We start from the raw sequence: 143,821 nt of genomic DNA on the forward strand, positions 1-143,821 counted from the left end.
GTTAAGACATGTAACTATCCTAGATCTGATAGAGTAAGCAAGAAACCCTTTGAACTTGTGCACACAGATGTGTGTGGCCCTATGCCAGTCAAATCGCTTGGAGGTGCGAGATTTATGCAAATTTTGGTGGATGATTTTTCAAGAGCTAGTTGGGTTTTCTTTCTGAAAGAAAAATCACAAGCAGCTTCCATCCTGATGGATTGGATTGAAGAAGTCGAATGTAAATTTGACACCAGGGTACGTAAAATACAATCAGATCGTGGTGGGGAATATGTGAACCACACGCTGGAGACGTGGTTAAAAAGGAAAGGTATAGTTCATAGACTTACCAATCCCTATTCACCACAGGAGAATGCAGTTGCCGAAAGAAAATTTCGAACATTACAGGAAGCCATTGCTGCTTTGCTGTTTGATTCTGGACTTCCACAGCGTTTTTGGGCTGAGGCTGCACTGTATGCGAATTATACTTTTAACAGAGTGTACAATAGCACAGTAGGCAACACTCCTTACTTCATGCTATTTGGAAAAAAACCAAAAATTGATCATCTAAGAGTTTTTGGATGTCGTGCTTATGTGCTGGTACCTAGGGCACAACGTAGGAAAGGTGATCCTAGGTCTAAAGAAATGTTTTTCTGTGGTTATCAAGCAAACACAAAAGGTTGGAGATTTGTGAATGTAGAAGGCAATCAAACGAAAATCACAATCAGCAGAAGTGCAGAATTTTGTGAACAGGATGGTTGGAATAAAATTCATGGAAATCCTGACATACTATTTGATGTGGTGAACAGTAACAATGAAACTCAGGCCCCAGGGCAGGTATTAGTTCCAGAACAGGCTGAGGAATTTAAGTCTGAGGACGAGGGTGAGAAATCGTCTAGTTCACCCAAGTCTGTAAAGTCAGAATCTTCTAGCTCTAAAAGTTCACCTGTACAGCAAGAGAGACGTGTAAAGTCAGAATCAGAAAGTTCTTCAACTACTAGTGACAAACAGGTGACTACTAGTGATAAACAGGTGACGACTAGTAATTCTGAGTCAGAGGGGGAAACTGAAGGAACATCGCAGGAACTGTTAAGGCGTTCCAAGCGTACCAACAAAGGTAAACCTCCTGAAAGGTACCAAGCTATTAGTGTTTGGGCTGGTTTGGCAAATTGCGAACCTGAAAGTTTTGAGGAGGTTGAGCAATTACCCCAGGAGGAGGCCAGTAGGTGGCGTGAGGCCATGCAAAAGGAGTTGAATTCTATGAAAGAACTGGGTGTGTTTTCCATCACCAAACTGCCAGAAGGTACCAAGGCAGTAAGTTGTAGGTGGGTGTACAGGTTAAAGACAACAGCGATGGGGAAACCAGAGTACAAAGCAAGACTTGTAGCTCGAGGTTTTACGCAAAGGAAGGGGTTACATTATTCCGAAGTCTATGCACCCACTTCGAGGAGTGAAACCCTACGGGCACTATTAGCAGTTGCTGCTCAGAAAGGGTTTAAAGTGAATCAATTTGATGTCTCTACAGCTTATCTTCATTCAGACTTGGCTGAAGAGCTCTATATGGAGCTACCGCCAGGATTGAAAGTTAGTAAATCAAATCAGGTATGGAAACTACATAAATCTATTTATGGACTCAAGCAATCTGCTCATAATTGGAATGAGTGTTTGAATGACGTTTTGGTAGGCATTGGTTTTAGCAGGAGCAAGGCTGACAATTGCTTATATTTCAGAGGTTCAGGAGATGCTCAAGAATCTTTGCTTGTTTATGTAGATGACCTGATTTATACTTCAAAGACACAAGAACAAGTAAAAAAACTAGCCAAAGAGTTAAATAAACACTTCAAAGTTAAGAATCTTGGTGATGTGAAGGTCTATCTTGGTGTTCAGATAGATAGGACCAAAAACGGCAGTTTTCTACTGAATCAAAAAGGCAAGATATTGCAAATGTTGAAAAAGTTTGGCATGACGGAGTGTGCAGGTGTTAGAACACCAATGGAAATGGGTTTTGTAAAAGACAATGAGTTCAAGGATAGTGCTGAATTCAAGCATGCTGAAATCTTTCAGTCAGCACTGGGAAGCTTACTTCATCTTTCACAATGGAGTAGACCAGACATTGCTTACGCTGTTAACTTACTCAGCAGAGAAGCTCCAAAACCTAGTGTAAATGCATGGAAAGGAATTCAAAGAGTGTTAAGATATTTACAATACACCAAAGATTTTTGCCTTGAATTATCTTCGGAAGGACAAGCACAGATTACGTGTTGGGCAGATAGTGATTGGGCAAATTTAAAGGATAGAAAATCAGTGTCTGGCTGTGTAATAAAATTTGGTAACTCTCTGATTGGGTGGAGATCCAAGAAACAGAACCTGATTGCTTTGTCGTCAACAGAAGCTGAGTTCTGTGCCTTATCTGAGTTATGTAGAGATCTAGAATTTTACAAATGCTTGGCACAAGAGATGTATGAAAAGGCCATCACTCCAATCACTGTATGGGGTGATAATCAACCGTGTCTTAAGTTAGCACAAAATGGGCAGTTTAAAGGTCGTACAAAACATTTGGATATCCGCTTTCAAAATGTTTGTCAAACGGTAAAAGCAGGAATTGTTAAATTAAATTACTGTCCCAGTCATGAAAATCAAGCTGATGGTTTTACAAAACCGCTTGGGTTTCAGCGGCATGAAAACTTTTGTGAAGAAATGGGTCTGAAGTAATTTTTGTTTTTGTATTGCCAGCGAGAGGGGGTGTTAGGGTGTGAAACCTAAGACGCTGGCAAATTAGCAATGTCATGTGAATTTAAGTAGTCAAGCTCGTTAAGTTGTTAAGTTGCTCAGTATATAAAGAGTGTTTGTTTTTCTCTGCCTGCTGTTGTGGGGCGTGCTGGATGTGAAGCAAAATGTGTGAAAGCTCCGGAGGTGTTTCTGTTATCTTTCTGCAATAAACCTGTCTTTGGAAAGACAGGCTTCCCTGTGTCGTCATTTTTTTTGCTGCTGAGACTTTGGAGCTTGTACTGCAACAAGAATCTCTGCACTGGACTTAATTAATACTCTGCAAAGAAAGCTGTTGCTGGTGGCGCAGCGGAAGCGCTTACTGGACCAGTACACAGACTCTCTTAACCTGTAGGGGTTCTAGACAGAAATATTACTGCAACGTGCTCAAACTCCACTGAGTGCTCTGCAGGCAGGCTGCTTTTTGTGAAGTGCTGCCATTTTATTTAAAGTGCCCCCTCCATAGTGTGTACAACATGGGGCTGGAGAGATATAGGTCCCATGCTCTAATATCCAAGTTGTGGGCTCCCCATACTGGTGTGCTGCAGTTGGGCACCAAGTTACACCATATTTTATGCTCAGTTGCAGCAACGTGAGTGGACTGAACATTGATGGCTATCTTTGTCCCCCACTAGTAGAGAAGGAGATCAATTGCTCCAGTTATGGTGGTGGTGTAAAGCCAAATGGTCAACCAGCCACCTGTCTCCTTGATCCTTGCCCATCCTGGCTTATAAAAGCTAGCTGGGAAGGGCTGGGCAATGGGCTTCTCTCTGTGAGGGAACCTTCCCAGACCTGCTGAAAGAGGCGGTCATTAAACCACTTCTTAAAAAAACATCTTTAGACCTGGCCAATATGGCCAACTATCGCCCAGTCTCAAATCTTCCATTCTTGGGCAAGGTGATTGAGCGAGTGGTTGCTGAACAACTCCAGGCATGCCTGGAAGAAACGGAGCATTTGGATCCCTTCCAGTCGGGATTCAGGCCTCATCACGGGACTGAAACTGCCTTGGCCACACTGGTCGATGATCTCCGGCAGGCTAGGGACAAAGGTGAGAGCTGTTTCCTAGTTCTGCTGGATCTCCCAGCGGCTTTTGATACCATCGACCATAACATCCTTCTGGACCGTCTTGAGGGGCTGGGAGCTGGGGGCACTGTTATACAGATGTTCCGCTCCTTCCTCCTGGGCCATGTTCAGAAAGCGGTGTTGGGGGGTGAGTGTTCAGACCCCTGGGCTCTCACTTGTGGGGTGCCTCAGGGTTCTGTCCTCTCCCCCATGCTTTTCAACACCTACATGCAGCCGCAGGGAGAGATCATCTCTTTCAAATCAGAACCAGTGAAGGTGGTGAAGGTCCTGTGTGAGTGTCTGGAGGCAGCTGGAGGATGGATGGCAGCTAACAGACAGGTTGAATCCTGACAAGACAGAAGTACCGTGTTTTGGGGAAAGGAGGTGGGCAGGTGTGGAGAACTCCCTGGTCCTGAATGGGGTAACTGTGGCCCTGAAGGTACACAGGTACACAGCCTGGGAGTCATTTCGGTCTCACAGCTGTCCATGGAGGCACAGGTCAATTCTGTGTCCAAGGCAGCTGCTTACCAGCTCCATCTGGTACGCAGACTGAGACCCTATCTGCCCAAAGACTGTGTCGCTGAGACCACATAACACCGGTCTTGAAAGATCTACACTGGCTCCCGGTACGCTTCTGAGCACAATTCAAAGTGTTGGTGCTGACCTTTAAAGCCCTAAACAGCCTCAGTCCAGTATACCTGAAGGAGCGTCTCCACCCCCATCATTCTGCCCGGACACTGAGGTCCAGCGCCAAGGGCCTTCTGGCGGTTCCCTCACTGTGAGAAGCCAAGTTACAGGGAACCAGGCAGAGGGCCTTCTCGGTAGTGGCACCCGCCCTGTGGAATGCCATCCCACCAGATGTCAAACAGAAGAACAGCCAGACTTTTAGAAGACATCTGAAGGCAGCCCTGTTTAGGGAAGTTTTTCATGTTTAACAGACCATTGTAGTTTAACATTTTGTTGGAAGCCGCCCAGAGTGGCTGGGGAAACCCAGCCAGATGGGTGGAGTATAAATAATAAATTATTATTACAAGGGCACAGTCGTGGTCTGAGTACAGGATACAGCATAAATACAGACTACTCCCCCAGCATTGCCTCTGCTCACTACTCCACTTTGTTTTGCCCATCCCACTACCATATATTTACTGGCAGAACATTCTGTTGATATTATCTGTCACAGCAGTGGTATATTTCATGTCCTGCTACTGTAGCAGGGCTTTTGCCAAAATGTGTCATCTCACAGCCAGCATAACTGAAGTATGGAATTGTTCCTCAAATCAACCAAAATATATTTAACCAGTTGGTACACAGTTGGTTGTTTTTTTTTAATTTGTCTAAAATGTTCCCAAGCCTTTAGGCAACACTACAATGGAATAAACAGCGCTGCTAGTGCTATGTAACCTTTTTTAAAAAAAAGGCTAACGAGAATGAAGAGATTTGAAAATGTCTGAAGGAGAGCTTCTGTATCTTTATTGTGCCATAAAACCTAGCAATCGTAATGGTAAACAAGTAAAAGCTATTCAGGTAATGCTACAAATTGGGAAAAGCTGGTTATTAACCCTTGCTCTCTTACCTCTTGGTTTATAGTCACACTGGAGGAATTCTTTTATGCTGCTAGTTTCAGGGATAGCTTTCAGCCACTCCCCACCTTCTCTTGACTCACACTGGTGTTTGCAGGAATTAAAAAGTGTAGGGGGAGAGTATTGTTCTGGGGCCATTAGCAGGAGAAGATAAGTTACTCTCCTAGTGAAAGAGTAGCTGGTTAAATTTCAACTTCCGTTTATTGCAACATCTGAACTATCCTTTAGTTTGCAAAGATGGATCCCTTGTGATGTCAGACAATCCCAAGTAACTAGGTGCTTTTTAAATATAATTTTTTTTTAAAAAAATAGAAAATCTTACCCTTGAAAATGAAAAAGTGAATTCAGGCCAGAATGTTCCAGATATGTTGTGAAGAGGGCTCATTCAAAGCAGAGGTTAAGCACAACTTTGATAACAGCTGAAGTAATCCTTTTTCAGTCAAGTGATCCAACTTCAAGAAAAAATTAGAGAATCATTTGGTTATGGTATTATGTAACAAATAATTAGCTGCAACAGCCCAATTATAATTTACTGCTTTATGGATTTTTGTAAGACTTGCATATAATTGCTCAGAGGCTGCCGCACCATTGCGCCTCCATTGTTCTGCATCTTCTTCCCCACAAAAGCTATCAAGTGAAATGTATCCCCATCAACAAGGGTGATTCCATGTATCTTTCTGAGCCAAGGAACTGTAGCGGCATCAAAGATGTGCACAGCTGCTATAGTACTGCATTAGGTTTACACAACACAAGACTATGGCAGTTGTACAAGTTGCTCACTACTTTCTTCAAGTCTTAAAAGGCTACTGGCTGCACATGCACCCTAGGTAGCTCTGTACTGTGTTTCACTATGGTAGCTGTGTGCACACTTGTACCACCCAGGTGAATGCCAGGAAACAAAGGCTATTGGCCCCAGGAGAAATCTACAAACTTCCATTAGTATTCTGCCTCTAAAAACTAAAAGCTTCAACAGACAATTAAATTTTACTAGTAGTTTTCTATTCACCCATTCAAAAAGCATAGGAAATTGTGCTGGTCCCTTAGAAAAATCATCAAAAGCCACAGTAGGGTAATACCTTTATTAGGACCAATTAAACTATCACCATTTTCAAGTTCTCCAAAACTCTCTTACAGGCTGGATGTCAAGCAAAATACAGGAGTGGGGGGGGGGGCAGAGAAGACAGAAAAATGGACATGCTGCTGATGCAGACTTTGGGTCTTCCATAATGTCCAGCTCCCCCACTCCACTCCCTCTCAACTCCTCTTGCTATTTTGCTTATTATCCAGCCAACAATACTCAAAAGGCTGCTCACTACTATATGATACCACCCTGATATTTTTTGAGATTGTGTTATTCAAATACTTTTATAAATAAAATAGGTAGTCAGTCCTAAACTGTGGACTCTTGGATTTTCTCTTTCCATAGGAGAGTGGAAATGACAGACCAAATGAAAATTGTACCAAGACTATACTACGGTCTAGAAAAATTATAAAGACAGGCAGACAGAGACACAGAAAAGAAACACGGATGACTTCACATGAGGAAACCACCGAATGAGGAAACTGCAGAATCGTTTGCTGCCAAGCCCCACACCACAATTTCCAGAAATCCTAAAATGGTATTGAATTTATAACAGCTAGCACTCAAGAAAATCCCTCTGTGCCACACTGAAGTACTTGGTACCAGATAGGTAAGAGGTGACCATGGCTTCCTGCACATGGATCCTCACAAAAGGCATGAAGAGCTGACCCCAAAATATTGTACACCATGTTATAAGAGCTGAATGGGCAAAGCTGACTGTACAGTGGTACCTCGGGTTAAGAACTTAATTCGTTCTGGAGGTCCATTCATAACCTGAAACTGTTCTTAACCTGAGGCACCACTTTAGCTAATGGGGCCTCCTGCCGCTGCCGCACAATTTCTGTTCTCATCCTGAAGCAAAGTTCTTAACCCGAGGTACTATTTCTGGGTTAGCGGAGTCTGTAACCTGAAGCATCTGTAACCTGAAGTGTCTGTAACCCGAGGTACCACTGTATTTGCCTTGCTGAGCTATCCTCTATATTTTGAAGCTTATTTTACCGAGTTATGTTAATGTTAAAAGTCAGACCTATAAATGTCATGACTCCTGTGAATAGAAATGACTGATCATGTCTACTACTAGCAAAGCTGGTGAGAGACATAAATGATTAAGATCAGATCAAAGCCTAGCTCTTTATAGGAAATTCAGGAAGTCTCAAGACACATGGCACAGATATAAAGCACTTTAGTGTTAGCTGCAATTAGAGTATTCTTTTAAAGCAAGCATTAATGCAGTTATGTGTTCATAAATTCTGAAATAAGGTACTAGAGTAGTGAGAGATTCTCCTCCCTTTGCATTTCATTTCCTATAAGAATAAGACACAAGGGAGGCAGCCTCCACATAGTGTGCACAAAAAAGAAACCAGACAGAACTTCCTGGAAGCTGCTGCCTGAACCTCCCACAGTAGCAAGACAGGAGCTTGCAATAACATTTGTGTTCGCTGGATGGTGAAGTTCTCCCTTCAGTCTCCTTCTTTCTCCCTTCAGCGGCTATTTATAACAAAAAAGACAACCTCATCCCAATTCTGCTCCAAGCTGCCAAGCAGCTTCTCCAGAGAGCAACACTATACCTCAGCTATGCAGCCAAATAACAGCCCCCGCCCCAAATTCATTGCACTCTTTCACGCCTCCCCAGTTCCTGAGTGGGAGTACTGTAATACTCACAACTGTGTTAACAGGAAGTTTCTCTCTAAACGTTTCACCCAGCACTATAAGGGCTCAGTGTTATCCTAGCACCTAGTTATACCCAGCTTAACAACTCAGCAATGTTAAAAAATCATTTTAAATTACTAAAAAAACTGTTTTTGGCAAAGAGGAATCCCTACACAGATAGTCAACTCCCCAACCCTGCCTTGAGCTATATGGTCCATATGACCTATTATTACCATAAAATGGTACTTCTGTTGTCACCTTCCAAAAGAATACTTCTTATTCCAAGCAGTCCTTGGAGACTCTCAAATCCTCTATCAATCTTACACTTTGGACATGTCTAATCCTGAGCTAGCCTGCTCTTTCTTGCTTCCAATCACACATTTCTCCCCCTTCACACTGGATGCCTCCTCATACTAAGTGACATACAGTCAGCCCCCTCATATCCAAGCCTCTCCCTTAACTTAAGAGCAGTCCAAATGATAGCTCCCTTCCCAGGCTGCCTCACATGGAGCCAATATTCAGCCTCAGGCTGAATGAGTTCTATATCTCTAGCCCTCCAAAGGTGGGGGAGGGGGAAGGAGAGTACTCTGTTTTGAACAAGCTCCACCCAAACTTAATCCTTCTGACTATATCCAGCTCCTACCACAACAATTGCAATTTCACATAGTGTTTTCTTCTGCGCAGCACAATCCTTACACGTCCTCCTCAAACATAGGCATTAACTGGACCCAATAACCAATTCTTCCTTCTAGTCTACACTCAGCTTCTGTATGTCCCTCCCTTCAGCTCTAAGATTCTGCTCCAGTAAATGCCCCTTTTCCTGATTCTTGCGAGAACTGAAAAAATATTAAAGGTAAAAGGTAAAGGTACCCCTGCCCGTACGGGCCAGTCGTGTCCGACTCTAGGGTTGTGCGCTCATCTCACTTAAGAGGCCGGGGGCCAGCGCTGTCCGGAGACACTTCTGGGTCACGTGGCCAGCGTGATGAAGCTGCTCTGGCGAGGCAGCACCCGCGCAGCACACGGAAACGCCGTTTACCTTCCCGCTATAAAGCGGTACCTATTTATGTACTTGCACTTAGGGGTGGTTTTGAACTGCTAGGTGGGCAGGAGCTGGGACCGAAAGATGGGAGCTCACCCCACCGCGGGGATTCGAACCGCCGACCATGCAATCGGCAAGCCCTAGGCGCTGAGGTTTTACCCACAGTGCCACCCGCGTCCCACGATAAAATATTAGGGATTCCTAAATGCCCCAACTCTGTTTCAAGTTGTGCATTTCATCATTCCCAACCAGTCCCTTACCAGTATTTAGCTTCCAATTACCGGTAGCTCCCACACTCTGTGTAGCTTCTAACTGATCACCTTTGTATGAAGCTTACTTGATAATTCAGACTCATTTTCCTCCACACTATCAACCATATCCTGTTCTTACTAGTGCCTAAAAATCTTTCACTCATACTACCTGTACCCACATCCACTTTCCTTCCAGAGCATAAACCAAATTGGTTTCTTTTGTCCTACCAACCACACTAGCTAGCCTGTAACTTCTTGCCACCTGTTTAAAACTGAGGCCAATCATTCCCCACTAGTTCAGACAAAAAAATAATAATCAACCAACCAATACTGCTTTTGGCCACAGTGACCAACCCCACATCCCTATGCCTATTAGATTTGCTCAATGACTACACTCAACCAGCCTGATCCAAGGCAGGCAGCTGCCAGACCTAATTTCTTAAAACTAGGTGCCAGTTGCTCCCCCAATTCTCTTCTTCAACATACTCCTTCATTCACAGACAGCTCCCCTGCCACCATCCAGTTTCTACTTCTCAGAGTGAACTCCTCTCAAGTCCTACATGAAATTATTCCAATGATTCCTCTTCCATGCATCTTCTTTCTCCTTATCCCCAGCTCATTCCCAAGATCAGGTCAGTTACCATAAACATCAACCACTCCATATGCCCCTCACAACCCCCTCCAAACGTTGTCTCCCAAATTCTTAAGAACATTCATTCATCACCATTTATATTTTGCCATTCTGCCAAAGAGCTCAGTGTGGTATACCTAGTTCCCATTTTATCCTCACTACAAACTTGAGAGGTGTCTTTTTTTTTAGTTTGAGAGTGACTGACCCCAGATCATCCTGTGATGTTCACTGCTGGATAGAGATTTGAATCAGGCTTCTACTCTGGCCCTTTAGCCACTATACCACACTGGCACTCTTACATAACCCATCTAGACTCTCACTTCCTTCTAGAACAATAGACCCTGCTCAGATTCTCCTAAATTCCTCCCTTCCCCATACACAATTATCTTATTTTCCATGACCACCACCCCAAACCTATGACCTCTGTTCAACAGTGCAATATTGTGCTGTCACTCTCAGCACCACTCATAAATTCTAATCAATTTACCTCTAACACTTTGCTCAAAACCGAATCAATTCAATCCCCAGCCAAACACTTATTATCCCCTCCTCAGAACATCTCTCTAAACATATGTACCAGCATTAACCACCACATAGTATTGTATGAACTGGCAGTACAGAAATACTTTTATAAGTAAATAAAATGATAGCCCATCTTTTTCTCACAAATTTTCATCTCAGCCTTATTCAGCTAGCTCAAATACAGAATCTCCCCATACCCAGGTATTACCCTGACTCTAACTGAACAAGTTTTTCAACTCTTGCTGTTTTCTCTTTTCCACAAGAATCCCCTACCCAATGCCCTACCTCCCCCCACCCCCTAACTTCTTACTGATCTATAATGTTCACCTCCCCCCTCCCAATACAGTCTCATGTCTAAGGAGCACCAGCCACTTAACCCACCACAAACAGGGAATCTGCTAAAAGCAACCTCTCCCCCTCCCAATTATCCAGGTATTGAGTCAGCTCCCAACACCTCTCCTCCTCCCACTTGCTCCTGATATTCCCCAATAGTAGTGTTCACCCACCAGACAGGTCTCACAAGCAACATCTCCTCCCTTCTCCCCATTGCTCTCCCGCCATCCCATTCTCTATACACAGTACTGTATATATATATATATATATATATATATATATATATTCTGCACCACTAATAGCCCAAACCAAGCAAGATGAGCACCGCAACCCCAGAGTCGGCCACGACTGGACTGGTCAGGGGTCCTTTTCCTTTTTATGCCCTGGTGCAGCTACAGTGGGCTGTATTTAGAAAGACTCCTCGACAAGCCAGGAGGCATAAGCCTGCAGCTCCTCATCTTCTCTGCCAGCCCCACAACTCCTCAGTTCACATCTCACCACGACCCTAATTTCCCCACACATCTAGGTACACACACCCTGAGCCCCAGCCAGCACCCCATCCTCCCCTTGGGCACCCTAACGACCAAATTCCTTCTACTCCACTTGCATCGCCCATCTCTACCCTTCGTGTCTTAACAGCCCCCCCCCAAAAAAAACTCAACATTAACCTCCCTATCGATTTATAACCCAAATTCCCAGTCATCACTCACCCACCCAAAACTCTTGTTTCTTCCGCCACTTCCTACCAGATCCCCCCATCCCCAATATGTGTCCTGCTTCCCTCCACACCCCAGCCCCACAATTGGGGGGGGGGTGTATTTGTGTGTGTGTGCAGCTGCCACCTTCCCCCACCCAACCCGCAACCCTTTCATTCCCCAACGTAGATCCTACGCACTCACCCCAAATCCCCCACTCTTCCCCACCATCAGCCCCAATCCAGCCCTCTATGTTAGCCCAGTCAGGAGGCTTCGCCCCCACCTCAGCAAAAGAAAAACCCACCCCAGAATTGCCCCCTCTTTCCGAAGTCCATTTCCCCTGGCTCCTTTTTAACCCCCCCCCCCCAATATATACATATATACCCCCCAAATATATATATATATATATCTGCCCCCCCCCCGGGTTCCCCCGCCGCCCCCTCCTCAGGCCTTCACCCTCCCTCTCTCCTCCCCCCCCCCACGCCGTGCCCTCCTGCTGCCACCGCTTCCCCCTCAGCCGCAGCAGCCTCGCTCACCTGCTGGGGCTCCTGAAGGAGGGCGGAGGCCAGGACCGGGACCCTCCACCCCCGGCCGCTCTCCCTCAGCTGGGGGCACCGCGCAGCCGGCTCCCGAGCCAGCCAGCCAGCCAGCCAGGCTTCCCTCAGAGGGGCTGGCGACGGGCAACTGCTTGCGCGCTGGGAGGGGAAAAGGCGGAGGAGGAGGAGGCGCCACCCACCTGCCCTCCTCCACGGCCGCCGCCGCCGCCGGATCTCGGCGACGACAACAAGAGCAGTGGCTCCTCCTCCTCCTCCTTGGCCGTTGCTACAGAACGCGGACGCGCCTGCGCGAGCGCCTTCAACCGCCACCGCTGCACCTCTCCTCTCGCCCATTGGCCGGCCACGCCCCACCCTGCCCGGCAACCGATTTCTGACTCGCTGCCGGGCTCGCGGGGGTCCGCTTCGTCCGGCTGGCCAATGACGAAGCGAGCCCCAGCCAAAGAGGGCGGAGCTCCCGTCGGGGCTGCTGTCCAATGAGGTGCTCGTTCGCTGCTTCCTTCCTTCCTTCTTTCTTTCTCCGTTCTTTTCCCCGCCCCCTTTTTGGAACTCTGCAAAGAGGCTTTTCTCGCGCAACGTCTGTCCGCGGGGGCAGCTGCTGCTGGATGCGCTTGGCGCGCGTGGCAGGGCTGCTGTTCTAGTAGGAAGCGAACCCTCCTTCTTTTGAGACTTGCTTGTAAATGACTTGGCGCGACTTGCGCGTGTTTCCTGGGAAGTTAAGTCCTTGAGAGGTGAATCTGATCCGCGGCTGAGTAACCCTGCAAAGGGCGCCGGGGCGGATTTGTTCCGAGGCTTATTAAATGATGTTTGCTGCCGAGTAACTGTTGCCCGCAAGGTAGCAGGCGGGGAATGCACGCGCGCCAGTTTCCTTGGAAGACCCCGGTTTAATTCAGTGGGTTTTATTTCCAAGGACTTCCTTTTTTTGCAGCTAAAAATATAGATATGAGGTGATAATCAATGTAGTCCACAAACCTTCTGTGAAACAAGATTGCAAGTTTACTAGAAAGGATGAAAAGGCAGTTCATGGGGGGGGGGGAGGTTTTACGTAAGAATGGTAACAAACCCACAGAACATTCCCAATGGAGCAGAAGAACAAATTAGAGTTAAACTCTAAATCTAATGACTTGCTTCCCATTAGCCTTGTCTGCCACCTTTCAGGGTGTCTTTGATTCCTGAGATCACATCCTATCTGAAAGCCAAAGCTTTTGAATCCACAAAACTGCCAGCTGTTTTGGGACTACAATTCCCATCACTGGTCCTGTTAGCTAGGGGTGATGGGAGTTGTAATCCCAAAACAGCTGGAGGGCCAAGTTTGGCCATCACTGTAAGGTGTAAGGCTTTTCCTTGGGACCTGTGCATAGTTGGATAGGTAGGCAAAGGAAGAGGGAAAGGAATTTGTGTAGGTTAGTGTACAATATGCGGTTTAGGCTGCAATTCTAAACACACTTAACTTGGGAGTGATTTAACTCAGTGGGGATTACTTCTGAGTCATCATGCATATGATTGCACTGTCAGCCTTCTTTATGGTCCAGCTCTCACTTCCATACATCACTACTGGGAAAACTATGGCTTTAACTACATGGACCTTTGTTGGCAAGGTGATGGCTCTGCTTTTTAAGATGCTGTCTAGGTTTGTCATCGCCTTTCTCCCAAGGAGCAGGCGTCTTTTAATTTCGTGACTGCTGTCACCATCTGCAGTGATCATGGACCCCATTTGCCAGGAGGTGATGGACCCAGTGGCCATGATCTTTTTTTTTTTTTTTTTGATGTTCAGCTTCAGACCATATTTTGCGCTCTCCTCTTTCACCCTCATTAAAAGGTTCTTTAATTCCTCCTCACTTTCTGCCATCAAGGTTGTGTCATCTGCATATTGGGAGCCGCCCAGAGTGGCTGGGGAAACAGCCAGATGGGCGGGGTATAAATAATAAATTATTATTATTATTATTATTATTATTATATCTGAGGTTGTTGATATTTCTTCCAGCGATCTTAATTCCGGCTTGGGATTCAAAAGAGTATCATTCTTAATTAGCTCCGCTGACCTCCTGCCATCCTCCCTTTGATCTGTAGACCTGGGGCAAAAGGGCTGAAAACCCAGAGATCCCAAATACATCAGGAAAGCATTCAGGAAGCATGCTGCCTAACACTAGAGGGAGTGAGGACATTTAATAAAATATAAAAAGTACCGTAGGCACACCAAATGCCTTCCTAAAAAAAGGTTGACAGCTCACCTAATAGCATGTGCAATAGGTCTCCCTGGGGAGGGTGTTCCAGAGCTGTGGTGGCACCACCAGTAAAGTCCAGTGCCCAGCACCTGCCCAGTTGATATGGGGCCAAATAACAGCATACATACATGTTGATTATTTGGGTGGTAAGTTGTACTCACAGACAGCTTGAGCCTGCTCTGGGCTACCTCATCTGCTCAATCCCCACAACTGTTGGGCGGCAAATTTGTCTGTAGTAGATTTATGAATTTTGCATAGGTGTACGAAAGCGGTTTCCTGCACGTTTATTTCAACTCCTTTTCAGTATGCATGAAGTTGGCAGACTGCTTCTTTTCTGACAAAGTTATTGCCCAGCTGTGGCACAGGAAACATGCATGCATTGGCTGCCAGTCCATCCCCTTACCCAAATGCCGGGTATGGTAAGTGAGTATTATATGTGTTTCTAGGGCTTCTTTCCTCAGGCTTTCTATTAAAAGAACGACTGCAATATTCTCCCCCGCCGCTGCCTCAAGCTGTGTCCTACCATTTACTAGAACCTTTGACGTGCCAGGACAGCTGCCAAGAGATAAAACGTCAGGAGCAACCACATTAGCACATTTTCTGTTAATCTTTTACTTTTGGGAAGAACAGCTCTGCAGTTCTCTCTTGGCGCCAGCTCCATAGTGGCATTAAATCAGAACCAGAAGGAATATACAGTAGATCCTGCTTTTCTTTGGGGACACCAAATCAACTTTCAATGAAATCAGTTAAAAGACAATCAACATATTTTTAAACAACGGAAGTGACTAAATTTATTTTGCATCACAAGAATAAGCAATACGACAATCTTTCATCATCTTTCTCAAATACAAAAGAAAAAGTCTTAGCGTGCAAACCATTTCGAATAAGCTTGCTAACTGTGATGTTAAAACTTAAGTCTCTTTAAAGTTTCAATTCCGGGCACATCAAAATCTGACTTTGTGTAACTTTCCCTTTGCAAATTTTGTCACTGATTCCTTCAGGTCAAGCATTGATTCTTGGTCATGTTCAACTAGTCTCTTTTGCAACATAGTTGAGCGTAAGTTTTTATAAGTTTGAGCTTTGAGAAACGGCGTTCACCACTTGTCACTGACCCCAGAATGTGAGAAGGATCCTTAGAGCAACGGATACATTAGGCAAATTATACAGGAGTTTTTTTTTGTTGTATGAAGAGAAGTATACTCCTTGTGACAGCATAGACTTTGGAAGTCTTCAAGCTATTGCTATATATACCTAGAAAACAATTCTCATGTACGAATTACTCCAAAAATGATAAAATTATTCAAAATATAAAAGTAACATATTGTCAGAAATCCATAAGATATGACAAAAACTAATCTGTATAAAACTGTGCCTCCCTTAGTTCAGCATTGCATCCCTCTAGGATCTGCACCATAGCCGGCTGCCTCATTGGCCTAATGGTAGCATTGGCCACAACACAACCACATGGGCGGCTGAGTAGGTTCAATAATGAGCCCTCACCAGTGTTCGATTGCATTCAACCGGAGTTTTCCTCTGCTTCTGTTCAAGCCATCTCCCAGCTGGTGTGATTGCCCTAAGCTCGGGTGTACCAAGGAGCTAAGCTTCCTTGACTAGGGAAAACACAGGAAGATGCCTATACAAAGTCAAAGCACTGGTCTATCCAGTCCAGTATTGTTTACGCTGATAGGCAGTTGTCCAGGGCAGCGGCAGAGCATGTCTCCATGCCGCTCAGGTGGGGGGGGTGTGCATGCCCATGCCAGGTGTGAAGGACAAATGGAGCCCACTGCACCTGCCCGGCCCCCACCTTTCCTTTTCGTCAATCACTTGTAGTCGAGTAAAATTGTCTTCCATGAACACAGTTTTAACAATGAGTCCGTAAGTAACTGTGGAGGCCATAGGTGGGGACATAGGTTTCCGGGCAGGAGTTGATCACGGTGAGGGTTTGCCAAATGTGCCTTCTTCTTAGCACGTTTCCCCCTTTCATCTGAGTTCGAGTGTCTTCAAAGCTCATGACACCTTTGGTAAAGACTGTTCTCCAACTGGAGCGCTCGCAGGCCAGTGTTTCCCAGTTATATGAACACAATACCTTTATTGTCATTGTCCCATACAGAACAATGAAATTGAAAATCTACATAAGACATTCAAAAACCGCTAAAAACTCTGAAACCCCATTTAAAAATACAATATACTATAGAGACTCCTTATGCTGCGTTTAGAACCAGAATTGCATTTGCGTAGAAACTGTTTCTCAGGCAACTAGTCCTGGTCTTTATAACACTATACCTTCTTCCAGAAGGCAGAAGCTGAAAGAGATCATTTCCAGGGTGCGTACTATCCTGCGCTATCTCTGCAGCTTTCTTATGGCACCTGACAGCATAGATTTGATCTAAGGTAGGGAGAGTGCACCCAATTATTCTCTCTGCAGTCTTTACAACCCTGGACAGCATTGTTTTTTCCCTGGCCGTGCAGCTCCCAAACCACACACAGAGACCATGAGTTAATACACTCTCCACGGTACAATGGTAAAATGCCATCAACAGGTCCTTTGAGAGATTGTTTTTCCGGAGGATTTGTCAGTGTTTATACTACTTTTTTTTTTAAGATTTGCCTGCCAACCCCCATCACTGCTGGAGTGACACCAGTCCTGAGTGGCATGGCTCTCCAGTTGGCACCATGCCCGGATCCGAGCCTTGCAAGGCAGTACTGGGAGGGCAGTGTGGGAACGCGGCAGGCAGCCGTGCCCCCCTCGGTCCCAGTCTTATCTGAGGCTATAACTGAAGGATGCACAGTTGCTCTGCCCCTCTCATGCGGCTCTCCCCACAAGGTCTTGCTAAGTGGTGCAGGGCTGGCTCGGGGAGGGTGGCAGGAGCTGTGCGCCCCCCCCCCATATGTGTCCAGGGCGATTGCCCCAGCATCCCTCTCACGCTAACCCCTGCTCCAGGGTTTCAGAGGGTGAGCCCTACCTAGAGATGGCAAGGATTGAACCTGGGACCCTTTGTATGAAAGGGGGTCCTCTGTTCCTTCTTCTAGGTTTGCACCTCCCTGCAAACCTGCAGGGTAGTGGGGGTGGGGTGGCAGTATTGCGCAAACCTACAAATTTCAGCAATTTTACCATGGTCGTTTGTGGCCCAATGGCACTTGCCTCCCTTACACAATCAAAAGAGGCTGGCAAAAATGGTTATGCCTTTTGTAAAAAATGCATGTGCACTTTTGAAATTGGTGGAGAATAAGTCAAGTCAATAATTAAACAATGCTGTGACTCAGAGTAAATCACTGCTAAGCAACAGTCGTTCCAGTTTTACGTACTCAAAGGGAGCTGCTCATAATTAACCTTTTGCATTAAACACTCCTATGCACCACAGAGCTTTAAAGTCCAGATCATATAAAAAGCAAAAGTGCCTTTCTCTTTGCTGTACCCATTGAAGGCTGCATAGGTATCTCTGTGCATGTGTGTTTTTGAATACCCCATACCAAAAAAAAGATTTTCTGTACAGAGGAACAACTTAAATAAATAACCGTGTGTGTGTGTGTGTGCTGTATATTCCCTCCTGCACTTTTAAATGGTGCAGTCTAGTACAAAACCTTATTCCTTGGTTCTGGCCAGGGGTGCTGAGAAACTTAGCTACATGGTACATGCAAACTCTTGTAATAATGAGGTACCAGTAACTGTTAGGTGGATTTGTAGCTGACTGACCGAACCCAAAGAATACTTCTTAATAGTGCCTCATCATCCTGGGGAAAAGTGCCGCGGGTTTTCCTGGGCCCACTGTTGTTCAATGTCTTCATGAACGATTTGGATGAAGGAATTGAGGGGATGCTCATCAAATTTGCAGATGACACCAAACTGGGAGGGGTAGCTAATGCTGCAGAAGACAGAATCAGAATTCAAAATGACCTTAACAGATTGGAGAACTGGGCGCAAGCTAAGAAAATGAATTTCAATTGGGACAAATGTACTGTAAGGTTCTGCACTTAGGCAGGAGTAACCAGCTGCAGAAATATAAGATACAGAACACCTGGCTTACAGGTGAAAAGGATCTTAGTGGGCAACAGGTTTTACAGTAGCAAAAAAAGCTAATGCTGTTCTAAGCTGCACCCACAGAAGCCTAGTTTCGAGGTCAAGGGAAGCAATGGTACCGCTCTATTCAGTCTTGGTCAGACCACATCTGGAGTACTATGTCCAATTCTGGGCACTACAATTTAAGGAGGATGTTGACAAGTTGGGGTGTGTGTAGAGGAGGGCAACTGGGGTCTGGAAACCAAGCCTTATGAGAATCGGTTGGATCTGGGTATGTTTAGCCTGGAAAAGAGGAGACTGAGAGGAGATATGAGAGCCATCTTCAAATATCTTAAGGGCTGTCACATAGAGGATGGAGCTAGCTAGTTTTCTCCTGCTCGGGAGAGTAGGACTCGAACCAATGGCTTCAAGTTACAAGAAAGGAGATTCCAACTAGACATACGGAAAAAACTTTCTGACAGTAAGAGCTGTTCGACAATGGAAAGGTCTCCCTCGGGAGGTGGTGGACTCTCCCTCCTGGGAGGTTTTTAAGCAGAGGTTGGATGGCCATCTGTCATGGATGCTTTAGCTGAGATTCTTTCATTGCAGCGGGTTGGACTAGATGACCCTTGGATCCCTTCCAACTCCATCATTCTACGATTCTATGAAAAGCCCAGTGGCTTCCTTCTTTGCTGCAAAAGCATCATGGGAGAGACAGCAACTTGGAGTAGAACAGCAGCACAGAGGAGTTGCTTCATCTTTCTCTGTCAATCATTTCTCTGCTCTCAATCATCCTCAGAGCCACTCCCTGCTCCCTACCCCATGTTGCAAACATACATTTGGAAACCTGCAGCGAAAGCCACCAGGGTGTGACCAAGGCGTTTTGCTGCTTGTCGCAGAGCAGCAAATAGTGTACTGTCTCCCTTTCTGCCTCCCACCTGCTGTGCAAGTCAAGGTGCCCAGTGCAGAAGCCCAACCAAGTTATTTTGGTATTTGGGATAGAAAAATCTCACAATTTTTCTTGTCCTTCTTTGGAAGGAACAGTTCAGCAACAGTAAGGGCAGCTATCCATGCCTTGCCTTTTCATGACTCCCCAAAATCAGCTTCAAGTGTGTTGGGTGGCAATTCGTAATGGGGGAAAAGAGGGTGTTGAGACGATTGTCCCCTTGCTTAGGCATCTGAGTAAAAGGCGGCATTTGGATAGAGATCTGCTTCTTTGCAATTAGAATGATCTTGTCAAGTTAAAGCTATGTTTTAAGGGCAGGAGAAGAGGCTTGGTGATTGGGAAGTACGGTAGTTTCTGCTACAGGAAAACAAAAGTACCAGAAGATTCTAGCATCAAAACCTTCTGATTAGTTCAGGGCACTCATCACAGTTTTAATATATTTATTTTTTACTATTGTTGGTTTCCGCCTGTTTTGAAAAACAATGGAGTGAGCCTCTGGGGGGCAAAGTCAAACCACTGGAGTATCACTGCGCCTGCTGTGGCTTCAGAGACTTGTAACTCGCAAGTGCTGCTGCCTCTCATGTTGTTTTTACTGCATTAGCAGTCTTGGCATGCAGGGAAAGTCCATAACTCACCAAGGGTTTGAGACCCATCAGCTCCTCTCACCTAGTTTAGCCGGCCAGTCAAAGCAGTTTCCTGGGGTGTGGCCAGTGTTGCATGCTGACAGCTTCTAGGAGCCACAGGTGATAGCTGAGCGCAGGATGGGGACTACAGCTGGACAAACTACCCCAGGAGGAGCATAATGTGCCGTCCCCCACCAGATTTATTAAACCCTAGTAACACCCCATACACCAGCGGATTCATACTTGCCATGGATTATATCTGGTAGCCTCAATGCTTGGCAATATGTATAGAGTTAGAATAAATTAGCTTTGCTATTTTGTTCTGGTTTACAGTTCCAAGCTGCTTTGAGAATTGGATTTTCTAACTGTAGTTTTTACGAGAATTTTGATCCCATTTTATGCTATCGTTTATTTTGTTATTTCTTATGAATCCACTTCATTTAAAATTGGCGTGTGTCTATTTGGGTGAAGCCTTTGTACCGAACGCAGTTCCTAAGTTCCTGGTCGCTTGCTGTTAAATTAGTGATCCTGAGGCTCAAGGAGTAAAGAGCCACTGCCATTTCTCTAGTGTCTTAGGGGTGTCTGCTAAGGTCTGAGAGTCTCCTGTCCCAGGCTGGCGGGACAGTAGTGGTGGCACTGTATCTTGCAAGGCTGGTGGTAGACCCTGAATAGCAGCTCTGCTCTTGTAGTGCAGACCACCAGCAAAACCTCCTTTGCGCCACTTGAGCAGTTTCCTGCTCTCCCAGGACAACTATTGAGCCCCTCTGATATGCTGGAGTGGCTGGTTTTCAGATGACATAGGTCTACTGCTTTCATAGTTGCTTTAGCCATCTTTTCCAAAAATTATATAGTGCTATTTAATGCACTTTTAAGTGTACACACACCAAGTAAATGTTGGGGGTCTCACCTTAGCTTTTAAGTCAGGCAAAGGCAAACTCCTGCCCTCCAGATGTTTGGGGCTACAATTCCCATCATCCCTAGCTAACAGGACCAGTGGTCAGAGATGTTGGGAATTGTAGTCCCAAACATCTGGAGGGCCGGAGTTTGCCTATGCCTGTTTTAAGTTATTGTGGCATATGCTTTCATTGATTGGAGTCTGATCAGCTGCAAGAGCTGTGTTTTTTATTCCAACTGACTAAATATGGCCAACTCCTCCTGGTAGCTGTCATCTTAAACAAGCATTCACACATAAAAGTGTTGGGCTCCCAGGCACATGCCAAAATTGAAGTGAGAGCAAAAACTTAGATGAACAACTTGCAGGTCAACACATCTGAAAGCTCACAGCTCCCATCATCCCTGATCTGAAACCTGTAGATTCCTCATCCCTGAGGTATAATCAAGAAGTAAAAGGAAATATTGAGCAGGTGTCCAGAGAAGAGGCAGTGGCTAAAGTAAAGGTAGGGCTATGAGGGGGAATGGAAGGCACCTGCAATGCTGGAAATTGGCATTTTCAAACATACTATTATGGACCAACCAATTAAATCTGTTTGGCATTCATCAGGTGCACCCCTATGGGACATCTGTTTATGCCTGCATTGCAGGGGGTTGATTACTTGTAATAAATGGTGATGGATTTTCCAGTTTAAGATGACCCTTCAGCTAGCACCGATGAAGCAATTTCATGAGTCCAGTTCTTTAAGTACAAGTTACCAACAGGCACAGAATTTATCCAGATTGAAAAGAACCTACTAAGCAAAGTAGTCACTTCATATTCAACTTTAATATAAAAAGACATTAATCACTTTCAAATGCATTAGAAAGTTTCCCCTTACAAACTGCATGATCTGGCACAAAAACTGAGTTACAGAAATAGGCATCTACCTGCCAGGTCTGGAAAACATACACTGCTGTTTTCAAATCAGGTGCTTCAAAAGCACTTAAATTATTAAGGCCGCAATCATGAAACCACTTCCTTGAAAGCAGCCCCATTAACCTCAGGAGGGGCTACTTATGCAAAGTGGTTTCAAATTGCAACCTAAACTAAGACAAAGACATTTAGCTATACATACACAATGACAAGGATCTTTATGCTTTGAAAGAGTTGTTCGGGTTGTGCATGGTGTGCAGCCATATTGGCTTTGAGGGCTATGGTAATTCCCATTGCAAAGATATTACAACTCTTTGCTGGGAGATAAGGCGTCCAACATTTTGACATGTGTCTTTTGCATACAGTGTCACAGCTGCAGAAATCAAAATGAGTTTTAAAAAGCAACATTTCCATTGATCTATGCAAACAGATGCAAGGTAGCTAAAATTGCTTTGTCAGGTGGCAGATATACTCCTTTAACTGTTAAATGAAACTTTTTTTTCCCCAAAATAATCAAAGTACTCACAGCGCTTTCTATTTTCCCACAACGCAGTATTGTATCCTGTATTACCAGTTTACCAAGGCAAAAGTTGGGCAATTGTATTGCAAAGGTTATCACATATAACACACCCTCTCGCTGGAAACCGCTTCTAGGAGTTAAGACAATTCATACGCACGCAAACAATTTCATCTTTTTCTTCAGTGTTAACCTGCTATGGTAACATCTGTTAATCATGACTCAGCTGAACGCATTATTCACACTTGGCATGAGTGGAGCAAGTTAAGCTTGGAGAACACTCTTGAAAGGCCTCTGTAACAGTCTTGTAGTAATTAGTGCAAGGTGAAGGGGGTGTTTCCCCCCCAAACACAGAGAAGTAGGATGGTAGACTTCAGCCAAATAATTCACTTGATGACATAAACATATAAATACTTATAAATAAAACCCACATAATTTATGCTTGAAGGTAACAAAAACATGGCTTGAACTTAGGCATCAAGAGCTCCTGCAGCCTGATGAATGCTTCTCCTCTGATGTTCACATGTCAAAACTAACTTAACTCTTTACTCCAACCTTCTTCAACTTGTTGCTCTCCAGATGTTTAGGACTGCAGCTTCCATTAGCCCCAGCCAACATGGTTGTGTTGACTGGGGCTAATGGCAGTTAAAATCTAAAACGCCTGCAAGTAAAAAATGTCTGGGGAGCACTAGATTGGAGAAAGCTGCTTTTCATAGTATTCCCAAGACTGATTGCTGTCAACTGCTCCTACCTTAAGAAGTCAGATATTTACACACTTCTGCTGAGCTGTGGAGAGAGGCCCACGGTATGGAGGAAAAAAAATCCCTTTTTCAAAGTGATTTAAAAAAATACAACTGCAAATATTTCAAGGTTTTAAATAAGCAGTTGGCAGAAGATTTATAGCAAAAATATATCTTCAGAAAATAGCTGAAAGGTTCTGAATACTGATAAACATTTTTTTCAAAACTATTAACTATTTAAAAACAGAAAAGAAAGAATGACAGAGAAAGCTAGCTAGGATAATGGGCACCGCTGCTTTTTTGGCTCTTCCAAGAGCTTATACGGCAAATAAATGTAAAGAAGTCTGTGAAGTATTTACTTGGGATAAAGGAGTGGGAAGGGTAAACCAAACCTTTGGTCCTCAGGCCAATTACTTCAAAAGTAGTCCCACTAAAGTCCTATGATTAAACCAGCAAAAGCAAATGCAAAGGATTGGTGGAAGGTTCCCAGCCTAGATAAAATATGGGCTTCAACTTAAGCAGAGGCCTTACAGCCCACCTTTTGCATGCTGAGGGCTGGAATCTATCTTGCACTTGCACCTTACAGCGGAGGATGAGATGGTCGAGGGAGGAGGAATCTTGCTACACCATTTTAAGCTCCTTCTAAATACTAGAAGGATCTGGTGTTGGAAGTGTTGGGCCCCAAGGGGGAATGTATGGGTTCAGGACAGAGAAATGGTGTGACTAACCTTGTGCACCCAGGAGTCTTTTGACATGAGAAGCCACGACTGAAACCCCAGGAAGTTCCTAACGCAGTTTGTGGCATGGCATAGGGGTGTCACAAGGTTTCAAAATCAGTAGGCTGGCAACTGGTTGATGTGCCTAGAATACCTCCCTGAATTGTGGCTGCTGAAAATATGTAAAGTTCAAACACTACAAGTTGCAGGTTAACTTTAGACATTAACACAACTTTGCAAAATGAAGTGCTTTGCTTTTTCTTTCTTTTTTTTGGAAGATCATGTGCAGCTTTGAGAAGATAAACTATTTGGAAGTTTCACTACTCGGGATCTGGCTTCTTTAAAGGATGTCTCCTTCACTCTTTGTCTCAAGATTCAACAAGAATCTCCACAAAATGATCAAGCTCATTAAGGTCAGATTTACAGTTAGAGTTAGAATTTGTGGCTGCTTGAGGAAAAGTTTCAAGTACATCACAGTGTCCCATTTTTGTACTGCCCATCATTCCCGTTAATACTGTGTCTAGATTGTAATAGGAACTGTCGACTTCTGAAAAGAGATCTTCAACCGAGTCAGGAGTTTTTGTTTCTAAGGTTTCAAATATTTGATCCAATGACTTGTGGAAGTTTCCTCTATTTTCTGGAGGGCTCTCCATGTCCCACACATTACTCTGCAGGTTTCTGGGAGCTTGTAGTGGAGCAGGTCTTAAGATTTCTGAACTCTCTTCTGACTGTGCGTCTTCAAAGTCTTTTGAGAAGCCACTATAACCTTGAACAAGCTTTTCTTCAGCTTGTTCCTTCGAAGACCGACAGAGAATATCTGTTGAAACCAGCCGATCAAGAGAGGTTGGTCCTGTACTCTGTGCATTTATCATCTGCCAAGTTCCGTCTTGGGTCATTTCCTCTTGAATCTGCCGTACTGTATTGGCTATAAGTACTGAACGATACAGATTAGGTTCAACAAGCATGTGGCAGAGCTGAAGTTTAACCAAAGACATGTCTAGTAGTGACTGGCGCTGCAGGTTATATGAAGGAATGGCTTTAAAACCAGCTAAAGTTCCTTCAATATCTTCCTCTCCATCAATACATTTCCTCTTCAGTCCACGTACAAACATTGTGTCCTGTTGAAAACAGAGCAAGATGCTATTAGATAACAAATCCAGAGCTTGTCTTCTAAGGTTTTATATTTAAAATCAAACAGCTTTATTACAAAACTGAGATTAATAAGGCATTCCTTTAGTCTGTACCCTGGAAATTAAACTCGGCATTTGACACAAAGTAATATCAATGGCACCCCAGGTGAAACCAGCTTTTGACAAGTGAATAATCTGCAGGTGCCTCTTATTAAATAAAACTTGAGTTAAAATCATTTTCAAATGTGATTCGCACACACCTAACATTCGATCAATACAGAATAGGTACTGTCTTCATGAGATAGCTTGTGCACAGCCACTCTATTCCAGGACAATTAACCTGGGACCAGTAAATAAATGTTCTGAATTATTTAGCTACAAGGTACGTTCAGACATCCTGGCACCAGAGAAGAGCATCTCTGCATGAGAGGGCAGCTAATACAAGCTGATTCTATATTCCTTTTTCTTGGTATGGAAAGAATCAACATACAACACCACAATATTTACAATTCAGAATGAGAGGGGTTTTCAAAAGATTTCCTAAAGACCATAGGAGCCCTGTGAGTCTGCCTATGGAAAGTGCTACAGAGCACAGATACTACTGTTGAGAAAGGAAGATGGCCATAAGGAGCAGAGCTAAATCCAGTTTGTCACATCCATTTGGGGGGGGGGGGAGAGAGATTCAAGTGCTCCCTAAGGGATCCTGGACTCCAAGTCAGGCATAGGTCAATGGCTATAGTCTAGCCGTCAGACAATTATTTTTAAAGGAAGTCTGCAGTTGGCAGACCAACCAAAACTGGTGGTGCCATTTCAGCAACAAGATGCAGAACCAAGTCTATAAGCACCCTCAAGTTTCCAATCTGCTTTTTCAGGGGGAGCATGACTCTTCCTAGACGTGGCAGCCTACCTATTTCTTGATTTCTGTGCTGCTTATCATCAAAATCTCCATAGCCTGGACTAAGCTTCATCTTATTAACCCTCATCTAGATAATCTTGGATTACGTGACTGAGGTGTCGAAAAGCTCCTGTTGCTGTTTGCAATGCGGAAAAAGGAGGTTCTTAAATGTGTCAGGCATATTTGCTAGGAAGATGAGTCTCAATCACATTTAGCACCATTGTGTTGTGATTCAACACAAGCAAGGTTTTAAACATATGAAATGGACAGACCATTGGTATAGCTTAGCATTCTGTCCACTGATTGGTAGTGAGTCTCTAGGTTTTCAGACACGAATCTCTCTCTGCCACAGCTGGAGATGTTGGGACTTTCTGCATGCAAAGCATTACTGAGCTGTAGCCCCTTCCGTAGGAAACAAATACTTGTGCGAATGCTTTCGTCTTCCTGCTAGTTTAACAAGAAGCAAGACTGCAAGAGAACAAGCAGCTCTCTGACCCACTTAGGAACTACAAACATCTCGGTGGGTAGAGCATGAGACTCTTAATCGTAGGCTTGTGGGTTCAAGACTCACATCGGGCAAAATAATCCTGAATTGCAGGACATTGGACTAGATGCCCCTTGTGGTCCCTTCCAACTCTACATTCTATGATTCTAATAAACAATGATTTCCTCTTCTTCTCTTTCAAACTCCTCCTGCCAACTCTAAATATCAATATGCTGCTACAAATAAAGCAGCGTCCCTCTTGGTCTTGTCTCTGGTGACTTGAAGTTGTGTCTTATGGTGGTTGTTCTGGCAGAAATCCACCATGGAAGGGAATGCTCATCGCGGTGCCACAACAAAACTATTCTCACAACAGCTGAGTAGACATGTCCCCCAGACATTGGAGGTGAGGGAATACATCCAAAGTAAGGCTAGTTAAGTGTGTTCCAGATGAGTGCACCAAAATACAAAGTTGGTGGCACAGAGCCTGTTCATTCCCAATTCTCAGGCCCACATGCTCAATTCAATCAGACTTCATGAACTAATCAAACCAGGGTTTGAGGGTATATCCAAAAAAGGCAAAATAATTTGGACAAATCAGTTTGCCCAGTTCAAGGGCAACTGCAAAACCATAGGGGAAATGGGAACTGGCAAGCCTGAGATTCAAGCAAGATGAGAGATCATAGAGCCAAAGATAATCACTACCTTTTTCTCAAAATCAACTCATCCCACATATCTGTTGGTTGTAATGAGGAAGATATGGACAGATTTCTGCCACCACATGGATCCAGCGACTATTGTGATTTTGTTTAGCAATATGCACCCTCCAATTCTACCATTACAGGAGACTTCTAGTTTCACCCCTACCATACTCTCTTGTCTTCCTTTTCCAGTGAAACAGAAAAAGATGATTTCCTTCCATGCAGATTATATAGAAGAGAAAAACCAGGGCAAGTGAGAGCTGAGTGCATTATGAGCAACCGGAATTCAGGGCTACTTCAAATACAAGACTACTAAAGTCAAGACATATATGGTGGCAGAGATTATCACAAGTAACTATTTAACCCATTAAATTCCCATTTCCTTGAGTCCCTGCACCTTGTGACTTGAGAGCACTTACTAAGTCCAGTATGCTTACCAGACAAACTTTAATCCACAAGTTACCGTACTTACCAATAATTGTGTCTGATGCAGTCCTTCCTCTTCCCCCATATTACAGAGCAAGATTCCATACAGCAAGTGTTCTAGCACCACCTACCTGAGAGCAGCAGGTGAAAAAATAAATATGCATTCCGTCAGTTAGAAAGAAAATTCACAGAAAATATGATAGAAACATTTTCAAAGCAAACTTATTTCCTCTCTTCCCATATGCATTCCCTCTCCCATTTGACAAAATAATGTGAAGTGAAAACTAGGCTCGCAGAAAGTATGCAGTAAACCTCCCAAATCAGCCCCTGCAGCTATGGCTGATGAAACTTGAAACATTTATGTAGCGCTTCCAAGCATTCAAAGCATTTCACATATATTACAGTGTTGCAATCCTTGCAAACACCCAGCAGGATAGATCAGTATTATTCCCACATTTAAATGGGTGGTGGTGAAGGATAAAGCATTGGTGGCGGCCCATGCTTGTCTAAGGGCACCTATTGTTATTAATTAGGGATGTGATTTCAAAATGCTTGATTTGAATACAGACACAGACTTCAATGGTAGGTGACCTTATAATTAGAAACTGTCAATTCACTCATGTTTGTCTCACATAGCAACAGTAGGAGCTAGCAGCTAGTATCATTGCCAACAAGGCTAGTACCGTATTTTTCGCTCTATTGGACGCACCGGACCATAGGACGCACCGGACCATAGGAGGGGGAGAACAGGGAAAAAATATTTTTTCCTTGTTCTCCCCCTGTAAAACAAGGTGCGTTCAAGGTGCATTCACCCGAGCCTATGGAGCTGTTCCGTCTCGCTGTTCTGCCCTCCGTCTCGCTGTTCTGGCTTGGGGACAGCCACGCTAGCCTCTGCAGGAGAGCGGGGTGAACGCACCCCGCTTTCCTGGAGAGGCTTTGCACGCAGCCGCCCCAAGCCAGAACAGTGAGACGGAGCCCTCTGTCTCGCTGTTCTGGCTTGGGGACAGCCTTGCTAGCCTCTCCAGGAGAGCGGGGTGAACGCACCCCGCTTTCCTGGAGAGGCTTTGCGCCCAGCCGCCCCAAGCCAGAACAGCGAGACGGAGGGCTCCGTCTCACTGTTCTGGCTTGAGGACAGCCTCGCTAGCCTCTGCAGGAAAGCAGGGTGAACGCACCCCGCTTTCCTGGAGAGGCTTTGCACGCAGCCGCCCCAAGCCAGAACAGCGAGACGGAGCCCTCTGTCTCGCTGTTCTGGCTTGGGGACAGCCTCTCTAGCCTCTGCAGGAGAGCGGGGTGAATGCACCCCGCTTTCCTGGAGAGGCTTTGCGCCCAGCCGCCCCAAGCCAGAACAGCGAGACGGAGCCCTCTGTCTCGCTGTTCTGGCTTGGGGACAGCCTCTCTAGCCTCTGCAGGAGAGCGGGGTGAATGCACCCCGCTTTCCTGGAGAGGCTTTGCACGCAGCCGCCCCAAGCCAGAACAGCGAGACGGAGCCCTCTGTCTCGCTGTTCTGGCTTGGGGACAGCCTTGCTAGCCTCTGCAGGAGAGCGGGGTGAACGCACCCCGCTTTCCTGGAGAGGCTTTGCGCCCAGCCGCCCCAAGCCAGAACAGCGAGACGGAGGGCTCCGTCTCACTGTTCTGGCTTGAGGACAGCCTCGCTAGCCTCTGCAGGAGAGCGGGGTGAACGCACCCCTCTTTCCTGGAGAGGCTTTGCACGCAGCCGCCCCAAGCCAGAACAGTGAGACGGATCCCTCTGTCTCGCTGTTCTGGCTTGGGGACAGCCTCTCTAGCCTCTGCAGGAGAGCGGGGTGAACGCACCCCGCTTTCCTGGAGAGGCTTTGCGCCCAGCCGCCCCAAGCCAGAACAGCGAGACGGAGCCCTCTGTCTCGCTGTTCTGGCTTGGGGACAGCCTTGCTAGCCTCTGCAGGAGAGCGGGGTGAACGCACCCCGCTTTCCTGGAGAGGCTTTGCGCCCAGCCGCCCCAAGCCAGAACAGCGAGACGGAGGGCTCCGTCTCACTGTTCTGGCTTGAGGACAGCCTCGCTAGCCTCTGCAGGAAAGCAGGGTGAACGCACCCCGCTTTCCTGGAGAGGCTTTGCACGCAGCCGCCCCAAGCCAGAACAGCGAGACGGAGCCCTCTGTCTCGCTGTTCTGGCTTGGGGACAGCCTTGCTAGCCTCTGCAGGAGAGCGGGGTGAACGCACCCCGCTTTCCTGGAGAGGCTTTGCGCCCAGCCGCCCCAAGCCAGAACAGCGAGACGGAGGGCTCCGTCTCACTGTTCTGGCTTGAGGACAGCCTCGCTAGCCTCTGCAGGAGAGCGGGGTGAACGCACCCCTCTTTCCTGGAGAGGCTTTGCACGCAGCCGCCCCAAGCCAGAACAGTGAGACGGATCCCTCTGTCTCGCTGTTCTGGCTTGGGGACAGCCTCTCTAGCCTCTGCAGGAGAGCGGGGTGAATGCACCCCGCTTTCCTGGAGAGGCTTTGCACGCAGCCGCCCCAAGCCAGAACAGCGAGACGGAGCCCTCTGTCTCGCTGTTCTGGCTTGGGGACAGCCTCTCTAGCCTCTGCAGGAGAGCGGGGTGAACGCACCCCGCTTTCCTGGAGAGGCTTTGCGCCCAGCCGCCCCAAGCCAGAACAGCGAGACGGAGCCCTCTGTCTCGCTGTTCTGGCTTGGGGACAGCCTTGCTAGCCTCTGCAGGAGAGCGGGGTGAACGCACCCCGCTTTCCTGGAGAGGCTTTGCGCCCAGCCGTCCCCAAGCTAGAACAGCAAGACGGAGCCCTCCGCAGCGCTCCGTCTCCCTGTTCTGCCTTTCAGCTTAGCGGCGCAGCCTGCATTCGCTCTATAGGACGCACACACATTTCCCCTTAATTTTTGGAGGGGAAAAAGTGCGTCCTATAGAGCGAAAAATACGGTACTTATTGTCCAATGCCCTCAACTCCAGCTGTGGTATCCCAGGGTAAAGGAACTCACTTCTACTGCTAATTTTAATAAGATTTTCAATTTTTTAATGTTCTTGTTAGAACATATGATTGTGAAGCATTAATAGATTACATGTTAAAAATACAGCCTTTAATACAGTACTTTCAGTCCTGAATCTACTATCATCAATTTCATTGGGTGACCCCCTGCCCACTCACCAATATTGCTGAGACTGGCAAAATGTTGTAAAAAGGTAAAGGACCCCTGACAGTTAAGTCTAGTCATGAACGACTCTGGGGTTGTGGCGCTCATCTCACTTTACTGGCCGAGGGAGCTGACGTTTGTCCGCAGACAGTTCTTCTGGGTCATGTGGCCAGGATAACTAAGCCGCTTCTGGCGAAACCAGAGCAGCGCACAGAAACACCGTTTACCTTCCCGTCGGAGCGGTACCTATTTATCTACTTGCACTTTTGGGTGTTCTTTCAAACTGCTAGGTTGGCAGGAGCTGGGACCGAAAAACAGGAGCTCACCTCGTCACGCCAACCTTCCAATCGGCAAGTGGTTTAGACCACAGCGCCACCTGCATCCCATGGGAAATATGCTGTATGTCCTGACAATTGCTAATTACTTTCTCCCTCAATGGGGAAATGAAAATCTACCAGCTAGATGCAGTCAGCTAATCCCTTTAGCTACTGCTCATGTATAGTTCATGGATCTCTGAAACCTGGGGTATGAACCAGTTACTTATCAGATTTTATTGTGCTTCAAAGCTTATTACAGTGGTACCTCGTGTTAAGGACATAATTTGTTCTGGAGGTCTGTTCTTAACCTGAAACTGTTCTTAACCTGAAGCACCACTTTAGCTAATGGGGCCTCCTGCTGCTGCTGCGCCGCTGGAGCACAATTTCTGTTCTTATCCTGAAGCAAAGTTATTAACCCGAGGTAATATTTCTGGATTAGCATATACCACTGTATTTGCTTCTTTACATGCCAAGATACCTGTCCCTTTACTCATCTGCACTTCTCTACTTTATTAATATTTATTGATGCTATTTACAATTTCCCTTTTCCTGCAAAAAAGATATAGTTGCTGTGGATCGAATCCAAGTCACCCACATAATACGAGCAGTCAACATGATTACCAAAGTAGAAAATCCACAGTACTGTACTTTGAGATTGCATTAACATTCCAAATGTGCCCTGCATAGGATACCAAGTGCTTCATTCAAGAGCTAACTACAGGAGGGCTAAGGTGATGTCACCATACTTAAATGTAATTGTGAAAGATATTTGAGAGGACTTATCTGTGATCTGCTACATGATATTTGATAAAATGCAAGATGGGCTGTGGGGGCCTGGATAGCTAAGGTCTCTAGGACTTAATCACCATATACCTGTAAAAGCTAGAGACTAGTTCCTTTCAAGTTACTGCAGTAAGGAAAAATAAGTGGCACTTTACAGACTGCAGTAAGTTGCATGGATAGGGTGGGATGCTGGTGTGAGATATAGAGATAAAAATCAGGAAACAATGTTTCTGTGTACAGGATGGTAAGGACAGCTCTGTCCAATGTATGAGATGAGAAGGATTGGAGGATGACACAAGAGGCTAAGAAATTACTAGATTATGTAGGATGTGGGGATAACACAGTTACCAAAGTGACGTGGCAAGGGCTGGTCCAGCTGGAAAACTATTTTAAGGTTTTTAAGATGAAGTTAAGCACAAGCCATGAATAGGGCTGCCAGGATCAAGTTTCTGGGTGCTAGGGCAACTGAATGCCTAGAACTTTTTCTAGCCCTGAGTGAACTTATAAGACACAAAAAAGGGAAGCTTGTTGAAGAGTCTTGCAAAATTAAGTACAGGGACAATGTTTGGAAAGGCTAACGTGTGGAGCTTTTTGGTTCAGAAAAAGACAGCTAAGAGCAACAGCTTAAATCATGCACTGTGTGGTGAACCCAAATAGAATCCCTCCCTTAATAAACCAAGGTTTTACTTAATAAAAATTGATGTGTAATAGATGTAGGAGAGACAAAAAGTACTTCATGCAACATGGTTTTATTAAAGTCCCTGCCACAAAACATGGGTGATGCTCATTGGTTTAGGATGGCTATAGAAGGGGTTTAGACAAACTCATGGTGAATACTTATCAATAGTTGGTTAGGACACAATGTTAACCAATAGTTTACAGATAAGAGAACAAACCTAGCCTCCCCCAGGCTCGCATATACCTCTTCATTCTGATTTGGAGTTTAGAAACTTTACATTTAATTTTGGATTAACCACAGCTTGCTATTTTATCTGAACTCTGACAAACTGTGGCCAATCTTAACTATGGTTAGTGGAAACATGCCTACTTCAGGCCACAGCTTATTCAGCTAACTTGTTTTAATTAAACATAGTTAAAGTTAACCATTGTCAGGGTTCAGACTATACACTACTGTGGTTAATATAGAATAGAAGCAGAACAACCCAATTCTCTCTTCACTGGTGCCCCAGAGGAGAGGTGCAGCTAGGTTTGTGCTTCTGATGTTAAAAACCATGTTTTGGCAATGTATCCAAAAGTAGCCAGCATGCCACTGAATACCACTAACTTGGAATGGAAACAGTGTATTTTTGCCTTTGTTTTGTGCTTGTGGGATTAATGGATGCATCCAACTGCCCACTGTACTAAGATGGACTGATCTGACCCGGTAGGTATCTCCCTATAAACTGGGTTCTTCTGGCTAATCAAAGTCTGTGCCTTCTAGCAGGCTTAAAAACTGATAAGTCCCACATATCAAATCTTACCTCAGTTGCCTTAGGTCTGAACCTTCTAGCAGGCTTAAAAACTGAGAAGTCCCATATATCGAATCTTACCTCAGTCGCTTTAAGCAACCAACAATTCAGCTTCAGGCTCTTATCTGCATTATTGAAATAATAATGTCCTATGTTATAAGGCTATAAAAACAACTGAAATGTGGGTCGAACAACTGAAAGAGAGCTATGGAAATTAGAACAGAATTATTAACTGAAATACTGTGAAGTTAGATAATTGAAAACTTTTGCCTTGGACAATTGTAATAAACTAAAGTTGTACTCCTAAACACAATTACTAATAAGCAAATCCCCTTGGACTGACTTCAGAATAAGCATTCTTACAATTGTGTTGTAAACTGTTTCTGTAAAAGGGATAGTACAGTGCATTATATTCAAGATAGTTCAGAATATCAGGTAGACCAGAGAATCAAATATCACAGAAAGGACAAAAAGAACAAAAAGAATAACTGTGAAGAATTCATGGGGAAGTGAGAAACTGCTCCAAAAGATGGAACATCTCAGATGAAAACTATATATGGATAAATATGATGACGTAATTATGGGAAAAATTCTTTGGCAATAGGGAAGACAGCATGCAATGGCTGTGAGGAAAAAGCCCAAGAGGATATAAGAATTTCAAGTCAAAGGTAAGAATAAAAAGGCAGGAACACAGATAATATTACACTTTGCTTTGAGAGGCAATACTCAAGAAAGGGTGCAGGGCAAAAGTGGAGATGAAGGACAGCAGACAAGGTATATAAAGGAGTCAGGCAGGTAGGTAATGTTAAATGCTGACACATCTTTATTCTAAATCATCAGACACACACCCCACATACAAGACCACCTAAGCCTCTTACCAAAAAAGAGAACCACCCACCCTGCCTGCCCCTCCCCTGTGCTGTCTTAAGAGATATGAGAACCCAACTTTCCAAGGACTCCTGTTTGTACCCATACACCTCCAAAGCTTCGACCCACCTATTACTGATGGGCGGGTGAAGAAGACATGCCACGGTTGCTTGCGAGAAAGGTACACATGTACGTGTGCACGTGTCGGAGTAAAGGAACACGCTACGCTTGCGGCGTGCGGGGAAGTGGGGCTTGATGGGACCAGGAGCACCAGGTTTCAATCGGGGCATTTTTTTCCCTAGTGGGGGAGGGGGAGAGCAAGAGAAACATTGTGTTGCGAGCTGCCCTGAGATCTATGGATGAAAGGGGGGATATATATCTATATATATATATATAGAGAGAGAGAGAGAGAGAGAGAGAGAGAGAGATGTGTGTGTGTGTATGTATATGATGTTTCTCTTGCTCCCCCCTCCCCCACGAGAAAAAGAGGAGCAGCAGAGGTTTTCCAGCGGGGGCGGGCAGAAAAGAGAAAACGTGGGCAAGATGTAAGAAACATAAAGGGACCCGCGTGGGTGTGGAAACACCCGTGCATGTGCCTGGAAGCGGGGGATGAGCGCGTTTCAAAAGGGCTCGGGGCGCGAGTGGGGAAGGGGAACAGGAGCTGCAGCCGCCGCCATCCCCCCCCGACCCCACTCCTGATGCTCAGACGGGGATGATGTGGCGGCGGGGGGGGGGCGAAGGAGGCGGACGAGGTAGAACCAGGTTCCGGCCGGGGAGCGAGGCTGCTGCTGGAGCGGGGCCAAAGCGGGTGGAAGGAGAGGATAGCAAAAGCTGCTGCTTCTTCGCGAGGAGAGAAGCCGGACGGGGCAGTAGCGCATGTGGCGCAAGAGCCGACGGGGCTGCTGCTGCTACGGGGCGCCAGGGGAAGCGGGCGGGATGATTCATCCTGTCCTCCCCCTCCTCCTCGGCCGCCATTTTGGAGCCGCGGCTCCGTGACCCTCCGCGGGCTCTTCCTCCTCGGCCGGCCCGGCCCCGCCGCTTCCTCCCCCCACCTCCTGCGAGTTACCGACCCGGGGCCAGCGGCCCCCTCCGCAGCCCAGCCCTCCGCCCGGCTCTTCTTACCCGCCGGCCCGCGCCGCCTGCCCCTGACGAGCTCCCGCTCCCGCCTCGACGAGCTCCGCGCCTGAGAGGAAAGGGGCGGGGCCAACGGTCCCGGGAGCTCCTCCCCCTTCCCCCCTGCGCCATCTTATTGTCAAACCCCACAAAGAAACGGTCGCCTACGCCTCCTTCTTCCCTCTCTCACCTTGCTATTGGCGCGGAGGAGGCACGTGGGAGGCCTTCGGCACCGCCCGTCGCAGGCTTCGGCCTTCCCATTGGGTCGCGAGGGAAGCGGGGGAGATGCCCTCCGCTGAGATCATTCGCGCTGGTGTGGAGGGGGAGTGGAGATCGCTACGGGGATTAGTCCCGCCCACCCGCCAGCCGCCTTTACTTCTCATTCTTGGGCCCTCGGCCGGGCATTGGTGCAGAGGGTTGCCATGGCACTCAGCCCCTCCCCCTCGGCTGTAAGTGGCTGGCCGGGAGGCAGGCGAAGTTTCAAACGCCTGCCAAAGGCTGGGCAGGATTCGGAGGGGAATCCCACGCGCGTTTACATGGGAGTAAGCCTCGCCGAACTTAGGGCTGCGACCCTACGCATTGCTTCCGTGGACTCCCTCTTCGATTCCTTTTAAATGTTGACCCTGGTTTACTATGATATCCGGAACGTGCAAACTGTGGTTTAATTCAGATACCATGTGCTACCGTTTTTGGCCCACGTGCTAACCATAGTTGCAGAACGGTAACTCCGGGGAGGGGTCAAGGGCGTAGCCAAGGGGCAGCTGCTCCCCGTCAAGTAAAAATACTTAACTGAGGTTCTGCCCCCCCCAACATGAAGCCTGCCCCCCCCCCAAATTCTGGCTACACACATGGGGTGGGCGAGACAGGTTTTTTTGCCCCAGGGGAATCTTCCAGAAGGGCACCATTGAGGCTCTCAGCTTTGTGTGTGTGCGTGCGTGTGCAAATGCACATAAGGGGTGCCAAAGTTTATTTGATCAGCGTGAAATAAAGCCCCCCCCCCCAGTGTTAAGGCCACAGCAAGCTACGGTTAGCACTCAATAGGAAACAGGAAGGCCTAGTATGCAGTGCTCTCCCCCCACCAAATGTTTAGGGGTACTCTCATTTTGACTCAAGAAAACCACCATTTTATAGTTCAAATCGGGGGAAATACATACAGTAAATGGACAAAAGTACAAAGATTCACAAAATGTTTAGGGGTATGCGTGCCTCCAGAAAAAAAAGCACTGCTTCTATGCCATGAGTTTCCTGCTACAAATTGTGTAATTATAATCATTTTCATCTTGCTCTCTTTTGGTGTCGACCATGCAACCTTTCAGCTTTAATTGCTCTGATACAGAAAGAAGCACTGGGGTTAACTGGGGCAGAATCAAGGAGTTTGTGTTCAGCGTTGTTGGTAGTGACCTGTTAAAATGTCACAAAGTAAGTCATTTTATCCTTTTGACTTTCTTTGCGCCACTCATCTGCCTATTTTCTGTTTCCTCTTCTCAGAGGTTGCTTTCAGAATCAGCTATGCATGACCTTGTGCTCTTGTTTGTGGGTGTTTACAAGAATCGAGGGTTAATCCTAGTGGTGCAGCAATAAAACTGCTATGGCATTTGCAAAGCTAAGCAGGGTAGCAAAGCCTGCATGTGACGTTCTCAGACGTAATGATCTGCACATTGGTTTCATGCTAATTCCCCTGCGGAGTACCTGTATATTCAATGTAAAGGGATTCTGTAAAGTGTGAAAGCAAAAGAGAAAAAAATGGCTGCAATGTTTTAGGTTGCCTCCAGACTGCCAGTATTTTGCTGGAGGTATTCAAGTGCATACCAGAACTTTAAAGGTAAAGGTACCCCTGACCATTAGGTCCAGTCGTGGACGACTCTGGGGTTGTGGCGCTCATCTCGTTCTATAGGCTGAGGGAGCTGGCGTTTGTCTGCAGACATTTTCTGGGTCGTGTGGCCAGAATGACTAAGCCGCTTCTAGCAAAACCAGAGCAGCACACGGAAACGCCGTTTACCTTCCCGCCGGAGTGGTACCTATTTATCTACTTGCACTTTGACGTGCTTTTGAACTACTAGGTTGACAGGAGATGGGACAGAGCAACGGGAGCTCACCCCATCAAGGGGATTTGAACCACGACCTTCTGATCGGCAAGCCCAAGAGGCTCTGTGGTTTAGACCACAGCAGCACCCGCATCCCCTCACCAGAAATTTAGGTTCATGCAATTAAACTGGGTTAGTAGAATAAAGGCACCCTAGTGCCACAAGTCCACTTTCAAAAGAAGCAAGACTTTTTGTAGTTAAGAAAGTGAGGGGGGAACTCAGTGAAAAGTGTGGGATGAATGAGTGATTTAATGGGAAGAGTGGTAACATCCTGGAAGCAAATCAGGATGTTATTGGCATTTATCTGTTTTGAGATATAGTGGTACCTCGGGTTAAGAACTTAATTCGTTCTGGAGGTCCGTTCTTAACCTGAAACTGTTCTTAACCTGAGGTACCACTTTAGCTAATGGGGCTTCCTGCCGCTGCCGCACAATTCAGTTCTTATCCTAAAGCAAAGTTCTTAACCAGAGGTACTATTTCTGGGTTAGGGGAGTCTGTAACCTGGAGCGTCTGTAACCCGAGGTACCATTGTACTGCACTCTTGCCCCACTTGTGACTCCCAACAGCTGATATTCAAAGGCCTGCTACCTCTGATAGTCAGGAATACAAGAGAATGCTTCCCCCCCCAGCCCAGTTTCAGAGGTAGAAAGGCCGTCCAAGGTGCCAGAGAAGGCATTTCCAGGCACATGGGTGCCTATGACTGATGTGCTGCTTTCAAACCTGATTCAAAACTACTATTGAAGCCCTGGAAATGAGGCAGCAAATTATTGAGAGGTGAGCTCCGTTCACAGACACTGGCGAGAACCAGTGGGGGTGTAGCGATTAGGGCAGAGCTTTCCAAACGCTTCATGTCGGTGACACACTTTTTAGACACGTGTCATTTCACGACACAGTAATTCAGTCTTACTAGCAAACCAAAGGTTAAACTAACCCCTTTCCAGCCCCGGGAGGAGCGCAGGGAGCGTTTGCACGACACATCTACACGCTGCAGCCGACATACTTAACGTGTCGCGACACACAGTTTGGAAAGCTCTGACAAACTGGAACGTGTCCAGAGGAGGGCAACCAAAATGGTCAAAGGCCTGGAAACGATGCCTTATGAGGAACGGCTAAGGGAGCTGGGCATGTTTAGCCTGGAGAAGAGGTTAAGGGGTGATATGATAGCCATGTTCAAATATATAAAAGGATGTCACATAGAGGAGGGAGAAAGGTTGTTTTCTGCTGCTCCAGAGAAGCGGACACGGAGCAATGGATCCAAACTACAAGAAAGAAGATTCCACCTAAACATTAGGAAGAACTTCCTGACAGTAAGAGCTGTTTGACAGTGGAATTTGCTGCCAAGGAGTGTGGTGGAGTCTCCTTCTCTGGAGGTCTTTAAGCAGAGGCTTGACAACCATATGTCAGGAGTGCTCTGATGGTGTTTCCTGCTTGGCAGGGGGTTGGACTCGATGGCCCTTGTGGTCTCTTCCAACTCTATGATTCTATGGATTAGGGGTTTGGACGAAGACCTGGGAGACTGGGTGGCCTTGGGCCAGTCACTGTCTCTCAGTCTAACCTACCTCACAGGGTTGTTGTGAGGATAACATAGGGAGAGGGAGAGGCATGTTCACCACCCAGAGCTCAGTGGAGGGAAAGGTGGGATGTAAATGTAATTAAAAACAGCACCAATCCTGGCGAGCTGTGGGGCTGGCTACTCTGCAAGGTTTTGCCATTTTGCTCAAGCTGTACAGCTTGGCAGCACTGCAAAAATGACCCCTGGGGTGGGGAGGGAGAGGGCAGCCCTACCTATTTGGGCCCAGGACGGTTCTGCAAATATAACAGGCAACCTTTTTAGTAAGGCGCTTCTGGCAAACATCATATCCAGCTATTCCTGACGCCTTCCCTCTTTGCCTCTTTTTTTTGTTTCCTCTCTCTTGCTTTCCAGCTCGCCTAGCCTGTTTTTGCACCTTTGCCAATCCTTGTGTTGAGCTCTGCTAAAAGCCTTGGGTGCTCCTCACTGGTGCTGGCTGCCTGCCTGCCTTTCAGTGATCAGGAGAGGGGGAAGGGGAAGAAGGCAGGTTTGCTCCAGGCGACAAAGGAGAAAGGAGTGAAATGCAGCCAGAGAAGCAGTAGCAAAGCTGCAGTTTCCTGCAGAACAAGGATCTTTATAGGCAAGGCAAGCAAGGAGCTGGGGGGGGGGGGGGGAAGGCAGGGCTGAAGCCTGGAAAGAGAAAATGAAGAAAGGAGAATTGTTGTAGAAGCAAAACACACACACACACAGAGGGATTTCTGAACAGCAGGGTTAGACAAAGGGCCCAACTACTAGGAGAGACACAACAGAGAGGACCTTGAGCTGCCTAAGTGCAAATAAAAAGTTTTTGGGCAAGCCAAGAATGGTGGGGGCTGCAAGTCTTATTTGCTCGGAGGCTCTGTGTCATTGTCACTCGACCTAAGCCAAAAGGGTTGGAGACAAAACAAAGACAAAGCAGGCAAGAAATGCCTTCGTGCAAAATGGATAAATGATATTCATTGGTAATCATGACTTTTAGATCACATCCACACACCATGCATGCAAAACGCATGACTCTCCAACAGAATCCTGGGAACTGTGGTTTTAAGAGAATAAGGCAAGCCTGCTGGATGGGGGCAGTGGAGCATCTATTCCAGCATCCTCTTCTTCCAGTAACCAACCAGGTGCCTGTGGGAAGCCCGAATGGTTACCCCTCGTACAGGCGACGCTTCCCAGTGCCTTTAACAAACTGCAGTTCCAAGGTTTCTTTGCATGAGTGTCTACAAGAAAGAAGATTCCACCTAAACATTAGGAAGAACTTCCTGACAGTAAGAGCTGTTCGACAGTGGAATTTGCTGCCAAGGAGTGTGGTGGAGTCTCCTTCTTTGGAGGTCTTTAAGCAGAGGCTTGACAACCATATGTCAGGAGTGCTCTGATGGTGTTTCCTGCTTGGCAGGTGGTTGGATTCGATGGCCCTTGTGGTCTCTTCCAACTCTATGATTCTATGATTGCAGGGTGGGGGTGGGGGTGGGGGAGTCAGGTAAGCCATGCACTCTAAAGGTCTGGTGAGGATGTAACCTTATTCACACAGACAATCAATTGCCTTGTGCGGTTTCCCCATTAAGGTGCAGGCTAGGGCACAGCCCTGCCAGTTATAATCCCTACACACAGTTTCAAACACCAGCGACGAGAGCACAGTGGTAATGTGAACATAGCCTGAATCAGAAAAATGGTCCCTCTAGCTCAGTATTCCAGTAGTGATGTATGGAAGGGAGAGCTGGACCATGAAGAAGGCTGATCGCCGAAGAATTGATGCTTTTGAATTATGGTGCTGGAGGAGACTCTTGAGAGTCCCATGGACTGCAAGAAGATCAAACCTCTCCATTCTGAAGGAAATCAGCCCTGAGTGCTCACTGGAAGGACAGATCCTGAAGCTGAGGCTCCAATACTTTGGCCACCTCATGAGAAGAGAAGACCCCCTGGAAAAGACCCTGATGTTGGGAAAGATGGAGGGCACAAGGAGAAGGGGACGACAGAGGACGAGATGGTTGGACAGTGTTCTCGTAGCTACCAGCATGAGTTTGAGCAAACTGTGGGAGGCAGTGGAAGACAGGAGTGCCTGGCGTGCTCTGGTCCAGGGGGTCCCGAAGAGCCGGACATGACTAAACGACTAAACAACAACAGCTCAGTACTGTTTAATAACAGCAGCTCTCAAGGGTTTCTGAAAGCCCTTCCACAAAGGGCTAGTGAACAATTTAAAGGAAGGTGGCGTGCTGTGAATCTTCCACCCCTCCAATTGCTTTCCCCCATCCATTTCTCTCTCTTCTGGAATAAAATATGTGTACACAGCCTTTTAGAACCAGCGCCTGAATTTGCTTGACTTCCTCTTCCCTCCTCAACCCTTTTTCCTTCTGTGTCCTGACTTCAAGATGGCAGGGACACTTCCTCGAGATTTGCCCATAGCTCTAGCGGGAGCTGCAACCTTCTTTTCCTCTTGCACGTTTGCTAACGGAAACACGTAATGCTTCCGGCCTCCTCCTCCAGGCCACCAGATCTGTAGGAAACTTTTTGCAGATCTTGCAAGTGAGTCACGAACTTGGAGCAGCTGCCTTTCAGCCCTGCTGAGGATTCTCTGCTCCCTGCTGCCACCACTGGTCAGAGGATGGAGCTGCAGGAGTTTCATGCTCTGACCAACCTTTCTGAGCCCCAGGAGTCAGGTGACTGATAAAAGAGCCAATCACAGCCCACTTCCTGCCATATGTACTCTCTAATAAGGAGACCTTCCTGGCTGGCTTTTCAGCATAGCCAGTCTAGCCCTGCATTCTTTGGTCTTTGCTTCCTCCCTCCAGCTGACATGTGTCTTCTCTCTTCCTCTCCTTTATTTATACCCCACCCATCTGGCTGGGCTTCCCCAGCCACTCTGGGCAGCTTCCAACAAAATATTAAAATACAGTAATGCATCAAACATTAAAAGCTTCCCTAAACAGGGCTGCCTGTTCTTCTAAAAGTCTGGTATTTGTTGCTCTCTTTGACATCTGGTGGGAGGGAGTTCCACAGGGCGGGTGCCACTGCCGAGAAGGCCCTCTGCCTGGTTCCCTGTAACTTGGCTTCTCGCAGTGAGGAAACTGCCAGAAGGCCCTCGGCGCTGGACCTCAGTGTCCGGGCAGAGCGATGGGGGTGGAGACGCTCCCTCAGGTATACTGGGCTAAGGCCGTTTAGGCCTTTAAAGGTCAGCACCAACACTTTGAATTGTGCTCGGAAACGTACTGGGAGCCAATGTAGGTCTTTGAAGACCGGTGTTATATGGTCTTGGCGGCAGCTCCCAGTCACCAGTCTAGCTGCCGCATTCTGGATTAGTTGTAGTTTCCGGGTCACCTTCAAAGGTAGCCCCACATAGAGCACATTGCAGTAGTCCAAGCGAGAGATAACCAGAGCATGCACCTCTCTGGCCAGGCAAACAAAATGCATGCCGTTTCCCACAGCAGATGTAGGAGAAGAGGAGAAGACTTTTGGATTTGAGATCCCGCTTTATCACTACTCGAAGGCGTCTCAAAGCAGCTAACATTCTCCTTTTCCCTTCCTCCCCCACAACAAACACTCTGTGAGGTGAGTGGGGCTGAGAGACTTCAGAGAAGTGTGACTAGCCCAAGGTCACCCAGCAGCTGCATGTGGAGGAGCGGAGACGCGAACCTGGTTCCCCAGATTATGAGTCCACTGCTCTTAACCACTACACCACACTGGCTCTCTAATGTGGATGCTGGTAGCTCTTAGGTTTTTCAAAGGCTGCTTCACCCAGCATGCCTTGCTGCAACCTGAGATTTCTGGTTGGTATTTTAAAAACAGGAACCTAATTCTGTCTGCAAAGCAGCTCTTCCAGATTGTTGCAATGAGCAGACTGGGTCTCTTTTCCATCACACCCAACAAAATATGATTTATGATGTATTTGTGATGTTCTGCTATGTTCTGACATGTTCTTATTATATATTGTTTGCAAACGACTCCGGGACTTATTTGCATGAAAAGTGGCATAGAAATAAAATAAATCAAATAATCACCCCCCCTCCCCTTCCTACTTTAACCTCCAGCCTGCTTTGTGACAGTTGCAGCTGGGCCTCATATTATATATCTAGTGTCATTCTTTTGATTCCCCACTCCCGCCAGACACTTGTTGGAACCTGCCATTTTTGCCTGTGTAAATCCTTGCCTGCCTCTGCGGTGCAGCACTTAGCGTGTTGCTAACTAAAACTGGAGAGCTGGACCATAAAGAAGGCTGGTTGCCGAAGAATTGATGCTTTTGAATTATGGTGCTGGAGGAGACTCTTGAGAGTCCCATGGACTGCAAGAAGATCAAACCTATCCATTCTGAAGGAAATCAGCCCTGAGTGCTCACTGGAAGGACAGATCCTGAAGCTGAGGCTCCAATACTTTGGCCCCCTCATGAGAAGAGAAGACTCCCTGGGAAAGACCCTGATGTTGGGAAAGATGGAGGGTACAAGGAGAAGGGGATGACAGAGGACGAGATGGTTGGACAGTGTTCTTGAAGCTACCAGCATGAGTTTGACCAAACTGGGGGAGGCAGTGTAAGACAGGAGTGCCTGGCGTGCTCTGGTCTAGGGGGTCACGAAGAGTCGGACATGACTAAACGACTAAACAACAACAACAACAACCAAAACCGGGGAGTTTGGCTCCCCACGGAATTGGGAAGCTTACTGGCTGAACCTAGGCCTCTCTCAACCTACCTTGCAGTGTTGTTCTTGGCATAAAAATCTAAGAAGGGGAAGAGGAGGTTAAGGGGTGATATGATAGCCATGTTCAAATATATAAAAGGATGTCACATAGAGGAGGGAGAAAGGTTGTTTTCTGCTGCTCCAGAGAAGCGGACACGGAGCAATGGAGCCAAACTACAAGAAAGAAGATTCCACCTAAACATTAGGAAGAACTTCCTGACAGTAAGAGCTGTTTGACAGTGGAATTTGCTGCCAAGGAGTGTGGTGGAGTCTCCTTCTTTGGAGGTCTTTAAGCAGAGGCTTGACAACCATATGTCAGGAGTGGTCTGATGGTGGTTCCTGCTTGGCAGGGGGTTGGACTCGATGGCCCCAGTGGTCTCTTCCAACTCTATGATTCTATGATTCTAAGATTATGAACATCACTCTTGATGCCTTGGAAGGGCTGGACAAAAAGGACATATTAAAAAAAAGTTATGAATGGCTCCACTGCTACACTGAGAACAACGGAAGAAGTATTACTGCTGGGCTGACCCTACCATTAGACAAGAGTGAGGCAGCCGCCTCGGGTGGCAGAAGCCTGGGACTGGCCATAGACCCAAGGCCTTCAGCATGGTGGCACCTCCCCTTTGGAAATCCTTTTCATTCCTGTTTCAACAAGCCTTTTAAGCGCACATCTTTATTCCAGTCTGCCTCTGTACTGGATTTGAAATTGTTTTTAATTGCTTTTTTTTATATATGTGCAACTCTTTTAATTGCTGGTTGTTTTGACTATGAGATCACTTTGAGATATTTTGTGGGAAGTCGTTTAAGTAAGCAAGCAAAACAGAAAGAAGCCATTTAAGTAAACAAGCAAAAAAATAACTGTCCCCATGCCCAGAACTCAAACCAATGGCTTCAAGTTACAAGAATGAAGATTCTGACTAAACATCAGGAAAAACTTTCTGACAGTAGGAGTTGTTTGACAGTGGAACAGAATCCCATGAAAGGTGAAAGACTCTCTTTCCTTGGAGGTTTTTAAGCAGATGTTGGAGGGCCATCTTTCATTAGCTGAGATTCCTGCATTTCAGGGGGCTGGACTAGATGACCCCTGGGTCCCTTCCAACTCTGCAATTCTATGTTTCTAGATACGAGTATACTAAGGTGAGGGATACGGGTGGCGCTGTGGGTTAAACCACAGAGCCTAGGACTTGCCGATCAGAAGGTCGGCGGTTCAAATCCCCGTGACGGGGTGAGCTCCCGTTGCTCGGTCCCTGCTCCTGCCAACCTAGCAGTTCAAAAGCACGTCAAAGTGCAAGTAGATAAATAGGTACCGCTTCAGCGGGAAGGTAAATGGCGTTTCCGTGTGCTGCTCTGGTTCGCCAGAAGCGGCTTAGTCATGCTGGCCACATGACCTGGAAGCTGTACGCCGGCTCCCTCGGCCAATAAAGCGAGATGAGCGCCGCAAACCAGTGTTGGTCACGACTGGACCTAATGGTCAGGGGTCCCTTTACCTTTGCCTTTATACTAAGGTGAGTGGTTAAACTGTTGATTTTTTTCTCCCTTCAGCTGCTGAAATAGCCTAGCCTTTTCTGCCCTCTAGTGATCGTAACCACACGCTGCACCTCAGACAAGTAAATGAATTAGAAACTTCCATTCTTTCCCTAATACAAACCGAGTCCAGAACTAGCAGCCAGGGGACTGGAATCATGACTTGACGGCTGCCGGTCTCAGGGGCCACGTGAAGGCTGCCAACAATGCCATTGCCCACACTGGGAAACTTTGCACAGATAATGCCTGCTCTGTCTATGGTCAGTGGTTTTTACTGGGTTGTTTTTGTTTTCATTATGTATTTTGTGTTTTTAGATTGCATCATAACCGTCCTGAGAACTGCAGGTATACAAATGTAATTAATCATCATCACCACCACCATGATTATCATCGTGGGCTGGCCGAGTCGGGACAATTCAGATGGTGGGTTTGCCAAGGACTGTCCGTGCAATGAGAGTTGTGGCCCCCGCTTCCCTCTCCAGCCCCCCATCTCCCTCTCCACAGCCATCGGGGTCTCCCTCTGATGCTTCCATGGTTCCTGTCCATGGCGCCCACCCAAGCACCATAAGATGCTAGGAGCCACTCTGCCTTTCCACAGGGGAATGTTCTGCCAGTCCTGGCAGCCTCTGGGGAGGCAGAGACACTTTCCCTTTCACCTAGGTAGAAAGGTAGAGGAGGAGCCTGTGAGATATTGCAGGAATGCTCACTGTTTCCCTGCCCTAAATGTTATGAAAATGATGTGCAGATGGTATTTAACACCAGCTAAACTGCAGAGACATCACCTTGCCAACAAAGGTCCGTATAGTTAAAGCCATGGTTTTCCCAGTAGTGATGTATGGAAGTGAGAGCTGGACCATAAAGAAGGCTGATCGCCGAAGAATTGATGCTTTTGAATTATGGTGCTGGAGGAGACTCTTGAGAGTCCTATGGACTGCAAGAAGATCAAACCTATCCATTCTGTAGGAAATCAGCCCTGAGTGCTCACTGGAAGGACAGATCCTGAAGCTGAGGCTCCAATACTTTGGCCACCTCATGAGAAGAGAAGATTCCCTGGAAAAGACCCTGATGTTGGGAAAGATGGAGGGCACAAGGAGAAGGGGATGACAGAGGACGAGATGGTTGGACAGTGGAAGACAGGAGTGCCTGGCGTGCTCTGGCCCATGGGGTCACGAAGAGTCGGACACGACTAAACGACCAAACAACAACAAACTGGCTAAAATGTACAAGACAAGAACTAATGAGTGTTGGAAATGTAAAGAAAGGGAAGGTATCTTCTACCACATGTGGTGGACTTGCAAAGAGGTAAAGGCTTTCTGGGAAATGCTTTATAATTAGTTAAAGAAAATGTTTAAAAATACTTTTGTTAAAAAACCAGAAGCCCTTTTTACTGGGTATAGTGGGTGAAGAGATTCCGAGGGAAGATAAAAGACTGCTTATGTATGCAACAACTGCAACAAGAATTCTTTTAGCCCAAAAATGCAAACAAGAAGTACCAATGAAAGAAGAGTGGCAGATGAAGATGATGGACTTTGCAGAACTGGCGAAGCTGACAGGAAACATCCGAAACCAGCATGATTAAGTATTCCAAAAGGACTGGAGTAAATTTATATGATATCTGAAAGATTATTGTAAGCAATTAACATCACTAGCAGGGTTGTCTGAAGACTTGTAATGAGAAATTTTGAGCCATTTTGTAATGAGTATAATTAGAACTGGAAAATGTACAAAACGCAATGATATAAAGGTTAATTTTGAAAGCCATGAGGCGGGCGGGAGGGAAGGCGATAGGCTCTGCAGAGCCTCTCTCTACAAACTTATTTATATATCTAAGTTTGCCTGCCCTATTCCTGTATATAGGATAGCAAAGAGGGGTAACAGTGTCAAATCAACACTTTGGCAGGTAGAGCAGCTGTGTTTAGGATTGATTATATGTATTGCCTGATACCTGCTATCTGCATATGTAACTGCAGCAATCTAAACATTAAAGTCTTTGGAAAGAATCCTCCTTGTTCTTTGGCAACTGGGAGCCAGAACAAGGATCTTGCCATGCAGACACGGACATCTTAAATGACGACACCATCAACAACAACTGTGTGAAACAGTTGCTCTAGTGCAGTGGTGGCCAAACTTGGCTCTCCGGCTGTTTTGGGACTACAACTCCCATCACCCCTAGCTAACAGGACCAGTGGTCAGGGATGATGGGAATTGTACTCCTAAAGCAGCTGGAGGGCCACGTTTGGCCATGCCTGCTCTAGTGTGACTGCCCCCCCAATTAACCCCACATGCAGAGAGAGAGAGCCACATGCTTTTGTTGTGAACATTAGACGTGGAGCATGCAGTGATGAAGTGGGTCGTTTATTCAAGATACAAACTTGTGAGTTTTTGTACAAGGTCCAATATCGCACACAAAAAAAAGGATATCCCAAAGAGGTAATGCAATAGTTTCCTCTCTGCATTTAGAATTCTCTTGAACTGCTGTAATCCAACCCTTTCCTCTTGGTACAGGGGACAATAAATAATAAACCACGCACAAGCGACGCCAGCTTCCTCACCAGCAGGGTCTCCCAGTGTTGTGGGGTCCGTCACTGGTGCATCAACAAGCATTCCCCAGATTCAGCTGCAAGTTACGACATCATGACATCATCCTGATATGCAAAACAGCCAGGATTTGCTGAAAGGGCTATTCATCGCGCACAATGCAAACGAGACCGCACTGTGCACTGGGCAGTGCTTATCCCCCAAAGTGGGCAAGTTGTGACTCAGCCCAAGTGACACAAGGGGAAGATGAAGGCCTTGCCTCCCACCCACTTGCTTTTTAACACACAAGTCCTGCAGAGGAGGTGGTGCTACCTGCCCTCTTTATTTCCTGTCTCCTTTGTCGGCCTTTGGGAATCGTCGGCCTTGCTGCTGTCCGTCTTGGAGCCGCTGGACAGCTGAATCCCACACGCCGCGAAAGCCCGGCAAATTTCATGCCTGGCGTTCTCGCTAGCCAGCACGTAGATGAAGGGGTCGGCCACGCTGTTGGCGGTGGAGAAGCAGAGGAACACTACAGAGATCGTGTAGATGCCTCTCTCGAAACTGCAGCTCTCCGCTGGGCGGAGAAAGTAGACTCCGGACCTGATGAGGAGCACCACATGGTAAGGGGCGAAGCAGACCAGGAATATGGCAATGATGGCAATTGCCAGGCGCTTCACTTTCGTTTTCTGGGGTGGGCTGAGGCTGCAGCTGCTCTTGATACTTTGGAAGATCCGGTAGTTCATGAAAAGGAGGAGAGTGAATGGAATGAGGAAGCCCACAAAGAACCGTGCCACGTTGTAAAGGGCTATACGGCGGTTGAGCGGCGTTTCAAAGCAGATCGTGCTGTTCCTTTGCTGTATTTCTTCCTGGAAAAAAACGGGGCAATAAATCACAGCAACCGTGACAAAGAGGGAGGTGGTGACTATCGCAGCCGTCCTCTGTCGCCGTATCCCTCTACTTTCCAGCGCGTACACGACCGCCACGTAGCGGTCGATGGAGATGCAACACAGTAATAGAATGCTAATGTAGATGTTGCAGAAAAAGATGTATCCGGTCACCTGGCAAGATAGGTCCCCCAGCTTCCAATCGCGGCCATTTTGCACGTACAAGATCCAAAGAGGGAGGGTGCACAGGTACATCAGTTCGCAAAGGGAGAGGCTGAAGAGGTAGATGGCAGCGATGGTTCCCTTGCGAATCTGAACGAGCGTCAAGAAGGCAGTTAAGCAGTTGGTTGGGATGCCTATGATAAAGACGGTGCTGTATACCGCAACCAGAAGATGCTGGCTGTCTTTGTACGGCATGGCCGTGGAATTGCACATGGCGTTACTCATCTGGGCTCCTTCATCTGGGCCTTTGGAAGGTCTGGAAGCAAAACGGAGAAAGTTAGATGCGCTAAGGAATGGGAACAGGCCAATGCTGGCCTGCTATCTTTCTTCAAGCCCCCCTCGAAAGCCACCATTTATGCAAAGCCCCTAATGGGCTCTTGCTCAGTGGTAGGACAGCTGCTTTGCATGCAGAAGGTACCAAGTTCAATTCCCAGCATTGCCTGGTAGGGCTGGGAGGGGCCCCTTGAGAAGATCTGCAAGGGATTGCCTTGCAGGAATGCCCCTTTAAGAAGGCCCCAATCCACCTTTATGGCAGCCAGGGTGTTAAGTTGTGGGTGAACATATCAGACGACACAGTGATTCTTCAAATAGCTCTTGTTTATTCATAGGCCAGAACAGAACTGAACTGAAGGGTTCAGCCAGCCTGCTTATATAGAGCTCCAGTACAACGTAACTGTAACAACTTTCTGTAACTATCCAATCACTGAACGTCACTTTCGATCCCTTATTTGCATATGTGGACCTGAACTATCTACAGTATCCCCCTGCTGGCCCAGGGTGAGAACTTCAGTACATAACACAGGGCTACACCTCAGTCAAGCCCATGTGTAGCAGTCAATGTGGGCAGGAAGGGAGGCTGCCTGACAGCTTGAGAAGGATTTTGTTTTTATTTGAACCCTGCAAGTATGGAATATAAATGCAATACCTAAACAGAGCATGCCTGGGGAATTTTCTATCTCTCCACCTTTTAGTTTTGAAAATGACTCAAGAGGCTAAAATCACAGTCAGGTTTGCAAAATTCTTGCAGAGTGTCAAGCCAAGGGTGTGTCTCAAATTTCATATGCACAATATGCACTGCACTCACCCCAAACATACTGTTCCTATCTTGTGTCCAGCTTAATGGTGGCTGCGTATAGTGCTGATTGGCCAGCACCTGTGATGTCACCAAGAATCTCTGTGTCTATTTGTTTCTCTCCTCTCAACCCAATTTCCTAGAGCAGGGGTTCCTCAACTCCCCTCACCCCGAGCACTGAGGTTCTTGGCAGACCACTGAATGATTTTTCTGCTTGTTGTAGCTATTCCAAAGTGCTGTGCTAGATGCTGTCCGATAAATGGAATGCAAATTGTTGTACAATAAAAAAAGATAAAAGAAGCAATGAAATGTGGTTAAAGATCATTATGAATATTAAATGCAACAGAAGTGCTGTCTCCCATCTTCAACTGCAAATCCCACGATAATTTGCAGACCATCTGAATGAAGTTCATGGACCATAGTTAGGGAAACCCTGTTGTAGAGTAATCTTGCCCTTTAAAAACGATTTCAATAAAGCAACAGATAATTGGATAAACCGATTCCAAGCAAAACTAAATACATAAACTAGTGGTTTTCAACCAGTGTGCCCTGAATGATGGTCAGGGATGCTGTGGGCAACACTGGCCTCTGTCCCTCTTTCCTTCCCTCCCTCCTCTAATGCCCTCTCGCATCTCTGCCTCCCAAAGGCTTGCACAGCTGTTTACTGCAGCAGCCCTGGCTACAAGTTCCCCAGGCGAATGGTGCCTGTGGGGCTGGTCAGGGGGTGCTGGTCAGTGGCGTAGGAAGGGGAGTGCGGTGGGTGCGGACTGCCCCGGGTGTCATCACTGAGGGGGGTGACAAAATGGCAAAAATATGTGTTATTAAAATAAGTAAATAAAAATTGGGCTCTCGACACTTTTTTTTTTTGGGGGGGGGGGGGAAATAACTCCTGCACCCGCCACCCCCCATCCTACACCACTAATAGCTAGGTGAGGCGGGGGGCACTGGGCGCCACACCGCGGGGCCTGCAGTGTGCCTGAGCCACACATCTCTCCTGCAAGCTCCGTGCTACTTTTTCGAGCAGCGTGGGGCTTGCGTCTGCCCACAGCCTCAGCCGCCCTACAGCTGAGGGGGAGGCTCCAGAGAGGCTCCACGCAATGCACTCTGCCTTGGCTCACCCTGCCCCTGTGGGCAGTTTGCCCCGCCCCCTTGGGCAGCTCGCTGGACGTCCTGGCTGCAGGACATGTGCGCCGCACCGGGCACCCAAGCAGGTAGCTACGCCGCTGGTTGCCAGGAGCTGAGTTGGCCTCAGAGTAAGCAAGCAAGCGGGCAAGGGAGCCCAGCCAGTCAGTCTGCCAGCCCTTGCTGCTGGGAATGGACAGGCAGGTTCCAGGCCCCTGTGGGGCAGTATAAGGAGGCACCTTTCTTTGGGGTGGGGTGGGGCAGCTCAGAGACCAGGGGCGGCAGCAGCAGCTGCCTGCAGGACTCTCAAGGAGAGGGGAGAGGAGACTGAGGGAACACCCCACAAGGGAGTGTTTGCAAAAGGGTGAGAGGCTGCCAGCTCTGCAGGCAAGGGGGGGACCTAACTGGGCTCTTGAGCCCCACAGGAAGAACATAGTTGGTCAAGGGAGCCGTGGACTCAAACTCTGACATCAACAACAAGTGAAGAGAGAACGAGAGGAGACTGAGGGATGAGCTGTCTGCCATCGTGGTTCTGATGCTGGTTTACCCCACAAATGAAGGCTACGCTTGATCTTTCACAGAAACACAGGAAGCTGTCTTCTGCTGTGTCAGACCACTGGCCCATCGAGCTCAAAATTATTCGCATTGACTGGCTGTGACTCTCCATGGTCTCAGGCAGGAGGTAAATTCCAGCCCTGTCTGGGGATTAAACCTGGGACTTCTTCCATGCAAGCAGACGCTCTGCCTCTGAGCAATATGGCCTTTCTCTTTTCCTATTTCCCAACACAGCTTTGCATTGCTTCTTTTCCTATCCTGGTTGCAGTGGATTTGCAAACCTCCCTGGCCAGCCCGTCTGCATTTGCTTGTACAGTGGTACCTCTGGGTACAAACGGGATCTGTTCCGGAGCCCTGTTCGCATCCTGAAGTGAACACAACCCGCATCTGCATGTCTGTGTGTGCGCGGATCGCGATTTGCTGCTTCCGCGCATGCGCGTGAACGTCGTTTTGACCATCTATGCGTGCGTGAGCGTCGAAACCTGGAAGTAACATGGTCCGTTACTTCCGGGTCACCGTGGAGTGCAACCCGAAAGCGCTCAACCTGAAGCAACTTCAACCCGAGGTATGACTGTATATATGGTGTTTCAGAATAAAAGTTTGCAGTCCCAACATACTGCAATCCAACATACAACATAGAAACCAGATTCCAAAGAACCTCCTGGACTTCCCTCCTCCCCTTTCTGGGTCCTATTGCTAATCATTTCCTCCTGCATCTTTTATAATAATCCAAATCTTTTTACCTCTCCACTGTGTCGAAAATTCACCATTAAACTACAAGTGTTATTCCAATCCCACTACAGTGGTACCTTGCAAGACGAATGCCTCGCAAGACGGAAAAACTCGCAAGACGAAAGAGTTTTTTGTTTTTTGGGTTGCTTCGCAAGACGAATTTCCCTATGGGCTTGCTTCGCAAGACGAAAACGTCTTGCGCCTTTTTCTTAAAACCGTCAATGCATTCCTATGGGAAACCGTCAATGCATATCCGTGCTTCGCAAGACGAAAAATTCACAAGATGAAAAAACTCGCAGAATGAATTAATTTCGTCTTGCGAGGCACCACTGTAATGATTTTAACTGTTTATAATGGTTTTTAAGATGAGTTACAAATTTCCCCCATTCCTTATTAAAATTTTGGTCTTCCTGATTTCTGATTCTTCCGGTCATTTTAGCCATTTCCACGTAATCCATCAACTTGATCTGTCATTCTTCTCTGGTAAAGGTAAAGGGACCCCTGACCATTAGGTCCAGTCGTGACCGAATCTGGGGTTGCGGCGCTCATCTCGCTTTTTTGGCCAAGGGAGCCGGTGTACAGCTTCCGGGTCATGTGGCCAGCATGACTAAGCCGCTTCTGGCGAACCAGAGCAGTGCACTTTGACGTGCTTTCAAACTGCTAGGTTGGCAGGAGCAGGGACTGAGCAACAGGAGCTCACCCCGTCACGGGGATTCGAACTGCCGACCTTCTGATTGGCAAATCCTAGGCTCTGTGCTTTAACCCACAGCTCCACCCACGTCCCCAGGATGATCTGTTTCAAAGCCATGACTTCCCTCCTCTCTGGACATTTTGCCTGGGTCTTGCTCCACTTCTGGAAGCCCACTGGAGCTCAATAGCGAGAGCGTCTGCGTGGCGCAAGAGCCCTTTCACCATCGCCTCTTGCAAAGCTAACACAGAAACCAACTGCAAGCCTTGCCGTCGAGAGAAAGTTGTAAATGGCTGGGGCCTCAGTTAACGTAAACAGCCCTATCCCTCCCAGCGAGGCCCCCCCCTTTTCTCAGTTGTTCCGCCTTTTATATTTCCTGTGCCACTATGTGTAAGAAATTATGCAAGTGGCACCAGCTAGAAAGAAAGAAAGAAAGAAAGAAAGAGAGAGAGAGAGAGAGAGAAAATACCCCTTGTGGTACCTTAAAGGCCAAACCCAACACGTTTCGATAGATTAAGGATGGACAGATTTGCCCGTTTTGGGTCCTTGTTTTTCATTTCCCCCCTAGGCTTAAATTCAAGTTCTTTACCTTTCCGCAGAAATTTGAATAATAATAATAAAAATAAGCGTCATGAAAATTTGTCAGCATTTGGTTTGAATTTATTCTAATACTCAGATTTTTGCATGCAGTTTTGACTAATATACTTTTGTGTGTTGGAGAAATTCGTATGCTGTCCTACACCCACAGGTCTCAGGGCGGTTACAACACAAAACCACAATATAAAAATACAAAATGCATAATAGAAATAACTAACAAAAACAACTCAATAAACCCCCTTTCCCCAAGACATTTTAAAAGGGCATTGGATGTCAATCAGCCAAAGAGGAATATTTTTGTATGTTATTTTCACTTGTGCATGACTTTCTGCACATTACTTTGCAGGAGAACTGCACCACAACATTTGAAGGCGTTCACATTTAACGGTGAACCTGCCCAATTCACACTTCCCAAAATGATGCAACCCCCCCCCAAATGATGCCTCCTGTCAAAATTTGTGGTTCTCTGAATTTTGCAATGCAGTTCTCCAGAAATGCACATGCTGGCAAAAATAACATACAAAATTGCACTATCTTAGGGGAATCTGTTTTGCAAAAACGTGTGTATTAGGCAAGATCGTGTAAAAGGAAAATAAAAAATTAGGATATTAGGAGGAATTTGCACTAAAATGAAGGGGAATTTTCACAAGGACTGATGCGGAAATGTGGAGAAGTAAGTTTAGGATTAGAGAAATCATGTTTACCACACTTCAGTTCCAAGCATCTAGGTGACAAAATTATTCACACATGCATAGATAACTACAGAACTTGCTCCATGACAGCCCCCAATTTGGATGGTTTTAAAAGAGGATTGGACAAATTAGAATTTGCATTGGGCTAGTGGTTTTGATACTTTCCAGCTTCAGGGAAAGTTTTTGCAGCCTGTTGCATTTCTGCACCAACTTGTCTCACAAGGAGACCTTCTGCTTGGCACACCTGCCACTGAACCTTCGCACGAGGCAAAGGATCATAGGGAATGTTGTAGAGGGCTTATTCACTGGCCAGACTTAACTGTTGCCCTACAGTAGGGCTGGGGAACCCTTTTCCCTGTTGAGGGTGACATATTTTCTGGGGATAATCTGCCAGGGGTTACATGGAAGTGGTGGAAGGAGCCATATCCAAAGAAGGGGAGGTGCTCACTTCCTTCTCTTTCTCTCTCTGCTATCCCCCTTTGCCACCCACAGTAAATTAGACCAAGGGCCATGTGAGGGCTGAAATTTGCTTACTCCCTGCTCTCCATGTTAAGTATAATTGTTTAATTGGCACCAAAATGGAGAATGCTTGAATGTGTATTGCTGACTTTGGAGATTTTCCATAGCAGCATACTAAGAGCTTTCTGAGCTCTGATTAAGTTAACGATTAACTGAGAATGTTCTCTGCTCTGTCACATAAGTGTTTAACCTTAGATCACGTAATCAAGGTATTCAATTGCAAATCGCCATCTTGGAAGGCTGGTGAATGTTTTCTTTGTTCCCAGGCTCCGTGAGTGAAGGATGTGCAAATTACTCACTCTAAGGAGCTTATAGTCTTGGGATGAAATGCAGGCTAATGTGTGTGTGTGTGTGTGTGTGAGAGAGAGAGAAAGCTGTGCTTGTGAGCTCTGATTATAAGTTATTTTATTTCTAAGAAGATGCCTTGGACAGCATGTGCCTTACGGAACTATCTGGATGTATCTTTGATTGTTTTGTTTTGGAAGAAAGTTCTGCAAGTAAAGTTTTGAACAATACTTAACACATTAATGCATTACTTAATACATTGTCTGGACAATGTTTTATTCCAAAAGAGGAGTCAGTTTTTATGCATCCGTTTGCTTCAAGCTGAACAATATTAATATCTGCAATACTCCAGGAATGTACTGCCTTTCAGTTAAGCCACTCTGGGCAATTTGATGATCTAGATTTTGAAACTATGTTCAACGAGTTCTTCAGAAGGAAGGGCCATGATTCAGTGCTAGAGCATTTGCCTTGCATTCAGAAGGTCCCAAGTTCTGTCTCTGGCATCTGCAGATATGGCTGGGAATGTCTCCTGCCTGAAACCCTGGGGAGCTGCTGCCAGCCAGTGTAGACAATACTGGGCTAGATGGACAAATGGTCTGACTCAGGGTAGGGCAGCTTCCTATGTTCCTAAGGTTTTCAAGCATCCCTCAATGAAAACCTTTAGAGCTATCTCAGGGATCTCTGGAAAATCTTTATCAGGGGTCAGCAAACTTTTTCAGCAGGGGGCGGGCCCACTGTCCCTCAGACCTTGTGGGTGGGTGGGGGCAGACTATTTTTTTGGGGGGGGGAATGAATGAATTCCTATGCCCCACAAATAACCCAAAGATGCGTTTTAAGTAAAAGGGCACATTCTACTCATGTAAAAGCACGCTGATTCCCGGACCATCTGTGGGTCGGATAGAGAAGGCAATTGGGCTGGATCCGGGCCCTGGGCCTCAGTTTGCCTATCCATGGTCTTTAATATCAAGTTGTCCTGAGCAGCCTGGCTGCAAGGCAGTCCATTCTTGGAAGACAAGGTATGAACAAATATCAGCCCTTGGCCTGATTTCAGGTGGCCCTTGACAAAAAAAAGCGGGTGGCAGAGAAAGAGTTAATCATTAACTCTGCAAGTTGCTCAGAGTCCTTTAGAAAAACTCTTGTGGAAAAACCCCAAGGAAACCCAAACCCTGGTTATGTGCAGGCACTCCTGGAATCTCTTGCTACTCGGAGACGAGGGTGTTCGCAACAGCATCCATTGTGCTCTTTGCGATATTGTGGGCTCCTTTGGCTGGACCAGAATCAGAAAGGTGGCATATAAATAAAGTTATGAGTAAATAAATAAAAGTAAGATCAATGCGCCTGAACACCGAATGCACACCTTCTGCTCTTCCTAGCCCTGGCGGGAACTGGCACTTTAGAAAGCAACGGTTGCTGTGCGTCTGTAAGTTGTGGTTATTCTATACTAAGAATAGCCAGATCCATTGTGAGATAAAACATCTGCTTTTCAGGCTGCGGTCAGGTTGCTAACACACCTTGCTTCAGAAGCCAGTGCAGGACAGGATATTGACAGGGTTGGGCAGGCTTTTAGGGAGTGGGTAGGATAGTCAAGCAGCAAAGCCTGCTGAAACAACAGGGGTATTAAAATGGGGGGGGGGGCACTCGTGTACTCATATCTATGGGTCCTCTTTGTGATGCTTTTGTTGTTTATGTATTTAATTTTGCTTAGGATCATCTTTGAGATGGCCGGGTTTGCAACTATGGGTTTCTCCAGCTGCCCTATTTATTGGGTGTTCATCCTGATTTGCTTGAACAAAGCCTACGGGAAGGATAGATTATGGTCAGTCTTTATTGTGTGTTTCATAGAATAACAGACTCATAGAGTTGGACTTTGTCAAAAGCCTTAATGAAATGAAGATACACTGTGTCCACAACATTTCCCTGATCTACCAAGCTTGTAACTCCATCAAAAAAAGAACTGAGATTCACCTGGCATTAAGAAATCCATGTAATCACAGCATCCCTTTCTAAGCACTCACAGACCGACTGTTGAATATCTGTTTCCTGATATTGATGTCAAGCTCACCAGTTGGTATTTACCCAGGTCTTCTTTTCTCCCCTTTTTGAAGGTGGGGACAACATTTGCCCGCCTCCAGTCTGGAGGGACTCCAGTCTGGAGGGACTCCACCTGTTCTTCAAGAATTCTCAAAGAACATAGACAAAGGCTCTGAGATTACTCCTGCAAGCTCCTTTAGTTCCCTTGGGTGCTGCTCATCAAGACCTGGAGATTTGAATTTATTTAAAGTAGATGGGTGTTCCCTTACCACCTCTTTTCCTATCTTGGGCTGCAACTCCCTCCTTCCACCATTTATTCTGCTACTACCAGGTTGTGCGGGTGGCGCTGTGGTCTAAACCACAGAGCCTAGGGCTTGCCGATCAGAAGGTCGGCGGTTTGAATCCCCACGACGGGGTGAGCTCCCCTTGCTCGGTCCCTGCTCCTGCCAACCTAGCAGTTCGAAAGCACCTCAACGTGCAAGTAGATAAAAAGGTACCGCTCTGGCGGGAAGGTAAACGGCGTTTCCATGTGCTGCTCTGGTTCACCAGAAGCGGCTTAGTCATGCTGGCCACATGACCCTGAAGCTGTACGCTGGCTCCCTCGGCCAATAAAGTGAGATGAGCGCCGCAACCCCAGAGTCGGTCTCCATCTTCTCCATGCAGAGGACCTACCGCTTGCCTCTTCCTCCTCTTGTTTCGGACATATCCGATGAAACCTTTATTATTATCATTGCTAGCCTCTCTTGCAAGCCCGAGCTCATTCTGAGCTTTAGCCAGCCCAACCTTCACCCTGCAACCACTGGCTACTCATGTATACTCCTCCTTTGTGATTTCACTTTTCTTCCATTTCTTATATTTGTTCGATTTGCTTGCAGGGAGGATATACATCAATGAGCACTTGTCCTGATTTGCTTATGTGGGGCTGTTTATGAGCATTCCTCCTGATCTGTCTGCAGATTCTACAACGTTGCCTATTTGATGAGCATTTATCTTGATTTGTTTACAAAGTGGTTAAATGGAGCTGTGTCAAAGCAAGGTGTATGCCACACTTTCGTGTGCATTTTCCCACCACTTTCCTTTTCACAAGACTTTCATAGACTTCTGTCTTGTCCCCTCTTTCTTGCCTTTTCCCTGGACTAAAAAGTCACACGGTCCCAACAATTCCACCCAATGTCTGCAAGATGACTGGGTTCCTCTCTTCAGTGTTAAGGAAACAGCTCCTATGTTTTGTTTAATTTTAAAAAGAGGATCTGAGAACAGGCATCTCGTTCTATGAAAGCGGATGTGGAAATAGTAGAAACATCTGTTCGGAGCCCACTCAAAAATGCCCCAAAGCTCCTCTTTGGGAGAGTTCTTAACTGCATAATGCAGTCATACCTCGGGTTGAAGTAGCTTCGGGATGAATATTTTCGGGTTGCGCTCCGTGGCAACACGGAAGTAACGGAGTGTGTTACTTCCGGGTTTTGCTGCTCACGCAGACGCTCAAAATGACGTCACACGCTGTCGTGGAAGCGGTGAAACGCGACCCACGGAGACACACAGTTGCGTCTTACATTTACTTCAGGATGTGAACGGGGCTCCGGAACGGATCCCGTTCGTATCCAGAGGTACCACTGTATTGTTATAGACGGGGGGCAGTGCTAAACCCTAGAAATTAATAAGTGGGATATGAAGGGAGAAATACAAGCTGCATAGGAATTCCTGAGCTAGCCTATGAAAAACGACCTGGCCAAGTTAGAGACATTAAGAAACAATACAGGGCCATTGAGGGCCATTGACAATGCAGAAAAACTGCCCTCCCCCTTGCCCTGAGGTGTGAACAGAGACTGGGGCTTTGGAAGGTTGGCAGGGTTAACTGGGTGAGAGGTGAAAAGAGAGTTTTTAGCAGGGTGTTCTGGGAAGAAGAAGGGAGAATAAAGACTGGGATTCATCTTGGGTAGGCTGGCTGAAGGCTGGCTGGGAGAGATGCCTTGGACTCCAGAGCTGCTTTGCTGTGAGGGACAAGCCCCTCTTGAAATGACCATGCTGTAAGATCTGGACTGAAGTGTAAATAGGTGAATAAGCCATATTTCTTCAAACTACAACAGTTTCTGCCATGTCTCAATTCTCCAAAGTAACACAGACCCTGAGTGAATGCCTGGCACCCCATGGGCTCTTGTTGCAGCTTGGCAGAGGGTGTGGGTGGCACGCAACTTTTGTAACGATATTATCTCCTAACGCCTTAGGGGCAGTGATTCCCAAATCACTGGGAGGGACCGTAGCACAATGGTGAGGCATCTCCTTTGCATGCAGAAGGTCCTAGCCAGGTACAATTCCAGGAATCTCCCACAATGCCCTTAACGTAACGTTTCCCGGGGCATTGTGGGAAACAAAGATGGGGGCCTCCCAGTTGGGGTTTGGAACTTGCCGTTTTAATTTCCCACAATATTCTTGAGAAATATAGGCACTGTGGGAAATTTAAACAGTGGCTGGCATGGGCTAGGTTGCTGCTGCCTGTTGCCTCTCTGGGTAAGGGTGCCAGCTTGGCTCAAACTTAGAGTCAGTCCTGTTGTTGTAGGGGAAAGTGAAAAGAACGGAGGTGTTTAGATACTGAACCAAGCAGGAAATCACACCAGGCCATTCATGCCTGCGTGGTAACGCAGGTTGCCAATGTGGGAGAAGCAGGGTGGGAGAGCAGATAAAAACAGAGTGTGTGAAGAAATAACAACGGCAACCAAATTTCCTGTTGACTTTACTGTTAGGTTAGTGGGTTATGAACTGATCCAGCTTTTAGTTGTTTACCGCCTCGTCTTCCAACATTTGTCAACCTGATGCCCTCCTGATGCCAACTCCCACCATCGCTGGCTGGGGCTGATGGGAATTTGCAGTCCAGAACATCTGGAAAGTGCCAGGTTGGCAAGCGCTATAGTAATAGTATATTTTGTGAGCTGCTCTGTGATCAGGGTGGTGTGCTGTTCAAGGCTTCTGTTGACACCAAGATTTAATTTTTTGGTGATGCATTACCAGTACGTTTCCGAGCACAATTCAAAGTGTTGGTGCTGACCTTTAAAGCCCTAAACGGCCTCGGTCCAGTATACCTGAAGGAGCATCTCCACCCCCATCGCTCTACCCGGACACTGAGGTCCAGCTCTGAGGGCCTTCTGGCGGTTCCCTCACTGCGAGAAGGGAGGTTACAGGGAACCAGGCAGAGGGCCTTCTCGGTAGTGGCGCCCTCCCTGTGGAATGCCCTCCCACCAGATGTCAAAGAGAACAACAACTGCCAGACTTTTAGAAGACATCTGAAGGCAGCCCTGTTTAGGGGAGCTTTTAATGTTTGATGTATCACAGTATTTTAATATTCTTTTGGAAGCTGCCCAGAGTGGCTGGGGAAACCCAGCCAGATGGGTGGGGTATAAATAATAAATTATTATTATTATTATTTTATTTTTGCATTTTGTTGTTAGACCTTATTAAGGGTATAGTTCAATTTTGTGGAATATTTTTGGATGAGAGGCTTTCACTAACTTACCGATTATTTCATTGAATAATCAAATCATAGATTTGTAGAAGGGACCCTGAGTTACTTCCCCCTCTTTCTTTTAAATAAAAATAAACATAAAGCAAAAAGAAAGCAGCTTGTTGTATTCTGTAAATTATGAATTGTGGGGAAATTCCGCCCCCCCCCCCGAGTTGTGATCCGCCTTGAGCATAGCTTACTATAGAATGGTATAGACACAGGATGATGACAATGGGGAATTAATTTGATCTTTGTTGACTATGAGAATTACAGGGGAAACTAACATGACAAAAGAACCTTAGTAGCATACATTCCAGGGTTATTAGATAACAACTTGTTCTCATTTGCATGCTACCATCTCTACCCAGTTCCTTTTTTAAAAAAATGAGGTTTTATTAAAACTTTTGCGTAGTACAATAAAAAACAAACTAATCTAAACAAAGAAGAAAGGAAGAAAAGAGAGCTAAAGAAAGAGAGATAGAAAAATATGAAGCCCTCTCTCACAGATATACAGTCATACCTTGTTTCTCAAATGCTTTGTTACTTGTACTTAAGTGTTCCGGTTTTTGAATGTTCTTTCAAAGCTGTATGTCCGACACAGCTTCCGACTGAGTGCAGGAAACTCCTGCAGCCAATCGGAAGCTGCGCCTTGGTTTTCAAACAGTCCCGGGAGTTGAATGGACTCCTGGAACGGATTAAGTTCGACAACCAAGGTACCACTGTATCTTAACTTTTGTCCCATGCAGAAAAAGGTGTGTCCTCCCAGCTCTCACATGGGAGCATCCCTTTCTTCCCCCAGCCTCGCACCCTGGGAGATCTCTCCTTCCCTGCCTCTCACACAGGGATAAAAAAGGACCAGAGAGGTATAAAGAATTTTAAAAGGACCAGGGTGGGTGGTGGGTGGGGGGAGGACCAGAGAGGAATACAGAATAAAACTATCCAACTATCTGTCTGTCAGCTGTATATACAAGATTTCTTGAAAATATTTGAAATAATCACTCCAAGGTAATACCCAGTTATTCTTCCTTCTGCTGTCTCTGTCCAGTTCCTGAGCAAAACAGATACAGTGGTACATCGGGTTAAGTACTTAATTCGTTCCGGAGGTCTGTACTTAACCTGAAACTGTTCTTAACCTGAAGCACCACTTTAGCTAAGGGGGCCTCCTGCTGCCGCTGCGCCACCGGAGCATGATTTCTATTCTCATCCTGAAGCAAAGTTCTTAACCTGAAGCACTATTTCTGGGTTAGCAAAGTCTGTAACCTGAAGCGTATATAACCCGAGGTACCACTGTAGATACCTGAATGTCTTCTAGACCTCTACAAGGGCCTGTGGTATTCTGCACTCTGTTGGGCATGGGTGGCCCTGGAGACACCAAACCACAAGGCAGCTAGCAAAACCGTTTCTTTCCTCTTCAGAAAGCTCAGCAACCACAAATTGGTTGCAAAGAAATTGTGTTTTCAGCTTGGTTCTGCTGCCCACAGGCTAGCAAGGCAAAAGAACCTTGAGAGTGAGAGTCTTCCTCATGGGTTCCATCCCACGCCAAACCCCTGTCATGTCTAGTTTCTGTAACATTTAAAGGGTAGCTGAGAATATTAGTTGCTGGAGGACTCATTTGCCTACCATCTCGAGGGGAAAGTAATACTTGGCAACAGTATGTATTATAAGGATCTGGGGGTTGATGCCAATGCTAAATCCTCTGCAGGGTACACCCATGGGTTAATGAACACGGCAAAGATAGCCTTTTGTTCCAGTGGGTCTACTCTGAGTAGGACTTGACTACTGTGATCTGTGGAACCGGTACTTTTGCAAGCACCATATAATCTCTGACCTGCACCAGTGCTTTAGTGCGGCAACCCTTGTTCTCTGAAACTCCCTGCCTTTTGATATTAGGCTGGTGCCTTTGCAGTGCTTTTCTTGACAACTGCTAAAAAGGTTAAGTGATCCTACCCAGATATGTTAGACAGTGTTCTCGAAGCTACAAACATGAACCTGACCAAACTGCGGGTGGCAGTGGAAGACAGGAGTGCCTGGCGTGCTCTGGTCCATGGGGTCACGAAGAGTCAGACACGACTGAACGACTAAACAACAACAACACCCAGATATGTAATGTTATCAGGTGTGCACTCTTCCCACCTTGGATCAAATCTATGCTTCCAGGTGTCACAAGAAAGCTGCAGAGATAGTGCAGGATAGTGCACACCCCAGAAATGATCTCTTTCAGCTTCTGCCTTCTGGAAGAAGGTAAGGTAAAGGTAAAGGGACCCCTGATCATTAGGTCCAGTCGTGACCAACTCTGGGGTTGCGGTGCTCATCTCGCTTTATTGGCTGAGGGAGCAGGTGTACAGCTTCCAGGTCACGTGGCCAGCATGACTAAGCTGCTTCTGGAGAACCAGAGCAGCGCATTGAAACGCCGTTTACCTTCCCGCCGGAACAGTACCTATTTATCTACGTGCACTTTGACGCGCTTTCGAACTGCTAGGTTGGCAGGAGCAGGGACCGAGCAACGGGAGCTCACCCTGTTGCAGGGATTCAAACTGCCAACCTTCTGATCGGCAAGTCCTGGGCTCTGTGGTTTAACCCACAGTGCCACCCACCCACCTGAGAAAGAGTTTCTATCCAAATGCGATTTTGGTTTTAAATGTAGTGTAAGGTAGTCTCTATAGGAGTATATTGTATTTAATTATGGGGTATCAGAGTTTTTAGGGGGATAACCAGGCTGGGATAGCTGGGATAGCAGGCTTGTTGGTTTTTGAATGTCTGATGTAGATTTTTTCAATTTCATTGTTCTGTATGGGACAATGACAATAAAGATTATCACATCGTACCTTTTGTTTTTTTAAAACTGCTGATTATTTGTCTATACCCTGATGCATTTAATTATGTCTATCTGTTTCTAAGTTTAATTTTACTAGTGTTGTCTATTGAATATTTGATACTGTTCCACAAGGGCTAGCTCAGTCGCTAGAGAATGAGAATGTTAATCTCAAGGTCCTGGGATCTGAGCCCCGTGTGGGGCAAAAGATTCCAGCATTGCAGGGGGCTGGACTAGATGATATCTGCGGTGCCTTCCAAGTCTATGATTCTATGTACACTGCTTAGAGGAGGGGGCAGTGGGGCTGATTAAGCAATACACTTTACAATATACAACACATAGCTAAACTATGGAACTCACTGCCACAGGAAGCAGTGATAGCCGCCAACATAGATGGCTTTCACAGAGGAGTGAGCTAGCAAAGGCTACTAACCATAATAGCTATACTCTGCCTCCATGGTCAGAGGCAGCAATGCTTCTGAATTCTAGTTGCTGGAAACCATAGGAGGTGAGAGAGCTCTTGTGTTCCGGTCCTGTTTGTGGGTTAATAATAATAATAATAATAGGACGCGGGTGGCGCTGTGGTCTAAACCACAGAGCCTAGGACTTGCCGATCAGAAGGTTGGTGGTTCAAATCCCTGCGACAGGATGAGCTCCCGTTGCTCGGTCCCAGCTCCAGCCCACCTAGCAGTTCGAAAGCACGTCAAAGTGCAAGTAGATAAATAGGTAGCACTCCGGCAGGAAGGTAAATGGTGTTTCCGTGCACTGCTCTGGTTCGCCAGAAGCGGCTTAGTCATGCTGGCCACATGACCCGGAAGCTGTACGCCGGCTCCCTCGGACAATAAAGCGAGATGAGCGCCGCAACCCCAGAGTCGGTCACGACTGGACGTAATGGTCAGGGGACCCTTTACCTAATAATAATAATAATATATTACTTATACCCCACCCATCCGGCTGGGTTTCCCTAGCCACTCTGGGCTTCTTTCAACATACATAAAAACAGAATAAAACATCAAACATCAAAAACTTCCCTAAACAGGGCTGCCTTCAGATGTCTTCTAAAAGTCAGATACAGTGGTACCTGGGGTTAAGTACTTAATTCATTCCGGAGGTCCGTTCTTAACCTGAAACTGTTCTTAACCTGAAGCACCACTTTAGCTAATGGGGCCTCCCATTGCCGCCGCACCGCGATTTCTGTTCTCATCCTGAAGCAAAGTTCTTAACCCAAGGTAATATTTCTGGGTTAGCGGAGTCTGTAACCTGCAAGTGTATGTAACCCGAGGTACCACTGTAGTTGTTTATTTCCTTGACATCTGATGGGAGGGTTTTCCACAGGGAGGGTGTTCCACCACCAAGAAGGCCCTCTGCCTGGTTCCCTGTAACCTCACTTCTCGTGGTGAGAGAACCACCAGAAGGCCCTTGGAGATGGACTTCAGGGTCCGGGCTGAAAGATGGGGGTGGAGACGCTCCTTCAGATATGCTGGGCCGAGGCTGTTTAGGGCTTGAAAGGTCAGCATCAGAGGCATGTGGTTGTTCACTGTGAGAACAGGATGCAGGACTAGATGGGCCATTGCTTCTTCTTATGTTCTTCATACCTTGTTGATCAAGAAAGGCTTGTCTGGAACAGGAAGTTCTCTTATACCTTGTCCTTCTCAGGAGGATCCAATGGGCAACATGCGTTGGCAGAGGAAGTTGAGGATCTAAATGCCCTTCACTGAGAAGGCTACTACCACAAGCAGGTCAGTGGTTTGCCACACAGGACAGATGTGCGCAGATCTCAGAAGCTTCTGTGATTCGCTCTCCAACCAGACATAGCAACCATGCTTTCAAGTGGCTTTGCAAGTTGTAGCTTGCGCACCACCTATGGTTAGGTGGGATGTCTGATCTGACAAACCATAGCTATGGTGGTTGCTTCACCTCTAGTGGTCACTCCACCCACAGACAGAAGAGCTGAGCATATCGAAAGTGAAAGCAGATAGTTCCCAGCTTGCTGCTTCAGTAATGCACCAAGGTGGGTGGAAGCAATGAATTGCCTTCTTTTGGGAATGTCAAGAACCAATGAAGAGGCTCTAAGGGAACCTGTTCGGGCCGGAGAAGCCTGATTTTTAGCCCCACCCACATCCCAGTGAGCCAAAGTTGACAGGCATGCAGGGCCGCCCACCTGTCAATCACCAAATGTCATCATTACATCAGGTGAGGCTTCCCTTTGAAGCCCCCATTGTCGGGAATCACAGGACTTTCAAACAGCCCTTGGGGAACATCATAACAGGGTGATGTTTATCAAGGGCTTTCAGATGCCCTCTACTCCGTGCTTCTCCTACAAACATCTGAGGATGGGGGGTCATTTTAAAGCCTTCAGCATTGTGCTGATCGGCTTGCAAAGCTTGGGATGGGGGTATTTGAAAGCCTTGAGTTAAGGTGCGCTTTCAAACAATCCCTCTGTGTTTTGCTTTTAAACTGTGGAGGTTTGAAAGAGAATCACATTGGGTGGATGTTGGGAGGCCTGCTTGCTCGATCAGAGAATTAACCAGCTCACCTTGCTCGATCAAAGGAATAACTGGGAATTTTAGGCTTCCGATTGTTCCTTTGAAGCCCCGTTCTTACCCTCACCACACCTGACACAATGCAATTTTCAAATTTCTTTTTTTAAAAATCCCTTGCGAAAATGCATCAACGATAGGCTGGAATTTTCCTCATTTTTCTAGGCAGTTTTGCTGAGTATATACATTTTTACAAGCCGTTTCTCACAATGTAATTCATTTTTTACTAATATGCACACATTTATATGTACACTTTACTGTAGCAGGTACATTTTTGTACACAGTTCTTGGCTGGAGAACTGCATTGCAAAATTTGGGGAGATGGGAATTTAGAAAGAAGCTTTTGTTTCAGTTCATTGCAACTCCCTTCTTCAATGAACCATACTCTCCAGATCCCCAGCTTTCATTTTGATAAAAGAAGAGCAAGTTTCTATCATTTGCAGAACCTGAGAGATGTGAGGTTGGCCTGCTTGCTCCTTTCAGTGTTTTAATTACTTAATTACTTTATTTCATTGCATTTATAACCCATCTTTTCCTCCAAGGAGCTCAAGGTGGCCTTTGTGGTTCTCCCTTGTCTCACTTAATCCTCTGTCACGTAGGTTAGGCTGAGAGGCAGTGAATGGCCTAAGGTTGTCCAGTGTGTTTCATGGTCCAGTGGGGATTTGAACCCTGGGTCTCCCAGGTCTTAGTCTGACACTTTGACCACTACACCACACTGGCTCCCTGACTTGGCCTACAGCCATTACAAAGCCTGCAGTGGCATAGCGTGGGTTGTCAGCACCCCAGGCAAGGCAAATAATTTGCGCCCCCTAACCCGGGGCAAGGCAAGTAATTTGCGCCCCCCTCCGCTGCACTGTCCCTTCCCCAGATAGTCCCTCGCTCTCTCTCCGCACCGCACCGCACCGCACGCCTGGCACCCCCCCCTCCACAGTGGGCGGCGACCCGGCGGCTCGGATCGGATTCGCACAGCCAGCACTGCAGTGAGAGAGAGTGAGTGAGCCAGGTAGGGGCAGAGAGCTGCGAGTGCGAGCGCCCCCCCCCCCAGATGTTGCGCCCAGTGCGGCCGGCCCCCCTGCACCCCCCACACTACGCCACTGAGAGCCTGTACAGGTAACAGCAATTATGATCATTATTATCCATAATGAAAAGAAGAAGAAGAAGAAGAAGAAGAAGAAGAAGAAGAAGAAGAAGAAGAAGAAGAAGAGGAGGAGGAGGAGTAGTAGTTTGGATTTGATATCCCGCTTTATCACTACCCAAAGGAGTCTCAAAGCGGCTAACATTCTCCTTTCCCTTCCTCCCCCACAACAAACACTCTGTGAGGTGAGTGGGGCTGAGAGACTTCAGGGAAGTGTGACTGGCCCAAGGTCACCCAGCAGCTGCATGTGGAGGAGCGGAGACGCGAACCCGGTTCCCCAGATTACGAGTCTATCGCTCTTAACCACTACACCACAGTAAAACATGAATGAGTACATAGGGATGACTACATAAGGGTTAGGGGAAGTATAGTACATCTGTTGGGGGACACGTCATGCCCCTTCTGGGGTAGTTTGTCCACCTTTGGTCCCTCAGCTCTCACCTGTGGCTCCTAGAAGCTGTCAGCAGGCAAAAGTAGCCACACCTTGGGAAAGGGCTTAAACTGGCTGGCTAAACCAGGAGAGGCTAGCCGATGGGTCTCAAACCCTCGGTGAGTTAGGGACTTTCCCTGCATGCAAAGACAGGCTCCAGGGGATTGAGCAAACGAGACCAATAGTGGGTCCAATCGTCAAGAAGGCGGTTTCTGCATGTGCTGTAGAAGGGAATGAGAGGCAGAGAGGGCTCATCCACCTGGGAAGGTAGCCCATCTAGGCAAAGGAAAGCTCTGATCCTAAACCTCTGCTGCTTTGCAGGATCTCTTCAGGAGAAGGAAAGGCTCTGGAGTAAACCCTACACAAATCCGGAATGGAGTCCCTAAGATGGTTGTCTTAGATGTCTCCTTCCAGCAACTTCTGCAGCCAAGCTAATGCCAGATGTATTGTTCTGCTTTCCCTTGAAGCACATCAGCAAGACCAAGAGAGGGGTGTCGTTGTCAGGGCTGCCCAGGACCTCCAGACACACTGCCCAGACCTGCGCCCCAGAGAGGTCACTTTGATGCTGCTAACACAGTGGTTTGACTTCACCCCCGGAGGTGCACCCCACTGACCCTTGAGACAAATGGATGCCAACAAGGGATAAACTGCCCCTCTATTTTTTCAGTGCCCCTCCTTGACCTTTTAGGCTGGCAAAAGGCCTGGTCCAGCCCTGACACCAGATCCTGTTATGCCAGGCTTATCCATTGCCCTCCAGATGTTGTTGGACTACAACTCTCATCATCCTTGACCATTGGCCACACCAACTGGGGCTGATGGGAGTTGGAGTCTAACTATGACTGGAGGGCCATAGGTTCCTCATCTCTTCTTTAGGCCCCTGGCTCTACAATCTAAGCTACACTGACCAATGTCTATGGAGAACTGCCTCACCCCTGCGACAGAGTTTGATGCCGAAATCCAGCACCGCCTGAGCTCTGCAAGTCTGGCTTCCTCCCAATTGAAGTGCAGAGTGTTTGAGGATCGGGACATCCGCAGGGAAAACAAAATGCTTGTTTACAAAGCTATTGTCCTACCAACCTTACTGTATGGTTGTGAAACATGGACCACGCCATTTCCAACTCCTCGAAAGATTCCATCAATGGTGTCTCTGAAAATTTTTACACATCACTTGGGAAGACAGGCGAACTAATATCAGTGTCCTGGAAGAAGCAAAGATCACCAGTGTTGAAGCAATGATTCTTCAACATCACCTTCGCTGGACTGGTCATGTTGTGTGGATGCCTGATTATCGTCTTCCAAAGCAACTACAGTGGTACCTTGGGTTACAGACGCTTCCGGTTACATACTCTGCTAACCCAGAAATAGTACCTCGGGTTAAGAACTTTGCTTCAGGATGAGAACAGAAATCGTGTGGTGGCAGCGGGAGGCCCCATTAGCTAAAGTGGTACCTCGGGTTAAGAACAGTTTCAGGTTAAGAATGGACCTCCAGAACGAATTAAGTTCTTAACCCGAGGTACCACTGTACTCTATTCTGAACTTAAAAATGGAAAGTGTAATGCTGGTGGTCAACAAAAGAGGTCTCAAGGCAAATCTTAAAAAATGTAGTATAAAACACCAACAATTGGGAAACACTTGCCTGTGAGTGCTCCAATTGCAAAACAGCCTTTACCAAAGGTGTCATGGGCTTTGAAGACACTCGAACTCAGGACGCAAGGGAGAAACGTGCTAAGAGGAAGGCATGCTTGGCAAATCCACACCGTGATCAACTCCCGCCCAGAAACCAATGGCCCCACTGTGGAAGGATGTGTGGATCCAGAATTGGCCTCCACAGTCACTTACTATGGACTCACTTTAAAAACTGTGCTTATGGAAGACAATCTTACTCGGCTATGAGTGATCGAAGAAGAAGAAGAAGAAGAAGAAGAAGAAGAAGAAGGGTAAACTACATTTTCTAGGAATCTTTGGATGAAGCCATGCCTGTGTATATATGTACTTTTAAAAAATATATAAATAAAGGCAATTCTTTCTCTCTGTGTTTATGTGTATATTGTGGATGTCCCTAGATCTAAATCAACCAAAGGAAGTGCAAATTAGCTCACGCCCAAATTAAAACGAAAACACAAAGCTTACAGCAACCATGGACTGGGAAAGGAAGCAGCAGCGAGTCAACTTACAGAGCAGAGAAACAGGCAACCGTCCAACAAGGAAGGGATGTGCAAAGTTTGTCCCTGACCTCTAGGGTAAGGCCCCTCCACAAATGAGAAGTGGGACACAGAAGCAATAATCATGGTGCTGGGCTTTTATCATCCAGAGCCCTTAGCAAAGTCACAGGGAAGAAAGGCAAGGTGCATCTGGGAGGAGGATGGAAGAATGAAAAAGCCTCCTGCCAACTCTCAATTTCACATTTTCTTAAAAAGCTAATGGAATGGGTGGAACGTACAAAGGAACCCCGGTTGTGAAATAAAGATGAGGCAATGAAAGAGGATCCCTGGGTTGTTGAGCTCCAGAGAAGTCACAGCCATCTGAATTTTGAATTTTATTATTATTCATGTTTTTTATATTGTATTTTATGCTGCTTTTACAATTAAGTGTTTTAAATTTGTTGTTAGCCACCCTGAGCCCAGTTTTTGAACTGGGAAGGGTGGGGTATAAATAAAATATCATCATCATCATTATTATTATTATTATTACTCTTAATTCAGAGCTGGAATTAGACAGGGTCAACCCGCCACTAAGCTCACATCCACAAGATACACTCTTATACCACTCCAGTCATCACCATCATTTTATTTGTACCTTTCCATAGTTAAAACCACGTTCCAGGCCATTTGCCACATTAAAAGATTCACATAATTGCAAACGGAAGGAAAGTGATCAAGAACGATACATAAAACACATCGAAAATACACAGCCAAACCGAACAGTTTCCATCATAGTAAGATCTAAAAATAAAGGTACAAAGAAATAACATCATGAACAGCAACAAAAAACCCCAATGAAACCCCCTGAACAACCCCCCCCCAGCTTCCCCCAAAGAATACTGGGAGCTGTCGTTTGTTAAGCGTGCTTTGAGTTGCTAAAGGACCCCTCACAGAGCTATAACTCCCAGCACCCTTAACCAACTATAGTTTACAGGATTCTTCTGAGGGTGGAGAAAACATGACTCCTAAAGTGATGCAAGTGTGCTTTAAATGTATGCTGTGGATGTGACCATAGACTCTTTACCTCCCTCCAACCTCAGGAAAAAAAAGGAGTGGGTGGGAAACCCATTGTCCCGTTAGCAGATAGTCCTGGCTGTCTGATGTCACAGGTCAAAAGGGGAGCAATTTACATACAAACATTACGTTAAAAAGCCCAACAACTCTGGGGTGCCCTACTAAACATCTTCCAAGACAACAATGCCCATTTACACCACAAAGAACTCATAATCCACCTACTCTCAGCAGCCAGAAGCATCATAGCCAGACACTGGAGAGACCTGTCAGGAGTAAGCATGGACCAATGGTACCAAATAGTCTGGGAAGCAGCCCTACTAGAAAAATTAACTAATAAACTGAAACTGACATGGGGACAAACAGAAGAAAATGCCTTCACCCCGGTATGGCTCCCCTTTATCGCATACACAGCCCAACAGGACAATGACAATAATTCACCAACAGCATACAAATCAATATGGCTAACCTGATCCAAAACACCCACCCACCCCACTCACACACGAAAACAAAGATCACCACAGCCAATCACAAGCAAACAATCACACCCTAGGCCAACCCCAACCTCTCTCACCACCAAAGGAACACAAGTGAACAACACAAGCAACGCTGACCCCAAACTCTACATACATTAAACATAATAGAAACACCGCCATCCGACCCCACCCCCATCCATCTTCCCTCTCTCCACCCCCCCTTTCTTTTTTCTTTTTTTTCTTCTTCTCCCCCTAATGCCTCAACAAATGAAATGGATTTGTAAAAATGTTACATGGGAAAAAACAAACAAAAAAACAACAACGAGGCATTACACTTACTTCTGTAAAACAAGAAAATCCTTAATAAAATAATAATAATAATAATAATAATAATAATAATAATAATAATAAACAGCAACAAAGAAAGCCCAACAACAAGCAGATATCCAAAGTACAGAGATGGCTATAAGATCTCATGCCTGAAAACATGTGAGCATACAGATTTAGTTATTTGCTGCAGGAATTTTCTGCCTTTCCTCCAAGCAGCTAGAGGCAGCACACATGTATTTCTCTCTTACATTTTACCCTCTTCTACAACAACCGTGTCAGGTAGGGCAGGCTGAGAGATAATGACTAGCCTAAGCTGACCTAGTAAGTTTCGTAGCTCAGTGGGAATTTGAATCACTTGCTGCCTTTTGAATAAATCTGAATACTGGGAATTTGAAGCTAGACTTCCCTGGTCTGATACGCAAACCAAGGTACTTACACTGGGTTTCTGAAGCTGCTGAATCTAGCACAACACAGTCTTTGCTGACTGGTAAGCAGATGTGCGGGACGTGGGTTAAACCACAGAGCCTAGGACTTGCCGATCAGAAGGTTGATGGTTCGAATCCCCGTGACTGGGTGAGCTCCCGTTGCTCTGTCCCAGCTCCTGCCAACCTAGCAGTTTGAAAGCATGTCAAAGTGCAAGTAGACAAATAGGTACCGCTCCGGTGGGAAGGTAAACGGCGTTTCTGTGCGCTGTTCTGGTTCGCCAGGAGCGGATTAGTCATACTGGCCACATGACCCTCGGCCAATAAAGCGAGATGAGCGCTGCCACCCCAGAGTCGGTCACGACTGGACCTAATGGTCAGGGGTCCCTTTACCATCTCAGCAGATCTTTATCTTTAACATCCCAGCAGAGACCGACACTTAAAATGCTTAAATAGGGATCAAACTTGGGATCTTGTGCATGTAAATAAATAGATATCGATGTCACTGTTTTTGTAAGGGATTCAATCACATGCCGACAAATTAAGGTTAAACAAGTCTAAGTTGATTGGGAAGTCTTGCAGAAGAAACCCGCTTCCCCAAAGTATCAGACTTTTTGCAATAAAGAAAGTGACGCGAAAATGCACTGCAAAGTGTGGGGTCTCACTTTCTTCCACACAGCTTCATCTAACCTTCATAGAATCATAGAATCATAGAGTTGGAATAGACCACAAGGGCCATCGAGTCCAACCCCCTGCCAAGCAGGAAACACCATCAGAGCACTCCTGACATATGGTTGTCAAGCCTCTGCTTAAAGACCTCCAAAGAAGGAGACTCCACCACACTCCTTGGCAGCAAATTCCACTGTCGAACAGCTCTTACTGTCAGGAAGTTCTTCCTAATGTTTAGGTGGAATTTTCTTTCTTATAGTTTGGATCCATTGCTCCGTGTCCGCTTCTCTGGAGCAGCAGAAAACAACCTTTCTCCCTCCTCTATGTGACATCCTTTTATATATTTGAACATGGCTATCATATCACCTCTTAACCTCCTCTTCTCCAGGCTAAACATGCCCAGCTCCCTTAGCCGTTCCTCATAAGGCAGCGTTTCCAGGCCTTTGACCATTTTGGTTGCCCTCCTCTGGACACGTTCCAGTTTGTCAGTGTCCTTCTTGAACTGTGGTGCCCAGAACTGGACACAGTACTCCAGGTGAGGTCTGACCTTCCTCAAAACAAAATCAGGATGAACAATCAACAAACACGTTGTCTGGAAGTTCCTGCTGAGCTACAGCTCCTCAGCCAAATGCACAAATCCAGCCATCACAATCTCACTCTCCCAATCCGGATTTTGCAGCCACTATAATTCGTACTGAGTAAATGTTCTAACCGCGCACCTATTTGATCATGACAAACAACCCTGAGAGGTAGGCTAGGCAGAGAGATAGAAACAGGCCCAAGGTCACCCAGCAAGTTTTGGGACAGAGTGAGGATGTCAACCTGGGTCTCACAGATCTTTTTCCTGATAATTCCAACCGCTACATTACACCAGCTCTTGGTTCCAGACAGGCAGTGGCTTTCTATGAGAGCTGATTGTAGATGACAGACACATTACTTCCTGTGATAAACACCCTGAACTGTGAGGTCCTATTCTTGCATTCCACCCGTGAGGCTTCGGGGTGATTATATATTTGTATTCAAAAATGTATACCCAGGGCTTTTTTTCAGGTGGAACTCACCGGAACTCAGTTCTGGCACTTCTCAGGTGGGCGCCATTGCCACGATAAGAGAACAAGGGAGGCATTCATGGCAGTGGCATAGCGTGGGGGGTGCAGGGGGGCCGGCCGCACCGGGCGCAACATCTGGGGGGGGGGGGCGTGCTCGCACTCGCAGCTCTCTGCCCCTACCTGGCTCACTCACTCTCTCTCACTGCAGTGCTGGCTGTGTGAGTCCGATCCGAGCCGCCGGGTCGCCGCCCACTGTGGAGGGGAGGGTGCCAGGCGTGCGGTGCGGTGCGGAGAGAGAGCGAGGGACTATCTGGGGGAGGGACAGTGCAGCGGGGGGGGGCACAAATTACTTGCCTTGCCCCGGGTTAAGGGGCGCAAATTACTTGTCTTGCCCTGGGTGCTGACAACCCACGCTACGCCACTGGTTCATGGTGAGTTCACCTCTTTTCCTAGGAAATAGCACTATATATATCTTTTCTCCTTCCCTCACCCCCCCAAAAGCTGGCATGCAAAACCAATGTGAAACGGAATTACACAGAAAACATTCCCAGTCCCAGTCTCAAACGAAACATGTGCTCTGCTATGAAGGTATTTGAACTGTCACAAAAACCTCTCCGTCAGCGTGATCACGAGGATGCATGTGGTAATGTTGAGCAACGGTTCTTCTCTATTACCTATGTATTATCTATGTGTGCATATAATTGCCTGTCATCAGCCTACAGCTGCTTTCTCTACGAGGGAGTAAATCTCACTGGGCTCAGTAAGGCAGGCTTCTGAGTAAAGCTGGAAAGGGTGGTGCTGTGTTTCGCCACATAGAATCATAGAATCATAGAATCATAGAGTTGGAAGAGACCACAAGGGTCATCGAGTCCAACCCCCTGCCAAGCAGGAAACACCATCAGAGCACTCCTGACATATGGTTGTCAAGCCTCTGCTTAAAGACCTCCAAAGAAGGAGACTCCACCACACTCCTTGGCAGCAAATTCCACTGTCGAACAGCTCTTACTGTCAGGAAGTTCTTCCTAATGTTTAGGACTGGCAACCCCAGTCGAGCACCGAATGGGGCATCCCTGTCAAAAAATGCCCGTGTCAGAAAACACTAGCGATGGCTTACCCTTGCGATCAGCAGCTCCCGGTTCTTCTCAAGTGCCTTGGAGCTCTCTTTTCACGATGGAGTATAAGAAGAAGCTGAGGTCCTCCGGCTACTGCTGGCATCGACTTGTCTCTCTCCCCCTACATGCATGAAACCGGGGCCAGGAAGTAACAGTCAGTTGTGGTGTTAGCTCATGCTCCAAACAAAGGGAGGGGTGGGGGGAAAACAGAAGAAGAAAAAGAAAAGAACTCTACACAACTAACTCAATTGTTTCAACACTGCCCACTTAATAGGAGTGAGAAATAAATTTTAAAAAGCGGCATTTCCCAGGATTTAACTGCATGCTGCAATTGTTAGTATAATCTCTAGCAGAGAGGACGGTGCTTTTTTTTTAGTTTGGAGAAAAGGCGAGTTTGAGGCAACATGATAAACTCTATACAGTGGTACCTCAGGTTACATACGCTTCAGGTTACAGACTCCGCTAACCCAGAAATATTACCTCAACTTTGCTTCAGGATGAGAACAGAAATTGTGCTCTGGAGGCGTGGCGGCAGCAGAAGGCCCCATTAACTAAAGTGGTGCTTCAGGTTAAGAACAGTTTCAGGTTAAGAACGGACCTCCGGAACGAATTAAGTACTTAACCCAAGGTACCACTGTAAAATGATGCATTGAGAAAGGGGATGGAGAAAAGTACCGCCCCCTCTCTCCTAAAACAAGGCCTTGTGGACATTCAATCAGAGCTATCTTTCTAGAAAAAGAGGTGCTGGAACTCGCCACGAAGGCCTCCCTTGTTCTCTTAGAATGCCAATGGCACCCACCTGAGAGTTGCCAGGACTGGGCCGTTTAGGGCTCTAAAGGTCAGCACCAACACCTTGAATTGTGCTCAGAAACATACTGTGAGCCAATGTAGGTCCTTCAAGACCGGTGTTACCGTATTTTTCGCTCTATAAGACGCACCAGACCACAAGACGAACCTAGTTTTTGGAGGAGGAAAACAAGGGGAAAAAATATTATGAATCTCAGAAGCCAGAACAGCAAGAGGGATCGCTGCACAGTGAAAGCAGCAATCCCTCTTGCTGTTCTGGCTTCTGGGATAGCTGTGCAGCCTGCATTCGCTCCATAAGACGCACACATATTTCCCCTTACTTTTTAGGAGGGAAAAAGTGAGTCTTATAGAGCAAAAAATATGGTATATGGTCTTGGCAGCCACTCCCAGTCACCAGTCTAGCTGCCGCACAACCCTGGAGATTAAGAGTCTCATACATTGCCAATTGAGCTATCCCACAGGGATATGTTTGGACCTATGTAATATTGCAGGAAAATTTTCCTCGTGGCACCATATAAAATGTCATAGGGTGGCGAACCCAAAACAAACATTTTCTGCCAAAGCTACTGCTATCCTTCTTTCTACGCAACATGATGCACTGCCCATCAATTCAAGTCACCCTGTAATGGCACACATTTTTGCCTAGTCTTTCCTTGACCGATAAGATTGGCCCGTCATTTGTTTTTAGAATACTGTTTTACTGTTTTCATGCTGTGTTTTTGAATTCCACTCCGAGGTTTCTAAATATCAAGTGGGTTAGAAATGCTTTTTAAAGAAGCAAGTAAATTTTGCAGTGCATTTGTGGAGAGTGCCAAGCTACAGTAGATGCACCAAAAGGTTGCATCAGTACATCTTTTGCCCTGATAGGCATCACTTTCACACAAACTTACATCGAAGCACACTGGCCGGTTTAATGCTCATTTGCCGTGTTTCCAAAGGTCCTTTCGGAGCTCTTTGCAACAATCCCTTTTCGTTTGTAACCAGTTTGCGTAGCATGGGTTGTCAGCAAGGCAAGTAATTTGCGCCCCCTAACCCGGGGCAAGGCAAGTAATTTGCGCCCCCCCCGCTGCACTGTCCCTCCCCCAGATAGTCCCCTGCTCTCTCTCTGCACCGCACTGCACGCCTGGCACCCTCCCCTCCACAGTGGGCGGCGACCTGGCGGCTCAGATCGGATTCGCACAGCCAGCACTGCAGTGAGAGAGAGTGAGTGAGCCAGGTAGGGGCAGAGAGCTGCGAGTGCGAGCGCCCCCCCAGATGTTGCGCCCGGTGCGGCCGGCCCCCCATGCACCCCCATGTTACGCCACTGTTTGTAACCAACCCTGGTTAATTTGGTGCCATTGGCAAACTTGGCCACCTACCCAAAAGTTGCAATACAGTGGTGCCTCGCAAGACGAAAAGAATCCGTTCCGGGAGTCTTTTCGTCTTGCGGTTTTTTCGTCTTGCAAAGCAAGCCCATTGACAGAGTAGCGCTATTAGCGCTATTGGCTAAAAAAGGGCTAAAAACGGCTTTTTTAGGGGGGGGATTAGCAGTTTTGCTGCTAAAATGCTTTTAGCAGCTTAGCGATTCAGAATAAGGGGTTTTGGAGCAAAAAAAAAATAAATCGATTTTTTTCGCAATTTTTCGTCTTGCAAAGCAAGCCCATAGGGAAATTCGTCTTGCGAAGCGCCTCTGCAGACGGAAAACCCTTTCGTCTTGTGGGTATTCCATCTTGCGAGGCATTCGTCTTGCGGGGCACCACTGTAATAGCAAACAAATAAAATAACTTACATATTGCTGCCCTTTCACGACACCAAAAATCTGCTGCCTGAGGCAGCGGTTTCACTCCAGATGTTGTGGACTACAACTCCCATCAGCGCCAGCTTACATGGGATGGTGGGAGGTCTTAGCCAAGACATATGGAGGGCTGGCTCCCCCTGACTGAGGATGTGAAGGCCTGGGGGAAAACTGGGAAGAAAGACAGGGAGCTTTCTCCCAAATTTTCCAAAACTGTTAAGTTGTGGGTGAACATATCAGACGACACAGCGATTCTTCAAACAGCTCTTGTTTATTCACAGGCCAGATCACAACAGAACTGAAGGGTTCAGCCAGCCTGCTTATATAGAGCTCCACTAGAACGCAACAGTAACCATTTTCTGTAACCATCCAATCACTGAACATCACTTTCAATCCCTTATTTGCATATGTGGACCTGAGTGAAAACTCTCTACAGTATCCCCCTGCTGGCCCAGGGTGGGAACTTCAGTACATAGGAAAAACCCTCTCCCAATTTTTCACAAAGAAATAGGGAAAAACACACATAGGGGAATGGGGAACTGCCCCACTTTCCCACCCCAGACAATCATGTCTCTCTGCTCCTCATCTGGTGGTAGGGCTGCCCCATGGCAACTGGCTCTTCACCTCAACTCCAGATCATTTAAGGCAGGCATATCCAAAGTCCGTTTCGGGGTCCTAATCCGGCCCGCTGGTTGATTTAATTAATCCGGCCCCCATGGCAGTATATGTCCTGGGGTAAAACTCTAAAAAAAGCTGAACAACTTCAATCCTAAAAAAAAGCTGAACAACTTTGGTCGGCCCTCATGCATGTTCATGTCATCAAATCTGGCCCTCTTTGAAAAAAGTTTGGGCCGTTTCCCATCTATATTTATATTTACGGCTATGTATAGTGAATACTTATCTACTTTTAAATTTGTTTACCTATGATCCTTTTCTTTTACTTCTTTATTTTTTATTTGTTCTTTTTTTCCCTTTTTTCTGATATCATATCTTTCATTTCACTCCTTTATTGTGAATAGCATTTTATAGAGGTATAAATAACTGTAAATATGAAGAGGCAAAGTATTCTCTAATTTTTTCCCTCGGTTATATGTATTTTCTTTTTCCTTTGTATTTTCTTTTGTTGTAAATATGTATGTTTTCTAATTTGTACTTAATAAAAATTAATTTTACTTTTTTTGGGGGGAAAAGGGAAAAAAAGTAAAAAAGTTTGGGCACCCCTGATTTAGGGTCATTCTTTTGCTCTTTAGAAGAGGAGAGGAGTAGATCCACCTTGCCAGATAGGAAAGGAAAGGAAAAGGAGAAGTGGCCGCTCACCCAAAGTTCTGATGAAATTAAGTTCAAACAAGGGAGGAGAGCAGCTGGGGAAAATAAGGAGTGGAGAAGGAGGAGAAGCAAGCAACTAAATCACAAAACAACACGGTAGTTAATACAGAGAGGCCTCAAACGATACATTTGGAGATTCACTTTTTTATTTTATTTTTTTATAAATGATATTTTATTTTTTCCCAGTCAATAAACAAAAAATACAAATCAACAAATACATCAAAGAAAAAAGAAAAAAGAACAATACATACATTGTACAAAGACAAAAAAGAAAAATAAAATAGAAAAAAGTTAAAAACAAATATTGTGTCTTTATATTTTTCAGCATTAACTTGGGTCTGCGACTTCCCCATACCTTCCCACTCTGTATTCTAGGTCTTATATTCTGACAGTAAACTCTTTCCCTCTGGCGTATCTTTGGTTCAACTTAGTCTTATTATCTTAACAATCATTACATTTCCCTATGTCTTAAAAATTATTCTTTCTTTATCATTAAGTTTTTATACTAACATTCTTTTAAATTCAATCTGATGTCCTCAAACGTTCTTAATTTTATGATACTTCTGTAGATAGTCTTTAAATTTCCTCCAGTCTTCCCTCACCGTCTCTTCTCCCTGGTCTCTGATTCTGCCGGTCATTTCTGCAAGCTCCATGTAGTCGATAAGCTTCATTTGCCATTCTTCCAGCATGGGTAGATCTTGCGTCTTCCAATATTGTGCAATAAGTATTCTTGCTGCTGTTGTAGCATACATAAAAAATGTTCTGTCCTTCACCTGGACCTGTTGGTTCACCATACCCAGGAGAAAGGCTTCTGGGTTCTTTCTAAATGTGTATTTAAACACCTTTTCAGTTCATTATAAATCATCTCCCAGAAGGCCTTGATCCTTGGGCACGTCCACCAAAGGTGAAAGAAAGTGCCTTCAGATTCTTTACATTTCACTTTTTTAGGCCAGGCTGAAGGGAAGTGGGAAGCTGATGTCTCATTTCAAAGGTCCTGGTTGGTGGAGGAAGATTGGAAGAAATTTAAAGATTATTTACAGAAATATTATAAAATTAATGAATGTTAGAATGATGTTAGATTGAGGTTAAGGGGCTTTTAGTAATAACGGCAGGAAGGAATATGTAAAAATGGAATGTTAACAGGTGAAAAAGTAAAGGCATAACATATTAAGACCAAGATAAGGATAAGGTAGAGGGAAAGGATTTGCTGAATAAATAAACTGAATTGGAATACAAAGAGGGGAGGTGTGGGGAGGTCCGAGAAACAAGCAAATGCAAGATATATTAAGAAAAAGTGGATTGTTTTTAATTGTCTTTTTTAATCTTTTTTGTATTTTTCTTTTTCTTTTGTGTGAAAATTTTAATAAAATATTATTTAAACCATTTCAAAGGTCCTGACCAATGAGAAAATAAGGAATATTTGCATAACTGAGAGCACAGAATTTCAGCTCCTTTGCCTGCCACTCCATTGGCCTGGGCATGCAAATTCCTTTAAATGGCAATCATCAGCAGAGCGAATTCTCATTATCTGCTTCAAATTTGAGAGGCAGCAACAGGCCTGGATCTCTAAAGAAGATGAAACAATTCCTACAAATTCTAAAAATGGTAAAAACCATTCCTACAGGTGTACATTGCTTCGGGTTTCTTCTTTATTGCTGATTTCACCTTTGGAATGTTTTGAAGAGTCATGGTTTTTTAATACTGTTTTTTACTGATAATTGTATTGTTTTATTCTCTTTGTAAATTGCTCTGAGGTTGTCTCCACACCCACAACCAAGTGGCGTATGAATTTTATGAAATAATAATAAATGTATAATAAAATCTTCCCACTAAGAGATCAGGACAAATCCTCATTAAATAGCCAATGTCATCAACAGTTACCATAGAAACCTCTACACCAACTCTGCAAGGAAGACCAGAAGCATCTTCAGTGTCATCATATATGCCAGTCTTGATCTCAGTTCTCTAAGTACCAGTTCTACCTGTAGCCAAAATTGGGACTCTCAGTGTATATCAGGTTTGTGGAAGCAAAGTTCGTTCTTGGCATGCTTACGGGAAAGAAAAAAATAGTTCAACGAGGACTGTGCATGCTTGGTGGACATGGCATGCTCACTGATGTGTAAGTGTGTGAAATCGGAAACCAGGAATGGAATGGAGCATCCTGCATAGGAGCACTCCACGCTGCAACATTTTGTTGCGGATTCTATTTCTTTTTTCCATTTTGCACAGAGGCGGGGGGGGGGGGGAAGGGTTCAGGTCCGGAGGAAGTGGTGAGCGGCTTGGCCAAGTCCACCTAATGAGTTCATAATGAAGAGGGCCGATTCAAACTAGGCATTCTCTTGCTCAAACCCTTAGCCGAAAGGATGTTACAAGCTGGCGGTGCATGAGACGTTAAAGGACATTTCACGACCGGGTGAGTCATCTGGATTTCTCACCAGAAAATAAGCTTCTCAAAGTTGCAAGAGTCTCAGGATTTCCCCACCATGGTAATCTTGTAAGGGTTTCAGATGTCTCCTATCATAGATGAATATGCCGAGTCAAAAGGAAGTCTCATTTGGGGCTAAACTAGAGGTGACATTTGCCACGTAGCTCGGGGTTACACAGATTTTTTGTGTGTGTAACAGCTACAGCATGTGTGTGTGGAGGAAGATTGATCCGGACCACAGTGTGGAAGCGGCATCTTTAACCATTTGCTGATGCATTGCTCAGTGACACCTACTTCCAAGTAAGTGTATTGTTGTTGTTATTTAGTCGTTTAGTCGTGTCCGACTCTTTGTAACACTATAGACCAGAGCACGCCAGGCACTCCTGTCTTCCACTGCCTCCCGCAGTTTGGGCAAACTCATGCTGGTAGCTTCGAGAATACTGTCCAACCATCTTGTCCTCTGTTGTCCTCTTCTCCTTGTGTCCTCCATCTTTCCCAACATCAGGGTCTTTTCCAGGGAGTCTTTTCTTCTCATGAGGTTGCCAAAGTCTTGGAGCCTCAGTTTTAGGATCTGTCCTTCCAGTGAGCACTCAGGGCTGATTTCCTTCAGAATGGAGAGATTTGATCTTCTTGCAGTCCATGGGACTCTCAAGAGTCTCCTCCAGTACGATAATTCAAAAGCAAAGTAAGTGTAAATACAAGGGCAACCGTAGATATTGACAAACTGGAACGTGTGCAGAGGAGGGAAAGCAAGACGATCAAGAGTCTGGAAAACCAAGCCTGATGAGGAAACGGTTGAAGGAGCGGGGTAAGTTTAGCCTGGAGAAGAGGAGACTGAGAGGAGATATGAAATCCATCTTTCAAATATCTCAAGGGCTGTCACATGGGAGGTGGAGCAAGCTTGTTTTCTCCTGCTCTGGAGGGTAGGACTCAAACCAATGACTTCAAATGACAAGAAAGGAGATTCTGACTAAACATAGGGAAAACCTTATTGACAGTGAGAGTAGTTTGACAGTGGAACGGTCTCCCTCAGGAGCTTGTGGACTCTCTTTCATTGGAGGTTTTTAAGCAGAGGTGGGATGGCTATCTGTCATGGATGCTTTAGCTGAGATTCCTTGCATTGTAGGGGGTTGGACTAGATGACCCCTTCCCAACTCTATGATTCTAGATTATCTGCCTTTTTGCATTAGAGAATCAGCTACTTCTCACTGCGAGGCTACGTTTACCATCTGCCCCTTGCCAGCAATGGGGGAAAGCTATTGTGCTCAGGTTCTGTTTGTGATTTCCCCAAAGGCTTTTGGTTGGATACAACAACAACAACATAAATTGATGATGATGATAATAAATAAATAAATAAATAAATAAATAAATAAATAAAGCCCCACCCATCTGGCTGGGTTTCCCCAGCCACTCTGGGCAGCTCCCAACAGAATATTAAAAACACAATAAAACATTAACTTGTAGCCCATTGTCTTCCTGAAACCTGTGTGTTTTACATTAAAACCTGCAGGTTTTAATGTTTTAATGAAGCATTAAAAACTTCCCTAAATGGGGCTGCCTTCAGATGTTTTTAATGTCTGATGCTTTATTGATTCTTATTGTTAATATTTTGTTGGGAGCCACCCAGAATGGATGGGGAAACCCAGCTAGATGGGCAGGGTATAAATAATAAATTATTATGATTATGATTATGATTATGATGAAGGCTTAAGAAACGCTGCCTCATCCTCAGCCCACCTTCAGGTTTCAGCCTCAGAAGAAAAAAGCACCCTTGCTCCACCATAACGAAACTGGCCGCAGTTCCACCTTCAGTACTGAGCAACAACTGTCAGCTTTTGGAGGAGGAAGTTTTCTTGCTAGAGATCATGAAGCCCAGGCAAGACTGAGCCATAAAACCTACCCCTGTAGGACTGTAAGTTTTGCTGATGCAGATGAAAAGGGACACATCAAATCAGTATTATCAAATGCTACCTGTAGTTATAATCAGCTATATTTTTGGACTTGTGCTTCCTTGAAGGAGTCGTTGCAGAAGCTCCAAAGGACAGCCAGGAATTCTCTCCCAGGATGCCCCACTCCTGCAGAGGCTGCCAGTATTTTGAGAGACGGTATGTCTCATACCAAGAGATGCGGGTGGCGCTGTGGGTTAAACCACAGAGCCTAGGACTTGCCAATCAGAAGGCCGGCGGTTCAAATCCCCGTGACGGGGTGAGCTTCCGTTGCTCGGTCCCTGCTCCTGCGAACCTAGCAGTTCGAAAGCACACCAGTGCAAGTAGATAAATAGGTACCGCTCCGGCGGGAAGGTAAACGGCATTTTCGTGCGCTGCTCTGGTTCGCCAGAAGCGGCTTGAGTAAGATGAGCACTGCAACCCCAGAGGCAGTCACAACTGGACCTAATGGTCAGGGGTCCCTTTTCCTTTACCTTTTATGTCTCATACCACATATGAAAAAAAAACAATCTTTTTATGTACAACAACAGCTGCCAGGGTAGTAATTGCCACTGAATGGAAATCTCAGGACACACCAAAAAAGGAAGAGTGGATTTGTAAATTAAGTCAGTGTATAGAATTGGCAAAATTAACTTCAATTATAAGATATCAATCAAATCAAAAGTTAAGATTTGTTAAGAGTGGAAGTATTTCGAAGATTTTATGTCAAAATATTGTCCTAAAAATGACATGCTAATAGGCTTAGAATAAAAAATATAAGTAATAACAAAACCAATAAAGAAAGAAGGAAAAGTCAGAATTTAACAAAAATAATTTATTATAGAATGCAAGGAAAAAAGGTAGAAAGAAATATAAAGAAGTCGAATTGCTGTGGAGGGAAGTAGAGGGTGGATGGTGGCTTTTATAATTAGGTTTATAATTAAGTAGCTGTTGTAATTTAGATATTATATTTTATGTGAGGGAATCATTGGGAATGTTGGTTATTATGTACATATGTTAAGTTTCAATAGAGATCTTTGGGGGATGGGGGAAAGTATTTTGAGAGGGACTCACGCTGACACCAGAACTTCAGGTTAAATGAAAGCTCTTTCTCACCTGAGCACAACCAATCTACTTCGTCTTTTTAAAAATAAAAAGGCAGCCCTTTTGCAGTTTGGGAAATGCATCGAAAAGTCTGCGATGAGCAAATAATTACTGGGAAGATGTGTAAACCCTCCGCAACCAGATCAGGGGTGGGGTCGGGTGCAGAATAAATGCTCATTGTTGTACAGTGGTACCTCGGGCTACATACACTACAGGTTACATACACTTCAGGTTACAGACTCCACTAACCCAGAAATAGTATCTCAGGTTAAGAACTTTACTTCAGGATGAGAACAGAAATCGCGCGGTGGCGGCAGGGCGGCAGCGGGAGGCCCCATTAGCTAAAGTGGTGCTTCAGGTTAAGAACAGTTTCAGGTTAAGAACGGACCTCCGGAACGAATTAAGTACTTAACCTGAGGTACCACTGTATAACCATCTTGCAAACAAAACTGAGTGAATGCTCAATACCAGAAATACCAGATAGAACAGGGGCCAGATAGAACTTTTTTGGACCAAAGGTCACATTTTGAATTTTGGGAGGGTTCTGGGGGCTCCAGTCACAAAATGGCTGCCATGGGGTGCAGGGCATAACACAAATTTAGAACAACCGTGCTGAAGCTTTCCCCCGTAGCTGTATTTCCATATGAGAAAAGACTTGACCTGTTGAATTTCTGCCTCAAAAATAAGACGGAAGCAGGAAGAGGGCATTAAAGAGAAGGCAGAAACAGAAGCTCTTTAGCACCCCAGGGTTTCCTGGGAATTCTTCATTGGTCACAACTCTGACTTTCCTCATTGACTAAAAGCACAGATAGGCAGAAGCAGCTAGTCTTGCTCATTTTACAGAAATTGCTTAGAAGGGTACCTGTACATTTTACTTTATGACTTTGTAAGAAGGCTAGAGACTTACTTTTCTTTTAAATGCAAGTTCAGAGCCAGGAGGCCCTGCACTATGGGGCAATAAAGGCGTTAGTAGACTGTGGTGCCCCCAGGTGGATGTTAGCGACCCCCTGGGACAGAACATAACTACTAGATAAGCTTTGGGGGCTTCTAGACTGTTGCTGTTTTCAGGTGGGATTCAGTCCTGTGCCAGCAAATTCAGGTTGTGCAGTTAGGGTTGGCTGAGAGACCTTGCACAACCCACCTGCACCCCCCAAAGATTGGACTTTTTGCAAGAAGGAAAGTGGTGGGGAAATGCACCACAGTGTGTGGGAATGTCCTCTGATATCCCAGCAAAAAAGACACACAGACACAGGCTGAATGCTCAATAAACAGGTCATCTGAGAGCACGAGTGCCAACTTAGCATCGCGACTCGGTGGGTGCCATGCAGCGTGCATGGCCCTGGTGCCGAAATTTGTGGGGAATTTTTTGGGTGCTCGTGCACCCAGGGCCCCATAGAGTTGGCACCTATTTCTGGAAGCACAAACAGAATGCCCAGGCCCAGCCTGATTGAGGAAGTGCTCATTTTGCTCCCCAGCACAAAGACGCCTCTCACTTTCTGCACTAAAACTGTGCCCACCCTGCTCCTTAAAAGCCAAGGGGGGGGGGGGGTCATGTCGATTGCTGGACCAATGTCTTTGCTCCCTGACCCTGCTGACTGTGCCTCTTAACTCTTTCCTTGCCTTTTGATTTGAGCGTTAAGGGTTTGGGCAGAAACCATATCTGAGCCAGAATTAGAGCACACCTTCACTGAAGGTACTAAGCAGAGGCTACGCAGTCATTTATCTGGGATACTGTGGCTCACCGACCCACAACAGGTGGGTCAGGGTCTAATACCAAGTAGTAAGTAGCTTGATCTAAGGTGTGCCACAGCAGCAGTGACACTAGGTAAAGGTAAAGGGACCCCTGACCATTAGGTCCAGTTGTGACCGACTTTGGGGTTGTGGCGCTCATCTCGCTTTACTGGCCGAGGGAGCCGGCATACAGCTTCCAGGTCATGTGGCCAGCATGACTAAGCCACTTCTGGCGAACCAGAGCAGCGCACGAAAATGCCGCTTACCTTCCCACCGAAGCGGTACCTATTTATCTACTTGCACTGGTGTGCTTTCGAACTGCTAGGATGGCAGGAGCAGGGACCGAGCAATGGGAGCTCACCCCGTCGCAGGGATTCGAACCGCCGACCTTCTGATCGGCAAGTCCAAGGCTCTGTGGTTTAACCCACAGCGCCACCCGCGTTCCTTGTAGCTGGGACACTGCCACCACACAAATAGAGGGTAAACATTTAGCAATGGGTCTCCAAGTTCATGTTTGAGTTAAAGGTTGTCCCTGGATTTGCAAAGGTTCAAGAGACTACTGCTGTATTTGTTCATCCTGCCCTGAAAATTCTGCATGGAACTGCTGCCGGCAGGCTAAATGACGTCTAATTCCTCTTCCCAACTGCAGTCAAGTTTTGGAAGGTGTTCCTAAAAGCTTGCAAAAACCTCTTGGAGCTGGGGTGAATTGGGGCCAAGGAAATTGGTGTGTGCATCATGGAAAATGAAGTACGTCCCCTTTTTCAAAGCGCTTTGAACTCTCTTATAAACGATAGACTGTCTCCAGGCATTGTTGCAGATTCTGGAGACTTTCTAATGGACCCCCCCCCCCAAAAAAAAATAAAAATAAAAATAAAATGCCAGGAAGTGTCTGCTGAAAGCTGATAAAGTAGTTGGTGGCAACTGCTTACAAATGGTCTGGTCTGTTCCTTTTGCAGGCACAGCATGGCTGTCTAGAACAGGAAAAGGAAACAGACGAGGAGGTGGAGAGGGTGAGAGCCGCAACACAGATTGCAAGGTTCGGCAATGGAGGCAGTCAGGCATTTTTCTTTTGGGAAGCCGAGTCCGTTTGGAAGAGGGATCGCTGCTCTTCTTTTGTGCCTGATCAAACAGGTTGCGCTGGTTTTTCTATGCTCTCACAAGCCTTACACACCTGTTTGTCCAGAGCTGTAAGGGAGGCAAATGAAAGATGTACGCAGAAGGGAAGCCTCTCTCCAACCACATGGAGCGATCTGAAGAATAATTCTGCGCCTCTAGTCAGCGCTGTAAGGAGATGATGCCAAGTTGTGTCTGGCTGCCGAATCTGGAGGGGACAGCTACTCAGGGCAGGTGTGGGGTTGCACCCCTGATATTACCCCAGTCCTATTAAAGCAATAGGAACAGGGATAGGATAACCTTCAAGAAGGAAGCTTTTAATTAAAGGCACAGTTGCCCCCAAAGCCTCAATATTGGAGAGAGCCTTTGAGAGGAGAGGAAAGAAGCTTGAGGAACTTCTACCATCCAGCTCTGAAAGTGGCCCTTTCCTCCCTGCAACTATCTGAAGGGGAGAAAATAGCTTTTTGTAAGCAAACCAGTTGTCTTCCTGTAACTTGTTTTTGAAAAGCGATGTTTCTTGTTATAATCGTATATAAGCCCACTTTGTGAGGTCTGCCTGAAAAGCAGTGTATAAATACCACAAATAAATAAATAGTCTCACTGGACAGTTGGATGTTATAATTGTATTTTATGTTTTAAAAATCACTGCAAATCAGGTTGGTTTTTTGTTTTTGTTTTTAAGAAAAAGGCGAGAGGACAAAACTGTTTGGGAGTGACATTATTCAAATTCTCCAAAGAAAGTGGCTGATGAAAGGATGTCATTTCCCTACTATTGTGGAAGCAACTACAGCCAATCTGTTTTTTGGTTTTTTTTGTAAGCCTCTGTTTGCTTCAAAAATTGGGGCACGGAAGACAGATGAAAAATTGGCTCTGAACCCAGCAGACTTCTCACATAGCTAAGCCAAACCCCTTATCACTTTGTGGGATGTGGGTGAGCTCCTCCTAGATTAAGTGGAAATCAATGCCGAAATTGCAGTTTGCATCTTCCGTTTCAGAAGGGTGGAGCTGTGATTTGTGTGATGTTCACAATACGGGTTCGAAGGAAGTGTTTTTCTCAGAAATATTGTTTCAGCATCAAAAACAAGTCTCTTGGTTTCCCTATCGCCCTGAAACATCTTTTTAGATGGCATCTTTCAATAGTGGGCCATAACTTGTCTTTGTCAAAGGCAGATCGCTCCAGCTTTCTTCATAGCTGGCTGCTACAGTAATGACAGGCCACAGTTGCCCTATACATTTGAAGCGCTTTTATGCCACTTGAGTTCCCCCAGTTATGAGTTCCCCCAAAGGATCCTGGGAACTGTAGTTTGTTAAGGTTGCTGAGTTGATAGGAGACCCCTCTTCCCCTCAGAGCTACAGTTTCTGTAGCAGTGTAACAATCAATCTCTCTTCACAGGGAACTCTGGGAATTGTGAGGGGAATATGTGTCTCCTAACAGCTCCTGGCACCTTTAACAAACTACGGTTCCTAGCCCTTTCTTCTTCCATCTCTTCCTCTTCAGGTGCCCAGTTCTGGTGTCCATTTCAGAAGGAAACCTTGGCAGATGTGGACAACTTCCCTGAGCTTTTTGTTGCAGCTTCCTTGAGCTTTTTGTTGTTTTGTTGTTTAGTCGTGTCCAACTCTTCGTGACCCCATGGACCAGAGCATGCCAGGCACTCCTGTCTTCCACTGCCTCCCGCAGTTTGGTCAAACTCATGCTGGTAGCTTCGAGAACACCGTCCAACCATCTCATCCTCTGTTGTCCCCTTCTCCTTGTGCCCTCCATCTTTCCAGGGTCTTTTCCAGGGAGTCTTCTCTTCTCATGAGGTGGCCAAAGTATTGGAGCCTCAGCTTCAGGATCTGTCCTTCCAGTGAGCACTCAGGGCTGATTTCCTTCAGAATGGATAGGTTTGATCTTCTTGCAGTCCATGGAACTCTTAAGAGTCTCCTCCAGCACCATAATTCAAAAGCATCAATTCTTCGGCAATCAGCCTTCTTTATGGTCCAGCTCTCACTTCCACACATCACTACTGGGAAAACCATGGCTTTAACTATACGGACCTTTGTTGGCAAGGTGATGTCTCTGCTTTTTAAGGTGCCGTCTAGGTTTGTCATTGCTTTTCTCCCAAGAAGCAGGCATCTCTTAATTTTGTGACTGCTGCCACCATCTGCAGTGATCATGAAGCCCAAGAAGGTAAATCTCTCACTGCCTCCATTTCTTGAGCTTAGGCATTTAATTTTGCTTGAGGGTGTGTGTGTGTGTGTGTGTGTGTGTGTGTGTGTGTGTAAGCTGGAGAACTTTCCTGTGAACGTGAAAGGCCTTTACAGCTGCCATGGCACTTGTGGGCATCATGTTGATGGACCTGGGGGGAATATGGACCTGATGGGGAATAAGGTAACGTCTTGTATTCCATACACTAAGCCCCAAGCTTAATCCTCAAGCATAGCCAGTTGGAAGGATCTCAGATGGAAGGGCCTGGGAAGGCCGTGTTATACATAGGAAGAACCTTTCACCTTTGGGCCTTTTCATGTGAGCAGAAGGGAGATTCAAACCCCCATTGGCCCTCCTTTATATTCACTCTGTGTTGAAGCAATGATTCTTCAACATCAACTTCGTTGGACTGGTCATGTTGTGCGGATGTCTGATGATCATCTTCCAAAGCAACTACATACTCTATTCTCAACTTTTAAATGGAAAGCGTAATGCTGGTGGTCAACAAAAGAGGTTTAAAGACTGTCGCGAGGCAAATCTAAAATAAAAAGTAGTATAAACACCAACAATTGGGAAACACTGGCCTGCGAGCGCTCCAGTTGGAGAACAGCCTTTACCAAAGGTGTCATGGGCTTTGAAGACACTCGAACTCAGGACGCAAGGGAGAAACGTGCTAGGAGGAAGGCACGCTTGGCAAATCCACACAGTGATCAGCTTCTGCCCGGAAACCAATGTCATCAGTGTGGAAGGACGTGTGGATCCAGAATTGGCCTCCACAGTCACTTACGGACTCATGGTTAAAACTGTGTTTATGGAAGACAATCCTACTCGGCTACAAGTGATAGAAGAAGAAGAAGAAGAAGAAGAAGAAGAAGAAGAAGAAGAAGAAGAAGAAGAAGATATTCACTCAGTGCTTTCGTGACATCACAAGCAGTCCTCATCCAATGGCGACAACTGGGGAGGCATCATGGAATTGTAGAGTGGGAAGGGACCACGAGGGCCATATAGGCCAATGGGGCTTGAACCCAAAAAACGTTTCTAGCCCAATCTTCATCTGCCCTGATGAAAAACACCAAATGAGGACTGACTGAATTTTAGAGGGGATGGGCGACAGAAAAAGGGAGTAAAACCAGGCAGGGGGAGGAATAGCAGACCCTCCAAGTGTCCCTATTTTCCAGGGGTGTCCCTGTTTCTGATTTGATCCCGGATTGTCCCACTTTTCCTTAGGAGAAATGTTGGAGGGTAGGGAGTTATCTGACCCCTGAGCCATCTGAAGGCAATCCTGTATAAGGAAGTTTTTTTTAAAAAAAGTTTAATGCTTTTTTTATATATGTTGGAAGCTGCCCAGAGTGGCTGGGGCAACCTAGTAAGATGTGTGGGCTTATAGCAAAATTATCATTAGGGAATGCGACGTCCCTATTTTCACTGGAGAAATGTTGGAGGGTATGAAATTGAATGCCTAGAATTTTGCAGAAGAATGTTCCATGCTGCAACACTCTGCTGCAGTTTCAGCTTCTGATGTAGGGGTTTCCTGAAACTTTTAACCGCTACACTAGGGGACAAGGGGAACCCGTGCCCCCCCCCTGGAGTTGCTGGACACTGACAGCTGTCACCCCTGACCATTAACCATGCCAGCTAAGACTGATGGGAATTGTAGTCTAGCAACAGCTGGCAAGGCACAGGTTTTCCCCACCCGCTGCCTTGCAATTAACCAACTTTTTGGGGAGGAAGCAACATGAATCCAACGGTGACACAGAAGGGCAGCCCTGTCATGCAGCCCCATGGAGCGTGAGTCAGGCTTTTAATGTTTCCCTTTCATAAATGAATTAGGAGTCACCTGCAGCTGGAATGTAGAGCAACTCCGTTCGGTTGGGTTCATCTGCTCCTCGTACGTGACACCCTTGGCTGGTTTTGCTGAAAACCTTATTTTCATAATGAATGTTAGCACGGATGACCTCGACTCGTTCTTGTTCTTACTTGACAGGAATTATCTCATGCAGACAAACCACAGGTGATGCGCAGAAGGATGTGGTAATTGGCTGATTAAAAGTAGAAGAGGTGGGGGTGGAGGGTGGAGGGTGTCGGGGGTGGGGCGGGAGATCCCTTTCGAACCTTATGCAATTGGAGAAATACTATTTTCCAGGTCACTTGCTTGTGCCCCTGTTGAACTTGCTCAGCGGCAAGAAAGCTTATCAAAGCATCTCTGGAAGGGGCAGATCCTAACATGCCGAAGCCAGAGCTGCAGACCCAAAAAATCTCGACTGTTTTTTGTTGCCTTATATCTGTAGTTTCTATTGTATCAAGGTAAAGGGACCCCTGACCATTAGGTCCAGTCGTGACCGACTCTCGGGTTGCGGCGCTCATCTCGCTTTATTGGCCGAGGGAGCTGGCGTACAGCTTCTGGGTCATGTGGCCAGCATGACTAAGCCGCTTCTAGCAAACCAGAGCACTGCACGGAAACACCATTTACCTTCCCACCGGAGCAGTACCTATTTATCTACTTGCACTTTGACGTGCTTTCGAACTGCTAGGTTGGCAGGAGCTGGGACCGAGCAACGGGAGCTCACCCCATCACGGGGATTCGAGCCGCCGACCTTCTGATCGGCAAAGTCCAAGGCTCTGTGGTTAAACCCACAGCGCCACCCGCGTTCCTTATTGTATCAAGGGATCAATGCAATTCCTGAAAAAAAGGTCCCAGATTCAGTCTGCATCATCTCCAGGTAGGCTTGAGAGACCCTGCCCGAAACCCCAAAGAACCGCAATAATAAGGTTTTCTCCCTCTGTCTTAATAGCAGAACTTGTGGACACCCAATGAAGCTGAGTGTTGGAAGATAGAGGACTGATAAAATAAAGTACAGTGGTACCTTGGGTTACATACGCTTCAGGTTACATATGCTTCAGGCTACAGACTCCGCTAATCCAGAAATAGTACCTCGGGTTAAGAACTTTGCTTCAGGATGAGAACAGAAATTGCGCAGCGGCGGCCTGGCAGCAGTGGGAGGCCCCATTAGCTAAAGTGATGCTTCAGGTCAAGAACAGTTTCAGGTTAAGAACGGACCTCCGGAATGAATTAAGTACTTAACCCGAGGTACCACTGTATCTCAAAACATAACAAAACATTAAGCATTTTTTTAAAAAAACTTCACTGTACAGGGTTGCCTTCAGATGTCTTCTAAAGGTTGTATAGTGTCAGGCATCAGAGGAGCCAACCCCCACAGCAGGTCACCAGGAACGGATAAGACAAGGAAAAGTTCTTACCAACTGCTTTTTATTCCATATTCACAGAGAGAGGCTTCCCTCCCTCTCATTACGCACCATCGCTAGGGGTGCTGAGATGTGCCCTCTGCCTCTGAGCTCTCTGCTCTCCGGAGCACGCTTTCTGTTCTCATCCTGAAGCAAAGTTCTTAACCTGCGGTAATATTTCTGGGTTAGCGGAGTCTGTAACCTGAAGCGTATGTAACCTGAGGTACCACTGTAGGTTGGAAGCCACGCAGAGGAGTTGGGGCAACCCAGTCGGGTGGGCGGGGTATAAATAATAATAATAATAATAATAATAATTTATATCCCGCCCTCCCCAGCTGAAGCCGGGCTCAGGGCGGCTAACAACAATCAAATAATCAAACAATCAAATAATCCAACATTCTAAAAACATTTCATTATAAAAATTAATTAAAATCAAATTAATGGCAACCGTTAAGCAAAATTCTGTGCAGGTTGCTGAAGGAGGGAGTCAGGCTGGGCCCTGACCAAAGGCCTGGTGGAACAACTCTGTCTTGCAGGCCTTGCGGAAAGATGTCAGGTCCCGCAGGGCCCTATTCTCTTGTGACAGAGCGTTCCATGATGATGGAATAGGACGTCCCTATTTTCATCAGAGCAATGTTGGAAGGTTTGCCAATGACCTCCTGTAGGCTTGGCTCCTCGCTCCTTCAATGTACATATCATTTGGGACGTTGTGATGCCATGATAACGGAAGTGGAAATCTGACAGCAAGCCAATGTGGAGCAGGGGATGGTGTGTGGTGCTTACGTGAGAAAGCCACAAAACACATAGGATTATCTCAAAGGGTTTTTGTGACTAAGGCTGAAATGGGGGAAGCCCTGATGTATTCTGCTCTGAGTACTTTGTAGAAAGCAGCTTTGATTTTCTCTTGAGAAAAATGTTGTGGAGCAACGTGGCACCTTGTCGACTTTGGGGAAAATTTGAAAGGACGGGAGGAACTTCATCATCGTAAGCCGAATTCTGGTCTTCAGTTCTTTATCACTTCAATTCTTTAGAGCTTTAGGCATTTGCAAGTTGAAGTATGCCGTTTTAAGACACTTTCCCACTCAAATTAAAAAGTGTGTTTTAGGGGGAAAACACAACACAAACCCAAACAAGCCCTGCTGAGAACTGTTTGTGCCTGAGGCCAAGTTTTCTATGCTGCAACGGAGAGCCCAGCTCATTAATTCTTGATCAATTTTACATTGTAACGCACAAGCTCTCTAGCTCCAGAAGGGTCCAGAATTTATGACTAAACGTTGTTGGCTTTTGGAAAAGGGATTTTATTTGTATAGCATAATGAAATGTGATTTATAGATGTCAAAGAAATAAACAACTACCTGACTTTTAGAAGACATCTGAAGGCAGCCCTGTTTAGGGACACTTTTAATATTTGATGAATAATTGTATTTTAATATTTTGCTGGAAGCCTCCCAGAGTGGCTGGGGAAACCCAGCCAGATGGATGGTGTATAAATAACAAATTATTAGAATATTATCATAATTATTATAGTCAGAACTGGTAAGCGAATCATCTGTAGGCTTAGGGGACCATGAGCTTATGAAACCATAAGGATGGAGGCAGATAAATGTCAGCTGGTACCGATCTGGGGCAAAATTGTGCTGATTTGGGGCAAGGTATGAAGAAGATTTTGCGATCTCCAACCGTAAATCTTGAGGGTGGTCCAGCATGCTTCCTTGTGTGTGTTCTAGTTAGCAGAGTAATTGCACAGCTTCGCGTTGAAGGATCAAGTTGCACACGGCCGATGTCAATAAAACACTCACGAAAGCAATAAAGCTCAGTCAAGTACTGTTTACTTGAAAGGCAATTTACAACTTTATTACCACACAGATAGTAAGGCACATTTCTGTCCTCCATGCTGCCTGCACACAGGCCACAGCCTCTCCCCTGTAAGAATTGCGCATACCCACAGATAAGTGCTCCACGCCTATTTATAGGCTGCTGCAGACCAAACAAAATTTCACTTTGATACTTCAAGAGTCTTCAAGAATCTTCTCTCAGTTTCTGGAAATGAATGACCCTGTGCTGGTCCGGGGGGTTACCGCGAGGTGTGGTCAGAGTCCAGTCCTGGGTCGAGGGTCTGGAGACTGTCCACCAAGGGTGAAGCGGGGTCCAAAGCAAGAAGCTGGGCGTGGTCGGGAACTCCGGAAAAACAGGTCTGGGTGCTGGCAGAAACAGGTTTCCAACGACGTTGCTCCCACAACCTGGGACTAGGCTGACTGGCCCTTATCTCCTCTGGGGCCCAGGGCAGTCCCGGCCCACAGGTGACCCGCCTCTCCTGGCCTTAAGGTGAGCACTCCTCCTGAGAGAACCCAGTTCCCTCCGCCTCTCTGCCCTGAGCCTCTGCAGCTCAGGAGAGGCTGGAGGGTTACCGGACCCAGAGGCCGCCTCACCTTCCCCTGACAGGGCTGGGAGAGGAGCACCTGCAGGCAACGGGTCCTCAATCACCTCCGGAGCCAGAATGGATTCATCTGGTGTCTGCTCCTGAGGATTCGGCACAGGTGAGGGCCCTTCAGATTCAAGGCCCTGCCCCAGCTCAGCCGGCCCTGGAGGCGGGGACTCCTGTGCAGGCTGGGATTCCTCCGGTTCAGCCTCTGAATCAGATTCCCAGGCCATCACAGTTACTCTAACAAGATCTCACCTGAAATCACGCGAGATCTTGTGGGATGCAGCGGGGCGGTCCCAGTCCTGCTGACTCTCCTCCCTCTCTGACACCCAGAACAAGGAGAGTCCTGCACTTCGCTGAGCAGTGGGCCGGGCAGGCTCAGAGGGCAAGTCCACCCCCTCGCCGCAGCCTCCGTCTGCTTGGGAGGGATCCAGAGTGAGAGGCTAGATGGGGAAGGCAATGTCTCCAGAGCCAGAGGAACTCTGCTGTGTTATTTGCTTTCTGTGAATAAAAGCTGGTTGCATTTCTTGCCTCGCATTCTTTCCTGCCCTGCGGATGACCTGTGCTCACCTGACGGCTCCTTGACAATGTGTGAGGGCCGGCCCTATCATTCTGTAGAGTTGTCTCTATATCACATGACTCTGGAACTAGATCATATTTTTTTTGGAGTAGGAAATCCCCCCTCAGCCTTTTGGGTGACACAAATGTCTAAAGTGTTCAAGAGCCTCTGAGCTCCACATTTGATACTGCAATTGTGTCTCCAACAGATTCACTGGTGCTTCAGCTAAAACATAAACTCTTTCAATTGGATTACAGTCATACCTTGGGTTACAGATGCTTCAGGTTGGCTTTTTTCGGGTTACGGACCCGCCAAAACCCGGGTTCTAGTGGTCACGCATGCACAGAAGCACAAAATCACGCTTTGCACATGCGCAGAGGGCCGAATCGCAACCCACGCGTGTGCAGGCGCGGCGCTGCAGGTTGCGAACGCTGCGGTTGCGAACGTGCCTCCCGCATGGATCACGTTCGCAGCCCGAGCATCCACTGTGTTGGTAGTTACTGCTTTGTTTTGTTCTTTTTCTTGCTTCAATCTTGCATTTTTATGCTGTGAAGCACCCTGAGATCTACAGATGAAAGGCAATATGCAAAATCAATCAATCAATCAATCAATCAATCAATCAAACCACAGTCCAGTTTATAAAGGCTAATCAGTTAGGGGCTCAATGGCAAGTGGGTTAGATGCTTTGGGACAATGACCATATAATTCAACAATTGTTTCGAAAGGATCACACCCTGTAAGAAAAACCAGATTTTCTGCTGCTGTTGTCTTGAAAGTTCCCTGTTGCTGTTTCTCGTTTGTTCCCAATGAAGCACAAAACTCATTCGTGGTGGTTGTACCATGTGTGTTGCAAGTTGCTAAGCTACATGGCTCCAGGTTGCCCGAAGTCTTGTGTTGTGAAACGGCTGGAGAAAAGTGCCATAAAACAAACAGAGAGGGTCACGTTAGTCCTGCTTGACCTCTGGCCTCTCTGCGTTTGAGCTTTCGCTTGTCCCTGGTGGAAGGAATAAAGGCCAGGCACAGTACTTGCAGCTTTGCTTCACAGTTCAAAAGGCAGCAGTCCGTGATACAGTAAATGAAAAACCAGAGCCTCAGCTCACCTTAGCTGCAAAGACATGTGAGAGAGTGTGATTCTTGTTTATGAACTAGAATGCAGCACCTGACTTTCTGACTCCAGAGACTGCAAGCAGGCAAATATTGATAACATTGGCAAAATGGAAACACCATTGGGAAAGGCTCCCGAGTCAGTAATTTATCGGTCCCTCAGAGAACAGCCTCCACCAAGTGTCAAGCCCAGATATAACTCACGACATGTTAGAATTAGAAAGACAAAGCTTGATTACTCCAAACGCAGGAATTTGCAGCAGACATCTCACCGGATGAGAATCTTTAGGCACGTTTGGCAGGAAAGTTACCAACTCTTGTGTTATGTACTGAAGTTCTCACCCTGGGCCAGCAGGGGGATACTGCAGATAGTTTTCACTCAGGTCCACATATGCAAATAAGGAATTGAAAGTGACGTTCAGTGATTGGATAGTTACAGAAAGTTGTTACTGTTGCGTTGTAGTAGAGCTCTATATAAGCAGGCTGGCTGAACCGTACAGTTCTGTTCTGTTCTGGCCTGTGAATAAACAAGAGCTGTTTGAAGAATCGCTGTGTCGTCTGATATGTTCACCCACAACTTAACATCTTGTGTGTCCCCTGAAACTTTTATTTCCCTCTTTCGTGTCATTGCTCCCCTTCCCATGCACCCCTGTGAGGTTCAAAATTTGCTGAGGAGGAGGCAGATCCAGCCTCTGAGGAGTTGCACCACAGCCATTGCTGCCAAAGCAGCAGTGGCAGCGGGTGATGCATTTCTTAGAGGACGGGTCTGTTGTCCCTGCACGTCCTGCTGCCTGAGGCGGTTGCCTCACCTTGCCTCATAGGTGTGCTGGCCCTGCCTGGCTGAACTCAGGCCTAGAAATCTCAATCCTAACTTGGGTCATAGAATCATAGAATTGTAGTATTGGAAGGTTGTCTAGTCCAACCCCCTGCGATGCAGGACTACTGCAATGCTCTCTATGTGGGGCTACCTTTGAAGGTGACCCGGAAACTACAACTAATCCAGAATGCAGCAGCTAGACTGGTGACTGGGAGTGGCCGCCGAGACCATATAACACCGGTCTTGAAAGACCTACATTGGCTCCCAGTACGTTTCCAAGCACAATTCAAAGTGTTGGTGCTGACCTCTAAAGCCCTAAACGGCCTTGGTCCAGTATACCTGAAGGAGTGTCTCCACCCCCATAGTTCTATCCAGACACTGAGGTCCAGTGCCAAGGGCCTTCTGGCGTTTCCCTCACCGCGAGAAGGCAAGTTACAGGGAACCAGGCAGAGGGCCTTCTCGGTAGTGGCGCCTGCTCTGTGGAACGCCCTCGCACCAGATGTCAAAGAGAACAACTACCAGACTTTTAGAAGACATCTGAAGGCAGTCCTGTTTAGGGAAGCTTTTAATGTTTGATGCATTACTGTTTAATATTTTGCTGGAAGCTGCCCAGAGTGGCTGGGGAAGCCCAGCCAGATGGGCGGGGTATAAATAAATTATTATTATTATTTGAATTATGGTGCTGGAGGAGACTCTTGAGAGTCCCATGGACTGCAAGAAGATCAAACCTATCCATTTTGAAGGAGGATCAGGAGATCAGCCCTGAGTGCTCAGTGGAAGGACAGATCCTGAAGCTGAGACTCCAATACTTTGGCCACCTCATGAGAAGAGAAGACTCCCTGGAAAAGACCCTGATGTTGGGAAAAATGGAGGGCACAAGGAGAAGGGGACGACAGAGGACGAGATGGCTGGACAGTGTTCTCAAAGCTAACAGCATGAGTTTGACTAAACTGCGGGAGGCAGTGGAAGACAGGAGTGCCTGGCGTGCTCTGGTCCATGGGGTCATGAAGAGTTGGACACGACTAAACGACTAAACAACAACAACAACAACATTATTATTATTGCCCAACGTGGGGCTCGAACCCCTGAGGTTAAGAGTTCCATGCTCTGCCAACTGAGATCAAGGCATTCTCTTTCTCTAGTCTCCTTCTGTTTATCCAAGTGCAGGATCGCTCTAATGAAAGATGATAAATTTATACCATTCTCCTCTCCCTGTTTCCAGAGTTCATAACTACCGTTACACTCACCTGTTTTGTTTCCCTGAAGATGAGGGTCATTCATTTTTCTGGAGACGTGTGAATTTCAAACGATGGCTGCATTTCTGTAATTGTATTTCCCCCCCAGAAAGTGTGAATTAGGTAGATTCACCTTTAAACACGAATAGAACTGAATTTCTCCTGTTCCTACACCCAGCCTTAGGTGGAGATGTGTGGGATAGAATCTGGGACATTCTGCATGCAGCACAGTTGTCCCACTACTAAGCCAGGGCTCCTCTTCAGCCACACTCAATGCTCACAGAGTAAATATCGATCTCTCCCCATGTAAGAGGCTGCCATCAAAAGAACAAACAGCTATAGTCTGCCGTTGAATGGAAGGGCCCCTTGAGTAGATGTTCTCTTGGGAACAGAAAGGGCCATTGAGACTGAATATGAAAGTGGTGAATTTCATTCTTGTTTCCTCAGTTCTGTTTTGTTTTTTTTAAAGAAGCCAGCAAAGAGAGATACCAAGAATCTCTATATCAATGGAATCCTTTTGGTCTTTCGCTTTGAGAGAGAAGTGCTTTGACGGCCCGTTTTCAAATGTGCAGTCCATTTATGAAGGACACAAAAGCTTGCACACACTTATTGAATTGTTGGTGGACCGATCTGCAGATAAGGGGGATTGTTCTCGATTCCAGTTTGCTTCCTTAAGAATTTCCCCCTTCCTCTCTGTTCTCATGTAATGAAACGTAACCTAAACTCCCTGCAAAGGAGACGAGACAGGCAAATTAAGGAGTAACGCTGGTCTTGCTGTCCCATTGCTGTTACTCCATCTTGCCTATGTCGTTTCAGCGATAGACCCCCACCGACGCTCGGAGCAGTTTTCTCAGGTTTCACCCCACAGAAACAGCTCCCTGGACTCCTGCCCCCACGGCCCTCACCACAATCAAGATCAGAGTCAGATGTAACCGGGGCTGTTGAAAGCGATGGCTTTCATATTTCTGAAGGCATGATAGCAAAGAGTATTTTAAGAGCTGGGTATCGCGAAATCTGGGCAGGGCGGGCTTGCAGTTCCCATCAAAAGCTCTCTGTTGCCCATCTGATTCGCCTTTCTGTAAGGACTGCAGAGGGTTGCTGGAATTTGCTTTGTTCCTTAGCAAAATAAATGCCGTCTAATTGCAAGTATTCTGAAGCATGCTGAAGTGAACATGATATTAAGCATGCTGAACTGAACATGGGGGTGGAGAGGGAGAACCTTTGCTCCTAGAGCTGTGAGCAGGGCAAAAGAATGGAACTGGGTGAATCTGTACAATTCAGTATCTCAGGTCTTTCGTTCGCCTCGTTTTTGCATCAGTTGAAAAAAACTGCACATGAAAATTCGTATAATAATAATAATAATAATAATAATAATAATAATAAAAAAAAATAATTTATTTGTACCCCGCCCATCTGGCTGGGTTTCCCCAGCCACTCTGGGTGGCTTCCACAAAGACCAAAAATACACTAATATGTCATACATTGAAAACTTCCCTGAACAGGGCTGCCTTAAGATGTCTTCTGAATGTCAGGTAGTTGTTTATCTCTTTGACATCTGATGGGAGGGCGTTCCACAGGGAGGGCGCCACTACCGAGAAGGCCCTCTGCCTGGTTCCCTGTAGCTTTGCTTCTCGCAGTGAGGGAACCGCCAGAAGGCCCTCAGCGCTGGACCTCAGTGTCCGGGCAGAACGATGGAGGTGGAGACACTCCTTTACAACCACGGGTTGCCCCCAAGATTGAAGTGGCCCTGACGTGCACATGTGACATTGTGGATCTCAGGGATTGGCTGAACTGATGAGAGGCACCAGCTGGGGAACCACCAAGGGAACTCCACAAGGGAGGAGGCTCTGACCCTAGGGATTGGTGGTGGTGGTGGGGCAACAATGAGTGGTCAAGGGGAAACGAGAGAAAAGACTGGCAGGAGGAGGTGTCGGAAGCTGAAGAGGCAACAGGCTTTAGTGATCAGGAAGAAGCTGTGGCAGAAGGAAGCCCAGAAGCAGAGACTGGAGAGGAAGGGGGCCAAGAGTGGAGACTGGCTGCTGAAGAAGCCAGGGAGTCTCCCCCTCCTGCTACGACCAGCTCCCCTCCCTGCTGGTCTCCCAGGACGAAAAGAGGTATGAAAAGAGTGAAGCAAATATAAACAAGGCATTGGAGTCTCAGATTGCTTGGGAAGAACCAGGAGAGGAGGAGACTTAGGGGGCTGCGGGAAAGCAGGGACCTTCAGTCCCCACAACTGCCTCATTGGGGCAAACCCTACTGGGAAGAGTTGCTGTGCTCACTAGGCCTGAGCTGTTCTGTTTCTTTGAATAAAGAGTTAACTTCATGGACACCTTGTGAGTTATTCCTGGCCTGCTCCTGACACCTGCCCTGACCGTGAGAGAGAGAGAGGTAGAAGTAGACAGAGAGAACACTACCGGGCCCAAATTCAAGGTGCTAGTACTAGCATATAAATCATAGAATCATAAAGCTGAAGAGTAAGAAGGGACCATGAGGGTCATCCAGTCCAACCCTCTGCAATGCAGGAATCTCAGCTAAAGCACCCGTGACAGAGGGCCACCCAACTCTCCTTAAAAACCTCCAAGGAGAGTCCACCACCTCCTGAGGGAGACTGCTCCACCGTCAAACAGCTCTTACCACCAGAAAGTTCTTCCTAATCTTTAGTGAGAATCTTCTTTATAAAGCCCTAAATGTCTTGGGACTCAAGTATCTAAAAGAGTGCCTTCCACAATATCAGTCACCTTGCAACCTATGACTAGCAGGTGAGTCATAGATGCTCTACCACTAAGCCACATCTGTTCACCTTCTGTGCTGTCCTACTTTGAACCTGTGGTTAGGACGCTGAATGGCTCTTTGGTCTTGCGTCAGAGTCCTGCAGCACCTTAAAGGTTAGTAGGTTCAGTCTGGACTCAGACCAACCACAATATGCAAAGTCAACCCTTGGGGACTGAAAGTTTTAAAACGCCAGTGTAAGATAACTTGACCCAGCGCTAGGAAATCTGAAAGCTGGCCAAGAAGCAACAGGAGTGGAACACAAAGCTACGAGTTTCGTGTTAGAAATAAGATCAGCAAAGCCAGTCTTTGCTTCGAGGAACAGGCTGTCTCTCCTCTCTGCCTTGGTTTATTAGCCAAAGGTTTGGATTTTTACAGCAGCCGGTATCGGCCCAGGCAAGTCCAGGCTTGCTGGTTGTCCTTAATGGGATAGTTTAATTGTGAGCACAAGAAGAAGGTATATATACGAGCCATTGAAAAATACAAACTGAGAAAGACTGCCAGAGGCCATTGTTTGCTGTAAGAAGAAAGGTTATTGGTTGTGGGTCGGTGGAAAAGTCATGAAGGGACTTTACTTGATAAGTTGCCTTTCTAGAGGAATACCTTGGCCATATGTAAACTATGCCTTTAAGGACATCCCCCCCCCCTCTCTCTGTGTACTCCCTTATTTTGTTCTCCTTTGAATATAGGAAGCTACCTTATTCTGAGTCAGACCATTGGTCAATCTAGATTATGGACTACAACTTCCATCATTCCTAGCTAGCAACACCAGTGGTCAGGGATGATGGGAATTGTAGTCTGAAAGCAGCTGGAGACAATGTACCCCAAACTTGGGTCTCCGGCTGTTTTGGGACTACAGTTCCCATCATTCCTGACCACTGGTGTTGCTAGCTAGGGATGATGGGAGTTGTAGTCCATAAACAGCTGGACTACGGTCAGGGGAGAATGTTGCTTTCGTTTTAAAGACCAACAGCAACATAAATGAGTGGTAAAGGGCCTGTGCTAAGCTGCCCTCCTTTGCCGCTGATCAAAAGCTAAGGTACCCATTAGGACACAGATTGTTTCTAATCCAGTGCTGATTACGACAGACTGAGCATGTGCTTAGGGCACTAGCAACAGGGGCATCCTCCAAAATTGAGAATTTCTCTTACAAAAATAATTTGATAGTCATCATGAGGAAAATTGGGGGGGGGGGGGAATGTTAAAAGACTTTCTCACACACTCTTCCTTCACTTTTCTGCTCTCTTTTTATTACATATCCTCACCTAAACCAGGAGACCTCCTTATGACATCAATCAAAATAATGCAAGGAACTCAGATCCTGTCATGTGTTGCAATAAACTGATGTTTGGTTTTTTGCTTTAAAATATGCATTAGTATGGACGCTTTAATCTAGTATATAAATTTTTATGTATGCGATTTTGCTGGAGAATTGCACTGAAAAATCAGAGCAGTGTGAATTTTTGCAGGACGGCTGTGCTTCGATTTGTGTATTATTTTGAAAAGTGCAAATTAGGTAAGTTCACCTGTGAATGTAAACTGAATTGAATTTGTTCCCCGCCCCAATCCCTAGTGGTGGAGACACAAAACTTTGTGAATGACTGGGAAAGGAAGTGGAAAGCAGGAAAATGGCTGTGGGGTGGACAGAAGAAGGAAGAGAGTGCAACCCATATCGCCCAGTATTTTCCTGTGGGGATGCCCCCCACTCCTACCTTGGCTCTCCCACCCTCATCAAGATTGCTGCTGGGCTGTGTCAGTCAGAATCTCTGTGGGTTCTCAAAATCTTCCTTGTTTTTCGACAGATCAGTCTACCAAAAACTTAAAGTCAGAACCATTTGCCTTCTCTGAACTCAGCAAAATTCAGTGGCCATTAGCTGAACTGCACATCTCCAGCTCATCTTTCAATTATTTGTGCTTCTCTATTAATTATTCCTTGTTTAGGCTTGTCCACACAGCTTATTTCCCTCTTTCTCTGCTCTCAGTTGGCGGTGGTGTGCACTAGAATCCAGCATTTATTTTTAACTTCAGGGGAGCCATCGTGGGGTAGGGTTTCTGGAGAGAGGCTCAAGTCAGATTCCAGACAGATCAGATTTTGGGGAAGTTAACACCTTATAAATTAATGCGTTCTGGGCTGGCTTACGGCCCTTTCATGTAGAGCTCCTTCTGGAGGCTCTGCTGCCTGGTATAATTAATTGCCGTCCTTAGCCTGTTAAATAAAATAGAATAAAAAACCCTAAATCATCTCCAGCCCTAGAAAAAGGTAAAGGTAAAGGGACCCCTGACCATTAGGTCCAGTCGTGGCTGACTCTGAGGTTGCGGTGCTCATCTCGCTTTATTGGCTGAGGGAGCCGGCGAACAGCTTCCGGGTCATGTGGCAAGCATGACTAAGCGAACCAGAGCAGCGCACAGAAACGCCGTTTACCCTCCCGCCACAGTGGTACCTATTTATCTACTTGCGATTGACGTGCTTTCGAACTGCTAGGTTGGCAGGAGCAGGGACCGAGCAATGGGAGCTCACCCCATCGTGGGGATTCGAACCGCCGACCTTCTGATTGGCAAGTCCTAGGCTCTGTGGCTTAACCCACAGCGCCACCCACCTCCCTTGCCCTAGAAAAGTGAGGTCTCACAGAAACAAAAATGAAAACATAAAGGCAAGTGGAAGCATCCCTGAGAGATACTTTTATTTTTTGATGGGGGAACTAACATTCAGATCTGCCACACATGCCCCTTATACCTATAACAGTTTTACCATGGGATCACCTGTTGGTGAAGATTAGTCCTCATTTGAGAGCATTGGTGAGGACATACTTGTGTGAATGTCTTGCAGAAGCCCCAAGTCCAGTTTCCGAGCAGCCCAAGCAGTTATTCCACAGGAAGAGAGGAGATTCTTTACTTAGAGTGGTTGGATGCCTTCAGCCTCAGGACCACATATTTGAGACTGAGCCAAAATACTAGGGATATGAATGGCGTTTCCCTTGTACTTGGAATGATAATATCTTCGATGGTGTCTCACTGGTGGTAGCCTAGCTGGTTTCCGGGGTAACTACAGGGGGGGGCATTATGGAGAGGGGAAGAAAGTACAGGAAAATGTCTCCTAGCCAAATCAGTTGTGCCTCTTTGGTGGTGTATTAGGGAGAGGGTGGGAATGTAAGTTGGGTGGTTAATGTGCACAATTGCCGGGCCTTATTGGAGGATGTGCATAAAATCCTTCCATGAAAAGGGGACTCTGCATATTTCTGCACATACATAATCCCAAACAGGGCTTGGGAAGTGTGCATATATTGACTGGCCTTTGTATGCTCTTAGGGTTGCCATGTTTCCTCTTTTTCCAGGACAGGTCCACTTTTTCAGGGGTAAAATTTCTGTCTGGGTGTATTTTTTAAAAATTGCCAAAATGTCTGTCTGGCTATACTTTCTGGATGAGACATAGACATAATTGGTGCTTTCCTCTTCTTTTCTCCTGCCCTGCTCAACAATATATCACAGCTTCTATAGCCTACATGTTGTAGGGGTATTTAAAATGAGAGTCGTCATAGCGTCCTCTTTTTACTCTTCTAAATATGGCAACCCTATAATAGGCTCTGGGGAACATATAAACCTAGACTGCATTTTGTACATTCTCTGGGCAATATGCACATTCTCTGGGCAATATACATAGTCTTCAAGGACCATGCCCCCCCCCCCCCATTTCTTGTTTAAAAGTGATGTTGCACACGTAAAGCCTGTTTTTCGTATTTTCAATAACTGAGGGTTGGGCTGAGGGATGGGCTATTGTACAGCAGCAAGGGAAAAGCCGGTGGAGTACATTTACTCTGTTTTCCCTCCTCATCCTTGGCTCGACAAGACACCTAATCGTTTAAATAGAACGGGGGTTTATGAATTTTCAGTACATTTTGGCAGGACCGAGTCATTGACCTGTAGGTGGCAGCATAGTGCAAGGAACAGGAATTTTACAACAAGAATTTACAACAAGAAATTTCTCCTCAGTTTATATTTATTGGGCCATCCATACCGAGCTTTGGGTTGTTTGCTGGTTGCAATAGCCACTTTTGTTTTGTTTACCAGCCTTTCCACACACCCACCCACACCCACACCCTTTTCGGCCTGGGAAAACATTCCCAGATATATAGGAGGCATCACGGTTCAGAAATATAACAAACCATGTTAAGGAAGTCTTGAGGCACCCTAGCTTATGAGGCAGGGGCTGGGGGCATTGGTAGGAACAAACAGCAAAGCAGATAGTTTAGTGATCATCATATCTTTACCGCCGAGAAAAAAAGCCCTTTGGGTTTTGTGCAAGGCACACATACACCAACACACAATATGGCACTCGAGGCTTTAATATCCAGTTTTTTAGAACATAAATAAGAAGAGCCTGCTGGATCAAGCCAAAGGCCCATTTAGTCCAGCATCCTGTTCTCAACAGCTGCTCACCAGATGCCTGTGGGAAACTCGCAAGCAGGATTCGAAAACAAGACCCCTCTCCCCTCCTGTGGTTTCCAGCAACTGGTATTGAGAGGCATTGCTGCCTCTGGAGGCTGAGCACAGCCATCACGGCTGGTAGCCATTGGCAGCCTTTATCTCCATTCATTTTGTCCAACCCTCTTTTAAAGCTCTCCTAGTTGGCGGGAGTGAGTGCCATGGTTTAACCCGGGTGGCACTGTGGGTTAAACCACAGAGCCTAGGACTTGCCGATCAGAAGGTCGGCGGTTCGAATCCCCGCAACGGGGTGAGCTCCCGTTGCTCGGTCCCTGCTCCTGCCAACCTAGCAGTTTGAAAGCACGTCAAAGTGCAAGTAGATAAATAGGTACTGCTCCGGCGGGAAGGCAAACGGCGTTTCCGTGCGCTGCTCTGGTTCGCCAGAAGCAGCTTCGTCATGCTGGCAACATGACCCAGAAGCTGTACACTGCCTCCCTTGGACTGTAAAGCGAGATGAGCGCTGCAACCCCAGAGTCGGCCACGACTGGACCTAATGGTCAGGGTTCCCTTTATGTGAATGAGTGCTATAACAACAACAACAACTTAATTATTTTTACATCTGACTGGGTTGCCCCAGCCACTCTGGGTGGCTTCCAGCATATATAAAAAACATAATAAAATATTAAACATCGAAAAGCTTTCCTATAAAGTGGTACCTCGGGTTAAGAACTTAATTCGTTCTGGAGGTCCGTACTTAACCTGAAACTGTTCTTAACCTGAGGTACCACTTTAGCTAATGGGGCCTCGCGCTGCCACCGCATGATTTCTGTTCTCATCCTGAAGCAAAGTTCTTAACCCGAGGTCCTATTTCTGGGTCAACAGCGTCTGTAACCTGAAGCGTCTGTAACCAGAGGTACCACTGTACAGGGCTGCCTTCAGATGTCTTCTAAAAGTCTGGTAGTTGTTTATCTCTTTGACATCTGATGGGAGGGTGTTCCACAGGGTGGGTGCCACTACCGAGAAGGCCCTCTGCCTGCCATACGTCTGGAGAGGAGGGAGCTCTTGTGCCCTGGTTCTGCTTGCAGGTTTCCCACAGGCATCTGGGAGATGTTCCCACACCCTGTGAGAACAGGGTGCAGGGCCATTGGCCTCATCCTGCAGGCTCTTCCTATGTCCTTATGGAACCTGGAGATTTTGTTAAACTATCAGCCACAATAATTTTTTTTTTTTGTTATACAGTCATACCTCATGTTATGTCCGCTTCATGTTACGTTCTTTCAGGTTACATCCCGCGGTGACCCGGCAGCACCAGAAAGGGTTACTTCTGGGTTTCGCTGCTCGCGCATGCACAGACACACAAACTGACTTCACGTGCATGCGCAGAAGCGGCGAATCGCAACCCGCACATGCGCCGCTGCAGGTTGCGTTCTTTTCATGTTGCGAATGGGCCTCCGGAACGGATCCTGTTTGCAACCAGAGGTACCACTGTATATAGAATTTGTACAGAAACTAATCAACAAAACCCCTCTGCGGTTTTCTGAACCAATCCCCTATTAAGTGGCATTGGCTGAAGCTCAAATGTCATGTTAATGAGCTAAGATGGTAGCCACCCCTGTGTTGGCTCCTGGAAACTCAGGGCACTTCCTGGCCATTTCTATTTTCCAGTGGGATTCACCCACATGCCAGGTTGTAGAATTCATTGAATTGTAGAGTTGGAATGGACCGCATGGGTCATCTAGTCCACCCCCTGCAATGCAGGAATCTTTGGCCCAACATAAGGCTTGAACCCGTGACCCTGAAATTAAGATTCTCATGCTCTACCAGCTGAGCTCTCGTTGATTTGGTGCCCTTGAGCGACAGACCTTTCCCCTTTCCCCTGAATGGGCATTTTGCATGAAGGAAAATGCACGGAATAGCATGGGATCATATTTGCTTGAAGCGGGTGCCATCTAACCTCCCCACAAACAAATCAGAATGGATGCTCAGCAGCAGCACCGTCTAACCTCCGTTCAGACAAATGAGGATGAATGTTCAGTAGGCAGATCATTCAGAAAAAGACCTCCATCTCGCATAGGCTTGCAAGGAACATGATGTCACTTCCTGCCTCACATATAGTTGCTGACATTGACATGGCATGCAGAAGACCGACTGTGGCTGCTTCCTGTGGTTCCCCTTCTTTATGCAGGAGAAGGTTGTGGAAGGTCTCACTAACTAAAGAAAGGAGCGGGGAGGTTATATTTGCCCGCTCACCCTCGCAACTGCGACTCCTGAAAACATTTCCCAGAGGATTGGGTGACCCTCGGAAACAACGCAGGCATGAGTGAACTTGTCAGTTTTGCTTTATCTGAGTTTCTTGTGTCTCCAATGCCAAGTTCACTTCTCCATCTTTCCACATCCGTTTGTGGGTAAGCCTCTGGAACGGCGGAGGCCACTGGTGGGTGGGGCCTGGGGCAAAATACGGGCAGGGCAGCAGTTTGGATTTGTACCTTTGTAGTGCTACGTTCAAGCTGCACACAAAGACAGGTTTCCACACACCCCTCTGTAGGCAAAACCTTCAATTTCTATAGAGAAAAGCCCTTAGATGCACCACCTCCCTGGAACTTGCAGCGGCAGATATTTGCAAACACAGATTTCCGACTCTCAACGTTGATTTTGACCCGTCATGTCCCCAGCTCTCGTTTTGCATAAACAAAAGAGCACCGGGGAGTGTCTGGGCTAGGGTGGGAGAGCCCAAGGCGGATGTACCTACAGCAAATAAATCGCTTCCTTGCTGATGTAGGGGAAAACCAAGCTGCCCCTTTAGCTGCGTGACGTGTTCGGTGGATGGAGGCAAAACTGCTTAACTCCGCTGTATTGTTTCGCGTTGAGATGCAGGGTACAAAGGGCATGGAAATGGTGTTGCTTACAGCAAAAGAAACAAGGATTTCCTCCCCTTCGTTTCTTGCATTGTGCCCCTTTGTCTAAGATCCATCATGATTGCAGTGCCTCAGAACGCTTGACTGTTATCTAGGGATATTTTGCAAAATAAACCCAAATGGCCCTCTTTAATTGATTTTGCTTCAGGAGGGTCTGAGATCCAGGATCATATCATCATCATCATCATTTATTTACCCCCCCCCCCCATCTGGCTGGGTTTCCCCAGCCACTCTGACTGGCTCCCAACAGAATATTAAACAGAATAAAACATCAAACATTAAAAACTTCCCTAAACAGGGCTGCCTTCAGATGTCTTCTAAAAGTCAGATAGTTGTTTATTTCCTTGACATCTGATGGGAGGGCATTCCACAGGGCGGGCGCCACCACTGAGAAGGTTCCCTGTAACTTCGTTTCTTGCAGTGAGGGAACCGCCAGAAGGCCCTTGGAGCTGGACCTCAGCTGAACGATGGGGGTGGAGATGCTCTTTCAGGTACAGTTGTACCTCGGGTTACATACGCTTCAGGTTACAGACTCCGCTAACCCAGAAATAGTACCTCGGGTTAAGAACTTTGCTTCAGGATGAGAACAGAAATCGTGCAGTGGCGGCAGCAGGAGGCCCCATTAGCTAAAGTCATAGAATCATAGAATCATAGAGTTGGAAGAGACCACAAGGGCCATCGAGTCCAACCCCCTGCCAAGCAGGAAACCTGAAGTGGTGCTTCAGGTTAAGAACAGTTTCAGGTTAAGAACGGACCTCCAGAACGAATTAAGTACTTAACCCAAGGTACCACTATATACTGCTTAAGTCCGCTGTTGCAGAGTTGGGCATTTGCTAAGGGCCACAGCCCAGTAGGGGCCCACTGGCAAGAACCCACTGCATTGGCACATTAGGCCACATCCATGCCATATATTTGAAGTACTACGACACTACTTTAAACAGGCATGGTTTCCCCCAAATGGGAACTGTAGTTCTGTGAGGGGAATAAGGCTCTCCTAGCAACTCCCAACACCATTCACTAACTAGAGCTCCCAGAATTCTTTGGGGGAAGCCACACCTGTCAACCTCACTAAGGGCCCCTCCAGACGCCCTTTTCATTGTGTAGTCAAGGTGATTTTAGCTCATGATAGCAGACCCTCCATGTGCCCCTATTTCCCAGGGACAGCCCCAGATTTACAGAAACTGCCTCTGTTTCTGATCTGATCCCGGAATCTCCTGCTTTTCCTTAGGCTGTCCCTATTTTCATTGGAGAAATGTTGGAGGGTATGGAATAGGATATCCTTATTTCTATTGGAGAAATGTTGGGGCTGGGAATAGTGTTATTCAATGCTTTTCCCTCCTAAAAAGTGTTTAGGGGTACTCTCATTTTCCTACTCATATTGAAATTGTTGTTGTTTAGTCATTTAGTCGTGTCCGACTCTTCGTGACCCCATGGACCAGAGCACGCCAAGCACTCCTGTCTTCCACTGCCTCCCGCAGTTTGGTCAAACTCATGCTGGTAGCTTCGAGAACACTATCCAATCATCTTGTCCTCTGTCGTCCCCTTCTCCTTGTGCCCTTCATCTTTCCCAACATCAGGGTCTTTTCCAGGGAGTCTTCTCTTCTCATGAGGTGGCCAAAGTATTGGAGCCTCAGCTTCAGGATCTGTCCTTCCAGTGGGCACTCAGGGCTGATTTCCTTAAGAATGGATCAGTTTGATCTTCTTGCCGGTTCCTGCTCCAGGTGGATCACATTTGGTCAAAACTCTCCACTATGACCTGTCCATCTTGGGTGGCCTTACACAGCATAGCTCATAGCTTCTCTGAGTTATTCAAGCCCCTTCACCATGGCAAGGCTGTGATGCATGAGGGGCATATTGAAATACTGCCCCTCAATGAGGCCAAACTTAGATTCACAAAATGTTTAGGGGTATATGTACCCTTGCGTCCCACCCAGGAAAAAAACACTGGTGTTATTAAATGATCTGGCTTTCCATATTGCTGGCACCTGCAAAGGTTTCAGGGCAGACGTACTTTTTCCAATCACGGCTTCTCCTGTTGCTTCCCACAGAAATCCTGTAAATTTTCACTCCGCAAATGTTCCGGGGTGTGTGTTGGTCTTGCCTTTGTTGCATCATAGTTCTGGTGTGCCCTTACAGGCGGCAATGACATGGTGATGCTGGAGAACAGTTAATTTAAAACTTGCTTGCCGTTCTCACTGGAAGCTGCGATTGCGGCCCGGTGCAGCCATTGGAAGTTGGGGGTGGGGTGGAGTGGGATTTCCCCATGTGTCTGACAAAGAACATCATTTCCTGCATAGCTCAGTTGGTTAGAGCCTGGTGCTGATAACGCTAAGGTTGCAGGTTCGATCCCTGCATGGGGCAGCTGCATATTCCTGCATTGCAGGGGGTTGGACTAGATGATCCTCAGGATCCCTTCCAACTCTACAATTCTATGATTCGATCAGTAAAGGACTAGCTCCTAACTTAATATAAACAGAGTGTGTTTCATTAACACCGTTTCACACAGAGGGCTTACTTATTGAGATATTTATTGTGGGACAGAACACAAATTTAAATAAGGATTTCTACGCATTTTTTTTTAAAAAAATATAGATTAATAGACTGATCCATCCATCTCAACTTTTACAGCCTGTTCATTCAGCTTCTTTTTTTATTGCATTCTAGAAAGAAGCAGAGACCATTACATTTGCTGTTGCTGCTTTTGCTTGTTCTGCGAATGTTTTCTATTTTTATTCCTTTTTAAAAATCAGCTGCAATTTTAATTATTTTTATTTGATAATTTTTCTGGCCTCACTTCAGGAAAGTCAGCTGGAACAACAACAACAACAACACTTTTGTTATTTAATTCCCACCCATCTGGCTGGGTTGCTCCAGCCACTCTGTGCGACTTCCAACACATAGAAACACAATAAAATGTCAAATATTTTTTTTTAAAAAAAACTTCCTGGATACTTCCCAGAAAGCATCCAGGGACCTTCACAAATATATGGATGAATAAATGACACAAAACTCTCCACCATTGAATCTGGGACCCATTATTCACAATGGCTCATCAACATCCATTGCGTTTTCTGAATCTGAAATTTCCGCAAGCAGGAATGGGAAGTTGTAGCTTTGAGCCATATTCGCTTAAGAATGGAAAGTTTGTTCATCGAGGACTTAGGGTAGTAGCTACAAGCGGGAGCTGCGTGTCCCACATGGATGTTAGTGGCAATTATTACGTAAACTATTGTGAAATGTTTGCAAGGGAGCTTGTTTTGTTAGCCAGGTGCTAATTGGACCATCTCCTTAAGTCTTCCAGCCTCTGCTCATACTTGCCTAGAGAGGGGAACCAGAATGGAATGGGGAACGACTCCACCTTAATTCCGTTTCAATTATGTAATGGGCCAGTACATTAAAAAACGTATATGGGATTTTTCCTTCCATAAAATAGGTTTAGCCAAGTAGAACAAACAGAAAGACAGGAGAGTTGCTCCTTTGTCCAAAGGAACAAGGGAATTCCACCTACGTTAACCACAGTGCGAGGTCCTGTCAAACCAGATTATGCCCCTGCCTCCATTCCCAAACTGGTGAGAGGTTAGATTTGCCAGCAAAGTCACTTAATTATTGCAAGCATAATTTAAGAAAAGTCCGGATAACACTTTACTGAGCAAAACTGAACACATACAGCCTATAATCTAACAAGAAAGGGACAGAGAGGTTTTGTCTTTCTTGGGTCAGGTCTTGTACATATCAGGGAGACATTCAATTAGCACATACAGAGGGAAAACTCCCTCAGAACTGTACAGCTAATCAGAGCGCATTCCACCTCAGTGAGGATCATGCTTCTGTTTGGCTGCTAAGCAACACCTCCAACCTTTGGTTAACTGGATTGCAGATAACAGGATTAACCCTTAAATTACACATGGGATGATCTCTGTTGTTGAACAAGATTATGTAGCATGGGTTTTGTATGAGGAGCAAAGCAGGCGAGGTGGGGAAAGGCAAATCGGGGCCCTGGAAAGACAAGGAAGGCAACTGGCAAAGGATGAGTGAAAAAAGCAGGGGAACGAGAGGGTTGCAATGAATGTTGCTCATTACGTGAAGTTGGAGTCACTTCTGGTGTTTTCTCATGTTCCTGAGAGTCAGCTAGCCTTTACTAGGGACCAAGCCTTTGGTACGGCAGAACCTGCCCTGTGGAACTCCCCGCCACTAGAGATTTGGCAGGAATCGTTCCTGCCTTCTTTTAGTCAGGCAGTATTCATTATCATTGTTTTTTCTTTTAGTTTGCAAACATTACACATATGCGTTACTTTCTGCCCTGTTTTTGACATTTCCCTCCCATCGAAATGCATTGAAATCGATTATGCATTTAACTGTGCAATTAATTGTGTTTGTTTTGGCCATAGCAGACAACAAGACGATTGATGTAGGTTTTAGCAGAAGCCGAACTCCAGCAGAACAGAAACAGAGCTGATTGTGACAAATGCAGGATGCAATGGAAATCTCTGTCTCTTTACACTTCTGATTCCAGCAATCAAAAGAGGCAGCAGTTTGCAGGAAGCTCAGACTCACTGAAAATTCTGGCGGCTGCACGGCTGAAATGTGATTTCCACCCTGATGGTTGTCTACTTCAAGCCTTCTTCTTTCTTTTTTAAATGTTAGTCGTACCAGTAATCCTTTTGGCACCCAAAAGGAAGTCTTCCCCATACCTGACAAAGCACATGTTAGAGAAACAGCAAGCGTGAGTTACAGGTTATAACATTCAGAGATGCTTCTCCACTCCTGTGCCAAAACTCCTCCTTTCTTGTACAGAGTTGATCCCTCTGAATTAATCAAAGCCATCAATCCTCGGAGTTTCAGTTTGAGGACTTGGCAATAACAGGGTAATGTTCTTCCTTTTTCAGAGCAGGGCGAGTCTAGTTAGTTGAAGAAGCTTAAAAAACAACACCTGAGGGTGTGTTTTCTATTATTTACTTTAACCATGGAACACTTTTGCCCTCTCCAAAAATAATGGTTGATTCCCAGAAACCAATCTGCATTGATGGAGTGAATGATCCCTGGAAATCTCTACAGTTATTATTTCCCCCTCTGGAAAAGCCTTGCCTGATGACAGGGGTGTCAGCAAGATAAAAAGCTATTCCGTTCGTCTTTTGGAGAGCAAAAACGATTTGCAGTCCTTATCTTAGTCATTCTCCTAGCAGCCCTATGAGGTGGGACTTTATTATTGTTGCAGAGCTCAGAGATTAAGGGTGGAGCTTAAGTGACGGGGCTTAGCCTGAGGCCACCCAAGACGTCCGTGGGTGAGTTAAGATTGGAGTTCTGGTGTTCCCCCACCCAAGGCTACATGCTGAGATGTTGTCATGGACTGGCTGGATGCAGAGAAGTGGGGGGGGGGGCACCAGCTAGGGAACCCCCAAAGGAACCTCCAAGGGAAGAAGGCTCAGGGCTGGAGAATGGTGGTGGGACGACGGTGAGTGGTCAGAGGTAGAAGAAGGGGTAGACTGGGAAGGAAAGAGGTGTCGGAAGCTGGAGGAGCAACAGGGTTTAGTGAGCAGGAAGAGTCTGTGGCAGAGTGCAGTTCAGATTTTGCAGCTGAAGCAGAGGCTGGAGAGGAGTGTGTGTGTGGGGGGGTGTCAAGAGGCTGCTGAAGAATCCAGGGAGTCCCCCCCTCCTGCTGCAACCAGTTCCCCTCCCCCCTGGTCTCTGAGAACAGACAGAGAAACAAAAAGAGCAGAACAGAGATTAGATGTGTGCAGACACAGTTTTGAGGCTGTGTGTGGGGAAACCCTGGAGAAGAGGAACTGTAGAGTGGGAGGGGGGACCTTGAGTCCTCGCAACTGCATCATTGGGGCAAGACCTCCTAGGAATTGCTGAGACCACCAGGCCTGAGCTATGGTTTGTGCCCTTAAATAAAGATTGAACTTCAGTGGCCTCGGATGGTTTGTTGTTTTTCATTGCTGACCTACGCCCAACTTCGGCCTTGATAAAGCTCATGCAAAATTGACTCCAAATGGAAACTGTTCTTACTTTATTGGTAGCTTCCCCCTTTCCACCAGAATCTACATACCATGACATCTAGGGCATTCTGGGTGTTGGTGTGTGTATGGCAGCTCCCCCACCCCCCAAAGGAGGTTATGCTTTCCTGTACATGGTCTCAGTTTCTGGCATCTCTAGTTCGAGGCTAGGAAAGAGACCTCTGCCACAGACCTTAGGAAACCACTGCCAGACTTTCCAGACTTGTCTGGCACAAGGTAAGACAGCTTCCTATGCACACAGAGACCTGGGATAGCTCAGTTAGTAAAGCATGAGACTCTTACTCTCAGGGTTGTGGGTTTGAGCCCCACGTTGGGCAAAAGATTCCTGCTTTGCATGGGGTTGAACTAGATGACCCTTGTGGTCCCTTCCAACTCTATGATTTATATATAATTTTTCAGTTTTTCCATAATATTTTAAATGCAATGCAATATTTCTCACAAAAATATATGTTTTTACTTCCCCTCGCTCCTTTTGTGGTTTCTTTTTAAAATTTATAGCACTGCATCTCCTTCATCACTCCAATTAATAATTACTCCCTAGGACTTGCCGATCAGAAGGTCGGCGGTTCGAATCCCCGCGACGGGGTGAGCTCCCATTGCTCGGTACCTGCTCCTGCCAACCTAGCAGTTCAAAAGCATGTCAAAGTGCAAGTAGATAAATAGGTACTGCTCCGGTGGGAAGGTAAACGGCGTTTCCGTGCACTGCTCTGGTTCGCTAGAAGTGGCTTAGTCATGCTGGCCACATGACCCGAAAGCTATTCGCCGGCTCCCTCGGGCAATAAAGCGAGATGAGCGCCGCAACCCCAGAGTCGGCCACAACTGGACCTAATGGTCAGGGGTCCCTTTACCTTTACCTTAGTTAGTTTTTAACATTTATTTTAACTGTTTGGTTCAAGTTAATCCTGCTAATGAACTTATATGTGTACAATAACATTTCAGATAACTCACGAATTTCCCCCAGTCTTTTATGAAACAGCACACTCCAAGGCAGGGTTTTTCAACCTTATTGTTGGACTACAACTCCCATCATCCCCAGCCATCTTAGCCAATGGTCAAGAATAATGGGAGTTGCAGTCCAGCAAAGATCTGGAGACCCACCAAGGTTGAAGAACACTCTTCTGAGGCATCTGTTGACAACAGAGAAAGTGTTACATTTACATACTTTCGGTTTACAGGTTAAGGAAATATCTCAACATCACTTTTGGTTTTTAAGCTTTTTCACAATGGCTTAGTGTCAGCCTTCCACAAAACACTTCAAGGCAGATGGAGTAATTTCCATAGCAACGAAGGTCCTGCACGGAAGCTCTGGGAACAGATTCTCCTCCTCCCATTCAGGTTCCTTTCAGTCTCGATAGGTGCCTGTATCAATTCGCCCTGTGAGCTAAGCACCTAGGGGGATGCTTTGGAAACAGGCCGTCAGATTAGCATAGCACGACACCAATTACACCATCAACGAGCTGCCTTTGGCGGTGCGCCGTATTGAATGCTTCATACCCACCGGTGTGTAAGGAGAGAGTTTAATGGGGCTGGCTTTAAGAAGAGAAAAGAGCTGTGGGGGTGGGGAGCGATCTCGCTCCGAGCTTTTCAGGAACCTTCCATATCCATCCCCGATCAAAAGCTCTGGAGGACTATTTAACTTGAGACTTCCAAAACTAAAAACTGACAGCGGCACAACCCCAAATCCACGGGCAACATTTAAACCAACTGGTAATTAGGAAGCAAAGGAGGGTTTGGGCCAAATGAAACTCGTCATAAGCTGCTCATTAATGGGTGAACCACAGAGACAGGGCTTTGGGAAAAAAGGTGGCCTGCCTTTTCTAAGGCTTGCTTGAGATTTTGGGAAGTGTGTCGACATGCTTATAAACACTGCAGGGTACAAGGGAACCACAAAATGGAAAAAGCACATTGACAAACAAGGTTGAAATAACAAAGCTGCTAGCGTCAGCTATTGCTTTTCTCGCTGTGCAGTCCGTCTGTCCCCCACAAATTTACCCTCCATATAATGTCAGGGCCGGGGCATATTTGCATTGCAAACTTATCTGAGTTTTTTTTAAAAAAATTGTTTAACTGCCATGGTTCCCTCCTCCCCGATATTTTATTCAAGTTGGAGCCACTGGCATGATACATGTGTTGGTCACTTTAATTTTTAGGTGAACAAACAACAACAACAACAACCTATACCCTGCCCATGTGGCCATGTCTCTTCAGCCACTCTGGGCAGCTTCCAACAGAATCTTAAAAGCACAAGAAAACACCAGACATTAAAAACTTCCCTAAACAGGGCTGCCTTCAGATGTTTCCTAAAAGTCAGATAGTTGTTTATTTCCTTGACATCTGGTGGGAGGGCTGGGTGGGTGGGTGCCACTACCGAGAAGGCCCTCTGCCTGGTTCCCTGTAACCTCACTTCTCACAATGAGGGAACCGCCAGAAGGCTCTAGGAGCTGGACCTCAGTGTCCGGGCTGAACGATGAGGGTGGAGACACTCCTTCAGGTATACTGGGCCGAGGCCGTTTAGGGCTTTAAAGGTCAGCACCAACACTTTGAATTGTGCTTGGAAACGTACTGGGGGCCCAATGTAGGTCTTTCAGGACTGGTGTTATATGATCTTGGCGACCATTCCCAGTCATCAGTCTAGCTGCCGCATTCTGGATTAGTTGTAGTTTCCAGGCCACCTTCAAAGGTAGCTCCAATGTAGAGCGCATTGTAGTAGTCCAAGCAGGAGATAACCAGAGCATGCACCACTCTGGCGAGACAGTCTGTGGGCAGGTACTGTCCAACTAAAAGCATAGGATGTGAAAGGGTCTGTAATTTAGACCTAGACTTAGTATTCTCCATGGAACTTTGTGAGCCTACTAACCAAATCAAGCTATTCACTGGAAAATCAAATGTGCACATGGTTGAAAATTCCAGGGGATTGCCATTTATTCTGAGAAGCACCAAGGGCTTCTTTCCCAAGGAGAACAGAACATGCTCCAAAAATGCCAAAATAACATTTTATCCGGTGCCTTCCAAACCATTTGTTATTCAGGAAAAGACCGGCTATCTTACCTGATGCTCAAGAGCACGGTGCATAACTATAAATAGGGAATGGTGAATGATAAACAGCCACAGGGGAACAGCTGGCAGCTGATCACTGGGCAGGAATGTAGGAGGAGAAAACAGGTTGGAGAGTGCTTGTGAATGACAAATATAACTATTGAAGTTGGAATCGGCTTATGTACAATTCGCAAATGGGAGGAAGTTAAACATCAACCAGGTAACGAATTAGGAGTGAATAATTCAAGTAACTTTGATAGAATGGAGAAGAACCCTCCATCACAGTTAAAAAACACACCAATAACCCACAATTCCAATTGCAGTTACCAGGCTACAATAACAATGTGATTAACTCTGGCAGCCAGCATATGCCCAGTACAGGTGGTCAATGAAGATATGCATGTAGTTTAGTATATTAAAATGCAACCTCATCTGCAGAATCCCCCTTATCTTCCCCATGTAGGACCCTGTACAAAACATCCAATGAATAGGTAGAGGCTGCGGCCTGTGAAGGGGTAAGGATATTTGCATAGTAAGTCAATTAATATGACATAGGTGGACAATTAGAAACGACTCCTGTTGAGAGCTGTTTGACAGTGGAACGGTCTCCCATGGGGAGGTTGTGGACTCTCCTTCCTTGGAGGTTTTTAAGCAGAGGTTGGATGGCCATATACCATGGATGCTTTGCATCGCAGGGGGTTGGACTAGATGACCCTTGGATCCCTTCCAACTCTATGATTCCTTTAACTTAAATACATATACAACACATACAGGGGAAGACTTGTGAGCAAGTGACCTGTCTGTTGATGGGCACCTTCAAGGCTCCTCATCTGCCTTCTTTTGGTTCTTTGAATTGGATTGGACCACGCAGCCCTTTAAATAGGGAAGAAGAGAAGAAGAAGAAGAAGAAGAAGAAGAAGAGGAAGAGGAGGAGGAGGAGGAGGAGGAGGAGGAGGAGGAGGAGGAGGAGTTTGGATTTGATATCCTGCTTTATCACTACCCTAAGGAGTATAAAAGCAGCTAACATTCTCCTTTCCCTTCCTCCCCCACAACAAACACTCTGTGAGGTGAGTGAGGCTGAGAGACTTCAGAGAAGTGTGACTAGCCCAAGGTCACCCAGCAGCTGCATGTGGAGGAGCGGGGAAGCGAACCCGGTTCACCAGATTACGAGTCCACCACTCTTAACCACTATACCACACTGGCACAGGAATGCCTGCAAATAAAAGACTGTCATCCAAACCCCTTTAAACAGAGGACACATTTAAACAGAGGACTGGCCTCTGCCAGCCGTTCACATTTTAATTACACTGTGCCCACTGTGGCCCCAATCCCATGTCCGCTATTTATTTTTTAAAAACAAGTGAAGCAAATGAATTGCGATTGCACATTTATTCATCTTGCCTACTTATTTTTATTTTTAATTATTGGCATGTATATCCCACCTTTTCCTCCAAGGACCCCAAGGTGGTGTACATGGTTCTGCTCCTCATTTGATCCTCACAACGACCCTGTGAGGTTGGTTAGGCTGGGAGGCAGTGACTGGTCCAAGTGGGCTTCATGGCTGAGTGCAGGGATTCAAACCCAGGTCTCTCAGGTCCTAGTTGAGCACTCAAACCACTACACCATTCTGGGCCTAGTGTGCCCAACAGGCATCTGGAATATTATTTGAGGAGATTTTGATTTTCTTGGTGCTCTTTCAAAATTTCTCACCATAGATGAAAAACATAGCCCAGCTTTTTCATTAATCACCCGCAGGTCTAATTTTTTACTCTGCTTCATTAGAAGTGTGTATTTTTACATCATTTCTTCTTTATTTAAAGGGATTCATACTTCACCCTGCAACAGATTCCCAGGGGTGGGTGGTTTACAAAAAGGGGGGGAAATCACAATAAATTGAATGTCTTCTCTTTCATTTCTCTCTGTGTTAAAACAATCCCCCATTACACATTTTAAACCACACCATTGCTATTTTCTCCTTCTCTTGGCTGATGTTTAGCCCTCATGTTTATTTTTCTCACATTATCAAAACTTCTCTTACCCCTCACTACAGACAACACCACAAAGCAATACCCCTCAAAGCTCTTGGACCATCTGTTGTTTCTCAGAGAAAACCTTTGATAGCCAGAAACAATTGACTGTCAAGTGCCTCGATTCGAAATATATGTTTACACAAGCTAAACTGAATGAACGGCGAAGCCGTAATTCATGAAATCGGTGTGAGTGTTGCCTCTCACCAGAAACTTCATTGTTGAAATCAATTTTGCATTTTCTCAGCTGCATGGGTCTCCAAATCTGAGCTTTTATTAATAAAATAAAATAAAAAAGGCCAGGGGTATTTCTAAACCTGACACTTCACACAGTTCATTGTTACTGGATGCGGATGGAGTCCAGAGAGAAAAGAAATCCTGAACGAAAACAGTATATAATTTTAGGAGAAATGGACAAGGAGGTTTTGTCTTCCTTAATGCAGGCCTTGTTCCTAGCAGGAAGACATTCCACCAAACATACAGAGGGAACACTCCCTCAGTACTATGCGGCCAATCAGAGTGTGTTCTACCTCAGGAAAATTCATGCCATTGTGCTTGGTTGCTAAGCAACACCTCCACCCATTCCCGCCTTTTGGCTAGTTGACTTTAACATTAACAGAATTAATACATATGTCTGGAATGGAATAATATCTCTTGGGTAGTTCCAGCTTCCAGGTGCTATTAAATCTGCTCTAAACCGATCAACGTTATTTTTTTTTAAATGCAAGACTGAGAAGTCCCAGTGGTGGGGAGGCCTTGAACTGCTAGCTGCTTATTAAGCTGCTGGACTTGAGGTTTGGCTCAGATCTGTTGCTGCTGCCTTTTCCAAGGTCCTAGACAAAATAAGGGAGGGGTAGATCTAGGGTGAAGCTGTTATTGGTGCTGATAGCACTTTCACGACCTGCTAGTTTTCTAGTTGAGGGGTGTTCACAAAGTCGGCTGAATAACACAGACGGAGCCCAGAGCAAAAAAGAAACCTGGTAACACCTTAGTGATTAAATGGAACAAAAATGTATCGTTCGAGGAGAAAGGAACAGAGAGGTCTTGTCTTTCTGAGGTCAGGCCTTATAGACGGCAGAAAGACATTCAGCCAAACATACAGTTGGAAAACACCCTCAGAACTACACAGCCAATCAGGGCATGTCATTCCTCTGTGACTATCAGGCCACTTCTGCTCAGTTGCTTTCCCAAGGTCCTAGATGAAATAAGGCAGCGGTGGATCTAGGGCTGTGTGAATGGTGCATGCACTGGGTGCTGATCCAAGATGGAGCCATCTCAAAGCCCAGTAAGCAAGGCGGTGTGAGGCTCTGTCGGGGTCCTAGAGTTCTCCCTCCTCCTTCCCAAAGCCTAGTTAGTGCTTTCCCAGCTTTGGGAATGTGGTGGAAGGGCTCTAGGATCCTGCCAGAGCCTTGTGTCTCCATCCCAAATCCAGGCACCTCCTTACTTGCCTTTGGGAAGGCAGTGCAAGATTCTGGTGGGGCTGCCAAATTTTTGCCTTGCACAGGGTGCCATAGTACTCAAGCTCACCAATGGATAAAGGTAAAGAGACCCCTGACTATTAGGTCCAGTCGTGGCCGAATCTGGGGTTGCGGCGCTCATCTCGCTTTATTGGCCGAGGGAGCCGGCGTACAGCTTCCGGGTCATGTGGCCAGCATGACTAAGCCACTTCTGGCGAACCAGAGCAGCGCACGGAAACGCCGTTTACCTTCCCGCCGGAGCGGTACCTATTTATCTACTTGCACTTTGACGTGCTTTCGAACTGCTAGGTGGGCAGGAGCTTTGACCGAGCAACGGGAGCTCACCCCGTCACGGGGATTCGAACCGCTGACCTTCTGATCGGCAAGTCCTAGGCTCTGTGGTTTAACCCACAGCGCCACCCGCGTCCCATGGATAGGGAGACCCAGTTCGGGGCTGGGGCTTATGGGAGTTATAGTCCCAAACATCTGGAGGGCAGCAGGCTGTCAAATGCTTGATGTACGGTGGAACGTTTCCCCTACTGTACGGCAAAGTGTGCATTGTCATCATAATAATCGTTCTCCCAGTGTGCATTTTTCCACATTGCATCTTGTTTCAATCCCTTTCATCTTTTCCTTTGCTGCAGAGCAATAGCCTGAAGTCTTCTTATCTCTTGTTTATTCAGGTTGCACTGCAGCATGGCCGTTTTGCTTCTCTGCGTTGCTTAACAAGGCGCTGTCCAAACATATGGCTAAATAAATAAATAAATAAATATGTATATTCTGTTTGGCTTTGCTAAGTCTGCATCCCCTTTTATCTTTATCATCAGCATCATCACTATCCGGGACCTTTTCCTGGAGGGTCGCTTCGTAAAGGGAACGAGGGAAGGGATGGTCAATCGCTCATACTTCAACCTCTCTCTCCCCCCCCTTATCCAACCTCCTCGAGGCCAGCTAGCAAGTCTTGTTCCCACTGATACGTCTCTGCCAGTATTTATTTGGTCTCTAGCTTAGCGATTGAGGTCCAAGATGGCGGCACCCAGTGGGATGGATTTGGCGCAGGGACACCCCTCTTCTGGTTGATGAAAACTATATTTTATTTTCTTTGAATGCTCCTTTATTTATTGAGATTTTTAAAAAATGGACAAGGAAACAGCAATATATGCAGGGTACAGTCTGAAAGCCCAGAGTGGCTGGGGCAACGATGTCAGCATCGCCCTTGAGCCAGTGCCACTAACTGGACTCATCCACTTCAGCCCCGACTGGGCTAGGCGAGCTGAGTAGCACTTCCAGAGACCACCTTCTGCACAGGAACAGGTCAAAGTGCTGTGGACTCGCAGCTTAGAGTTGTGAGCACCGGATTCACTTCCACAAGTAGACAGTCGTCGCACAGCAGAGCCCAGCAGAGTATATAAACAACTCGGAGAGCAGCTCTGTAGAATATTCTCTTTATTCTATAACTACAACTATTATACGACTATATACAGAACTAAATAGGTCTAAGCATAAAGAATGCTGAACCGCACTGAGTGCCTGCAGCTGCTCTTAGCAGCAACCTTATCTAAACACACAATCTCTAACACTCAGTCTCTCTCCGACACACTGACTGACTGACTGATCAACTCACTGACCGACTCTTTGATGTGGTGCTGGAGCAGAATAAGTAGAGAGCAGAACACGCCTCCTCCTCTCTGCAGAATCAGCAGACTCCTCAGGAGATTCTTGGATATGGGAGGGGTGAAATCTCCTCAAACACAGTCAGATAGTCAGGGTACAAAGAATTAATAATAATAATAATAATAATAATGACACTCAATTTCAAGAGGTACAGAAGCAGGACATGGACCTGCAGTATCCTAAAACTATAAAGATTTTGTGTTGCCCCTTTTAAATAAAAACACTATTTTCTTAAATAGTTGAAGTTTCAAATGTTATAGGCATTATGCTTCTGAATGCTGGGGATCTCCAGTGCAGAGAGTGTTATTGGTCCCAGGTCTTGCTTGCAGTTTTCCTGGGAGTCAGGTTGGCTGCTTTGAAAGCAGGATGTTGGGACTTAATAATAATAATAATAATAATAATACTTTTATTATATCTACCCCACCCATCTGACAGGGTTGCCCCAGGAACTCTGGGTAGCTTTGGTCTGATGGCCCTTTGGTGAGCTCGAGCAGGTTAGTCGTAAAGGTAAAGGGACCCCTGACCATTAGGTCCAGTTGTGGCCGACTCTGGGGTTGCAACGCTCATCTCGCTTTATTGGCCGAGGGAGCCGGTGTACAGCTTCCGGGTCATGTGGCCAGCATCACTAAGCCGCTTCTGGCGAACCAGAGCAGCGCACGGAAACGCCTTTTCCCTTCCCGCTGGAGCGGTGCCTATTTATCTACTTGCACTTTGACGTGCTTTCAAACTGCTAGGTTGGCAGGAGCAGGGACCGAGCAATGGGAGCTCACCCTGTCGCGGGGATTTGAACCGCCGACCTTCTGATTGGCAAGTCCTAACCTCTGTGGTTTAACCCACAGCGCCACCCGCATCCCTAGGTCCAGTCATACATTTCAATAAGCATCCACCAATGGCAATCATACCTGCATTTTTTTACTACTAGAACAATCAACAGGTTCTCCAAATCAAGATATTGGCTTGCAAGCCATGCATCTGGAGTCATGGCGAGGGATAACTGCTTGGCCCGGAGAGATTGCTTGGTATTCCTGCAGCTGGGTTTATTCCAAGCTTTTTAACATTCTTGCAATTTTTAAAAAATGATCTGGTTTGGGGTTTTTAGTTCCCTGTCTCCAGAAAGAAAGAAAGAAAGAACGAACCCTGCAAATGTTCCAATTACTTCTCTAGTGGAGGAGTCACCAGTGGGCATTCATCACAGCACAGAGGATGCTTTTAGACATGGAAGTGGAGAGGGAGGGTGTGTGAAATCAGCCACCGGTATTTTGCTCCGTGGGCTGCCAGTTGGACCTGAGTCAAGATGCTTTGTCGTAGTCATGGATGTCTGTGGGCTGGTGGCTTTCCGATTTCAATGCCTTCGTAGGCAGCAGCCATCAAAATATTTGGGATTCACTCCTCTCCGCTCAGCAGCCTGAATTCGGAAGTGCCTGGTGGCCCCGGCAGAATCCCAGAGAGCACATGGCCTCCTCAAGACATTGGCAACCGGTTAGCAACCATTCATGGCTCCTCTGCCAGAGATTCCATGGTAACGAGAGTATGGTAACCAGTTTGCCGAAAATAGCCTCCAAGGAGGACTCACACCGGATAAATACAGTGTGACCAAGCAAAATGGTGTTTATGTAAATTTCCTCTCTGCAACACAACCCCAGCTGTATTTTTGGAGTAATTTTTCAAACAGGATATTTTATATACTTCATCCGAGTGGTTGAGAGCAATATTAAATGTTATGTGATCACACTTCTCCGTGTGTGTGTGTGTTTAATAGCAGTTGCACAAGAGGTGGGGGCTGGCTAGGATTAGGTCTGTGGCATTTGGAGTGGAGGGTTTAATCCTTTTGCCCAATTAATACCCACCCCAGTGGTTTTTGCCCTGGGAGAGAGAAGCTGTTATTGGTGCTGATAGCACTTTCCTGATCTGCTAGTTTTCTAGTTGAGGGGTGTTAACAAAGCCAGTTGAATAACACAGACGGAGCCCAGAGAGAAAAGAAACCTGGCAACACCTTACTGATTTTTAGATATAAGGAAAAGTAATTATACATTATACATTAAGACGATTATAAAATTAAATTATGACAGAGGGAAAGAATTTGCGGACAGAATATATGATTGGGAATACAGAGAAGGGAGGTCTGGGGAAGTCGGGGAAATAAGTTAATGAAAAGAATACAAGGAGACAGAAATTGTTTTTAATATATTTTTTTTATTTTCTTTTTTATGCTCTATTGCTTTGTGTTTGTGTGTTGTAGTGTTTTTCTGTTAGTTTCTTTTGTTGTGAAATTTCTTGTTTGTTGCTGTTTTGTGTTTACTGTAAAACTTAATAAAAAATTTATAAAAAACAAACAAACACCTTACTGAGTAAACTGAACATAAACAGTGTATAATTTGAGAAGAAAGGAACAGAGAGGTATTGTCTTTCGTAGGTCAGGCCTTATAGATAGCAGAAAGACACTCAACCAAACATACAGTTGGAAAACCCCCTCAGAACTACACAGCCAATCAGGGCATGTCATACCTCTGTGACTATCATGCCACTCTGCTTGGTTGCTAGGCAATATCTCCACCTGCCTCTCTTCTGGCTAGCTGACATTAACAGAATTAACCCTTAATTTACCAAGTGAATGATCCCCACTACTGTACTTACAACCAAGAGAACGATCAAGTACAGGAGCATTTAAAAAAATAAAAAGGAAACAACAGAGCATTGTTTAGCGAAGTCCATTCTGCCATTTCAGTTTTCTTCCAGTTGATTTTGCTACGCGTGGAGACTAGGTACACCAAGCTAGGAACCGTAGAAGAATAGAGTTGGAAGGCACACCAGGAGGTCATTTAGCCCAACCCCCTGTTCAAACCAGGAAGCACAATTCAGAATGCAACTGCAGCTTCTGTGGCAGATGGCCTCCTAATGGTAAAGGGACCCCTGACCATTAAGTCCAGTTGTGACCGACTCTGGGGTTGCGGCACTCATCTCACTTTATTGGCCGAGGGAGCCAGCGTACAGCTTCCGGGTCATGTGGCCAGCATGACTAAGCCGCTTCTGGCGAACCAGAGCAGCGCACGGAAACGCCGTTTACCTTCCCATTGGAGCGGTACCTATTTCTCTACTTGCACTTGATGTGCTTTCGAACTGCTAGGTTGGCAGGAGCAGGGACCGAGCAATGGGAGCTCACCCCGTCGCGGGGATTCGAACCACCGACTTTCTCATCGGCAAGTCCTAGGCTCTGTCGTTTAACCCACAGCACCACCCGCGTCCCTGATGGCCCCCTAGTATATGCTGAAACACATCCTGAGAGCCCACGCCCTCCCAGAGCACCCTGACCATTCTGAAGTTTCACTTAATGTGTAGCCAAACTCTGCTCCCCTTTCCAGTTCCACCCACTGGTTCTACACCTGTCCTTTGGAGCAAAAGAGAATAGGTTTTCCCCATCTCCCAGCCACCATAGCTGTGCTCTACCTCCACGGCCACAGGGCAGCAATGCTTCCGAATACTGGTTTGGGGGAATTTCAGGTGGCGAGCGTTCTCTTGTGTTGGGTCCTGCTCGCAGGTTTCCCACAGGTATCTGATGGGCTACTGGTAGAGCATGAGACTCTTAATCTCAAGAGCATGGGTTTGAGCCCCATGTTGGGCAAAAGATTCCTTCATTGCAGGGGGTTGGTTTAGATGACCCTTGGGTCCCTTCCCTTTTTTTTTAATAGAAATTTATTAGATATTTTATACTTATAAAAGAAAAACAATAAAGTCAAAACAGTACACACATTCAACACAATACATCAATAACAAAAGAAGCAAAAAAGAAAGAAAAAAATGCAGCAATACAACATAAGAAAAAAAACACAAAAACATAAATCCAAATTTTTGTATCCAGATCTTTCATTAACTTATTTCCTTGACTTCCTCACACCTCCCTTTTTTGTATTCTGGTTCAAATTATCTGGTTCAACAAATCCTTTCCCTCTTCTTCAATTTAGTCTGTAGTTTATCATAACATAATTTAACTTTCAATTTCCCAATTTAACCCATTAGCACTTGATGTTCATATAATTCTTAATAACACTTCTGCTAAAACCTTATAATTTCATTCCAATATTCATCTAACATTCATTAATTTTGCAATATTTCTGTAAATATACTTTAAATTTTTTCCAATCTTCCGACCCTTGGGTCCCTTCCAACCCTACGGTTCTGTGATTCTATGACTAACTAGCAGGCCCATTGACCGGATCTAGCAGAGTGCATCTCACACTCTGTCTGACAGCTCTTTAGAGATTTGAAGATAGTTATCATGCCTCATCTCCAACTCCTCACTCTAGTCTCCTCTTCTCCAGGCTCAGCACACACAGTTCTTTCAACTGTTCTTGTCGTTTCCAGATCTTCCACCATCCTGGTCACACTGCAGTTTGTCAATGTCCTCCTTAAAACATGGCACCCAGAATTGGGACTCGGCTGCCCTGGTCAATTACAGTATAACATTAAAACTGTGTTATAAAAATGTGACACCAGAGGGTGCTGTAGAGCAGTGATCCATGGAAAATTGCATTGAGAGCTATATATATATTTATAGCGGGGGTTTTTATAGCGTTTTTAAGATCAATGTAGATCCAGCCTTAGTGGCTGCACAGCGGATGTATCTTCACTGGCCCAGAGCAGAACAGAGTGGTTTCTTCCTGTAATCTGGACACTATGCCTCTTTTAACTGTTGTTAATGATGCATATAGATCCATATATTTTATTTTAAAAGTGCCCTTCAGCTTTTTAGGTATATAATTATGAGTGGGGAGTTTTCCTCAACCCCCCCCCCGCCAAATGTCCACCCAATAATTTCTCAGATGCACCAGTCCCAGATGAACTTGCCCCTAATTGGTATTGCAATATCCCCTTGGGAGGGGAAAAAAAAAGCCTGTACTCATTCCCCCCCCCCCCGCACTTTTTATCAGGCTGTGGGGATTCCTCTTGGCGTCCAGGAACAAATGAATATCATAGATAATGGCTAAGACTTCTGTAGCTAATTCCCTTAAACCCCTCAGGGTGCATGCCATCTGGCCCTCTCGGCTAATTTTGAAATGTGTTCAGCCTCTTGATATGCCTTAGCTGGTTTCTCTAATAAGGTCACAGTTTGCCCAACCTTTTTAGAACCTTTGCTGAGATTTAGCAGTCTTCCGTTAAATTGAACTGCCGAGCCAAAGGAATCTCCAGATTGGGTCGCTTTTCCTTGACATCTTCAAAGCGCCCACCACAATTGCAAACCTTGCCCGTGAACTTCTGTTCGGCTCCCCCGGCCTGACACCCCCGACGGACATTCAGCACATAGCAAGATGCAGATTGAGATAATTCCTTTGCGGTCTCTGACCCAACCTCCAGACATTAAATGCCCCACATCCATCTTCCGGTTCTCGACTGAAAACTGTGCGCCCAAACTGCTACATTTGCTGAGCAAGAAAAACATGTGGTTCGTAACCTCTGCTTCCTTGCAGTGCCTAATTATTTCCACAGCTGCTATGCTATATACCAGCTTTCTAGGGGTGAATGAAACTCACATTAACTGGAGCTCGTACCCTCCTACTTTCCCCCGATGAAAATAGGGACGTCCTGTTCAATAATAATAATAATAATAATAATAATTTTATTATTTATACTGCACCCATTTGACTGGGTTGCCCCAGCCACTCTGGGAGGCTTCCAACATGTATAAAAACATAATAATATGTTAAACATTAAAAAATAAAATAAACCTCCATATACAGGGTTGCCTTCAGATGTCTTCCAAAGGTTGCATAGTTACTTATCTCCTTGGCTCAGGGGTCACCTAACTCCATCCCCTCCGTCATTTCTTCATTGAAAATAGGGACATCCTAAGGAAAAGTGGGATCAAAATTGTGGGATCAAATCAGAAACCGGGATGGCTTCTGTAAATCTGCGACTGTCCCTGGAAAATAGAGACACTAGGAGGGCCGGGGAGCTTGCAATGGATCATAGAATCATAGAATCATAGAGTTGGAAGAGACCACAAGGGCCATCGAGTCCAACCCCCTGCCAAGCAAGAAACACCGTCAGAGCACTCCTGACATATGGTTGTCAAGCCTCTGCTTAAAGACCTCCAAAGAAGGAGACTCCACCACACTCCTTGGCAGCAAATTCCACTGTCGAACAGCTCTTACTGTCAGGAAGTTCTTCCTAATGTTTAGGTGGAATCTTCTTTCTTGTAGTTTGGATCCATTGCTCCGTGTCCGCTTCTCTGGAGCCGCAGAAAACAACCTTTCTCCCTCCTCTATGTGACATCCTTTTATATATTTGAACATGGCTATCATATCACCCCTTAACCTCCTCTTCTCCAGGCTAAACATGCCCAGCTCCCTTAGCCATTCCTCATAAGGCATCGTTTCCAGGCCTTTGACCATTTTGGTTGCCCTCCTCTGGACACGTTCCAGTTTGTCAATGAATTCAATGAATGAGTACAAAATTTAGGCACCTCCTTATCCCACACTTTAGCATTTGGGCTTCTTGTTTCTCGCACGATAGCCTGTTGTGTCCATTCAGATAGGACTGGGGGCAGGGAGATTTTTGTTTTGAGGCAGAGAGGGCTTGTTTTAAGGCTGCTCTGGCATCCGCCGCCAACGCTGTATCCACACAGGGCCACAAGCTGGGGCTTGCTGCGTAAGTTCATTCTCTGTTCAGATAGGATCACGGAGCGTCTTCGGCCTCGCTTGCGAAGGAGGAGGGAGTCGAGCCCTGCCAAAGAGCGGCTCTGCCCACAAGGAAGCGCACAGCCCAGACCCGCCTGCAGAGAATCTCATTTCGCTGGGCTAATGTATGCTTGGCATGGATTCCGCCTTACCTGAGGCTACGTTTATAACAAAAACGCAATGTGCATGGCTGCTGCTGATCGGCTTGTGTGCGCACGTTCTGCGGTTGACAGTCAAAACACACTGAATATATATATGGCTGTATAGAAAATGCAAAACAGGGCAGCTAAACTGCTTGGGCGGGTTGTCTTCTCTATAGCATACCTGTCCTGAGCATGGTTCCCTCTCTCGCTAATACACCTCTCATCTCTCAATGCACACATTGCATTTCACCCCCCCCCTTAACTCAGGTGCATGGAGATGATGCACAGAAATTGTGGTTTCGGGCTGTTCTGGATTCGTCATCTTCTAAGGGTGACAGAGTGGCATGCGTAATTTTCACCCTGCTTGCCCCTAACAACAGCTCTGCGAGGTAGGCTTAGCTGAGAGGTAATGGTGGTTCAGGTTGATTCGATAAGCTCAGATCCATCCTGGGTATGGATTTGAAGCTGGGTCTGTATGTGAAATATTCCACTGACTGTGCTTGTTGTTGTTTAGTCGTGTCCGACTCTTCGTGACCCCATGGACCAGAGAACGCCAGGCACTCCTGTCTTCCACTGCCTCCCGCAGTTTGGTCAAACTCATGCTGGTAGCTTCGAGAACACTGTCCAACCATCTTGTCCTCTGTCGTCCCCTTCTCCTTGTGCCCTCCATCTTTTCCAGGGAGTCTTCTCTTCTCATGAGGTGGCCAAAGTATTGGAGCCTCAGCTTCAGGATCTGTCCTTCCAGTGAGCACTCAGGGCTGATTTCCTTCAGAATGGATGTGTTTGATCTTCTTGCAGTCCATGGGACTCTCAAGAGTCTCCTCCAGCACCACAATTCAAAAGCATCCATTCTTCGGCGATCAACCTTCTTTATGGTCCAGCTCTCACTTCCATACACCACTACTGGGAAAACCATGGCTTTAACTATACAGACCTTTTTTGGCAAGGTGATGTCTCTGCTTTTTTAGGGATACTGGAGTTTTGGCTTGCCGGTTCCTGCTCCAGGTGGATCATGTTTGGTCAAAACTCTCCACTATGACCTGTCCATCTTGGGTGGCCCTGCACGGCATAGCTCATAGCTTCTCTGAATTATTCAAGCCCCTTCGCCACAGCAAGGCAGTGATCCATGAAGGGGTGACTGTGCTACAAAAGCATAACATAACAACAACATAACATAACATAACATAACATAACATAACATAACATCACATCACATCACATCATCACATCACATCACATCACAACACAACACAACACAACATAAAACATAACATAACATAACATAACAACATCATAACATAACATAACATAACATAACATAACATAACATAACAACATAACATAACAACAACATAACATAACATAACATAACATAACATAACATAACATAACATAACATAACATAACAACACAACAAAAAACTCTTGCTCTTGCCACTTACCACCTGGCCTGGGGCGGGGCCTGAAGCCTCACAAAGACTGCTTGCTGCCTGCTGCCCAGGAGGACTCCCCTGTGTGAGTGCCTGAGGGCCCTGCTCTTGCAACTTACCACCTGGCCCAGGGCGGGGCCTGACAGGCCTCACTAGGATAGTTGCTGTTACTGCTGGAGGGGCACAGAGTGTTTTTAAAATGTTTTTAAAAATTTCTTTTGAATTTTTTGTATGTGGGGGGTGGGGGTGGGGTGGATGTTTGGTTGGGCTTGGGGAATTTTTTTGATTTTGTTGTTTTTGTAATTTTTACAGTTTTTTTGTTTGTATTGTTTTATTGGTTTTGTTTGTTTGTTTAAGGTGTTATTTTGTTCTTAAGGGGAGGGGTCAGGGCTGCTGGGGAGTGGGTCCCAGTCAACAAAATGGCTGGGGCATGTTCCACAGGAGGGGATGCACTGGGACAACCGATCTCAGTGATCACGGGTAGGAGGAGGAGTTACGCTAAGACTAGACCATGTCATTACAGAGGGGGCAGGTTTAGTCGTTGTCTGAGGACTATTCCTGCCTCCGGGTCTGGTCCTGACCGGATGGATGCTAGAATCAGCAAGGGATACCCACATGACCTGAAGGTGTTGCTGTGCAATGCCAGGTCAATGATTCATAAGACCACTGCCATCCATGACTTGATCATGGATGGAGGATTTGACCTGGCATGTGTAACAGAGACTTGGTTGGATGAAGCAGATGGGCCTGTCCTTGCCGCTGCTTGTCCACCAGGTTTCTCTTACGCACAGCAACGCAGGTCATGTGGGCAGGGAGGGGGGGTTGCAGTGATTTTTAGAAAGTCATTAGTTTGCCCCAGGCGTCCTATTGGGAAGACCTAGTTTTCCGAGTGCATGTTCTGGAAGTTGGGCAATAGGGGCAGTACAGGATTCCTTTTGGTGTACCGACCTCCCCGCTGCACCAAGGATTCCCTGCCCGAGCTGCTTCAGGTCGTGGCGGATGTTCTCCTGGAGACACCTAGTTTGGTCGTCCTAGGGGATTTTAACATCCATGCCGACACGACCTTACAAGGGGCCGCTCGGGACTTCGTGGAAAGCATGGCCTCCATGGGGCTGTCCCTGAATAAGTCTGGCCCAACCCATAGCCGCAGACATGCCTTGGACCTGGTGTTTACCTCTATGGATGTTGGTGATCTGACACTAAGTAAAAGCGAAATGAAAGAAGTGCCATGGTCAGATCACTTCCTGGTGCAACTGGACTTCTCTGCGACCCATCCCCTCTGCAGGGAGGTGGGACTGATTTGGATGGTCTGCCCCCGCCACTTAATGGATCCAAATGGTTTCCAGAGAGTGGTAGGGGATGCTTTATCCCATGTTGATGGCCTTTCAGCCGATTCCCTGGTAGCCCGCTGGAATGTGGAGTTAACCAGGGCTATTGACTGTTTGGCTCCGAAGCGCCCTCTCCGATTGCATGGAGCCCGGACAGCCCCGTGGTCTTCCATGGATCTGAGGGCAATGAAACAATCATTGAGACGGCTAGAGTGCCGGTGGCGGATAACTCATTCCGAATCTGACCGGACACAGGTTAGAGCTCAACGTCGAGCCTACCAAGTGGCGATAGCGACGGCGAAGAAGAATTTCTTCACCGCCTCTATTGCATCTGCAGAAAACAGCAGCAGGAGACTTTTTCAGGTGGTTCACAATTTAGCAGAACCACCTGCAACATCGGGGCCCAGTACAGACCACATGTTCTCCTGCAATGATTTGGCAAAGTTTTTTGCAGATAAAATCGCTCAGATTCAGGAAGAAGTAGACTCCACCATGGGAGCAGGGCTGGGGTGGGAGAGTGCTAGAGTCCTGTCTAGTCAAGTTGCGTGGGATCAATTCCAATCTGTTACCTCCGAGGATGTGGACAGGTTGCTTGGATGAGTGAAGCCAACCACCTGTCTCCTGGATCCTTGCCCATCCTGGCTTATAAAAGCTAGCCGGGAAGGGCTGGGCGATGGGCTTCGTGGGGTGGTGAATGCTTCCCTCCGTGAGGGAGCCTTACCAGACCTGCTGAAAGAGGCGGTTATTAAACCACTTCTTAAAAAACCATCTTTAGATGCGGCCACGATGGCCAACTATTGCCCAGTCTCAAATCTTCCATTCTTGGGCAAGGTGATTGAGCGAGTGGTTGCTGAACAACTCCAGGCATGCCTGGAAGAAGCGGACCATTTGGATCCCTTCCAGTCGGGATTCAGGCCTCATCATGGGACTGAAACTGCCTTGGTCGCACTGGTTGATGATCTCCGGCGGGCTAGGGACAAAGGTGAGAGCTGTTTCCTAGTTCTGCTGGATCTCTCAGCGGCGTTTGATACCATCAACCATAACATCCTTCTGGACCATCTTGAGGGGCTGGGAGCTGGGGGCACTATCATACAGTGGTTCCGCTCCTTCCTCCTGGGCCGTGTTCAGAAAGTGGTGGTGGGGGATGAGTGTTCAGACCCCTGGGCTCTCACTTGTGGGATGCCTCAGGGTTCTGTCCTCTCCCCCATGCTTTTCAACATTTACATGCAGCCGCTGGGAGAGATCATCAGGAGGTTTGGGCTGGGTGTTCATCAGTATGCAGATGATACCCAGCTCTACCTCTCTTTTAAATCAGAACCAGTGAAGGTGGTGAAGGTCCTGTGTGAGTGTCTGGAGGCAGCTGGAGGATGGATGGCGGCTAACAGATTGAGGTTGAATCCTGACAAGACAGAAGTACTGTTTTTGGGGGACAGGAGGCGGGCAGGTGTGGAGGATTCCCTGGTCCTGAATGGGGTAACTGTGCTCCTGAAGGACCAGGTGCGCAGCCTGGGAGTCATTTTGGACTCACAGCTGTCCATGGAGGCACAGGTCCAGGGCAGCTGTTTACCAGCTCCATCTGGTACGTTGGCTGAGACCCTATCTGCCTGCAGACTGTCTCGCCAGAGTGGTGCATGCTCTGGTTATGTCTACTGCAATGCGCTCTACGTGGGGCTACCTTTGAAGGTGACTCGGAAACTGCAACTAATCCAGAATGCGGCAGCTAGACTGGTGACTGGGGGCGGCCGCCGAGACCATATAACACCGGTCTTGAAAGACCTACATTGGCTCCCAGTACGTTTCCGAGCACAATTCAAAGTGTTGGTGCTGACCTTTAAAGCCCTAAACGGCCTCGGTCCAGTATACCTGAAGGAGCGTCTCCACCCCCATTGTTCTGCCCGGACGCTGAGGTCCAGCGCCGAGAGCCTTCTGGCGGCTCCCTCATTGCGAGAAGCAAAGCTACAAGGAACCAGGCAGAGGGCCTTCTCGGTAGTGGCACCCGCACTGTGGAACGCCTTTCTAGCAGATGTCAAAGCGATAAACAACTACCTGACATTCAGAATACATCTTAAGGCAGCCCTGTTCAGGGAAGTTTTTAACGTGTGATATTTTAGTGTATTTTTGGTTCTATGGAAGCCGCCCAGATGGGCGGGGCATAAATAATAAATTATTATTATTATTATTATTATTATTATTATTATTATTAACACAACACAACACAACACAACATAACATAAAACGTAACATAACATAACATAACATAACACATAACATAAACATAACATATACACAGGCACATGCCCTGTTATCATTGCCCCTGCCAATCTGCTTCTTATCAGCCCCAACTGGTGTGGGAGTTTGAATCCAACACATCTGGAAGGCACCAGGTTAGCAAAGGTTGGGTTATAAAGTATATTGATTTTGGGGAGTCAAAACGGGACGTGCCGGCATGAATAACCATCACTTGCTTGGAAGAAAAGGCTGCAGGTTCACGTTTCAACTTGAAGCAAGGGCAGCCCTAAAAGGCAGCGGTGTGGGGGTGGGGAATGCCTCAAATTTTTGACACAATGCAAAGAAAAACCAAGAACAACAAGGAAGAATTTCAGCAGACGCTGCATCTGTGCAGCACAGCAGTGGGGTTAAGGAGCCATGCTTTGCTATTTGAGGTTAGCTTCGCAGAATAACTTTCTGAGTTTTTGTGTCACTACACCTCGCCAAACCTTCCTCCCCATTCCTTTACACCTTGCCACCCCAACACTTTCTCAACACTTCAGTACCCCTTGATCCTTAGGAAAGACAACTTTGCAGCTTGCCCAGAGCCTTGTTCCCCTTGCCTTACAGCTCACACCCAAACCAAGCCCCACAAAGGGACAGGCCAGAGCAACTCCATTGCAGCCGTCCAGCTCCTGTCCTCCTTGGGCTCCAATGCTACTGAGGCCCAAATGGTGGCATTGGTATGAGGAAGGAAGCAGCAGCCCCTGGCTGTTCCTCTACATCTCCCCCAGGCCACCCACCCATCTGCCTGCTTATTCGATCCCTTGCCTGGACCACTTGCCTTCTGTTCTGCTGGCAGCCATGCAATGGGGCCTCCCGCTGCTGCCGTGCCGCCGGAGCACGATTTCTGTTCTTATCCTGAAGCAAAGTTCTTAACCTGAAGCACTATTTCCGGGGTCGCTGAAGTGTATGTAACCTGAAGCTTATGCAACCCGAGGTACCACTGTAAAAATAAAAAATTGTCCAGTAGCACCTTAGAGACCAACTAAGTTCGTTCTGGTTTGTTCTCACAAAAGCTTATACCCAGAACAAACTTAGTTGGTCTCTAAGGTGCTACTGAACAATTTATTTATTTTTTTGACTGCTACCTACCTACCTCCTCCTAAGTGTGTTAGGGACACTCTGGGCAGGAAATGAGAGCATTCCTTTTCCACACTGCCTCCCCTACTTCTGCAACCGCTCCTCCATTCTGCCTGCCATATATATATATATATATATATATATATATATATATACACATACACACACACACACACACACACACACACATATACCTGCCAAGTGTCCTGGAAGAGGCGGAAGGTCTCTCACACCCTGTCAGAGCACCGCGCCTTCTTCCCTAAGCCGTGTAGAAGTTAACAGGGCTTTGGGAAAGAGGTGCGAGGCCTGTGCCCCAATTTTTATCGGCAGAATGTTGGAGCATACGCCATTGTGGTCACCATCCCTCCTGCCTCAATGCAGTGGTGTCGCAACTGGGGGGGGGGCGGTGCACCCCGGGGTCCACATCTGGGAGGGTGACGAGGTAGCACCCCGCAGGGTGCTTGCCCTGCCACCCTGGCCCAGATGCAGCAGAGCGAGCAGCCATTGCGCTGCCACAGCCACACGTGGAGGATCATTTGCGACTGCAGCCGCGAGCAGAGGATCCCGGCGCCAGTGGCAAACCGCTAAGTACAGCGCATGTGTGGCATCTCTATGTACAGCGCATGCGCAGTACGTAGCGACACCACACATGCGCCCTATGTGGTGATGCCCCGCCCCGGGTGTCACAACGCCTTCATTCACCCCTACCTCAATGAGCATTCTGCACCACTCTGGGAAAAGCCTCAAGAATTTCTCAGGCCGCTTTGTCGCGGTGACATCAGCGGCCTGTGCCTCAGAGCCTCTTCCTTCCTCCCTCATTTCTCAGCCTCCTCTCCCTCTCCCCCCCCCCCCCCCGCCTGCAGGAAGAAAAATCAGCACTAACCCTGCCTCAGCCTTGGAACGCCAACTTCCTCTCCTAAGAGCAGCAGCAAACGGCTTCCTTTGACCGCTGCTGTCCCAGACACTCTGGCTCCACGGCACGCCCACCCCGTGCAGGAAAACAAGCTGCTTGGCTGCTCCTTTTAAGAATTCAGCTGCGCCAAAGTGGCAGGAGCATTGGAAACAAACAAAGCACCTGTAACATTGGGAAGTGTTAAGCAAAGCGGCCTGCTCTGGGGCCAGGGCCATGCACAAAACCGTTACAACCACTTTAACAAGTTGTTAGAGAAAAGGTGAGGGAGAGGGGCCATCATTTGGTTGGCGGCTGTGAGAACAGGATGCTGGACAGATGGGCCTTGGGCCTGATCCAGCAGGGCTCTTCTTGTGGCTGGGAGGTTGCCTGTTCTTGATGGGGTTACACTTCCTCTGAAGGAGCAGGTTCGTGGCTTAGGGGTTACTCCTGGATCCTTTGCTGTCACTCGAGGCTCAGGTGGCCTCAGTGGCCTGGAGCGCTTTGGCTGATGGCCCAGCTGCGCCCCTATCTGGACAGGGATAGCCTAACTACTGCTGTCTATGCTCTGGTAACTCCAAGGTTAGATTACTGCAATGCATTATAAGCGGGGCTGCCTCTGAAGACGGTTCAGAAACTTCACCTAGTGCAGAATTTAGCAGCCATGTTGCTCACCAGAGCAAGACGGTTTGAGCATATTACACAGATCCTGGTCTGACTGCACTGGTTACCAATTAGGTTCCAGGCCCAATTCAAAGCGCTGGTTTGGACCTATAAAGCCCTAAATGGCTCAGAACCACAATACCTCAAGGACCACCTCTTTCCATATGAACCTACCTGGACCCTGAGATCATCTTCTGATTCCCTTCTTTGTGTGCCTCCTCCTCGAGAGGTCTGGAGGGTGGCAGTATGAGAACAGGCCTTCTCTGCAGTGGCTCCCTGTCTGTGGAAGGCTCTCCCCAGGGAAGTTTGACTGGCACCTTCATTATAAACTTTTAGGCGCCAGGCAAAAACGTTCTTTTTTAACCAGGCCTTTGCTTGAACTGATTGACTTCCTATACCCTTTTAAAATGTGGCTCTTTGTGTGGGGGTGGTATTATTCTTATTTTGATTTTATATGTTGTGATCTTTTTTGTGAACCCCCCTGAGACCTCTGGGTGTAGCGCAGTACAGTGGTACCTCAGGTTACAGACGCTTCAGGTTACAGACTCTGCTAACCCAGAAATATTACCTCGGGTTAAGAACCCTGCTTCAGGATGAGAACAAAAATCGCGCAGTGGCGGCAGCAGGAGGCCCCATTAGCTAAAGTGGTGCTTCAGGTTAAGAACAGTTTCAGGTTAAGAACGGACCTCTGGAACAAATTAAGTACTTAACCAGAGGTACCACTGTATATAAATTCAATAAACAAATAAATATGTCCTTATCAAAGGACTGAATTTTGTGCTGCTTGTTCACAGCGACACCTCACCCAGCCCTCTGAGTGTGTGCCTATGTGTGGGTGATGTGTTTCCTCTTTCTTCATGATGCTTCCTGACCTTATTGCATAAAAGTAGAAAGATGTTTAGCCTGAGCCGGAAAAGAGGCTAGGAAGGTAGAGGAATTTGGTTCCGAATCCTGCTCCCTTTTGCTGGTGTAGTTTCATGCCTTGTCATTCCTGAAAGAACTGGGTGAGATGGATGGGGTGAATCTGGATCATAGGAACATAGGAAGCCTGGCTTGAGAGCAGTACATGTGAAAAGGATCTAGGAGTCTTGGTTGACCACAAACTTGACATGAGCCAACAGTGTGACGCGGCAGCTAAAAAAGCCAATGCAATTCTGGGCTGCATCAATAGGAGTATAGCATCTAGATCAAGGGAAGTAATAGTGCCACTGTATTCTGCTCTGGTCAGACCTCACCTGGAGTACTGTGTCCAGTTCTGGGCACCGCAGTTCAAGAAGGACACTGACAAACTGGAACGTGTCCAGAGGAGGGCAACCAAAATGGTCAAAGGCCTGGAAACGATGCCTTATGAGGAACGGCTAAGGGAGCTGGGCATGTTTAGCCTGAAGAAGAGGAGGTTAAGGGGTGATATGATAGCCATGTTCAAATATATAAAAGGATGTCATATAGAGGAGGGAGAAAGGTTGTTTTCTGCTGCTCCAGAGAAGTGGACATGGAGCAATGGATCCAAACTATAAGAAAGAAGATTCCACCTAAACATTAGGAAGAACTTCCTGACAGTAAGAGCTGTTTGACAGTGGAATTTGCTGCCAAGGAGTGTGGTGGAGTCTCCTTCTTTGGAGGTCTTTAAGCAGAGGCTTGACAACCATATGTCAGGAGTGCTCTGATGGTGTTTCCTGCTTGGCAGGGGGTTGGACTCGATGGCCCTTGTGGTCTATTCCAACTCTATGACTCTATGATTCTAAGCCTACTTATAATGGGGCCATCTAGATCAATGTTGTCTACAAAAATGGACAGCGCCTCTCTAGGGTTTCAGACATGGTACTTCCAAGCCCTACCTGGAGATGCTGAGGTTTGAAGCAGAGGCAACTGATGCTCTACTGCTGAGCTGTGACCTTGGCTCAGATATGAAGTCTCCTTCCGCCTCTCCCCATAGGGTACCCATTTGTTTCTGCTTAAAGGTAAAGGTAAAGGTACCCCTGCCCGTACGGGCCAGTCTTGACAGACTCTAGGGTTGTGCGCCCATCTCACTCAAAGAGGCCGGGGGCCAGCGCTGTCCGAAGACACTTCCGGGTCACGTGGCCAGCGTGACATCGCTGCTCTGGCGAGCCAGAGCCGCACACGGAACGCCGTTTACCTTCCCGCTAGTAAGCGGTCCCTATTTATCTACTTGCACCCAAGAGTGCTTTCGAACTGCTAGGTTGGCAGGCGCTGGGACCGAACAGCGGGAGCGCACCCCGCTGCGGGGATTCGAACCGCCGACCTTTCGATCGGCAAGCCCTAGGCACTGAGGCTTTAACCCACAGCGCCACCCGCGTCCCTGCTTACCTATCAGATATATTCGCCTAAGATGGCAAGGAATTCTGAACGTGCAGGTGGGCATCTCGGAGGCAGGATCAAAGGCCCCGTTCCAGCAAATCCCCTTCTTGGTTAATGCACCGAAGATCCACTGGCTTCCGTTTCCTGTGTTTTCCAGAAATGGGGACCTCTTAAAATAGCCAACAAAGGATGTTGGAGACAAACTGTGCGTCACTGTCAGCCTGAGACAAGCAGTTGGCCCAAGCACAGGCCTTCGGAATACTCCCACCCGAGGCTGGAAGGGAAAAATAATCTGTCTTGAGGCCAGAACGAGATGTTCGGAGGAGTCTTGGCGATGGGCATGTGGGTCTCTGCAGCAAAGCTGTTGTGCAAAATGTCCTCTGCTGAAGCGGAGAAGCAATTCTTATTTTTTTAAAAAAATCAAACTTATTAGTCCCTTGCCACCAGACGGGCCACCGAGCGGCTCACATTGAAAAACATGTGCATAAATATATTGTAATATATTTATTGTAGATATTGTAATAAATATATATTGTAATAAATATAGGAGACTCTTGAGAGTCCCATGGACTGCAAGAAGATCAAACCTATCCAATCTGAAGGAAATCAGTCCTGAGTGCTCACTGGAAGGACAGATCCTGAAGCTGAGGCTCCAATACTTTGGCCACCTCATGAGAAGAGAAGACTCCCTGGAAAAGACCCTGATGTTGGGAAAGATGGAGGGCACAAGGAGAAGGGGACGACAGAGGGCGAGATGGTGGGACAGTGTTCTTGAAGCTACCAGCATGAGTTTGACCAAACTGCAGGAGGCAGTGGAAGACAGGAGTGTCCATGGGGTCACAAAGAGTCGGACACGAGTAAACGACTAAACAACAACAAATATATTGTGAACTAGGACGTAATAGAAAAGAGATCGTATAAACCTTCCATACAGCGCTGTTACAAGCACCACACAATACCTGTTTTGCATTTCAGGAAATCAACCTTGGAACTCCCTGTCTATTGACAGCAGGCAGGGACTTTCACTGTACTCTTTGCGGCACCTGCTAAAAACATTTTTGGTTAGACAAGCCTATCCAAACATGTAGAATGTGAACGTTAGTTCTAGGCTATTTTTAGTTTATTGCTGATTTTTCAGTTGGTAATTTTATTGTTTTATTCTCTTTGTAAACCCCATTTAAAAAAATTATTTAAGATTTTCATGAACTGCAAAAGAACATGCAATGTCTCTTTTTCATGTTCAGATTATAAAGTCTTTTGGTTACGTTCAATGTAAGACAGTATGGTATCCAGAGATAAGGGGAGAGAGTATTTTTTCATTTTTACAACTTGGTATATGTGTACAGTGGTACCTCGGTTTGCAAACATCTCGGAAGTTGAACGTTTCAGTTTTCGAATGCCGAAAAACCGGAAGTAAATGCTTCCGTTTTTGAACATGCCTTGGAAGTCAAACGGCTTCCATTGAGGTCCCCCCTCCCCAATTTTCTCTATTGAATTTGCAGATTGCTCTTCGCGCCTCGGTTTTCGAATGATTCGGAACTCGGTCTTCTGGAACAGATTACGTTTGAAAACCGAGGTACCACTATATTTGTAAACCACTTTGAGGCTTTTTCTTTCTTTCTTGCAACCAAGCAGTATATATATTTCATGAAATAAAGAAAGAGATATATGGCTCCAACTCAACCCAAGGGTTCCTGTGGTGGAAGTGGCAGTTGCGGGTTCAACATAGCTTGTTCTGCTCTTTCTCGTTCCTGCATTGCAGGGGGTTGGACTAGATGACCCCTGGGTTGCCATCCAGCTCTACAATTCTATTTGGCCATGAAGCACCATTTTGAATCCAGATTGCACGACAACTCCAACTTGGAACAAGGGTTCCTGCGGCGGAGGCAGTTGCTTTTGTCTATGTTGGATGCTGCTGGGCGCCATTTTGAATCAAGATGGCTGACCAAAATGCGACCTTGGCATTACTTCACTCAATTTAGCATGAGGGCTCCAAGCTGTGGCCATTTGGACGCCTGTGAAGATACTGTCACCCAATTTGGTGTGATGTTCCTCGGTTAGGCAGGATGGTTCTAAACGGCTCTGATTTGAATGATTCTACAAATATGGCTACTCAATTCACTATGAATGTTCCTGAGATGGAGGAGCAATTTTGATTTACGTTTGGATGTTGTTGGTTCCAATTTTTTAATCAAGATGGCAAGCTGAACAATTCCAGGGTGCCCTGATTTGGACATCTCTGAAGAAAATGTAACCCAAGTTGGCATGATTGTTGTCAAAATGGGGGATTGGATTTTTGTCTGTTGTTTTTAAAAATAATTTTATTAAGGTTTACAGAGAAAAATACAAATTTTAATATCATTTCCATTTCTTAAAACCAAACCAAGGCGTTTATCTAGATACAATAAAAACACAAAAAAGAGGAGAAAGAAATATAGAAATAAATTAGGAGTATAAAACAGGTTAAAAGAGAAAGTCAGAAAGATAAGATATTTGTCTGCATTTGGATACAGTGGTACCTCGGGTTAAGTACTTAATTCGTTCCGGAGGTCCGTATGTAACCTGAAACTGTTCTTAACCTGAAGCACCACTTTAGCTAATGGGGCCTCCTGCTGCCGCCGCGCGCCGGAGCACGATTTCTGTTCTCATCCTGAAGCAAAGTTCTTAACCCGAGGTACTATTTCTGGGTTAGCAGAGTCTGTAACCTGAAGCATATGTAACCTGAAGCATATATAACCTGAGGTACCACTGTACCACCATATGCTATTATGCAGAACAGGATGCTATTGTGTAAAACTAGTAGGCTTCTACACTGGATTTGACCAAACCCAAACCCACTTTTTGCTAGTTCCATATCTGATTTTTGTTTTTTTGTTTTTGGTGAGGAGGCACATTTGTTAGACTATTGGACCAAATCAGCTTTAACCGCAGAACCTGAATTGGCCACCATGTAATTGAATTCCACTCCAAAATAGTGACAGTCTGAAACCTATCCTAGTAAGAAGAATCACAGAAAGGGGGTGAAGTCCGGGCGCTAAGTGGCTTGCTCAAGGGCATGTCAGAGGAAGGCCTTTAAGCAGTGTCTGTGTAATCTTATGACCATAAATCAAGCATGAAAGGTATTCCACAAGCAGAAAACCCAACTTTTTTTTTGTAATGGAATTGGTGCTGGAGGAGACTCTTGAGAGTCCCATGGACTGCAAGAAGATCAAACGCATCCATTCTGAAGGAAATCAGCCCTGAGTGCTCACTGGAAGGACAGATCTTGAAGCTGAGGCTCCAAGACTTTGGCCACCTCATGAGAAGAGAAGATTCCCTGGAAAAGACCCTGATGTTGGGAAAGATGGAGGGCACAAGGAGAAGGGGATGGCAGAGGACAAGATGGTTGGACAGTGTTCTTGAAGCTACTAACATGAATCTGACCAAACTGCGGGTGGCAGTGGAAGATAGGAGTGCCTGGCGTGCTCTGGTCCATGGGGTCACGAAGAGTCGGACATGACTGAACGACTAAACAACAACAAAAACAACAACAACAAGTAATGGAATTGTCTCTTTTGAGAGAAACCATATTAACAGCTGCAGTCCACATTCAGTTAGGGACGTCTCAGCCTCTGAAATCCTAACCCAAACTTTTTAATTCAGAGGCATCCACACCTCTTTAAAGGTTGCACACACACACACACACACACACACACACACACACAAAAGCAGGATGTCTCCGTGTTCTAGTTTGCGTCGGACTTGAAAGTAGCTGCCCTGTTGAAACGCGGCAGAGTTGTTTGCATTCCAGTTCTAAATTACCGATTCTATGGCTCATTATAACAGCGGGGAAAACAACACCTTAAATGTTATTCTTCTAAGATGCAGGCGGTTGTTGGAACTTGCAGTACATGATGGTGGAAGCACGATAACGCAGCTCGTGGGTTAGCAGGGGATGGGGGCAAACAATTCGGCTTCCAGGATGAGTCATCTGTCTCTGGGGGCCTGGAAAAAAGGTCTTTCCAACTTTTATGGGGATCAGACAGATGAAGAGATTGCGAGGTCTGTTAGTTGTGACCGCTAGATGGAACCTCCACTTTCAGAAGTGTATCCCTGAAGACCACTTGCTGGGGAGGGAAGCAGTGAGAGGAGAATAAACAAGCATTTTGAAGAAAAGGAGAATTTAGCTGATGCAAATTTATTTAACTTATATGCAGAATTCATCATGCGAAAGGCTGGACTGGATGAATCCCAAGCCAGAATTAAGATTGCCGGAAGAAATATCACCAACCTCAGATATGCAGATGACACAACCTTGATGGCAGAAAGTGAGGAGGAATTAAAGAACCTCCTAATGAGGGTAAAAGTGGAGAGTGCAAAATATGGTCTGAAGCTCAACATAAAAAACCCCCAAAGATCATGGCCACTGGTCCCATCACCTCCTGGCAAATAGAAGGGGAAGAAATGGAGGCAGTGAGAGATTGGGTTCCATGATCACTGCAGATGGTGACAGCAGTCACGAAAT

The 143,821-nt window shown here is 46.4% G+C and overlaps 3 protein-coding genes and 1 long non-coding RNA gene across 15 annotated transcripts in view; 1 reads left to right on the forward strand and 3 right to left on the reverse strand.

Annotated features, from left to right (window-relative positions):
- Window positions 1-12,556, reverse strand: part of LOC310677170 (SERTA domain-containing protein 2-like) — a 26,472-nt gene extending 13,916 nt beyond the window's left edge. Inside the window, exons 1-3 of one of the 7 annotated variants that reach the window (XR_014510959.1) lie at window positions 12,126-12,556; window positions 5,710-5,839; window positions 3,095-4,154 (exon numbers count right to left, since the gene is read on the reverse strand). The gene's annotated coding sequence lies outside the window, so the exon portion shown is untranslated. The other 6 variants (XR_014510960.1, XR_014510961.1, XR_014510962.1 and 3 more) reach the window with 6 other exon arrangements.
- A 9,079-nt stretch (window positions 12,557-21,635) lies between these two features.
- CDCA4 (cell division cycle associated 4) lies at window positions 21,636-35,166 on the reverse strand. Of its 5 annotated transcripts, none has more exons than XM_083439886.1 (4): window positions 35,021-35,112; window positions 33,113-33,156; window positions 27,394-27,478; window positions 21,636-24,832 (listed from the first exon to the last, which is right to left on the reverse strand). In XM_083439886.1, the coding sequence occupies exons 3-4, from the start codon at window positions 27,430-27,432 to the stop codon at window positions 24,083-24,085; spliced, it is 789 nt and encodes a 262-aa protein (XP_083296012.1). In that variant the 5' UTR covers window positions 27,433-27,478; window positions 33,113-33,156; window positions 35,021-35,112; the 3' UTR covers window positions 21,636-24,082. The 5 variants fall into 5 exon arrangements, with proteins under 5 accessions (XP_083296012.1, XP_083296013.1, XP_083296011.1 ...); XM_083439887.1 differs by lacking the exons at window positions 33,113-33,156; window positions 35,021-35,112 and adding exons at window positions 30,250-31,028; window positions 31,226-33,032 and having other exon boundaries at window positions 27,394-28,023; XM_083439885.1 differs by lacking the exon at window positions 33,113-33,156 and having other exon boundaries at window positions 35,021-35,166.
- Window positions 35,167-47,172: 12,006 nt separating this feature from the next.
- Window positions 47,173-77,247, reverse strand: GPR132 (G protein-coupled receptor 132). 2 transcript variants are annotated; one of them, XM_083439289.1, is made up of 3 exons: window positions 77,013-77,247; window positions 74,440-74,558; window positions 47,173-48,717 (listed from the first exon to the last, which is right to left on the reverse strand). In XM_083439289.1, the coding sequence occupies exon 3, from the start codon at window positions 48,684-48,686 to the stop codon at window positions 47,685-47,687; it is 1,002 nt and encodes a 333-aa protein (XP_083295415.1). In that variant the 5' UTR covers window positions 48,687-48,717; window positions 74,440-74,558; window positions 77,013-77,247; the 3' UTR covers window positions 47,173-47,684. The 2 variants fall into 2 exon arrangements, with proteins under 2 accessions (XP_083295415.1, XP_083295416.1); XM_083439290.1 differs by lacking the exon at window positions 77,013-77,247 and having other exon boundaries at window positions 74,440-74,703.
- LOC310678095 lies at window positions 73,723-83,739 on the forward strand. Its single transcript, XR_014511613.1, has 2 exons — window positions 73,723-73,756; window positions 83,627-83,739. It is a non-coding gene; the product is annotated as an uncharacterized lncRNA (long non-coding RNA).
- The last annotated feature ends 60,082 nt before the right edge of the window (window positions 83,740-143,821 follow it).

The sequence above is a fragment of the Podarcis tiliguerta genome (assembly GCF_965153285.1).
Source record: "Podarcis tiliguerta genome assembly, chromosome: 1".
Taxonomy (NCBI): Eukaryota; Metazoa; Chordata; class Lepidosauria; order Squamata; family Lacertidae; genus Podarcis; species Podarcis tiliguerta.

Bases quoted from the DNA above. Each gene is read 5' to 3' on its own strand.
- GPR132 (XM_083439289.1), bottom strand. From the start codon at position 48,686: ATGAGTAACGCCATGTGCAATTCCACGGCCATGCCGTACAAAGACAGC.
- CDCA4 (XM_083439885.1), bottom strand. From the start codon at position 27,432: ATGGGGGAAGAGGAAGGACTGCATCAGACACAATTATTG. The intron at 24,833-27,393 runs GTAAGTACGGTA...TGTTTTCAACAG, and splicing joins TGCATCAGACACAATTATTG to GACACAATGTTTGTACGTGG.